General features: G+C 37.6%; 3 protein-coding genes across 5 annotated transcripts in view; 2 read left to right on the forward strand and 1 right to left on the reverse strand.

Annotated features, from left to right (window-relative positions):
• Positions 1–18,400: 18,400 nt before the first annotated feature.
• fbln2 (fibulin 2) lies at positions 18,401–78,202 on the forward strand. 2 transcript variants are annotated; one of them, XM_048172432.1, is made up of 18 exons: positions 18,401–18,544; positions 20,686–22,642; positions 40,627–40,729; positions 41,563–41,689; positions 42,575–42,764; positions 49,602–49,808; positions 51,075–51,185; positions 52,773–52,874; positions 56,671–56,811; positions 61,423–61,557; positions 66,875–67,012; positions 67,187–67,330; positions 68,647–68,775; positions 69,567–69,692; positions 73,065–73,181; positions 73,705–73,833; positions 74,559–74,682; positions 76,791–78,202. In XM_048172432.1, exons 2-18 carry the CDS (start codon positions 20,800–20,802, stop codon positions 77,146–77,148), a joined length of 4,224 nt encoding a protein of 1,407 aa, XP_048028389.1. In that variant the 5' UTR covers positions 18,401–18,544; positions 20,686–20,799; the 3' UTR covers positions 77,149–78,202. The 2 variants fall into 2 exon arrangements, with proteins under 2 accessions (XP_048028389.1, XP_048028390.1); XM_048172433.1 differs by lacking the exon at positions 56,671–56,811.
• Positions 78,203–91,511: 13,309 nt separating this feature from the next.
• barx1 (BARX homeobox 1) overlaps positions 91,512–144,179 on the forward strand; it is an 81,674-nt gene continuing 29,006 nt past the window's right edge. Inside the window, exons 1-2 of the mRNA XM_048172450.1 lie at positions 91,512–91,631; positions 93,478–93,642. The gene's annotated coding sequence lies outside the window, so the exon portion shown is untranslated. The remainder of the gene's footprint in view (positions 91,632–93,477; positions 93,643–144,179) is intronic.
• wnt7aa (wingless-type MMTV integration site family, member 7Aa) overlaps positions 132,349–144,179 on the reverse strand; it is a 15,777-nt gene continuing 3,946 nt past the window's right edge. For both annotated transcript variants that reach the window (XM_048172448.1, XM_048172447.1), the window contains 4 exons: positions 141,753–144,179; positions 140,594–140,820; positions 136,782–137,053; positions 132,349–134,689 (listed from right to left, as the gene is read on the reverse strand). The exon at positions 141,753–144,179 is cut by the window's right edge. In XM_048172448.1, coding sequence (XP_048028405.1) covers positions 134,210–134,689; positions 136,782–137,053; positions 140,594–140,820; positions 141,753–141,823 — 1,050 coding nt within the window. In that variant the 5' untranslated portion in view covers positions 141,824–144,179 and the 3' untranslated portion in view covers positions 132,349–134,209. The remainder of the gene's footprint in view (positions 134,690–136,781; positions 137,054–140,593; positions 140,821–141,752) is intronic.

Below are 144,179 nucleotides of genomic sequence, written 5' to 3' on the forward strand. Positions count from 1 at the left end.
TGGAACAACATGGTGGTGCATAAATGATGAACTATATTCTTTTTACTGACAGTTATTCAAAATAGTTTTTATATTTTATAATTATAATATTTATAATTGTAAAATGGATTGCTGTGGACTGTGATAAGCTTATGTTCATTGATATGAAATAATCACTGACTACTAAAGCTACATTTTGCAATATCTATTCAATGCTTTATCATCTGCCACTATAATGTAATGTCTTTGAATCATCCTCATTTTCATAAATGCAATTAACGCATCATCTAATTAGATTAAATATGCACACAAACAACTCTTGTGTAAAATTTGCAAATATAAAAAAGAATATGTTTTTCTTTGTCTCTCTGATTGATGACCTCCAACCTCTTAAAGTATAGGCTACGGAAATTATTGCAAGAAAAATATCAGGCTTCAAATTTACATTTCTTTTTCATAAAGCCGATATACTGCATTGTTGTAGTGTAATCAAAATGAAAAATATGTTTACCTGGAACCTTTAAATTATAACTTGTTTTGTGTGCACACAGTTGTGAGAGCATGTAAAGCTGTTTTTATTAGCTGAAAATACAGAGGAAGATAATCCCTCCAGACATACACAGCTCCCACTCGCACTATATCTGGCAGAAGCAGGCGCAGTGAACAGATAGTCCTCCCATCTAATGAAGGCAAGAGAGAAAAACAGACACCTTCAGTGTCCAGATGGGAGTCTAACATCTTTTTCATCAAGACATTCATTCAGTTAATTGTTAACCATTGAAAATGTCTCCACAACAGTCTGATTACCTCACACAGATGCTGGATATTTCTGGGGGGTTTAATGAGATCAAATCAAATTGCCCTTCTGTGACTTTGAATAAAAGACTATTTCAGGTCATGGGTTGTTTAAAATGTTTTTAATGCGAGCATTTAGTGAAGTGCTTGAGCTAAATGCATCTTGTGGATGCTGTTGAAATGAGATCAAGCACTTCTGCTCTGAACTCCTGGGAAGTCCTGGGAAGTCATTTTAGGGGGTAAATTTGCCCTCTCTCTGTACTAAATATCATATAAAACTGTCTATGCAGTTGCCAGAATTTCACAGTTTATATATGTATCATAAAACAACTTTCTTGAACTATTAATATCTATGTTTTAATGTTTTTCAAAATGTCATCTTTTGTGTTTTGCAGAAGAAAGAATACAGGTTTGGAACGACATGAGGGTGAGTAAATGATGAGAGAATTTTTATTTTTGGGTGAATCACTTTAATGAACGCCTCATATATTAAAAATGACGGCACGTCCTACACATGATTCGTTCTATATTTAAACACCATTTGTCTTCTTGCATCAAATGGCACATTTTTATGTGGAGATTTTGAGCTCTTTGGCCCAAAGACAAAACATCAGTGCCACATTAATGGAGTTGACCATTAGCCTCCTAGTGGCAGGCCTGATAACATGGGAAATGATTGCAACAATATTAAGGTCAAAAATTAACCAGGGCTTGGGGCAAAAATGACACTGAGATTGATAAAATCCCCCAAAACAGATATGGGAGCAAAAATTCTCCCATGGTTTGATATATTTCTTGCAATGGGTTAAGCAACCAAGTTTAAATGTATTGATTCAATTGAAGTGTTTGACATACACTACCATTCAAAAGTCAGTAAGAGTTTTATTAAAGGAATTAATATGGTATACTTCTATTCAGCTGGATACATTAAAGTGTTAGTTCACCCAAAAATGAAAATTCTGTCTTTAATTACTCACCCTCATGTTGTTCCACACCCGTAAGACCTTCGTTCATCTTCAGAACACAAATTAAGATATTTTTGATAAAATCCATTGGCTCGTGAGGCCTCCACTGAGAGCAAGTTAACTTAGACTTTCAAACGCCCAGAAAGGTACTTAAAACATATTTAAAACAGTTCATGTGACTACAATGGTTCAACCTTAATGTTATGAAGCTTTTTTTTGTGTGCCGAAAAACAAAATAGCAACTTTATTTAACAATATCTAGTGAAGGGCGATTTCAAAACACTGCTTCATGACGCTTTACGAATCTTTTGTTTCGAATCAGTGGTTCGAAAAACACTGCCAAAGTCACGTGAACCATTGAAATTTCGAAACACTTATGACATAACGAAGGCTCGTTTACTGAAATCACGTGACTTTGGCAGTTTTTGAGATCGTTTGATACATGCTCCGAACCACTGATTCGAAAAAAAAGATTCGTAAAGCTTCGAAGCTTCATGAAGCAGTGTTTTGAAATCGCCCTTCACTATTATATTGTTGAATAAAGTCGTTATTTTGATTTTTTTGGCACACAAAAACTATTCTCGTCACTTCATAACATTAAGGTTGAACCACTGTAGTCACATGAACTGTTTTAAATACATCTTTAGTACCTTTCTGGGCGTTTGAAAGTCTTGCTCTCAATGGAGGCCTCACAAGCCATCGGATTTTATCAAAAATATCTTAATTTGTGTTCCGAAGATGAACGAAGGTCTTACGGGTGTGGAACGACATGAGGGTGAGTAATTAATGACAGAATTTTCATTTTTTTTGGGTGAACTAACCCTTTAAATTGATCAAAAGTGACAGTAAAGAAATGTATAATGTTACAAAAGATTTCTACTTTAAATAAATGCTGCTCTTTTCAACTTTCTATTCATCAAAGAATCCTGAAAAAAATTCTTTCAAAAACATTAATAAATCTTACTGACCACAACCTTAAACCTAATCAGCAAGTCTATTTCTGACATTGGTTAATATGCAGGATGACATCATTACAGAGTATCACCACAAATAAACCACAATAATGTTCTGGATTCATTGTCATACAAGCACAACGGATTTGGGAAACCTTTGATTACTTGCACTGTTTTGGCACACAATGAAATGATTCATGTCTATAACTCCGATTGGAGCTTTCTGAAGCTCATCCAAATCCTTGATTTCATTTCCATTCTTTTCTCAGAAGCTCAATATATTGAAATAAACAAGAACCCATTTTTTTTTGCCATCCAAAATTATGCAAAAATCGCCCAAGCACAAAACTCCAGTGGAGCATCAACATTAAGAGGGGGAGAATGAGACCAACAGAGCAACAGCCTCAAGCTATGTTCACTCCCTCTGCTGCCCATATGGCCATAGATCTGCTTGTTCATTTCTTAGCAAACATATCTTCCCTTCTGTGTTTTAGATGAATACTGATCCTGAGCTTTTCCTGAGGCCATGTATGGCTTCGTATGTGATTTTGGACTTATACCTATTTTTAACCAGTCTTTATGTATTAGTTTCAGTGTGTTGCCTCATTTAAAGGTAACTTGAAGAAAATGGGGTGGCTTCTGAAAGTAGAGATTGTAATATTAAATGTCACACCATAGTGTGTTGACTGCATTGTTATGAGAGACTTTTTGTTTATGTCTGTTATGATGCCAATAATACAGTAGATATGTTATGAGGAAGGAGACACTGACCTCTGGATTTGACTTTTTACTGACATTTTGAAACCATTTGGAATTCTCCTGTTATGTTTTTTGTTATTTAGCAGGCATTTCCTTCTATCGGAATGATTATTTAGTTAGTGCAATATGGTCAAAATAGCTTTAGAAGAGAAACCTTTGAACTCTTCGTAGCAATAAATAAATATGATATTTAACGGTCTGAACCATACCTTCTAAGCTACTGAAAAGCCTATCTTTCTTTTCACTCACAGTTTAGACTGAAAGAATCCATGCATGAGATATGGAGCAGCTGGAAAGAGAATTACCCCAGTGCAGAGTGGCCTATAGATGAAGAGTCACAGCAGATAATGCATTACTTTAAGAATCGCAAGCAGTTGTTGCCAAATATAGAGACACATGAGAAAAAATAAGATGATCATATACAGTAGGTGTTTTATCACTGCATGTTCATCAGGTTTCATAATTAAACTATGAAAACCATAGCCAGAAGCCTCCTTGGAGTGTTTTTATTTTTTCATACTGTACTTGAATGTTGTGATGCTTAAATTTGATTTTTTAATTTTTTTTTTATTTTGTTGTTTTTATTATATTTAGATTATATTTAATATAACTGTATTATATTTACATTGTTTCAAATATGTTTTTATATTTTTATTTTTTAAAATAGTATAGAATTACATTTTTTTAGACACTTATGGCTGTCAAACTTTGTGACATCACGCTGGATTAATCCTTCAACTTTGATAAAGTCAAGAAAACACATTTTTCTTCTGTATTGTGAATGAATCTGAAGTTCAAACTTGAGCAGCTGGGATTTGCCTGTTGTTGGGTAGTGATGGCAGGTTTTCCTGACACTGAATCTGTGTTTTTCAATCTTTTATAACAGTAGGGATAAGTGATTTTGTGGAAAGCCACAATGACAGTGTTTTCCCAAGAAATCACAGTGTACAGAGACGGCAAGATCAGAGTTTTGAATTAGAAAGTCAATGGGAGTGGTAGCTGTCGCCATCTAACTGACAACAAAATCGCATGGTACTCTTTGACCACTCACGCTCAGCAGAAGTTTCCTTTTGGGAGAACTGAATGTTTCTGGCTTTTATTAATTACTTTTAGGAAACTTGTATACAACCTGAATTCTGGAAAAGTTGGGACGTTTTTTAAATTTGAAAAAAAATGAAAACTAAATGACTTTCAAATCACATGAGCCAATATTTTATTCACAATAGAACATAGAAAACATAACAAATATTTAAACTGAGAAATACAATTTTATGCACAAAATGAGCTCATTTCAAATTTGATTCCTGCTATAGGTCTCAAAATAGTTGGGATGGGGGCATGTTTACCATGGTGTAGCATCTCCTCTTCTTTTCAAAATAGTTTGAAGACGTCCGGGCATCAAGGTTATGAGTTTCTGGAGTTTTGGTGTTGGAATTTGGTCCCGTTCTTGCCAGATATAGGTTTCCAGCTGCTGAAGAGTTTGTGGTTGTCTTTGACACATTTTGCATTTAATGTTGCTCTAAAACTTTTATATACCTTTCAGCATTCATATTGCCTTCCAAAACATGCAAGCTGCCCATACTGTATGCACTTATGCACCCCCATGCCATCAGAGATGCTGTCTTTTGAACTGAACACTGATAACACGCTGGAAGATCGCCCTCCTCTTTAGCCCAGAGGACACGGCGTCTGTGATTTCCAACATGAATGTCAAATTTGGACTCGTCTGGCCATAGAACACTTTTCCGTTTTGAAACAGTCCATTTTAAATGAGCCTTGGCCCACAGGACACGACAGCGCTTCTGGTTCACATATGACTTCCTTTTTGCATGATAGAGCTTTAGTTGGCATCTGCAGATGGCACGGCGGATTGTGTTTACTGACAGTGGTTTCTGGAAGTATTCCTGGGCCCATTTAGTAATGTCATTGACACAATCATGCCGACGAGTGATGCAATGTCGTCTGAGGACCTGAAGACCACGGGCATCCAATAAAGGTCTTCGGCCTTGTACCTTACGCACAGAGATTTCTCCAGTTTCTTTGAATCTTTTGATGATGTTATGCACTGTAGATGATGAGATTTGCAAAGCCTTTGCAATTTGATGTTGAGGAACATTGTTTTTAAAGTATTCCACAATCTTTTTACGCACTCTTTCACAGCTCTGCCCATCTTCACTTCTGAGAGACTCTGCCTCTCTAAGACATCCCTTTTATAGCTAATCTTGTTACAGACCTGATATCAATTAACTTAATTACTTGCTAGATGTTCTCCCAGCTAAATCTTTTCAAAATGGCTTGCTTTTTCAGCCATTTGTTGCCCCTGTGCCAACTTTTTTGAGACCTGTAGCAGGCATCAAATTTGAAATTACTCATTTTGTGCATAAAATTGTAAAATTTCTCAGTGTAAACATTTGTTATGCTATCTATGTTCTATTGTGAATAAAATAAAATATTGGCTCATGTGATTAGAAAGTCTTTTAGTTTTCATTTTATTCAAATTTAAAAAAACCTCCCAACTTTTCCAGAATTCAGGTTGTACATAGTTCAGTCATGAAACACTTCAGAGCAGTTGAGTACTTTGGCCAATCGATATGTTTGTTCTATGTAACCTTTTTATTTACCGTCTTGAACCGATGTCATGAGAAATCGAGTTCCCCCCACAAATTGGGTCTCTTTTAGGACCCAGGCGGTAATGCCTGATCAAAAGTTATTGCAATGTCTTGACTAAGTATAACCTATTTAACTACTGTATGATGTTTACTACATTAAGTGCACAAACAACATGCTTGAAATATAAAATGAATGCCTATGTATTGCAAAATAAACTTAAAACACAACCATGCCTTGTTGCAACATACTACTGTTACAAACTGTGGCTGCAGCAGGGATGAGGCAGAAACAGACTTCCACAGACACAGGGTTTATTTAACCAAAGGATCAGAACAGCGCACAATCACTAAACATAATAATAATAATAATTATAACAATAACAACAGCAGACCAGGGAGTGCAGGGAAGTGAGTCCTTAAATAGGGAGTGCTGATGATCAAGTCCAGGTGTAGGTAATCAGTGATGATGGGGAGATGACGAGGAAGTGAGTGCAGGTGTGGAAACAAGGAGGATCATGGGATATGGAGTCCAGGACAGAAGGGAACTGTGACAGTACCTCCCCCTCCCAGTAGGCGCAACCTCGCGCCGTCAATGGAACAACCAGGGAGGGGGGGTGGGCGCACTGGCAGATCTAGGACCTCGGGCAGTCATGGCGGGTCAGGAGCCTTGGAAGGCCACAGCGGGTCAGGAGCCCTGGAAGGCCACGGTGGGACTGGAGCCTTGGACGGCCTTGGTGGTTCAGGAACCCCACCCATAAGTCCCTCACCCACGGGTATATACCCCCAACCCCCCCAACCCCAACAAATAATTAGATCAAACTTGCCCTCAGCTCCAAAGCATGCCGGGTAACCAGCAGTGCCTCAATGCAATTAGGTGTTGGATCAGAAAAAAAGCACTACTGACAACACTTTGATTCATGGACAACAGACATTCCAACATGTCATCCGACATCATTGCCTCCCTGTTCTGGAGCAAAAGAGAAGCTGAATTCAGGTCTTATATGATTTATACATGCCACCTGGATCTCACACAACACTTCAACATGCACATATCCTAAACAACACAATTCACATGCTGAAAGCCCACAGGTAGAACATGAATATTTCATGAAATCAGGAGTTGATTAAGTAGGGGCCACAACATTCCTACTCAATGAACCATTCCTCACACGCACAAGTGGAATCTCTCCACACGCATTTGTCAAAACACGAACGAAAGACGTGACATTTGCCTCAGGCCTTCAGCCTGATGATCCTTCTGTGGCTTGCTAGTGTTAAAAAGTACACTTATTGTAATTATGAGTCTTAAACCACCTCCAACTGTCATTGCAACATCGCGAAAGAACGTGTTTCATAGCTGCTTACATGTAACGGAAGCTACGGGACTGCGGTGATAAGGTAACTTTATCAGGAGGAAATTAATGAGCTGCCATCTAGCCTAAAAGCAATGAACGAACATCAAGATTTGCTAAATCATTTAAGAATCTGCTCATATGGATACCGTAGCTCAATGTAGCTGCTTTTTGTCACTTAATTATTCAACCTCATTTGTCTTCGGTGAGTGAGCTGAGAGAAAAACACATATGCGCTAATGTTAAAAAACAAAGGTGAAGTAGTTTCTTTGTCAGATAAAATAAGAAACTCTTGCTTGTTGAAAATTTTCGCCTCAAACTAGCTGAAGGCAACATTGTTTGCATTTTATATTTCAAGCACATTCCTGTCATTCGAGGTCAATGTTAGCGGGAACGTACTTATGAAGACGTCAAGACCCTGAAACACATTTTGTGCACTCATGTGTAGTCACTGCTGTTATGGAGGAAACATCAGAAGCTTTTTGAAACATCTCTCTTGAGATTTTGACCCTCAGCTTGTAATGCCATTAACAAAGTAGAGCAGGACGTGTAGTTTAATGAAGTTCCAGTGGTGAGTTGGACATGCTAGATAACCAATTTTACCCCAGATAATTATGCACAGATGAGGTTCCAGACATGAAATGAAAATTCAGTTTCTTAATTCACATTCCTGGTCTTGTATTTGTCGTTTTTCATCAAAATATACTGACTTTGTCTGCCTCCAACAATTTGTGGCTGATATCAAGGGCACAGGGTTTGGCTACTTGGTAGATGCTGTAATGGCATCTTCTGTGATCACTGACTACCAAATTTAGCAGTGTATTCTGATCTGAATAAGTACATTTCAAATATTTCATTAATATTTAATGGAAGTTTTCACATTTCTTTTTCTACTTTCAAGGACTTCTTCCAGCTGAGCCAGTGAGATGGGAATTCTTACAGATGTCTTTCTTCAGGAATTTTAGACCTACTCAAAAGCCATAAAGCCTTTATTTTTCAACACCTTCACTCTAGCCAAAAGTGGAATGTCTATAGACTGTTCAAGATCTAATCATTGGCCAGTGGCTAAAATTAAGTCCCACCCTACTGTTTACTGTAGCTGGTTGTAAGCATACGCACAACGAAGGAGATCAAGGAAAACAGTCTTTTAATAAATCCACAGGCAAGGAAATCCACAAACAGGAAACACAACCACACATAGTATGAACGATACCAGACAACACTGAACTGAATACACAGGGCTTAAATACACAGACAAACTAGGCGGTGATGGAACACAGCTGGTGGTGATGATTAAGGTGATCAGTAACTATGGAAACAAACTAGTGGTGGGAAATGGTACAACACAAGTCCAAAACAGAGTGCACATGTAACACCTACATTTTTTTTTTCTGTTGAATATGCTAATTCATGTAGTACATATAGCGGATATATATATATATATATATATATATATATATATATATATATATATATATATATATATACACAGTGTATATATATATATATATATATATATATATATATATATATATATATATACACACACACACACAACACACACATATATATATATATATATATATATATATACACATATACATATATATATATATATATATATATATATATATATATATATATATATATATACACATATATATATATATACACAGTAGGAAAAAAACACTTTACAACAAGGTTCATTAGTTAAACGTTAGTTAACGTATTACGTGAACTAACCATGAGCAAAACATTTGTTACTGTATTTACTAATCTTCATTAATGTTAATGAAAATACAGTTGTTCATTGTTTGTTCATATTAGTTCACAGTGCGTTAACTGTTAACAAGGTTTTAATAATGTATTAGTAAATGTTGAAATTAACATTAACAAAGATTAATAAATGCTGTATAAGTGCAGTTTATTATTAGTTCATGTTAACTAATGTAGTTAACTAATGTTAACTAATGAACCTTATTGTAAAGTGTTACCGTCATGTCTTTACCGTCATTTTCAATGTAATCCTTATTAGATAGATAGATAGATAGATAGATAGATAGATAGATAGATAGATAGATAGATCAAATATGGACAAACCCAACTGATGGGTTTAAAAATGATATTAAAAATTTAAACCAGCGGTTGGGTTTGTCCATATTTGACCCAAATATGAATGGATGTATGGACTGACAGACAGACAGACAGACCCTAAAATGCTTGGTTGTTTCAACCCATGCTTGGGTCAAATATGGACAAACCCATTTTATAAAAAGTTTAAACCAACTGTTGGGTTTGTCCATATTTGACCCAAATATGGGATGGAGGGATGGATGGACAGGCCAAGGCCACCTTATTGCTTAGCTGTGTAAATCAAATAGTCAGACTGATTTTTCCTGTGCTTTCTGTGTTTCTGAAAGACATCCAAGGCTTATTAGTTCATTTAATCAAATCATCATAATTGGAAAATAGGAGCCAGAAGATCAGAGGTCTGGCTGGAATCCGCTTGACCCCCAAGAACATACTGTACGTTCAACTCTGCAGCCCAGTGTAGGCACAACAGATGAGTTTTCTAAATTTTTACTTCTTTCTTTAGGTCTCTTTCTCCCTCTTTCATCATGTTTTGTCAAGCTGTGCTGCCCACCCAGGTCTCCCCCACCAGTGTGTTGACAGATGCCTAGCTGGAACAAGAAAATGGCTTCAAACAATCTCAGAAGTAGGTTAATAATGTACTTCTTATTAGGCATGTATGAAGCTATTCAGTTATGCTGTATTGTTCAAATCACTCAACACACCAAATCAGAATACATTTCTATGTTTATATTATTGTGACATGTTTTGGTTTTGGCTTATTTGTTCAGAAAATGTTTAGTCTAAAACTTTTTGCCTCAAAAACATTTTTAGCAATTATTAGACGTTATCAATCTTACATTTATTGAGAATTACATGCACACAAATCATGGAAGCTTCGTGCAAGGAATTCTCTATTTTCCCCAAGTTAAATGTAAATGAGATACACATTCACCTGGGTTGCAATATATTGAATTTGGGTTTAAACAATTCATGAAATGGGACAACTTTCCAAACTTTCCACGCTCACTAATGTGTGCGGTTTCACAGGATGTCAGAGCCTACGGAATATCTTCCACAGTTATAATCGGTGAAGCATGTGCATTAACAGAGTGGAAAAAATGTTATGCTTGTTTGAGCAGTTCCTGTCAATGTGTGTGCTTCAAACACAGGATATGTTTTTATGTTATTTTTACCCATCCCCCCATTGCTGTACATTGGGTTGCTTTTGTCAGGGCTGTGGTTACCTGTCACATTGCTAAGAGAAGCACTCCAAAACACAGTGCTCAGTACAGATGGAATATGGCGCTGATGAAGATTCCAGAACCTCCTGCTACACCCACTTCCTTTCTCTCTCCCTTTCTATTTCTCTCTGGGCTTTCTCAAATTTTCCCACAATTTACAAGCCCTTTAACACCACTGCATCATAAAGATAACCCACTTATTGGTAGGCCACACCAACATGTTCATCACTGCACTGGGTGGTCCCCTATATTATGGGACCTTTGGGTGACACTGTGTTTTTCCTGCAGGTTATCATTAGAATGAGATAAAGTGGTGAATGAGAGATCATAATTTTAAGGGAGGCAATATAAAACTGAACATTTATCATAAGTGCACAATATTTCATCTCTCTGCATTGAGAACAGGGATTATAATCAAAGAATTAATCAAGGTCACCTTTATCCATTGGTTGTCTCCCTTATAATGTAGCCTACATATTATATTAGATATAAAGTAGGATCCAAAAGTCTATATTAAAAATCTGGGATTCAACGTACAGTGGGTACGGAAAGTTTTCAGACCCACTCAAATTTTTCACACTTTGTTATATTGCAGCCATTTGCTAAAATCATTTAAGTAAATTTTGTTTCCTCATTAATGTACACACAGCACCCCATATTGACAGAAAAACACAGAATTGTTGACATTTTTGCAGATTTATTAAAAAAGAAAAACTGAAATATCACATGGTCCTAAGTATTCAGACCCTTTGCTCAGTATTTAGTAGAAGCACCCTTTTGATCAAATACAGCCATGAGTCTTTTTGGGAAAGATGCAACAAGTTTTTCACACCTGGATTTGGGGATCCTCTGCCATTCCTCCTTGCAGATCCTCTCCAGTTCTGTCAGGTTGGATGGTAAACATTGGTGGACAGCCATTTTTAGGTCTCTCCAGAGATGCTCAATTGGGTTTAAGTCAGGGCTCTGGCTGGGCCATTCAAGAACAGTCACTGAGTTGTTGTGAAGCCTCTCCTTCGTTATTTTAGCTGTGTGCTTAGGGTCATTGTCTTGTTGGAAGGTAAACCTTCGGCCCAGTATGAGGTCCTGAGCACTCTGGAGAAGGTTTTCGTCCAGGATATCCCTGTACTTGGCCGCATTCATCTTTCCCTCGATTGCAACCAGTCGTCCTGTCCCTGCAGCTGAAAAACACCCCCACAGCATGATGCTGCCACCACCATGCTTCACTGTTGGGACTGTATTGGACAGGTGATGAGCAGTGCCTGGTTTTCTCCACACATACCGCTTAGAATTAAGGCCAAAAAGTTCTATCTTGGTCTCATCAGACCAGAGAATCTTATTTCTCACCATCTTGGCAAACTCCATGCGGCCTTTCATGTGTCTTGCACTGAGGAGAGGCTTCCGTCGGGCCACTCTGCCATAAAGCCCCGACTGGTGGAGGGCTGCAGTGATGGTTGACTTTCTACAACTTTCTCCCATCTCCCGACTGCATCTCTGGAGCTCAGCCACAGTGATCTTTAGGCTCTTCTTTACCTCTCTCACCAAGGCTCTTCTCCCCCGATAGCTCAGTTTGGCCGGACGGCCAGCTCTAGGAAGGGTTCTGGTCATCCCAAACGTCTTCTATTTAAGGATTATGGAGGCCACTGTGCTCTTAGGAACCTTAAGTGCAGCAGAATTTTTTTTGTAACCTTGGCCAGATCTGTGCCTTGCCACAATTCTGTCTCTGAGCTCTTCAGGCAGTTCCTTTGACCTCATGATTCTCATTTGCTCTGACATGCACTGTGAGCTGTAAGGTCTTATATAGACAGGTGTGTGGCTTTCCTAATCAAGTCCAATCAGTATAATCAAACACAGCTGGACTCAAATGAAGGTGTAGAACCATCTCAATGATGATCAGAAGAAATGGACAGCACCTGAGTTAAATATATGAGTATCACAGCAAAGGGTTTGAATATTTAGGACCATGTGATATTTCAGTTTTTCTTTTTTTAATAATTTTTTTAATAAATATGCAAAAATTTCAACAATTCTGTGTTTTTCTGTCAATATGGGGTGCTGTGTGTACATTAATGAGGAAAAAAATTAACTTAAATGATTTTAGCAAATGGCTGCAATATAACAAAGAGTGAAATTTAAGGGGGCCTGAATACTTTCCGTACCCACTGTAGATATAAATGAAAGTCTTCTTCTTATTATTATTAGATGAGTTTATCATCATTTTGACCCACATAATGAACAAATGACTCGAGTCATTTGTTCAGGAGTCATTTGTACGAGTCATTTGTTCAGGAGTCAGACTGGTCACGCTGTGATTTTGATTCAATAAAAATAATCGACTCAAAAGAGTAATTTGTTTTGTGAATCCCACTACACTAGTCACATACGTTTTTGATTCACTATAAGGATCCGCCAAATAGCCATTTGTTCATGAATCGAACCACAGGTGGCACTGTATGTTTTTAATTGAGTTTTTAAAAGAACCGGCTCATAAAAGTAATTTGTTCTTATCGTACTCCAGTGGCGTATGTTTGTTTTCGCGTTCAGCCCGAAAAATGATTATTTGCATTATTTTTCAGTAGCCTACACAGACTTTTATTTCTCCACATTTAAAATAGACAGACAAACTCTCCAAATTTGATTTGAGTTCTTTTATTTTGGCACTAATGATTAAGCAGCGTGAAAAATGTACAGGAAATACGGGATAGGCCATGACTTTTTAGACTGTGTATCTGTGAAAGTTATACCAAAACATGAATTTTTTTGAAACACCGTACGGTATATCACAACTGTCATAGCAGAGACTGTGACCTTATTTGTAACCTTTATTGTAAGCATACAAAAAATGGATTTCTATCACAGTGGCTGCAGAATTGATTTGAGAATACTATTTTATTCATTCTCTTCTCTTCCAGAGTTTTATGATCTGAAGAATAATTGCATAAATGGATTAATCCAGGCTCAGCGGTAGAGGTTTACAGCAGCCCTAATAGCAGTCCCAGATGCTGTCCTCCATGCTGAACAATTGGCTTTTATGCACACATAATACACAGGGGAACGGCCCACCAATTTCTGAGCAGCTGTAAACGGTGCTGAAAGGTATTTTATTTTTAAAATCAACCTAAAAGTCAAGGAAACAGCATGATTCGCATTCATCTCATATGGACCAACTTCTAGTGCCATGTGACTCAGATTTACAGAAGCTTTTCATTTTCCAGGGGAACAAGTATGGTATGTATTGTATTTATATAAATTGGACCCCCACGCAAATCTTTGTCTGATAAATCTCTTCTTGAAATCAAACCAACACATCTCACTAGTACTCTTGTAAGAAAGTCAGTTCCACTGTATATCTTTTTTTCTTTCTTTTAACCATTATCAAGAGTTCTGAGTTCAGAATTATGTGACAACAAAAACTTTTTGATAAATGTCATTGCACTGAATGCCCCAATTAACTGGCTCACATTGGCTTTGTAGATGTTCATTAGTGCTTTGGATTCTGGCACATTTGCTTCAAGAATTAATCCTGCGTTAATGCGCATTTAACGGTGGACCTTTTTTGCTCCAGTTGAGCAAATCAAAACAGAGCATCTAAATGCATTTGAAAGCGTGTTAATTTCACTGTCTCATCCGCCTGCTAGAGGAGTGTAGTCTTGGAAAGAGAAGTATCAATTACAAGGATCAGAGTAAAACTCATTTATCTTTGCAGCAGACAGCCTGCACTGCTCTCCTAAAGCCTGGTCATTAGAGGGGCCTCATTTGAGCCCTGGGTCAGAATTCTGATCAGGTCAATGCCTGAGCAACATCATTTAGACCCATTAAAAGACAAAAACTCCACCACTGAAATTCCTACCAAGTGACAAATTTATGATACCCTGCAGATAAGAGACGTGGCTGTTTGAGTAAAACATTGAAGAAAATGCTTTGCTTGGCTTCGAACGGTGGAAATAATTGTTTTAAAAAGTGTTTTCCAGACTTCCTATGTCTTCCTATGTCCCCCAACCCCATCACTAAGGGGGTTGGGGGACATAGGAAGACATAGGAAGTCTGGGAAACACTTTTTAAAACAACTTCCTATGTCCCCCTTCAGACCTCATTTTTTTGTGCAAAATGTAAAGCAAGTCTTATGTTAAATTACAACAGTTTATGCAAGATTAGTTTTAGGAATTACATTTCATGAATGAAACCAATTAGTTTGATATTTATCATGATGAGTTTAATTTATTGACCTAATATTGTTATGTTATAATTTCTATTTTATAGGTTTAACAAAACTATAAATCAAATTGGACTATTTGAAGTGTATTGCATGTTTTTTTTATTTAAAATAATTTAAATGATTTCCTTTATCATTATATTATAATTATTATACATTTGTATCCTTTATTTGTATTTAAATCTGTTAATGCTAAACATGTTAAAATATGAAATGCATGCAGGCATCAATGTTTTTTGTTACCAGGCTTTTCCATGTAGAAAAATAATATTTGCTTTGTTAAATTGATTGAAATTGTTTTTGAACTAGTCAGGACATTAAGCTTGTAGGATGTCAGATGTATTTACTGTACCGCATTGTGTGTTGGCCCGTAAACACTTTGGAAATTTGGAGTGGTATGTGCTGATTCCTTAAAACTCCATTCTTCCTGCCTGAATTTCATGATTTCTTTGTCGAGACTCTAGAGAAACACATCTAGATCACAAAGTTCTCCTGAGGAATTTTTAATCAATGTGAATCGTTTTGATGATATCATGCAATCTGATTGTTTTGGACAGATCTCATATGAGTGCACACGATAATACTTCTAAAGCCAGCTGAGTGACCTGATGAGGAGACAACTAATGGGAGTGTTGAATAAATCATTGGAGGTTGCCAAGTTTGTGCTGTGGTTTCTTCTCGACTATTTCATCCAACTATATCACGTGCAAATCACTGTCTTCAGTTTCATTGGTTGTTTTCACATAGCATTACTGCTCAGTTGCAAAAAGATCATCTCAGCTTTGTTGCATTGCTGTCTCTCATGTCATTGGAAGTCTCCTTATTGATAATGAATTACTTCATATGTCTTTGTTGCTGCAAATTGCTGTCAGTGTGAATGCACCACTGATCAAACACAGAGTAGAGGATGTGCATGGTGAGGGAATAATGCATGGCAACATGTGTTAAGCAGTGTTAGGGGTAACGTTACAAGTAATGTTATGTAATCAGATTACTTTTTTAAAGTTGTAAAGTAATGCATTACTTTTAAATTTACAACAAAATATTTACAGAGTTACTTTTTAAAAATAACGCAAGTTACTTTGTTTTCCCAATTATTGAGTGACACCTCTCCTGTCCTCCATTTTGAGAGAATAAAACCTCAGAATATTACGCAAACCATACGAATAAGCAAAAGTTACTTTAGTTTATTGCTGAAGAAAAAGTGTTGAACTTTCTTCTCCTGCATCTTATTCTTCTGCAATCCAGAATGGCAGCAGAGCTGAAAGGTTTGTTTGAGCTGCGCCCTCTACTGTACAGATGTGAATTTGCTTCTGCCTATGGATTATTCATTTCAGTTTTGGTGTGAAAGGGCCAGTGTTGCCAATTGCTTTCAGCTGAAAGTAGCTAAAATTGGTCGCTAAATGACATCATACTGGCGAATCCACTGATCTATTTAAGCAATAAGGTATGAGAGGCTGTGCTGTATGGTGAATAAGTCACGGCTGAAGGGCATTGTTAGGCATGACGCGAAGCGGAGTGCCTGCAACCCCTTCAGCTGTGACTTATTCACGATACAGCACTAGCCTCGAGTACCTTATTGCTTTTATAAACGGTTACCACACAATACAAATATTAAAGCCAAAAATCAATGCAAATTTCATGAAGTAAAGTTTCACTAAAAGCCTTCCTTCCGCCAGAAAAAATAGTCCCTGACCGTAAACAGCAACAGAAGTTACATTATTACACCATCAGATGGCAGCAAAGACTGTCTTTATGAGTGTGTCAGTCAGTAGCGAAGACTTTTACATTGAAAAGAATGAATTGATGAACAAGACGCAACTGTCAAATGCTTTGACTAGCGCTGTCAGTCATGGGAAAACCCCTTAACTGTTAAAAAGACAAGATAATACATCGGACATTTAAACAGATTTTTTATTATGAGCATAGGGCTGACCTGAAGGAAAATGCTAAATCTGAATGAGGGTAATAAACTCGTTCAATCAATCTCTTTCTCACAATACTCTTCCACATAATACAGTAAGCTTTAATTAACAATATCAACTAAGAACAAAAAGTTTACTTGCTAAGAGTGGTTGCTAAGGGTGTTGTGTAGTGATACACAGAACCGTTGGGTGAAGCGGTCATAGTCGTGTTTTATCGTGAATAAAACCATAGACTATAGAATAACACAAGACGTGTCACTCGTATTGTTCTGAATGGGATTAAGTGAAATGCGCAATATGGTGGAATAAGTCCTGATTTCTAAATAAGAGCCAATCGCTGACTGGTCAAGTCATCGCGTCACTGCAGAACTGCAGCACTGAAGCACTTGCCTTAAAGGACTTTGATAAAACACAGCTATTGACCAATCAGAATCAATGACAGGAACTAACCGTTTTATAAATTAAGATAAATATAGATCAGTGGTCGAGTCACTGAGTCTAGATAAGGTCCAAGAAGTTGCTCAATTTGTCGCTAGGCTCAAAAGGAAAAAAGCCTCAAAAGGGGCTGGAAAGTCGTTAAATCTAGTGACAAAATCGCTAAATTGGCAGCACTGGAAAGAGCCTTTACATTTGGCAAAAATGCAACTTTCTTAAAAAAAAAACAATCAAGCAACCCCAACCTAGGTGAGAACAAGTAAGGCAAAAGTAACGTAACACATAATGCAATTAGTTACTTTGTCATAAAAGTAACTTTCCCCAACACTGGTTTTAAATGCCTTTTTAATGTAAATGAATCAAATTATCAGGCGGAATACACAAACTTGAGTGACGAGGTAGGCACAAGGTCTTTGTTTGAACAAGGATGCCCCCTGCTCCTGAGAGGTACATGTAAGGTCCTTTAAAACAGCGTCGTAGACATAAGAAAAGCTCGTCATGGTGTCGATTTCAAAAAGCCCAAAGCAGGCATGGCTTTGAAGGGGGAAAACCTAAGTGCAAAAGCAACAATTTAACAAGTTAAACAAAACCAACTATGTAGTGAAGAACTCTCCTGAGTTTGGTTTGTTTGTGGTGTAAGGAATTTCACACAAGTGTTTGGGAAACCCAGCTGAGAGTTACAGACATGCCTAGAGCTGAATGTGTCTTTTATCTAAGATTAACTTTAGAGCTGCAGCCTGTATTTACTGTATTTAAGAATAATACTAAGATTTCCGGTCCCTACTCTTTACTTGGACATAAAATAAAATGAAATTTTATAACTATTTTTTAAAAATGACATAAGGTATAATGTTAAACTTTTCCAAAATTTTAATTATTTATTAATGTAAGTATGTAGGAATTTATTTGTGTTTACATTATTTATTTACTTGCTTATCTTTTTGCATTTTGGGAGTCCATCATGTAAGGTACAGTTATATTCTGTGGTGTTTTCAAAATACTATGATCTGATTAACCATTAATTTTCTGATGTTTAAGACGCAAACAGCAGGAATGTTTTTATGTTAAGGTTGTACTGTATGAATGGGCTGCTTCAGAAAGTAGGCACCGTATGGAGGTCTCCAACTTTGTCCCTCCCATTTACAATTCTCAACGCACTCTAAGCTGCACTGTGTAGGCTTGAAAAGGCAAGTTAGTTGGCTGTAACTTCTAACCTATGGACGCACGCAAGAGCATGACTCCAGCAAGGTAAAACTTTTTTTAAAACGCTTTTTATTTAGTAACGTCAGCAAAAGTCCTCACGTGTATGGTAAAAAAATCGATGCTCTGAAAAATTACCAAAACCAAGTTTTATGTTCCAATAGCCGATTTGTGAAGACTATCGACAGCACTGGCTGCAGATTGTTTTTACTGATTTTTGTTTATATTGTTTGTACCTTTTTTTGCACATGAAAAGTTGAACTGAAATAGTTATTTTGCTTGAGCGCGCGCCTTAAGTGTCTGCATTTGTTACTGACAGCTCTTACCATATTTTACCATGGTAATCACAGATTACCAGAATATCAGATAGGTATTGTTACTAAATAAAATAGGATAATAATAGTTTAATATGGAATCTTCTTCATGTATATTTTAAAACATTCAGAATATTCCTGTCATTTCATTTATTTTCTTTTGATGAAAGTGTTGCGTCTAATTATCGCATTTTTATTTGGGTTTTGGCCGAAACTGTGGTTACCATTGTAATTTTATAAGGAGGCACATGCAGTCGTCTTTGTAGTTATTTTTTCAATTTAATTCGATTTACCTCATTACATTTTTATATGCTTAAATTGATGGTTTAATGCTTAAAGTGCACGTATATCTAATAATTTAAATGAATAATTTTCGTTTTATTTCTTTTGACTGCTAAAGGGATAGTTCACCCAAAAATAACATTTCTGTCATCATTCACCGTCATGTTGTTCCAAACCTGAATGTTTCTGAATGTTTCTCCTGTAGAGCACAGAAGTTTTGAAGATTACAAGATACACTATAAAGATACCCACACGACTAATTCCCAATTTGTGTTAAAAACAGACCCTATTTTTTTATTTATTTTTTTTTACAAATAAACCATAGCATTAACCATAACCCTAGCATTGCACTGACTCAGTGAGTTGACCTTGAGAACTGGATCAATCTGATTCTTGAACAAATCATTCAAATCGGTTTTGAGAATTGGATTGATTAAAAAAAGATCAGATACTTACATAAAGCTACCATATTCCTTTCACAACACTTATTGGAATATAGCCTGCTGTAGCGTACAGACCAATTTTATTGTTCCTTTATGGTGAATTTGCATCTTTTAAAAGTCTCATTCATTGACATTATAAAGAGTTTACCTTTTGTGTTCCGCATAAGAAAGAAAGTCAAACATTTTAAAACAACATGAGGCAGAGTAAATAAGGAAAACATTAATTTTTGGATGAACTCTCTCTTTAACTCATACAGGTTGTATAATTAGACAGACCAGTTGTTTTAAATCAGATGGTAGACTAGACTTTGCAAATGGCATGTTGGCATGTAGCAGAGACAAATGTTTTGCCCAGACTTTAAGATATTAAGGTTAATCGTGTTTTTTTGGAAACAATTAAAGCAGTTCCTTTCATCTGCCATGAAATCTAAACGTTCAGGGCCTCGGGACTCCAATGGTTTTCCAAAGTAAACAGAATGTGTTTCTCAGCTGCTGAAGAGAAAGCAATTCAAATGGCTTTCAATGCTAGAAACAAGTCTTGTACTGCTGTAGTCTGCTGTAGTCATCGCTACTACAGAAAAACACAGCTTTGCTGAATTATTTTAAATCCCCTCTATGTTTAACCCACAAAACACCTCATCAACTACAAAAATGGCTTTGTGTCTGCACTGAATGCCTCAAATTGAGTCCTTTCAGTTGGTATTGCCATTTGCAAATGAGAGTTCAGTATGACTACCTTCATTTTAGACCTGCATTAACTGAAGCAAATCACAGTTGTCCCATAAATGTCAAACAAATCAGAAAAAGCAATCAAAAATAATAGAGAAATTGTATGGTGTGGTGCAGCTTTTAAGATCCCATCAAATGGAAAATTATAAAATCTAATGTCGCTGAATACACCGTTCGTGTGGCGGCCCTATAATGGTAATGAGCTTGAATGCTGGTGCTTCATGATTAAGGGGAAACTTGCTCATGAGATCAGGCTTGGACAACCCTGTGATTTTAAAATGTGGGATGGTCTTAGAAGGGTGAGCTCAACTGTGAAGCCAGATGTTGGCTTTTACACACTGACTTTAGGCTGTCTGGAAGAACTCCACAGGAAATTTTCAGAGTGCTTTCTAACTTGCATCTCTTTCTCTCTTTGTTCAAGGTTTCTCTGACTGCTTGCAGTTCACAAGAGGAGAGCTGAGTGTTTGGGCTCTGGAGAGGTTGGAGTGTACTGGAGACATTTATCAGCTGTTGACACATCAGGTACCAAGTCAAAATGGTCCGTGGCCTCTTGAACTTGGTGTTTTTGCTGAGTATAAGCGGCTGCCTTTGTCAAAGGGATTGCACTGGTGTGGATTGCCCTGAATTGCACAACTGCATCGAAGAAGTCTTGGACACCGGAGCCTGTTGCGCTACCTGCGTGCGAACGGGCTGCATGTGCGAGGGGTACCAGTATTACGACTGCATCAGCGCTGGCTTCAGAAATGGCAAGGTTCCAGAAGGCGAGTCGTACTTTGTGGACTTTGGGAGTACTGAATGCTCCTGTCCGCAAGGAGGTGGACGGATCAGCTGCCATTTTATTCCATGCCCTGAGATTCCGGCTAACTGCATAGAATTGTCGGAACCAGCGGACGGGTGCATTCAGTGCGAGCGAGTTGGATGCGTTCACTCGGAGCAGAAGTACGAGGCTGGACACACATTCCAGATTGACCCTTGCCAAGTATGCCACTGCCCAAATGGAGGCGGGAACCTAATGTGCTATCCAATTCCAAACTGTGACCCAAGGCGTGCTTCAAAACCCATGCTAACCACACCAACTGAGGAAAGTACACCAGAGAGACGCTACCGAGACCCTATAGAAAAGATTTTTAACCATCAAGGCTCTAGAAGTCCCTTGAACAAACAATTTCCCTTGCACAGTGATAGCAATCGTCCTTTTAAGCTGCGTATGAGAAATGTAGATGAGAAGGAAGAGGATGAAGAAGACTATGATTATCCACCCACTGATTCCTTAGCTCCATCTCTGCGTGATTTTGCAGCTCCTACGGAGTCATCCATCATCTCGGTATCTCGTTCAGATCATTTTACCCCCCGCCAGGGTGTGCACAGGGGAGCCAAACAAGAGCTGAGAGAGATGTTTGGTATTCATAAGTTGACAACAGACAGGCCGCAGTTTCCTTTCTATAAGGACAGAACGGACAAAACGAGAGTCAGCGTTCATAACGACAAACCAAAAAATGAGCTATTCAGCCCTCTGAAATATAAAACAGACCGGGAGCATTTCATCCTTCCTGTGGAAACTACAAACAGAGTGGGATTCTCCACACACAAAGATACCACAGAGATCCAGAGCTTTAGTCTTTATAAAGACAACACCAATCAAGAGGGCCTAACGGATGATGAACAGCTCGAATTTCCTGCAGAAACTACTGATGGGGATACATACACCTCACAGGAAGACACCACATACAGCAAGACTGTTACTGACTCTCCAGTGACTATTGAGCAAACTATATCTCCGCTTTGGGAAACCACAACTTCATTGCAAGCTGCTTGGGACGGTGTATCAGATACACTTCAAATTCATTCACTTCTCCCCAATACTGTGGAAACAGACAGCTCCAAACAAGATGAAGCCATCACAAGAGAGTCTAGTAAGGAAAAAGCAGCTGTATTGAATGAAACTACTAGCCTTGATGGCATTCAAGCAGCCTTTGGTAATCAGAATGAACATATCCTGAGCAGTCCAGATCCTGTTAAGCAAAGTGTGACCATCCCTACTGAAACAATACCAGAACATGGAAAATCAGAAGCAGAACGTGAAGAAGAACACAAAAGGCTTTCAGTGGACCACAGAGAACCTTCTGTAAACCACAATCAACATCGTGTTGAGCACATAAAACCCCTTGAGCACCAAGACCCTAGAGCAGAACATGTGCAAACCTTGGGAGAGCACAACACAGAGCTTGAGAGGAAACATCAGTGGCAGTTGTTCTCTCCAGTTAAGTTCAGTCCAACCACCCCACCTTCAAACAAACAGTTCCACAGCGTGTATAACTCCAGAGAAGAGGAGAAAGAGAAAGACAACACCCTGAGAACTCATTCTAGGGTGGAGGAGGGTGAGTTAACAAGCAATTGCTTGTCATTTATTCGGTGCTTCAAGTGCTGAACTGTTTTGCTGAAGAGTTTTAGTGCATAATTAATGCTAATGTGATTTATAATTGACATTCACCTGGTACCATAAACTCTCGTTTTGAGTGCTTGGCAACTTGCCATAGACAATCACAGCTGTGTAAAGATGATGGTAATACATTGCCGGGGAATACACCGGGCTTTGTACCCCGTGGTACGACAAGACAAAACAAACGGGCCTCTCTTGAGATGTCTACGGTGACTTGTTTTCACAGATTACATGGCAGGTTACCAATTAAAGTATTTTTGGTATCACACAGCGCTTAGAAAAACTGTTTGCTGTCATGTTTGATTTCGACATGTAAATGGTAAGGACTCTCACTAGTCCTAGGAATAGTGAGCTGGAGCATAAATATTCAACTCAGGGGGGCCGTCTGGATCGCGAAGCCAAACACTGCACCCGCTGGGAACATCCTCCTCGCTCAGTCATCATATTCACTCACACACCACCTAACACCCTTGTGTCGTTTAGCACGCTCCAAGCTTCAATTAGCGAAAAACATTACTAGCTATAAACACACCATTGACTGGAAAATGGCTTGTGACTTTGAACCAAAAGGTGTTTATGGGTTTTGTCTGCATAATTCATCTTGACTTGTACAGGAATTGAAATATTTAATTGGGCCTTTGAATGAGGGACCAACGTAACTCAATACGTTCCCAGTGCCTACTAAATATCGCGTGACGAAATCACTGAATCAAGTTCAGATGGCAAGGCTAGACTATAATAGGTAACATTTTTTGACTCTTATTAAAATACTATATTGTACTATGGACTGTAAATCCCATAGAGTGTATGGGTGAATATGGATGACAAAACCTGACAAGAATGTCCAGGTCATATTTCACTGCAAAATTAAAAGGAAGAAATAGAATAGTATATATATATATATTAGTATTTAATTGTAAAGTATACATATTTTAATATTTAGTGACTTTAAATGCTCATTTGGTGGAACATGAACAGAATCGCCATTTAAATAAACTTAACATCTGGAAGCATTACCGTAATTTAGCTGAAAATGGGCTGAATTGTCATGAAAACAATGTCAGAATGCAAACAATCTTAATAATGGGCTTTATTTTCTTTAAGTAAAATAATTTATTTGAATTGATTTTGCTGTGAAATGTGACCTAAAAATGTTTTTATGAGATTCGCCCATATAGAGGTTTCAGTTTTGTTCCAGAGGTTATGGATAATGGATCGTTCTGTTGCCAAATGTAAAACTGTTGTTTGCATAACACTGATGCATGTAACCTTTTAAATAGCATAGAATAACTCAACCCGTTATCATTTCTCATTGTTTAGTTACTGTTTGGCTGCCAAGATTAGACTGTTTTGTCTTGTATAGCTTTCATTGTTTAGGCACGGTCAGTATACAGCTTGTCTCTGTAAGATTAGTGAACGTCTATTTTTGTTGTGACCAAGGCAAGACAAGATGCCCTAAAACAGTGCTGGTAAAGCTTACCCTCTCAGTCAAGTGGATTCCCTGATAATAGTAAAGAGTTAAATCTTAGGCTGGAAGGGTCAGCCCAGATCACTGTGACAGAATACTTCAACCAAAAGGCAACATTGCACAATTAGTTAGATAAGGAGACGAATTAGTTATCTTGCAGGATTCCAGTTGGCCATTGCTCAAAATAAGCAGCTCTCACCGGATAGAAACACTTGGAGCTCTCAACAGTTTGCCTCTCTGCATTGCATGAGTATGATAATCAGGGAAAGTGGAGGCATACTGCACTGATAATATGTTTGGCAGAAAAGCGGTTTATCGTTTTGCACATACCGGCATTACCAACATGTGCATTGAATTTAAAGTCAAAGGTAGCAGCCTAGACTGTTTGTGTTGCATGATGCATCTCACCCACCGATCATGAATGTCTGCAATGGAGATAAGCGTCCGGCTATGGGAAACTTGTTATTTGGAACCAAATGAGACATGTTTTTTGTGACCAAAAAAAGATGGAAAAAATGATTTAGTCCCATTAAGCCTAGGCAAAATCCAGGGTACAGCTATATAGGGGTTTTGAAAGGACGAGTGAGTTAAACACGCATTTGAGGGCTCATGGACTGTCTACCGTGAAGTTTTATTGATCGGTTTCTTCTTGAACCAAGGCAGTTATTAAAGGAGAGTGTTTGATGTAATTCCTAGAATATGTGAACAGTTTTTATTTTGAAAGTCGGAGCGTCTGTGTTTTCTTGGTCTAAGATTGAGCTCTGTTACAAGCATAATATGTTCATTGCATGAAATAGACTATTAGCAATCACAATCATCAAAAGATGGATTTGTGGAGGAAATCAGGAATATGTGTCGAAATCAACCTACACTGCTCTCCTATTTGCTTGGGATGAAAAGGTGCTAGTGCTAATACGTCTGTATGTGCATGTGGTGTCTTGCTTTAGTGGGAATTTTAGCACTTTGTTGATATTCTCTTTTACGTCTGAATGTTTACTGCCAGCAGTAATGCAGTGATTTGTGATCCTGTCTTCCTCTCATTCAAATGCATCTAGGCTCTGTTCGCATTTAAGAATTAAAGAGACTCAGAGCCATACAGAGATAATAATAAAGACGAGGCTCTGGAGATTTATTTTTTACCCTTAAGGCTGACACTTACTGCAGGAAGTCGGGTCTACATTTAAGTTTGTACTGAGATTTGTTAGTTCCTGTAACACACTCTCATAAGGAAATGTCACTTTAGTGGCTTTTATCCTGCTTCACCAAAATATCACTCTTGATTTGCATTTGAAACATCACTATGGTACCATATTCAGCTTGTTTATGCTTTTTAGCTTGTTACCCAAGGCTAAACATAATTTTCAATAGGACTTCAATGAGAATGGCATCTTGAATTCAAATTAAACACAAGGAACATATTTTCAGATGTTCACATATTTTCTCAAAATCCTATCTTTGAGTCTCAAGCCCTAAGTATAGTTCACTTTTTACGCGTACGCGAGCGTCAGCATACAGTGCGCGTGACGTGAATTTCGTCCTCGGAAGACTACGCGCGTACTGTAACCACACATACTTTGTATGCGCAGGTCGCACATGCGCATTTAAGTTTTTTTGCAGTAATTAGTTTATCCACAAGGTGGCAACCGTACCCTGATGGCGTCGATTCACAAGGTAGTCAAAGAAAAACTGCATAAACAGAACAGACCGGAACGCATGAAAGCTACATTGAAGATACAGTAGTATACCTAGGGCTTCACCTCTAACTTACCATCAGTTTATGCCCGAAGAAATCTGGTTTATGATTTGCTGAGTTCCATACTGATTTGGTCTTTTAAAGTGTCTAATAAAGTCAAGATGAATTTCTTTGCCAGAGATTTATAAATATAATTAACATGCACAATCTGCTAAAGTGGTGTGATGCCTCATATGCTCACATGTAACTCATCACCACTAATAATGTATTACTTTAGAATTCAAATTCCTGTTATTGGCTTTTAACAAATCAGGCCAGTTAATCTAAAAAGATGGATACTTCATTTTAATCATGTTGGCTGCTTTTTCCAAGAGCTGAGGCCAGAAAGGTTTTGTGGAGAGTATATGAGACGTCAATAGATTTGTTGAATGGCCTCTGTGTCCAAAATATATGGAATGGAAAAACAGATCATTGTGGCTAATGTATGCTCTCAGCATACTTGAAAATATGAGTTTGTGCTAGGATAAATGGCAGTGATCCTCATAACCAGTGGATATGGTGTTAAAATGAACATCCATTTAAATCTTGCCTATCACCCTCAAAGTTTGTATTCTGCCCAGTGAAAACTGCTGATGATTAGCTTTTACACTTATCCATGAATAAGATATCTATCTCTTTTTTTCTGTTCATATATTCTGCAGATTCAGAATATATGAATTCACATTCATATGATTTTGTGTTTTGCGGCCAAAGTTTTTGAGTACAAGAATGCTCTCAAAGCAAAATAAGCAAATTACAATTTATTCATGATTTCTGAAGGATCGTGTGACACTGAAGGCTGGAGTAATGATGCTGATAAAAGCTTTGCCATAGCAGGAATAAATTACATTTTAAAATACATTAAAATAGAACATTTTAAATAGTAATAATATTGCACAGTATTGTTACTGTTTTTACTGTATTTTTGACCATGGCTGCAATAAACGCAACCTTGGTGAGCATAAAAGACTTCTTTTGAAAACCTCAAAAAAATCGACCCCAAACTTTTGCTTTCCACTGGGAAAGCATATCTTCCTTATATTTTACCATCTGCAATAGGTAACAATGCTCCTACCATGTTGCTGAATACTGAGTAGGCCTTAATATTTAATTTATATGTTGATATGGGTGGTCATATGCTAATGTGACATCATGACAGTGATACATCATATAGCCTATGGTTGCATCTTAGTTTCCATGGAAAAACCATAGAAATTCATGATTTTATCATGCTTACAGCGCAACTATTGATGCATGTCAGTGCTATACATCAAAGAAGCACACAAGGCCATATACAGGCAGTGTTGTCTGTCCAAAGGGCTCTGATGGAGGAGAGCTTGGAGATTAAATGTCCAACAGAGACTCCAACAGCATCATTTGAAACATCAGCACAGCCAAAAATCACACAAAAGAAATCACAGAGAGAGTCAGTGGATGTCAATCACAGGTTTAGTGCGATAACATTTCTCATTTGTGATAAATATTACAGGAGTGTCAGAGTCTGTTGTGGAGTAGGTTCCTCTCTACGGGTTTTTTGGTCTGTATACGAAAGATTGAACTGAATGCGAGCTTGCTTCTTGCTGGGGTGTTTTTGTTCATGTTGGGCAGGACTGGGAACAGATTGTCATGCCTGTTTCAGCTGAAAAATACAATTTGATCAAGGATGTGTTACGTCCCCTGACAGAGTCTGTGTTCTTGACTGTATCAGTACATGAGAAAGAGTTGCGTTGGGACATATGGATTTGAATGTGCACTTCCTCTGTTGTATGGATCTGTTTTATATATTCACATGTAGTCTTCTGGGAGAATATACTGTTAAAAACATAGAAAAAAAAAAAAAACTGAGAAATTTAAAGACATCATGACAGGTGAAGTTGGCTTTCCTTTGTTGAAAAGGGTTCATCAAAGCCAATAGTTGTTCTATTACGACACATGGTCAATGTCAGGTGGTATTAGTGGGGAGGGACATTCTCATTTTAGAGAGCATTTGTTTGGAAAAAAAACCCATTTGTGCCCAAATAATATTTTTGGTTATTTTGCCAGAAGATAAAGACTGTAAATTTCAATTGCGTATACCATTCAAAGGTTTGGGGTCGGTAAGATTTCTCACTGTTTTTAAAAGAAGACTTCAATGCTCACCAAGGCTGCATTTATTTGATCAAATATACAGTAAAAACAGTAATGTTGTGAAATAGTATTACAATTAATTTATTCCTGTGATGACAGTATTACTCCAGTCTTTCAGAAATCATTCTAATATGCTGATTTGGTACTGATGAAACATTTCTTATGATCAATGTTGAAAACAGTTGTTTTTGTGGAAACCGTGATGCACTTTTTTCAGGAATCTTTGATGAATAGAGTTCTAAAGGGCGTATCTATTTGAAAAAGAAATCTTTTGTAACTTTATAAATGTCTTGACTGTTGCTTTTGATCAATTTCATGCATCCTTATTGAATAAAAGTATTAATTTAGTTTTAATAAAACTTGCTTTTGAATGGTTGTGTATATCTGCTAAAAGTTAATTTTGTCAAGTACACAAATGCATATAGCCTCAGTGCTACCAGACATTAACTAAACGCCACAAAACTGAATTTTAAACCATTGGAAAACTGTCTGGCATGCAGGAATCAGCCAATGACATAGATTTTATCACTCCAGAAAATTACAAGCTGCGTATTCTTTGTAATTGGCATGGATTTTCTATATCAGAATGGTATGAAATGAAGAAAACCGAACATTCAGGCCCTTTTGAGTTAGGAGAAATATGAGATGCCCTATTAAACTCTGTCCTTATGCCTAGCGTGACAGGATGATTTGAAGTCACCGTGAGAATACATCATTTCACAGAACGGTTGAAAAGGTCCAGTTATTGCCTCTCGGAGCCAGGCGACTGGGTGCTGCTCTCAGCAGAAGTGATTTCTCAATTCCCATAGGCCCATAGTGCTTCAGAAAACACTGCAATTACCAAGGACCTTCTCGTTTCAAGTCCACGTTCATGCACCAGCATAAGAAAACTGACCAATCGTTTTCTTATGCTTATGTAGCCCTTTCTATAGGAAATATAAGTAGGCCCGTGTGTTTGGGCTTTTGCCAGTGTGTCTTACTGTTTTACTGTCCTTGAGAAATTGCCCTTTATTCTCACTGCACCTCTGGTTCTTTTTGTTCCCCCTGAAATATGTGAGTTGGAGCAGTAATTCTCTATTCTGAGCTGACAGACAGTGTAGAAAAGCTGCCATGACTCTTTCTGAAAGAAAAATATTCAACAAAGTCTCTGAAGCAGGGCATTTAAAATATGAACCCCATATGAGATTTTAGGGGGGAGGGGGGGAGTGAATAATGCCATATTTTTCTGATGCCAATTTCACGCACATTCACACCAAAGTTTGACTTGTTGGTCAGTGCCGCCCTCACTTTACTGAAGTTTTTTAGCTTATCTGGGAATGCAGTTGGACAACCAGGAATGCTTGGGGCTTTCCTCCTTTTGTTTGTTTCTAGTTTTTAAATTAGACCAGCATCAATTATTCCATTTCACCTTATGCCTTGTATTGTTTGTAAAAACAGGGCATCATGCGTATACAATGTAAAAAATAATTTTTCAAAGTTGCAGCTAAAGATTAGATTATTGGAACACATTTTACAAGAAAATACTATTTCAATTTTTCTTTGGTTCTTTGTAATGTTTTGTGTAATTTAGGGCTCATTTACACAACACCATTTTCAACTTAAAACAGAAAACATACACGACAACAGCGTTTTGGGGGCATTAAAAAAATGCAAACTTTTGAAAACGATACCTTTATCGTTTTCGTGTACAAACTACAAAAATGCGAATGTGAAAATGGCATCATGCACATGCGTATTATGGGCCTTATTTTAACAATCTAAGCACTTAGGGAGTGTCCGAATCCACTTTTGCTAGTTTGTCAATGGGAAAAAATGGTCAGCGCACATGGTGCATGGTCTAAAAGGGTTGTCCCTATTCTTAATGAGTAATGGGTGTGTTTTGGGCATAACGTGCAATAAACCAATCAGAGTCTCATCTCCCATTCCCTTTTAAAAGCCAGTTGCGCTCGCACCACGGTGGATTCGCTATTTACATGGCGGAATTTGCAAGTGGAAAAACTTACCGCTTCTCTAGTGAGGAAGCAGACCATCTAGGTGACAAACCAGATTCCACTAAAGCATTTTTATCTTTATGCACACAATAATAATCTTTTACATTGTAATCCTTTTATTTTTAATATTTGGCATGTTTGTGTGCTGTTGTGCGTCCCTGTGTGCGTTTGTGTACGAGCGTTGTACTCTCGCCTATAGGTACATGTTACTAACACGCTCTTTAAATAACAAAAAAAAAAAAAAAAAAAATGTGCGCAATTGACTTTAGACCGGGTTTCAGTTGGCAGTCTATTTCAGTTGCCTCAAAATAGCAACACGCCAATAACGTGCCTGAACACACCTCTTTTTCAGAACAGCACGCCAACTAGTGGCCTGGCATGCATAATACAACATTTTTAGCTTTTAACAACATTTTTTGGTCATTTTAACGACATTGTTGTCTGTATGCAAAAAACATCTTTTTTTTTATGGAAAAACTTTTCTATTTTTAGTACATTGTTTTTAGTACATTGTGTAAACATAACCTTAGTAGCAATTTCTGAGTGAAAAGTTTCAACACCAATTTTTTTTTGTGTATTAGTGAGTGAAAGGTCTGTTTTGGAAAATCACTCATCAACTGCTTTAAATGCCATAAGAAATCAACGTAGGGAGTTGATTGTAATTTGAAGAGCAATTAAGATAAGGATCTCTCTCAACAATGTGGAACAATGCCGCTCTTAGCAAGGACTTATCTTCCACAATCAATAATCTAACAAAGGGTTTGTTTATTATATAAGAGTTTAGACAAAAGAGGTTGAGTATAAGCATGTTAGAAGTTGCTCACACAAGTCTGCCAGTCTGGCTGACCTTGGTCTTTAGATCTCCTCTTACTTAGCTAGAAGTGCAGCTGTTGACTCAATAAGAAACAACATCTTGTTATTTATAATGTGTGTCACTAGTTCTTTAGCTAGTCTGCCCTAAAAAACAGAACACTCAAAAAGGGGGTTTCCAAAATGGGGTTTCCACAGTGATGCCATAGAATAGTGGATCCCAAACTATGTGTTCAGTATGCAATTTAAGGAGGCAAATATAGTCCCTTACTGGAAAAGGTGTTGAATGCAGTGGGCAAGTGGAAGAGTGGTTCATAGTTCTGATATTATTTAGGCTGGTGATTTGTCCAGATCCAATCATTTTATTGGATGTTGCATTTGTGGCAGGTGCAGCACTGTGGCAGACAGTAATCATTCTCAGGAAATGAAGAGATTATTGGTTAAAGATTCTGATTATGACAGTAATGTAAATCCATCTGCTGAGTCATACCGATGGTGTTGATGACTTTGTCTGCTGTTATTATATGTGTATGTGCTTACTTTTTTATTTATACTTTAAATAATATAAATTATATAATATTTTATTTATTTTATTAAATAAATACATACTTTAATATATTGTTTTATACATTATACATTGAAGAGGGACTTTGACCAATAAGACTTGGACAAGCAAAGCTCACAACACTAACAGCAGTTCTGTATTAGGGTTTTTTATCTTGAATTTTGTTCATTCTTTAAATCATTCAGTTTATTACTGGGCAGTGTGCAAAAACCGTTTGTGTGATGTTAGCAATGATATCGGTTAGCAGAAAAGGAAATTACTTGACCTGGAATGCATGTGCTGGAATGCAGGACTCCAGACTAATTCCTCTTTGTGCTACTTCATATTAGCAAAAACGCACAATTCACTGACACATGCCGGCTACGCCTCAGCCTCTTTCCTGGATGTTACTTTGTACGCAAAAGTGTGTTGACGTGTTCCTGAGAGTGATAGATTACCAGACGTGAACAACTTGACTGAGTACGGAAAGCCGGATGGGGATGCAGGTCACTGCAAGAGATTAGACTCGTTAAACAAAGAGACTTTATGTTGAAAACAAAGCCTGGGAGTTCATTGTCCTGGAAAATGCATTATGCATCTAAAGGCTTTTTGTACAGTTATCAAAGGATGTCTTGAGTATTGTGTCATTTACAAAAGAATGACAGTCGGAGGAGATGCTGAATGCAATAATGCTGATTGCTGTTTAACATAAGTTTACACATAGGAGTTAACATGAACAAAGGGCTGTCTAATGATGCTCATGTAATAAGTTAATGAAAATAATGAGGCCTACTCAAATGCTTTTGAATGCATAAAAAGTACTTGATTTAATTGATGAATTAGGTCGAATTATTTTAGTGGTAACACTTACAGTAAGGGCTCATTTGTTTAGTTTACATGAACTAACTTTGAACAATATCTTTTTACATCTATTAACAATTGTTCATTGTTTGTCCATGTTAGTTCACAGTGCATATACACCGATAAGGCATAACATTATGACCACTGACAGGTGAAGTGAATAACACTGATTATCTCTTCATTACGGCACCGGTTAGTGGGTGGGATATATTAGGCAGCAAGTGAACATTTTGTCTTCAAAGTTGATGTGTTAGAAGCAGGAAAAATGGGCAAGCGTAAGGATTTGAGCGAGACTGACAAGGGCCAAATTGTGATGGCTAGACGACTGGGTCAGAGCATCTCCAAAACTGCAGCTCTTGTGGGGTGTTCCCGGTCTGCAGTAGTCAGTATCTATCAAAAGTGGTCCAAGGAAGGAAAAGTGGTCAAGACAATGGATTATTTTGTTTAATTTTTGAACTCAAGTTTATAAGTTCTTAAAAATTAAACTTCAAGTAATCCATTGTCTTGACTATTTGTGAGTTGAAACAAAGGCTATCCTCAAGCTGAGTTAACTTATGTTTAGTTGAGTTGACTCACAATTTGTAAGGCAACAGGTGAACTTTCATTTCTAAGTTTAACCAGCTGAAATATTACATATAATATTTAATAATTTAATATTATATAAAATGTTTTGAACAGATTTTTAAAAATGTTTTCGGTTTAATTTTGCTTAGAGAGGAATTTAGATTGGGGATATTGCTTTTCATAGGCTAGAGTAATGAGAATAACAAGGAATTCATGCTATTAAGAGTTAGAGAATGGCTCAGAGGTTTAAGATAAAGAATGGAGCGTCATTTGTCATTTCGAGTGTGCCAATTATTATAATGATGGAAGAGAAAGGGATGTTCAGAAGATATCATGGTATTGGTTTTACATTATGTCCATGTCTAATTTCCATGGCAAGCCATATTTTTTTCTTAAACCTATTTGTGCAGTGCCTTTTCCATTAGTTGATTTTGAAAAACAAAAAATGGAGACCACTCAACAGGGGTAATGTGAGAATAAGTCTACTAATTTAGAAGAAATCAATTTTCATTCATGAGCAGAGAGTGGCTCGGCATGCACGCTTAAAATTGAAAAGCTTCAGGCACTTGTTCAAAGCGCTGACTTCATAGATATTGTTTATTAAAAAACAACTTCGAGTATGCTGCACATTTAGAAGTACATGGGAAAATGTACATTTGGGGCCCTCTGCTGAAATGCAGCCAGCAATGTTTAATGCCCTTCAAAGAGATGTACTTTGCGAGTTAGTGGCCCTATCAGTGTTTGGAAGTGTATTTGTCACTGTTAAAACTGACTGAGATGTTGCAACAATGCTCAGATTTTAAATTGTGTCAGCTGTGAAGTGACATTTTGTCCTGGTCTAAGAGTATGGAGTGAGGTTTTTAAATAATTTTAATATCCGTCTGTGGCGACCATGGCGGGCGAGAGGAATGGTACGGCCCGAGGCCGGTGGCGCGAGAGTTAATGAGCTCCACCTGGGAGGCGCACCGGCCTTGAGTCTCTCCGGAAGCATAAAAGGAGGAGCGACGACAGTGAAGGACGAGAGAGGACATGGCCTTGACTTTACGTTATGTTTTATTATGTTTGTGTGGCCGGCAGACGTCCGTGAGGGTCTGCCGGCATTACTTTCCTTTGGTTTTTGGTTTATTTATATATTAAAGTTTGTTAAATGTTCGCCGGTTCCCGCCTCCTTCTTCCCACATCTACGAACCGTGTTACGTTGGTGCCGAAACCCGGGAGGAAGGAGGGACATGCTGTCAGAGAGCCCTCTCTACTGAGGGGGATCGCGGTGCTGCGGAGTTCGAGCAGCGCGGGAGTGAAGACTGCGAGAGGCTGCCCGAGGCAGTGGTACTGGAGCCTTGTGAAAGGTGGGACCCGGATGCCGTGCTCCTGGGACGAGGTGGGGTGGCTGCCATCCTGGAGGGAGCGGAGGAGTGCCGTCGTCCGCCGTGGGCCGGAGCCTGCTACCGTCCGCCATGAAGGGGAGGAGCAGGGGATGCCGGACTCGCTGCCGGCTGCCCTCAAACGGAGGAGCCATCGCCGGCCACCAGGAGGCGGTCGAGGATCGGGCCGTCCACCGAGCATCCAGTGCCATTGCATGGCACCGCGAGGAAGAGCCTCTCGGCTGGCTGAGGACCGAGCGGCAGTGTGTCTGGGAGCCGGACCCAGAATTTTTTTTTTCTCTTTTTCCTCTCTCGTCCTGTCGCTCCCCTTGCTTCCGTCTCCTTTCTCTCGTCTTGTCTGTCCTGACCCCCAGGTGCTGCGGCTGCCGAGACTCCGGGGGGGAATAAGTGCAGTCGCGGGAGTACACCCCGGCCTGCGAGGAGCGATGGGGGTATGTGGCGACCAGGGCGGGCGAGAGCCGTGAGGGAACGGCGCAAGGCCGGTGGCACGAGAGTTATTTTATGCTCCGGGAGCATAAAAGGAGGAGCGACGACAGTGAAGGACTGGACCAGGCCTGGACTTTATTTTATGTTTTATTATGTTTGTGTGGCCGGCAGACGTCCGCGAGGGTCTGCCGGCATTACTTTCGTTTTTTATTTGTTTATTTTGAATTAAAGTTTTGTCGAATATTCGCCGGTTCCCGCCTCCTTCTTCCCGTACATACGAACTGTGTTACACCGTCACTCTTAGGAAGCCTAAGGAAGTCCTGCAGAATTTATATGCATCTCCTATCCCCCTATTGGTTTGTTTATTAAATATATAATGGCAAATATATTTAACTTATTTTATCCCATTTAAAACTTCCACCGATTTCCCTCAAAAGCGTCTGCAGATTGCGTCTGGGTCTAGTTAGAAGTGTTTAGTTCCACAGTGTCTTGTTTAAAGTCCAAATAACAGGAAAAATGTCAATATTCTCAAAACACCATTATGCTGATGATGTACAGTTTTTGTTTGTATATGGAATATATCATAATGATGCATGCACAATGTTGATGTTTCTTCCGTATTTTGTCCTTTCTAAATACATTCATATAGAACATCCTGATTCAAACTGGGAAGGAAAGATTCGATTTGTGCCGTTCGATAGAACAGTTTAAAACAAAACAGAATAAATATTTTGGTTGTTTAACATCTGTTTTTCTGTGGGAATGAACAATGGATCTCTCATTGTCTGCTTTGGGAGTAAATAACCAACGTCAAGAGCACTTCATCTTGGTTGCCCAGAAAGATCAGACAATTGCCGCTTTGAGGTCAAAATGTGACTTTATAACTAGTTAAAGGGGCATATGGTTAACTGAAGTTCATCTTATGACCTCAAGTTCGTCATCACAGATATGTCATTGAACGCCAGTGGGCCATGAACGCTTTTGAGAAGATTAGATCATTAGAGTGACTAAATCAGCAGTTTGTGGCTGATTATAGCATTTGTGTAACCCAACAGAGCTGTTCAGTCTTGACGTCAAATTGTAGGTCGACCTAGGCTAATTTACCATGAGTTCTCTTGGGAATCTTTAATGGATTATTTTAGAACAGCAGTTTTGAATTTATGAGTAACATAAGGTCTGTGGTTGACATTACTCAAGAGCCGCTGTTCAACAAATGTGAACAAAATGTAGAGCAAAACAAAGTCTTTTCAAATAATGTTAACCACAGTTAACTTTGTTTTACTTTATATTATATTACATTAAATGTTGCAAAAAGCTGCTATTCTGAAAAGCTAAATGGCTAAAAGGCTAAAAATGGCAACAACAAAAAAATATTTTCATCTGGATTTACAAACTGAGCCGCTCTAATTCATAAATGATGATTGAATAATCAGTACCTTTCATTAATTTTTGAGAATACAGACATTATTCTTTTTGTATTTTCTGGTTAGTTGTTACCAACCTACTGTTCACTGATTCGATCCAAGGCTTTCACAAATCTCCCTTGTCAGATGTTCTGTGACCATCTGTGAAAGAAAAGCCGAAATCTGTCGAGCTCAAAGAGGACCTGTTTTGAAGAGCGCTTTGTATTGCAACCATCTGCTTTACAGATGACCTAATGATGATCTAACAGAGCAATGGCAACAGCCTTCATTTTAGCGCCCACCCCTTCATGTGAACATTTATCACCATGCGTTATCCATGGGATGTGTTACAGACCTCAACAACAGTGTGATCAATACTAAGAATTAACAGGCTCATACTTGAAGAAATACTTGAAGGAAATTCTTGAGAAGGATGTTTCAATAAAGTCAAAGCCTAAGCATTAGCTTTGTTTAACTTAATGCACAAGGCCTTCATGCGAAATAAGTCTGGGCTTAATGAAAGACTCGTGCTACATTTTCTGAGCTCAAAAAGTGCATTTATTTCATCAGTAGTTAGGAGCTGCATATTCCTAATAGTTGCTGCACTTGAGCAAAATGCAGAAACTCGAAGCCAATATGAATTATCGCTTGAGCTTTCCTGCTTTCATGGTATCATAAAAATGACATACACTGAATAACGGAGGAACACAACATGAATGCCCTTGTACAAATAAACAAACTCCAATACAATTCAAGGCTCAAAAAGGGGCATCACTCACATTTTATGGCTGTGAAAGTTAAACAGGAAAGCAGAGATTTTTTTTTTTTTTTTAGCTGATTGTTAAGCAACTGTTGTTTTGTCTCTGGGTCAGTTTTTGTGTTCTTTAATAGAGTACCAGTCACACTTCGTCTCTGGAGACACTTTGCTAATGAGTTTTTCCTCTGCTGTATTTAGAAGAATATATTTATAGATAAACCTTAAACTCTTCTTAACCATTACAGAATGTCCTAATAAATATTGTTGTATATAAACCAGGTGCGGCATGACAAGATTCCAGCTTCACACCGTTTTTTTGTTCACATTGAAAGTGAAAATGCTATATGCCACATTGTACTCTCAATGCAAAGAAAACTAAGAACACATGGTGCTTCTTCATCCTTTTTCTGGTTTTGCTTGTGGTACTTGAGGGATTTGTCATAGGATACTATCTCTCAACTTCCATAATCAATCTCTTCTCAGTCATGTTTGATATTTAAGAGCAGCGGGATTTTGATCCAATGCAACAAAACTGGAAATAACCAAACAACCAACAGCATGGAAGAGATACCTTTTGTCCCCTTGTTGTTGGGCTTTGGAAATCATATTCGTTTTTTTTTTTTTTGTTGATGATGCCTTGTCTGACTTAATCAGAAAGAACAATGAGTATTTGAGATTTTTAATTAATTCCAGAACTTCTGCTGTTCACATATACTGTAAGTAAAAGCCCAGGCAAAATGTGCAGACTTTTTTTTGAGGAATATAAAATTAAAATGGCAAAGCAGAGTTGAGACTATTATGCAGTTATTGGCAGCTGCTAGCATAATCAAATTAGCCAAAATATTTAATAAACGAACACACGAGGGATGTGACGAACTGTGAATGACAAATGCTCCAGTTCTGCAAGCTTTTTTTTCTGTGAGTTCAGCAGGCACAGATTTCACATTTGACTGAATTAGTATGTTTTAGTTGTTGCATGAAAGCCAATCAGACGTTCCACTCTGTTTACTTCTATGTCTGTCCACTGATTAGCTATAAATAGTTTAGGGGCCCTATTGTTTCTGAGATATTTAGTACAGATGGAAGTTTATCACAAAGTTCAAAAAGTCACCTGGAACAGCTTGTGACCCCTGTCAAGCATTCCAGGAATCTTCCAGCGCTTCGGGCCTCATGGCACTGCTCAAGCGATTTTACAATCATATCTTCTCCAAGTAAATTCACAGATCATGGATGTGTCTGGTTATAGAGGAGATGGGGGCTAGTTGTCAGTTTCAAAGTCAGTTTTTGTATAAACGCGTACCTTAAAGCAGTGGGTTTCAACTGGTGGGTCGAGGCCTCAAAAAGGGTCACAGGTGTGTTCTGATTGGATAGTAGATAGTCTCGTGTAGCCAGCAGACCTTCAGACTGACGGCAGAAGGTCTGGACTCTAACGCAGCTTTCATTGGCCAAGGACCGCCCAAGAGGACGTTTGACTGACATGTAATGCAACCAATCACATTTTGTTTTGTTCCATGTTATGTTTAGGGGTGTGAAAACATTGATGACTGACGTGCATCTAATAAATTATTAATTCAAGAACGTTGTGCAAGTTTACCGCAACAATGGAGCCGCGAACTTCACATACTATTGAAAATCCAGCGTTCATTGTCACAGTTGTAAACACGACAGCGTTCTTCTTCCACGAGGGGGTTTTGCGTCATGGCATTTGTTTGTGAACCATTAAAGAACGTGACACACATGTCTCCTGGACATCCTGTAGAATTCAACCAACCAGATGACGACTTTGAAGTGTTACCAGTTAAGTGAGCCATGGGCGTGACGTCTGAGGCTGAGACTAGATTGTAGACAGCAGGGAAAGCTGACAACTTTAGTACTGGATTGGTCATCATTTGTCCAATGTAAAATCTGTATCCTGAAGCAGAACCAGCTGAGAACCTCGGCCTTAAAGGATTAGTCCACTTTTAAATACACTTTTCCTGATAAATTGACTCACCCCCATGAGATCCAAGATGTTCATGTCTTTCTTTCGTCAGTCGAAAAGAAATGAAGGTTTTTGAGGAAAACATTCCAGGATTATTCTCCTTACAGTGGATTTCAATGGCTGCCAACAGATTGAAGATCAAAATTACAGTTTCAGTGCAGCTTCAAGGGCTTTAAACGATACCAGATGAGTAATAAGGGTCTTATCTAGCGAATCGATCGGTCATTTTCGAAAAAAATACAACCGTTTATGCTTTATAAACAAAATATCGCATTGAACGTACTTTCTGCTTCCGCATTCTTCATAACGAATGTCCTACGCGGCGCCTTCCCTATTCTACTTACGGAACGAACGCAGCGCCAGTTTCGTTTTTTTCCGTAACTTGAATAGGGAAGGCGTAGGACATTCAGCGTAAGCGTTATGAAGAATGTGGAAGCGGAAAGTACGTTCAAGGCGATATTTTGTTTATAAAGCATAAACGGTTGTATTTTTTTTCGAAAATGACCGATCGATTCGCTAGATAAGACCCTTATTACTCATCTGGTATCGTTCAAAGCCCTTGAAGCTGCACTGAAACTGTAATTTTGACCTTCAATCTGTTGGTAGCCATTGAAATCCACTGTAAGGAGAATACTCCTGGAATGTTTTCCTCAAAAACCTTCATTTCTTTTCGACTGACGAAAGAAAGACATGAACATCTTGGATGACATGGGGGTGAGTAAATTTATCAGGAAAAGTGTATTTAAAAGTGGACTAATCCTTTAAAGTATTGGCTACAAAAAAAAAATATTCAGAATTTTCACAGTTATTTGACACACAACATGACATGTCCCTCTATATACATGTAACAATGGAACTTTACTTTACTGTAAAAAAAAAAATAATAATAATAATCTTACAGACTTTTAAGCAAAATATAAACAATTATGACACACAAAGCAATTTATAAATTGGCAAAAATAACCAATTCCTAGTGTGACCACTAGCCCCGTTTTATTCTCCTTTTGCAGGTGAATGTTCGCTCCCGGATTGAACAACTCCATGATAATCCATTTTTTCTATTCAAAGTATTGTTCGCACCAAACATTAGCGCTGAATATTAGCGTTTGGCCTTAAGACTCACACCTAAGCAGCCTTTATTATTACCCTATTAGACTCTGATATAAAATTACCCTTGTCAGACTTAATGTTATCAAGTCCTCTCTACATTTCTATACTCTCTACACTCGTAGAAGAAATGGAATTCAATCATATAAAATTCATTTAGCTGTTTCACAGCATGTCTGAATAGAAAGGTCATATTTTCTGACTATATTTATATGGTTTTCATCCATCATTCCCACGAGCTGATTTTGTACAATTTGGATTTAATTCGGGCCTTCATTCACACTGAGGGATGAGTAATTCAAAATGTCAAGTGTTTGAAATGAGTCATTACTAAATTCTTGTTTCTTTGTATGACGATTTGTTGAAAAGATCAGGCGGATATGCTTCTCAAATTTGCTTTCAATAGCTGGCTTATCAAAATTGGTGCTTTTTAAAGTCAAATATTGGAAGGCTGAGTTAGTTTGTGCTAATGACGCCTATGATGATGCACAAACCATGACTGTGTCCCATCAACTCTTTGAGTCAGTCTCTCTGTTTCCCTCTATACAAAGGCTGCAGATTACATCTTTTATGCTTCTTCTATGGATCCGAGTTGGGCTTCGTGTCTGTCTCGCCTCTGGGGCTCTATCAATGCTCAGTTTCTTGTCTGCCTCTCTGCCCTTTTCTTGTCAGAAAAGCTTTCGCTGTAAACTCTCTATTCTTTTGTCTGGTTTATGTAAGATAAAACTGATGTGTGAGATGGTTGTCCTCTCGGCGCTTTTACCTCCAGGATTGGTGGAGAGCTGTTGTGTGGCTGGGCAGAAATGGGCTGAGGAGAACCAGCACTGCGACCGTATGCCTGTCAAAACAGAAGACCTCAGCTCTGTGTGTGGGTAAGCTGGCTGGCCATTTCAGATTTTTGGCTATGCTTCTCAGTACAACTTCGTTGAGCAATCAGTCAAGCAGTAAGCAGAGTGAGTGACTAAAAATCATACTAATTTTCTGTCTATGCAAATGAAATGTAAAAGGCTGCGGCTGATTGGTCAGCTGCAACTAGTAGTTTCCAAAGTATGGTATGTCCCTCTAAACCAGAGAATTTTGACCTTTTTGGTGCCATGGACCTCTAAATATGATGAGAATATAAATGAGGGACAGCCTTCCTTAAATATAAAATAAAACTATATATTTTCATGTATATAAAAAATGAAAATATTTTCTGTAAATATATTACGTTTCTATAAAGTTGGCAATGCATTTTTTTCTACCCGCAATTAAATGTATAAACCTGAAGAGAAACATAAAATTGGCTGTCAACAGAATAAAAAAGAGATTAGTTGTGAATAATATAATATAATATAATATAATATAATATAATATAATATAATATAATTAATATAATACAGTTCAAAAGTTTGTGGGTTTTGAAAGATGTCTTTTATGCTCACCAAGGCTTTAATTTTGTAAAATATTAAAACAAATTGTGAATTTTCATTAGCCATTACTCCAGTCTTCAGTGTCTCATGATCCATCAAAAATCATTCTAATATGATGATTTGGTGCTAAAGAAACAATCTTTTATGTAAAGGTATTTATTAAGTAATTACAGACCACAAATTTTGAACAGTAGTGCATTTCTTTTTTCTTTTGCACAAACCTCTGCTGTGTTGACAGCCTTGATTTTTAGAAATGGGTATTAAATTGTTAAATGTTTTCTGCTTTGTTGAAGTGTTGTCCAGAAGCAGTGCTGTTCAGGTGCTCTGAGAGAGAGCAGGTGTCAGGCTGGCATGAATGCAGCAAAGGCCGGACAGGCCTGTGAAGGAAACAGCCCACTCTGTGGAGAAGATTCCCAAATGGTAAGATCTTAACTAGTGGCAAACAGACTAAAACATAATGACTGTTTTCCAACAGTCCACAAAAAGTCCATAAAGTAGAAAAATACAAATGATGCATGCATAATCTCTGTGGTATTCTGTATGTTTGGAAACAGTCATTATTTTGGCAATTCAAAATTATTTACAGAATAATCTCTAGTCATGTGAAAGGCTGGAGATAACATGTGCTAATCAGGCCCAACATGACAAAAACAAAAATTTTTTGTCTTAACAAGCTGGGAACACAATAAGCAGCAGGACAATTTTTTAATTGTTTGGTTTCTATTTTAAGATGGGTAGCCCCACCCACAGTGAAATTCCCTCGGTCGTCATAATTATACTTCTGTTCAAAAGATTGGGGTCAGTAATAAAATAGGTCTCGTACGCTCACCAAGGCTGCATTTATTTGATCAAAAATACAATAAAAACAGTGATATTGTGAAATATTAATACAATTTAAAATATATATGTTTTAATATATTTTTGTCATTTATTCCCATGATGGCAAAGCTGAATTTTCAGCAGTCTCACATGATCTTATGCGATTTGGTGATCAAGAAACATTTCTAACATATTATCACTGTTGATAACAGCTGATCTGCTTAATATTTTTGTGGAAACTGATAATTTTTTTTTCAGTAATCTTTTATGAATAGAAAGTTCAAACGAACATGCAGCATTTATTTGTAATAAATATCTTATGTAACAAAAGTATTTTCTTTCATTTTTTATCAGTTTAATGGGTCTGTGCTGAATAAAAGTATTCATTGCTAGACAAATTACTTGTTGCTCAACAGTCAAATCATGACTGGTTAGTCAAGTAAAAAAAAAAAACGTTTTCAATCTCTTTCTTTCTATTTCATTTAGGACTGCTGTAACTGCTGCGCGCTTGGACTGCGTTTGCGAAACGAAGGTAAAGGTTGTCAAGCGCATCAGCACCTGAGCTACCCATGTGGACACGTCTTCCTCACGTGCTGCGAGGAGGGCGAGGAAGGTCTTGCTCCGCCCACGATCAAGAAAAAACAGAAACCTCAACCGACTGCTCTTCCTAAGAGAGGTGAAATTCTTTTACACAACCTGGAGTTTTGTTCTTACAGCAGAATTTACTCATGGTTGGCAATGTGTAACCTGTAGTGTATGGCTGATTTCCAGTGGCTGGGATCTGGGGTGAGTCAGAGTTCATATTTTATTTTGACGAACGGATCTAGACGGGCTGTCATGCCAAGAAAGCGTTGTGATGTAGACACACCATATGATGTGAAACCACATGAGGACCTGGAATGTCTCAGTTTTGAGCTGCATTTTTTTAACACGATGTCCCAGTTATCTCTTCATCCCAGTGACTTTTGAGTTTATGTCTTCACATTAACATCAGAGCCTCAGTCGTGATTTTGCTTGTTTGTTTTTGAAGCCTGGATCATATTTGGAAGCGTCTGAAGTCTGGCTGTGTCTTGGCATTCAGTTTCACGTTCAAGTTCGTCACACTGCTGGCCGAGAGGTTGACATTGATGGATCAGAGGAAAGAAAGATGCCCAAAGCTGATTGGTCAGGTGTCACATTACCGTTCAGAATAACGCACAAAGATGCTGGCAAGCTGGGCTGAATCAGAAGCAGATGGAAGAGCAGGCTGTTGCCTCTCTGCCCGTGCCAGCAAACTTTCCTCCTGTCTCAAATGTTTCAGCTGACTAATTTCACTGATTTTGGCAGGATTTGCTTGGAAACATTGTTCTCTTTTTTGAAACATGCTATATGTTTACACTGGGATAAGACCTGATATTAGTTTAGAAATAGACTGTGTACACTCCAAAATGAATTTTTGCTGCTTTTTAAATTGAATTTATTAAATGAGGTAATGCAACACACTTCTTTTGTCTCAACCTGATTTCACTGAGTGAAATCAATTTAAATTTGGAAAATGGATGTTTACTTAATCCTTTTGTATTTGGAATACATGAATAACATTCACTGGCGAAAATACAGAAATCCAGATCCACATTGTCTGCCTTTGTAGTTAAAGGATTAGATCATTTCTGAATGAAAATTTCCTGCTAATTTACACAATCCCATGTAATCCAAGATGTTTATGTCTTTCTTTCTTCAGTTGAAAAGAAATTAAGATATTTAAGGAAAACATTCCAGGATTTTTCTCCATATAGTGGACTTTAGTGGGGTTCACCGGGTTGAAGGTCCAAATTACAGTTTCAGTGCAGCTTCAAAGCGCTCTACTTGATCCCAAAGGAGGAATAAGGGTCTTATCTAGCGAAACGATAGGTCATTTTCTAAAAAAAATGAAAATTCATATATTTTTAAACCACAAATGCTCATCTTGCACTGCTCTGCGATCCGCCACGCATGATGTAATCACGTTACAAAGGTCATGCGTGACGTAGGTTAAAGTACAGATCTAGTGTCAACAAAGCGAACGTTCGATTAAAGATTAACCCTTTACAAATAAAAAAAGTTAACACAACGATATCGGATGATTTTGAAGTTGGAGGAGAAAAAGTTTTTCGTCCTACCGTGGTACTTCCGCCTACGCCACGCGTGACCTTTCTAATGTGATTACGTCACATGTGGCGGATCGCAGAGCATTTGTGGTTTAAAAATATATGAATTTAAATTTTTTTTAGAAATTGTTCGATCGTTTCGCTAGATAAGACCCTCGTCTGGGATCGTGTAGAGCACTTTGAAGCTGCATTGAAACTGCAATTTGGACCTTCAACCCGTTGAACCCAGTTGAAGTCCACTATATGGAGAAAAATCCTGGAATGTTTTCCTCAAAAACCATAATTTCTTTTCGACTGAAGAAAGAAAGACATGAACATCTAGGATGACATGGGGGTGAGTAAATTATCAGGAAATTTTAATTAAGAAGTGAACTATTCCTTTAAATTAGTACTCTACTAAATGAAAGTATTTTATATTTATTTTAAAAACATTTCATTTTTATTTCTTGTTAAATTACATGTAATATAAAAATATAAAATATATATAAAATATAAAAATATAACCTAAAACTGGTAAAATGCATTAAAATGTGTAATATAATTAAGTTGTAATTTTTTAGAACTGTTTTGAAATAGACTTTATCAGAGAAAAATAAGCAATGAACGTTGTAAAGAATACATTGTGTGTTGGAAAATTAAATGCATTAAACCTGTTTGTGGCTTATAGCTGAATAAAAGTTTTTCAACATCTCACAACCTGGCTTTTGTTCTATCACCCTGAGAGCCGTAGTGCCATATCAGTGCGTTCATTGCTCAACTAGCACTCTCGCAGTTATCAGCAAAACCCTAGTCAATAGACCCAGGTCACTATTCTTTTGAATGAGACATAAAACCCAGACTTTACCTCTTGCTATGTCTCAAATGGCACATTCCTTTGGCCCAATGCCTTGCTTCCCCTGAAGAGTATACCTGATATCCTGAGGCAAGGTGAGATTAGCTGTAGCCGTGTCAGTACATTAGGGCTGGTTTATTTCCTTTTCCTGGTGCACACACAGATGATGGAACGCTAAAATAGGTCCAATTAAATTGCCTCCATAGAGGTACCCACAGAGATGCCTTTTCTTTGTCTTTTTAAGGAGACTATTGCTAACTATGTAAGCCCTCTCGGTTGCATCAAAGGTTTAAGCAATACAAAAATGGTTGAGAGGTAATTATTTCCATGAGGGATGCTTTCTCAGGCCCCCTGCCACCTCACACCCGTAACGTGATTAATTATAGCGGAAATGTTTAATCTCTTTCTCCCTCCATTGCATTTACATTCAGTTAATGACTGTGAGAAATATTTACTTTACACCAGTGCGCTGTGTAAGGTGAAGCCGAGTCTGTTTATTATGTTTAGTCAGACGTTAATTGCCAAGTCAGTCGAATGCCTTGCCAAATTGGTGTGTGATGTTGGAAAGCCTGTTCATTAACTCCATCAGTTGTGGTGCAGAATTCAGTGACTGTTGATTTGGGATTGACAGGAGGTGATTGGCAGATGGAGGACACAGAGGGCGTGGCAGGAACAGCTGGCAGTGGTGGATTGACAGATGTTGACCGGAGTGTTGCTTTAATATGTATTATGTTTACGTACGAGTAGTCGTCATTGCCGTGTCGTTCTGGTTGACATCTGGTTTATCCTTGAGAAGCACTGTAATAAAAGCATTCATTAGAGACACTAGTGAAATGTAGTATTTAAAAAGATTCAGTTGAGAAACAAAATCGACCAATCAGCATATTAGTAAGACAAAAAATACATTGAAATTCGTATGGTGTGATGTCCATATAATATTTGTAAAACCATTCTTACTGTAAATAACTTTTTATGTTTACACAGAAATGTGTTCTTTGTAATGTTTGTTTTATGAATAAGACCCAATGTCTTGAATATACACCTGTATAGGATGTATTTCAGAATATACATTTTTATAGATTTTTTGAGACATTAAAGGGTTAGTTCACCCAAAAATTACAATTCTGTCATTTATTACTTACCCTCGTGCTGTTTTACACCCGTAAGACCTTCGTTAATCTTCGGAACACAAATTAGGATATTTTAGTTGAAATCCGATGGCTCAGTGAGGCCTGCATAGGGAGCAATGACATTTCCTCTCTCAAGATCCATTAATGTACTAAAAACATATTTAAATCAGTTCATGTGAGTACAGTGGTTCAATATTAATATTATAAAGCAACAAGAATATTTTTGGTGTGCCAAAAAAAACTAAATAACGACTTATTTAGTGATGGCCGATTTCAAATCAGACCTTCAGGAAGCTTCAGAGCATAATGAATCAGTGTCAAATCGCGTGTCAAACCGCCAAACTGCTGAAATCACGTGACTTTGGCTCTCCGAACAGCAGATTCGATACGCTGATTCATAACGGTCTGAATCTTCCTGAAGCATTGTTTTGAAATCGGCCATGACTAAATAAGGCGTTATTTTGGGTTTTTTGGCGCACCAAAAATATTCTCGTTGCTTTATAATATTAATATTGAACCACTGTACTCACATGAACTGATTTAAATATGTTTTTAGTACATTGATGGATCTTAAGAGAGGAAATGTCATTGCTGGCTATATAGGCCTCACTGAGCCATCGGATTTCAACAAAAATATCTTAATTTGCGTTCCGAAGATTAACAAAGGTCTTACGGGTGTGGAACGACATGAGGGAGAGTAATTAATGACAGAATTTTCATTTTTGGGTGAACTAACCCTTTAAGTGAAAAATCTCAAGGTGATCCTTGGATTGTACTTAAAAAGACTAAAATTCTTGATTATTGTTCATGTTTCTTTTTTATTTCTTAAAAAAAAAAAGAGTGAAGCAGTTTCGTTAAAATATTACTGTTTTTCAAAACAGCTTCTGCCTAATCACTTTCTCAAAAGTCAGTGTTGAAGCCATCATATGACAAACAACCCCCTATAAAACAGGAAATAATATCATAGAGAAGGCCCTTGTAGACCCTTATGAGTGTCAGGACATTTCAGATGGCATAAATGATAACTACTCAGGGCACTTTGAAGGGAAAACAATCATAGCATCTGTTGTTGTAGTGTCTTTCCAGACAGAAGTGCTCAAAAATAACTTCTTCAAAAGGCCCTTCAGATCAAATGGTTTCTGTGAGTCATAGCCAGTAAGTCTCTCAAAATAAGTCAATTTATGACATGGGAAGTTTAGTTTAGGTTCACATCAAGTGGTAGCATCCCAATAAAAAGTGTACTTTTTATTTTGAAATGTTAAAAGTAATGATTGAGATGTGTGCATGTGTATTATCATTAAATCATTTTGTTGAGAATTGCCAACACTTTCGCAAATATTAGAGATTATAATTGACTTACAAAAAGAAATAATGCTTCCATTTTGTCAGACCAATTTTAAAGGTTGATTGAACTATGAAATGTAGAAAATGTTGACATTACTTTTTTTTAAAAATGCAGTCAATTATTAGTATGAGCACTCTGTAATCGCTCTAGTGGTTAATAAACAAAACTGCATGCATCTTGCGGAAGGGCTTTTCACACTGCGCTTAACCCCGGGTTAAGGAACATTTCACACTTGTAATTTAGATGCGGGGTTAGCACTGCTTTTTTCCCCGGGGTTATGAAACGCGGTTTTAACTCCGTATTGCGCAGCCAAACTTGTACAGTGTGAAATGATGCGGTGTTAGAATGTTACAGCTAGAATGACCTACGATAATACTGTATATACAACTAGCTTCCTTAAAGGTGCCGTAGAACTTTTTAAAAGATGTAATATAAGTCTAAGTTGTCCCCTGAATATGTCTGTGAAGTTTCAGCTCAAAATACCCCATAGATTTTTTTTTATAAATTTTTTTAACTGCCTATTTTGGGGCATAATTAAATATGAGCCGATTTAGGCTGCGGCCCCTTTAAATGCTTACACTCCCTGCCTACGGAGCTTGCGCTTGCCTTAAACAGCATAAACAAAGTTCACACAGCTAATATAACCCTCAAAATGGATCTTTACAAAGTGTTCGTCATGCAACATGTCTAATCGCGTAAGTATGGTATTTATTTGGATGTTTACATTTGATTCTGAATGAGTTTGATAGTGCTTCGTGGCTAAAGCTAACATTACACACTGTTGGAGAGATTTATAAAGAATGATTCAGCTGTGCACATCCAGACGTCCTGCCCTTGTGTAATGCCTTGAACATGAGCTGGTATATGCAAATATTGGGGGCGTAAATATTAATGATCCCGACTGTTAAGTAACAGTCAGTGTTATGTTGAGATTCGCCTGTTCTTTGGAGGTCTTTTAAACAAATAAGATTTATATAAGAAGGAGGAAACAATGGAGTTTGAGACTCACTGTATGTCATTTCCATGTACTGAACTCTTGTTATTTAACTATGCCAAGATAAATTCAATTTTTAATTCTAGGGCACCTTTAATACCCCTATACTCAAATCCTATCAAAAACCCCTGTTTCTCTTAAAAAAATCATAAGAGTTCTGGTCTGATCCCTACATTTTGTGCTCAATAATAACCCTTTTAATGTGATGTCTGGTACCCCTGTCTCCCTCAGCTTGTTCCTCATCACCTCTCTTTGTGTTTCATACCTACTACATCTCAAGACTACATGCTCTACTGACTCCTCTTCTTGACACCCTTCACACTTACCGGTTTTGGGCAGTCACGAAACACCGCGCGATGTGTAAACAATCGTTTCTGCGTATGATAACGGCAATGGAAAACGCGACAATTGGAGTGAAGAGACCGTCATTCTTACCTTTATAGTTCGAAAAGTTCACTCAGAAAAAAACTTGATATTACCGTCAGCAGCGTGTAATATAAGGACGCGCAATGCTAGAGCCTTAAACAGGTCACGTGCTGCGTTTGTCAAGTCAGTGACACGTTGGTGGTGAGGGCCCAACGGCTCATGTTATGATGCATTCTCAGTTATCACTTATGATGCACTTGTTTTTGTCAAAGCATGTGGAGTGGACTTTTTAAGTTGACTGATGTATTAGCTCTATGTTGTATTTTTAATCATATTTTGATGTAAAAGTCATCATTAGAGTGATTAATGTTCTCTTCACTGAAGTTTCTTCCATTTCAGTGAGTATATAGAACTTTGGGTTGTGTTTAGTTGTATATTAGTAACTCTATATAACTTTTTCAGTTTGCTTAAACTGAAATGCAATTTAGACAAACTAAGAAAGCTTTACATCACTATTTTCTAATGTTAAGGCTCATTTAAACTTAAAATGGAAGCTATTTAACTTGGTTCTATGCACAAAAAAAAAAAAAAAAAATTAGTTTTGAGTTTATTGAACCTATCAACTTGCACTGATGTCAGTAATGTAAATAGAGTCACATACAAAAGATAGATCTAACTCTGTCTGACGACTTTAATCTTACTATCTCTCCCCTTCCTCAGTATCAGACAGTCAGTTTTCGAAGCAAGCGCTGTCGGTTGGGGATGTGGATCCTGCAGCTAATTCACTGGAGGATTTGGAGCATGATAACAGGTGCCAGAGATTTGCACCGCTCTGCGATCATACCTGCATCGACACTCACGACTCCTACCTGTGCGCCTGCCACCCTGGATACACACTCCTGCAGGATGCCCGCACCTGTGTGCCAGGTAGGATCAGCCCCTCTTTGGGTTCTGATGACTCAGTATAAAAAGAACAACCCGTTAGATTTAGTTTTAGTTTTGTATGTGTTAATCTTTTCAGATTAAGCAGGTATAGTTCAATAAAATATCCTATTTGGATATGCATAAAGGCTGTTGAGAACCAGCAGGGTTTATGTTATTCCTAGGCTTTCAGAGCAGAGATCTACTTATGTATACAACCTAGCATATGCAAGTCTCATCTTTATGCACTCAAAACACACACTATCAGCCCTGCATTAAATAGAGGAATTAATTTTAATTCCTGTTCAATATCCTGTCTGCACTGTGTGTGCATTACTTAGAACTGATTTGAATTCAAAATGACCTCAAATAACACAATGTGCACTGTGGCTTTGCATTTAGGTGCGTGCCTGTACATACAGCAATCTTGTGAGGGTTTTTATGATGAGTCAGTGAATTAAACATCCTGATATATTATTTTTCAAACCTTTGAACTCTAAAGAACCATATGAATAATATTCATTCTTTATATAACATAACAAGTTGGAGCATAGGAAAACAACACTGCATGTTATTTCAAAACTTGATTTTTTTTAAACATGAATTTTTGAACAACATCCTGCAGTTTTTTTCTATAAAATTAAGGTCTGTCTATCTACAAAATGACAAAAAAGCACCACAAAAGTATCGTAAAAGTGATCTACGTGAGTCATGTACTTATATACCAAGTCCATGAGATGAGTAAATGATGAGAGAGTTCATTTTGCGTGAACTATAGAGATAACTAGATAGCACAGTGATGGGACTATCTTTGCTTTGCCTGATTCACTGCAGTTTGTAATTATTTGTCCCGTTTCCTTGGTCATTCAGCCAAACCCTAACAACGCCACTGCATGATGGGATTGTCATCATGTGTCAATATTGTTTTTGTGTCTCTGGTGACATGGAAGTGTTGATAGAGAGAGTGCTGTGCTGCTCCAGTTTGAAACTTGCCTCATGATTTCATGTTAGGAATGAACTAATGATAACACAAATAACTTCTATCCAGCAATCTTCAGCTGACTTTTGCAATGATAGGAATTCTGATGACAAGATATATGTTGTCACAAATCAAATAGCGCTTTCCATCTTTCTCATCTGGTCATGATTAATTGTAGGAGAGACTTTCTTTTCGGTAGTTCCTTTACCAAAAACACCATCTGACAGAATGCAAAATGAAAAAGAATGACTCATCCCTGTGAGATTTCACTCTTTTCTCTCTCTTTCTGACAGAGAACCAGGAGGAAGACAACCGAGTAAGTGAGGAAGACAGGCTACTTACTGTAGCTCCAGCAAGACAAGAAACCACCACTCAAACCCTGGTCTTCCATAACCCATGTGCAGGTACTTATAGTATATACAGTACACATAACATATATAGATAATATACTGTATTTATGTCAGACTTTAGAGGCCTCAGAATGTTTATACATTTTTAATACAGATTAAGATTTTTTTCTGAGCTTAGTTTCATTCATGGTGAAAAGAATTCAGAATCCTCAATTTGAAATGAAGTGATTTTTGATCAGTAGCCAGTCTATCAGTCACGTCTTAACATTCTTGGTTGTTTTGGTGTGTGCATAACATTGTTCTTTCAGTTGTCATGAGATTGTCAATGAAATATTCTGGCACCGTGACAGAGAACTAAATTCCAGACCATGTAGCCTCACAGGTACTGTAAGGTCATTCTAATGCTCTGCACAACATATGTTATCCTAATTGAAACATGCTGAACAGAGGAGATAAAAAAAATCCAGCAGGAAAGATAAGTCCATATGCCACAAGGTTTAATGTATATCTGGTTTGGGAATGTTGGTAGATGAATAAGGACTTAAACATTTACTGGAATTCTGTGTCTTGTCTGGGGCACTGTCGTGTTTCTGGAGTATCAATCAGTACGGAAATGATCTGGATGTATCTGGGCGACTCATTAAGTCATGCTGATTATAGTTTAATATTTAACGGGCCATACAACAGACCCATATTCAGCCTCATCCATGAGCACAACAGCTCCATTATAGCATTAATGAGAGTGGAATCATGGGAGGTGTCGTTTTATTAAATTAAAGTTAATTAAAGTTTTATTAACGTTACTGTGGTTGAAGCAGGGCGTGGGAGCTGGTCGATTCCCATGGAGGAGCTCCGGAGTCCTTTCGTTTGTTGTTTTTGTTTATTTTATGATTAAAGTTACATTTAACCTTTGCCTGTTCCCACCTCCTTGTTCCCTAAACTTTGTTACAGTTACGTTTGATCACTTAAAATCACATTATATTATTTCATTCTAATGAAATAACCACAAGTGCTGAATTCATACTCATACAGGTCACTTTATTTAAAATGCATAATGAATTGGTGGCTCCATATGGAAGTAAAAACGGAAATAGTTGGTAACAGGGATATGACGTCATTGACAGGCAATGCATTGACATGGTCTTTACACTGGTTAAAATTCTGGATTTCTCTAGATTTAAGCATGGTTGAAAACATTGGGATAATGTAAGTTCACAAATCAACAAAATATATAATGTTGTTCTAGTGGTTTTTGGATCTTTTAATCCAAAAATCTTACATATTGTGCCTTTAAATATAAACAAAAATTATTCTGTCAAGAGTAGTGAGTGATTTTCTTTTGTTGTTTGATTAACATTAGACACAGAAGACAACAGCAAATATATTAGGCTCCTGTCACTTTAAGACCAAATGTGTTAATATGATATACTCCCACACTTCCAGTTTTCACTGTTTACGTAAGACATAACCGACTGTGTTTACATGAATACTCCACACGATGTGCATTTTGACATAAATGTGTGTGTATTTAATCATTCAAGCACGACAGTAATAACAGTGATCCTTGCCATTGTAATTATAATGTAATGTATAAAAAGAAGTGTGATAGATGTATTAACTGAGTTTTACTACTGTCTGCAGGTAATGGGCCCTGCTCTCAGCAGTGCTCTGTGGTTAGAGAACTGGCCCAATGTTCCTGTTTCCCAGGATTCTCTCTGATGGCAGATGGACACACCTGTGAAGGTACACTAAATTGGTCTAAAACTACAAATACGCACTCTCTTCTCAACACAGCTGTCACAAAACACTGATAAAACTGTCATACCACACTAACCAATCCCTTATTGGACTGAATCACTCTTGTACAGTATAGCAGTTATACCCAAAGGATTATGACAACATCACATTCTTACCTGAGGATCTGCTTCCTTCAGCTTTACTGATCCACAACCAATTACTCTCCTTCAGCCCTGACTACAATAATAAACAGTGACCTCAGCCCTGGGTTCGACGGCTCTGCTGTCTCACAATACATCTTCCTGTCTGATCTGACACTTTTACCACATGTTTATTTACTGTAACTGATAGTGTTGCAGATGATATATTTCAAGGTCTTTCTATTCCATATCCTAAACTTGTCAGGGAGTTCACTAATAAAATTGCCATGCACAGCTGTTACTATAAACTTATCCAAAAACACAGTATTTTGCTGGTGCAGATTTCTTTATGTACAGTATAAGTGAGTTGATACAGTGAGTTGATAAAAGTCTAAACAAAATTATGGTTATATACATTTGCCTATATGTTATAATTTGATAAATGTCTAAAAAAAAATGGCTTAAAACAAGAAAATATAAATTTGTCATTTGTAATTTACAGAATAACACCTGACTGTGAGTTGATACAAAGACTTTATATATAGAAAATTGGTGCACTTATTATGAATGAACGCGCAATATGGCAGAATAAGTCCCACCTTCTAAATAAGAGCCAATCGCTGATTGGTAAAGTCATCGTGTCACTGCAGCGGGCGTTAGAAGCTCCGGTTCCTATAGGAACAGTCAGGCGCACGCTTATAGAGAAGCGCACTTAGGACTGCGCGTGCGCATTAGTTTGATCCAGCCTGAAAAAAATGCATTTTTTTTGTCATGATTTGAGCATTTAGAAACAAAATTCATAAGACAGTTGTTGTCAGATTTTATTGGTGATTACAAATATGAATTTTAATCGAAAGCTTGGCAAACAGCTTTGGAGAATTTGATGTTTCCCCATTCAAAGAGATAGGAGCTGCACTTACATGCCCAAGAGGTGTTTCAAAGATGGCTGCCGAGTAAAATGACTTATCTTAAAGGGACTTTGGTTGATAAAAGTCTAAACAAAATCATGGTTAAAACAAGAAAATATATATTTGCCAATACGTTAAAAGTTCATAAAAGTCTAAAAACAATTATGGTTAAAGCAAGAAAATATATATTTGCCAATGTGGTACATTAAGAGTGTCACAATATCCTTTCTCTAGTCCAGTCACCTCTGTGCACTACATTTCCCATGATCCTCCCTGGTCACCACTTGCTCACGATTCACAATCATCACACCTGTTTACCATCAGCCTCATCAGTACTGCTATATAGAGGGTATGCATCGACGTCACTTTCCCGCCGAAACACGCTCCCTTGGCTGGTTTGAGTGGTAAAAGAACCTGCTGCGTGACTGGATTTAATAGGGGAAACTGCGAAAACGCGAGTAAAACAAACGATTACACTAACGATTGGGATAGAAAGTGTTTCCTAATCCATGGATATTGACATGCAGCCAGGAATCGTGTTTTACTGACATTTATATGTGCCTGATTTCGACGCCGGGAAAATACATAAAGAAAATCTGCCTGTGAATATTTTAAATAACTACAATATAGGTAGGTTTAAATCCGAGTAATCACTTTTATCAATGTTATATATATTGTCATATTGTCCAGCCCTAAAACTTGTATAGTTTTTGTCAGTGTTTATTTAAAAACACCCAATTATGCAGAATATAAGATGGTAAATATTTAATTGATGATTTGTCAACACAATATATAACAATACAATATATACGGTATGATTTTTACCTCAAAATCCAGCATTTTGACACAAAATGATAACTGCAAATCCACGTTTCTCTGCCTGGAGTCCAGTTGTTTCTGTGAATTGCAGCAATCCATTTGCTTCTTTTTTTTTCTGTAGCTCTCGGCAGTCTTCAAATATATACCTCAGATTTTGTGTCAAAGCTATTTGTACAGTCAATCGCAAAGCTCATTCCCAATTTGGATGTGTTTTGTGTGTTTTTCGCGGCATTCACGCTGAAAACCAATGCTGCCGCTCAGTCTTTGTGCCACTCAGTGGGCGTGACCGCAGTCATAACGGTCGACGGTGATGTCACGTGCATACCCTCTATAAGCCTAAACCAAATGAAAAAAAAGAGAAGCGGGAAACTAATAAAAACATACTAAAAGTCTTAAGAACACAAACAAACTGAACACAATGGTGAGAATGAGAAATAATGTTAGTATAAAATGGAATTCATTAATTTAACATAATTAAATACAATTTAGAAAAATGGACTAAAATTCAAATAAAAGTTTCTTCTTTTTTCCATTTTCTCTTTTTTAATGAAGCTTATTAAATGAATTCTTCTTGCTTTAATGATGTTTAGATACTATACTGAAAATAGTAATAATAAATAATAAAAATAAATAATTTTAAATAATTTTAATAAATAATTTTTCCACAATTTAGCCATTTAAGACAAATATCTGGGATCGAACAAGATTTATTTTATCTTGCATCACCGTTTTGCATAATTCATGCTCACTAATGGCAAATTAATTACATTTTTGATAATCTTAGGCTTAAAGACTCATAATCAAAACACTCAAAGGACTTGGGATCATGTTGTACCATTTCAAATGCCAAAGTACATATTAAAACGTGATGTGGATGTTAAATGGCCAATTCTGTCAAACCTTTAGCTGTACCATACAGTTTGTCATAAATACTGTTGATGTTGCACAGTCTGCCTTGGCCTTTACCCAAGATCTCACTGGGATCATATTCTACAATCTGACAAGCAACGGTCGTAAAGAACAGAAAAAAATTGCCCAGTGTAAACCGGCTTTTTTAACTTCTACAGCAAATGTAGAAGTAACAATCAGTCTTTCACATTCTCTGTTTTAGTTCTGCTTATGTATAATTTATTACCATGACATTCAACAACGATTAATACTGTTTGTTTGACAGAAATGCAAATTGCCTAAGGCACAACATGAATGTCAAATTTTACTTCATGTTCACCTTGATTCAGGAGACAGGAACCATAAATCAATGCAATTTTTGCATGTGAGGACAGTTTAAGGGAAGATATAATCGCAGTGGCTTCAGCTGAGAGGGCAGTTTTCACTGTTGAATTATCTCTGTACTTAAAGAGTTTATTTCGCTCACTCTTTCTGTGTCTCTCGTCAAAGCGTTCCCATATGCTGAATGCGGGTGGGCAGAGACCTTGATTTCGTTTTGGCAGAAACAAAATCAAGCTTGACTGGCTTTGCTGTGGAGCCAAGGACTTAAGTCACACTCTTCAGGAAACTGGATGGATTTTTTTTTAATGAAATGTTTTAGTATTAACTTTCATTCAATTTATGATTGACATTTACACTTCCAAACGCGAGCTCAAAATACCAATACTGTGCATGTATATCCTCCCTGGAGTTTCTCTAGCATCTGTTTCTCTTCATAAGCTGTATTCACGTGGTAAACATTAAGTGTTATAGATTCATAAAGCCAGACATGCATGCGATTTCGCTACAAAGAAAACCCACTTCGAACAACAATAAAACGGTTGATTAGTTGAGAGCAAACCTCACTATTAGAAACAAAACCTGATCTGATCTCACACCTCGTAAAATGCTAGCACGACTTCATGATGGTGGAGGTGATGTGTATGTGTGTGTTTGCATCTCTGCATGTGCCTTTTTTCTTCAACTAAAGTGTTATGTGTACCATAGATGTGAATGAGTGCGCGAACGGCAGACACAATTGCTCCCTGGACGAGGTGTGTGTGAACCGGGAGGGCTCCTACCAGTGTGTGCGGCTGAGTGAGATGTGCGATGAGGGCTTTATTCACAACCAGAATAGAGATTGTGTGGGTAAGAGGTTTCAACTGGTACCGTGGGACCGTTTCAGCTCATTGCACAGTGTTTGGGCATGTTGGCCCATCGCTTGCCCAGATAAACACTAACTAACACACAAGAAGGAAATGCTAAAGCTCGTCGGCATGCTCTTATAACCAGCTCACATACATGTGGTTGCATAATGGGTATCGAGTTTGCTCAGACTTCTCACCAGAAGCTGTGGGCCCGTATTGGAATTGTTTTGCCTTCCTCCAGACATAACCAAAACATAGAAGGCATTAGTGGTTAGCATACACAAATGTCTCAGTCTATTACAAAACAGTTCGATTCTTGAGGTGGTTAATGGGCGTTTTGGATCGGCCTCTAAGCCAGAGCCAGGAGTGATGTTGTGGAGTTGTTAGATGGAAAAGTTTAAGTGTAGCTTTGAAGATTATTGTTCATTTTTCACGTTTTTTACAGTTTTTTTTTTTTATGGCTTTTTAGTTTTTCATCTAATATTTATATTTTATTTTATTTCAATTATTCAATATTAAATAGTTTTACAAACAAAAACAAAAGAAAACAAAGACAGGAAATGAGACAAAAATGTGAACCCAAGCTTGCAACCATCTTGGATGGTCATCATCACCCTTCTCATCTTAACCCTTATCGATCAAAGCAGCACCACTGATGTAGACATAATGTTGACAGACCATAATCCTGATGCACCGCAGTCATATCCCTTTGCAACAGCACTAACCCACTCCCCTTTGCCTCCATTCTGCAGAAATACATTATTCATCCCATGCATATTCTCTATTGCATTTCAGAGCACCACATTTTGAAGGCAATTCACCATATTGTTATGATAAAGCAAATTTTTTTTGAACAAGTGGCACTGCTCATGTATGTTGATGAGGCAGCATGTTGACACTTCAGTGCTGGATCTGCAGCAGAGTGCAAGAGGGTGTCAGAGCTGCTTTCTATGTGCCTTTTGGGGCCAAATAATGTGCACTTGAATGCAGGAACATTTTTTTTTTTTTTTTAAAGAGAGGGACTGATCTCACTTCCTGGGAACTAAAGTGTGAACCTTAAAGGGCTAGTCCACTCAAAAATAAAAATTCTGTCACCATTTACTCACACTTGTTTCATTTAAATTAAAACCTGTATGATTTTACATAAAACAAGCTATTGATTTCCCTTGTATGGACTAACACAAAAAATGCAAACACACACACACACACTTGTACAGAATATGTGGTTGACTCTCCATAGGCATAATGGCTTTTATACTGTATATTATTTATTCTTTATACTGTATATTCTATCCCCCTACACTAACCCTACCCCTAAACCTACCCATCACAGAAAGCTTTTGGTATTTTTTTTTTTGAATTTCAAAAAACACTGTTTAATATGTTTCTTTAAGCCACAAGAAGTGTCCTCATAAACCATCTAAACATTGTAATGCCCATGTCATTATGCACATTTTTGTCCTCATAAACCATATTTTTGTGTCCATAAACCTCACAAACAAACACACACACACACGCATACAGACACACAGACATTTCTCAAAATATTATGTTTTATCTTTGAAAAATCATACAGGTTTGGAACACTACAACGGTGAGTAAATAATGACAGGATTTTCATTTTAGGGACAGCTGGTGTGATTCATTTATCTCTTGTTATGTACACTGTAGTGTTAAAAAGAATGAATGGAAAAAAGCTACAGTAAAAACCTGTTAAACTGTAAGTTACTTCATTATATATGGTAAGGAAATAAATGGTTTAACATCGTATTTTAGGCAATATTACTGTAAAATATGGTAAAATGTTTTTAAGTAAAAGGTATAAATGACTATATAATTTACTGTTTAAATTATATGAAAGAATATAATTTTATACATTTTAAAAATACATTTTTTACAATGACTCCTTAGAAATGGCCAGAATGCCAAACTTGAGTTTGTTCTTGAGTTGTTTAAGGAGGTATAGCTATTTTTTATGAGCCATATCTCTTTTTTTTTTTTCTTTAACTTTCTCCCTATTTCTCTCAAAACTGCTCAATAGACTTTATTAGCCTATTTAACGCATATTCAAGGCCATGTATTTTCATCTTTTTTTAAGTTGTTTTAGTCTTAACAAAATTTGCAATGTTAAGTATTTTGAAATTACGTCAACCTGAAGCACTTATAATAATTATATATTATTAGTAAATTGGTCTTCTCTTCCTTATATATAAAGTGGGTACAGAAAGTATTCAGACCCCCTTAAATTTTTCACTCTTTGTTATATTGCAGCCATTTGCTAAAATCATTTAAGTTCATTTTGTTTCCTCATTTATGTACACACAGCACCCCATATTGACAGAAAAACACAGAATTGTTGACATTTTTGCAGATTTATTAAAAAAGAAAAACTGAAATATCACATGGTCCTAAGTATTCAGACCCTTTGCTCAGTATTTAGTAGAAGCACCCTTTTGATCTAATACAGCCATGAGTCTTTCTGGGAAAGATGCAACACACCTGGATTTGGAGATCCTCTGCCATTCCTCCTTGCAGATCCTCTCCAGTTCTGTCAGATTGGATGGTAAACGTTGGTGGACAGCCATTTTTAGGTCTCTCCAGAGATGCTCAATTGGGTTTAAGTCAGGGCTCTGGCTGGGCCATTCAAGAACAGTCACTGAGTTGTTGTGAAGCCTCTCCTTCGTTATTTTAGCTGTGTGCTTAGGGTCATTGTCTTGTTGGAAGGTAAACCTTTGGCCCAGTCTGAGGTCCTGAGCACTCTGGAGAAGGTTTTCGTCCAGGATATCCCTGTACTTGGCCGCATTCATCTTTCCCTCGATTGCAACCAGTCGTCCTGTCCCTGCAGCTGAAAAACACCCCCACAGCATGATGCTGCCACCACCATACTTCACTGTTGGGACTGTATTGGACAGGTGATGAGCAGTGCCTGGTTTTCTCCACACATACCGCTTAGAATTAAGGCCAAAAAGTTCTATCTTGGTCTCATCAGACCAGAGAATCTTATTTCTCACCATCTTGGCAAACTGCATGCGGGCTTTCATGTGTCTTGCACTGAGGAGAGGCTTCCGTCGGGCCACTCTACCATAAAGCCCTGACTGGTGGAGGGCTGCAGTGATGGTTGACTTTCTACAACTTTCTCCCATCTCCCGACTGCATCTCTGGAGCTCAGCCACAGTGATCTTTGGGTTCTTCTTTACCTCTCTCACCAAGGCTCTTCTCCCCCGATAGTTCAGTTTGGCCGGACGGCCAGCTCTAGGAAGGGTTCTGGTCGTCCCAAACGTCTTCCATTTAAGGATTATGGAGGCCACTGTGCTCTTAGGAACCTTAAGTGCAGCAGAATTTTTTTTTTTTTGTAATCTTGGCCAGATCTGTGCCTTGCCACAATTCTGTCTCTGAGCTCTTCAGGCAGTTCCTTTGACCTCATGATTCTCATTTGCTCTGACATGCACTGTGAGCTGTAAGGTCTTATATAGACAGGTGTGTGGCTTTCCTAATCAAGTCCAATCAGTATAATCAAACACAGCTGGACTCAAATGAAGGTGCAGAACCATCTCAAGGATGATCAGAAGAAATGGACAGCACCTGAGTTAAATATATGAGTGTCACAGCAAAGGGTCTGAATACTTAGGACCATGTGATATTTCAGTTTTTCTTTTTTAATAAATCTGCAAAAATGTCAAAAATTCTGTTTTTCTGTCAATAATGGGGTGCTGTGTGTACATTAATGAGGAAAAAAATGAACTTAAATGATTTTAGCAAATGGCTACAATATAACAAAGAGTGAAAATTTTAAGGGGGTCTGAATACTTTCCGTACCCACTGCATATATATATATATAACATTTATAGCTGCCTCTGCATACTTATAGTATTATTGCGGACCTCTGCCTGAAAACAAGATTCACAAAGTGAGGTCACTGGTATGACAACAACAAAGTCACTCCTATTTACCAAAAAACACTAGTTGTTGCTTTTGGTATTCCCTTCTGGAAATGCAATTCTGTTATTATCCAATGCTTTGGCATCCAAAAAACTTTTTTTTTCAAACATTTAAATTCATTGTTCTCTCTATGTTATTGCCAGCTGTTGTGTGGAACAGATAAAGCACCATGTGCTCTTTTCTCTTCTGTCCTAATGTGGCCAGAAGCAAGCACAAACATTTCCACCCAGTGCCCTGAAATTATTTACCCTGGCAATAACATGACAGATTGAATCCTTTTCTTGGGCCACAAATCAGCCATTGTCTAAGCTTCAAGTAATTATTTTCTCCTCTCTCTGGGTCGTGCTCACTTTCCAATTTTGTTTTTCAACATGGTCCAGAGTTATTGCCTTTAATAAATCTGGCCAACCGAAGATCTTGACAGTTCACCACAGTGCCAGAACCAAAGAAAGTAAAGCAAAATGCCTGATGTGTGCTTCGGTTTAAAGAAACACACAGCGGGATCTGCTGGTCTGTTTTTTACACTGCTGTCTCACCTGCTTGCTTCTCCACCAGCTTCAGCTTCTCCATTCCAGGTTTTTGTGGATGTAACTCTCCATTAATATCCCTGGCTCTGTGCGAAGATGTTATACTTTGGAGCCCAGCAAAATAATGCTGTGGTTTTGCTTTGCAGATGTGAATGAGTGTGTGACAAATACGCACACCTGCCAGGCAGATGAGCGCTGCGTGAACACCATAGGAGGGTTTGTGTGTGAGAGGCAGATCTCATGTTCGAGCGGTTACCAGCTGAGGAGCGGAGTATGTGAAGGTGGGTTGGGGCTATAGTATCAACAAATGTTTACACACAGCATAATTTTGGTTTCCTAATTTAAAAATTACAGTAAGATGTTTGCAAAAAACATTTTACTAAGCTGTTACCAAATAATGAAATCAACAGAGCATACGATAAAACAGATATTTTACTGTCACTCATGATCTATTTACAGCATCCTATAGCTGAATAAAAAAATCATATTGAACTCAAACTTTTGAATGTTAGTGTAATTATCATGTGATTTGAGTCTCACAGGCCTAAAGTACACAGTAACTGTTCTTGGTTCATTTTGAGTCAGACATAACAAAAGTAACAACTTTTGTTTCTGAAAAAGAACTGGATCACTGTTGCTAACCCTACTTAGCGATGTTTGTTGAAGCAATGGTGTGAATTTGTCTGACCAATGATGACAAATGGAGGAGCGCTCTGGAAAGCTGTTTGAAAACGGTCATTATTTGTATATTTGGGTGATGGTAGTGGCAGTGTTCACACAGAATGCAGTTTCTGCATTCCACTGCACAACTTTCCTTTTTATTTCAATGTAAATATGCGCTAGATGGACATGTTTGACCATTGCATCTTTTGGAGTGTAGCGCGCATGATACGCGTTCTAAAAACGTGGCACTAAGTTAAAAGAAGTTCAATTTTTAAAAAATACTCTTGACCATGCTTTTTTTCTTTTTTAAGTTTTTAAAGGATTAGTTCACCCAAAAATGAAAATTCTGTCATTACTCACCCTCCTGTCGTACCAAACCGGTATTTTCCAAACCCAGACTTTCGTTCATCTTCGGAACACAAATGAAGATTTTTTTGATGAAATCTGAGGGATTTCTGTCCCTCCATAGACAACGACATTACCACTTTGACGGTTCAAAAAGTTCATAAAGAGATTGTAAATCTAATCCATATGAATCGAGTGGTTTAGTCCAAATTTTCTGAAGAGACTCGATTGCTTTATATGATTAACAGATTGAATGTAGGCTTTTTTTCCACATATAAACAATTATCAACTCACACATCAGTTATGGAAGCTCAAACAAGTTTGCTTGACTAGTGCGAGAAGCCGAGAACCAATGAGGTTCGTTCTCGTGTGTTATGCAGCAACCAATGAGGATCGTTCTCATGTGCTACGCAACACGTTTGAGCTTCCAGAGGTTTGTTTTCGCGCGTCAGGCAGTTTCGGTTGAGCTTATTTTGTTTATGTTAGCTGATCAATGTTTATATGTGAAGAAAAGCCTAAATTAAATCTATTCATAATATAAAGTAATCAAGTCTCTTTTGGACTAAACCACTCAATTCATATGAATTCGTTTCACGAGCTCTTTATGAACTTTTTGAAGCATCAGAGTTTCCATTGAGTAGCTGTCTATGGAGGGACAGAAAGTGCTCAGATTTCATCAAAAGATCTTCATTTATGTTCTGAAGATGAATATAGATCTTACAGGTTTGGAACAACATGAGGGTGAGTAATGACAGAATTTTTATATTTGGGTGAACTAACCCTTTAACTGCAAAAATGCGTTTGTGAATGGCCCCTTAGGCTTTAATTTCGCTAAAAGTTCTCAGAGAGCATTGTTTTATTAATTAAAATACATTGAGCGTTATGTCTACATGAACTTTGCTTTTATGTGAGATCAAATCAGCAAAAAAATGGCAGCAGTCCAACTCTTCCCCAGCTATCAGAGCTGCCCAGTGATGCATATGGACAGAATCAATAACAAACGGTCTTCCATCCTTGTCATAGTCCTCCAGCCCACATTACTCCACAGATCTCAGACCAGTGTCTTCATCATCTAAACACCACCATCACCGCTGCAGAGAAAAACCAGAAACCATGCAACAATCTGTGCAGTAAATTGTGAATTTTGGAGGCCTTCGCAGTTCGAAAGAGGCCACAGCTGATTGCCTCAGGCTCTCGCTTGCTAACATCTAAAGCGTCCCGCACTCTGTTTTTACACAAAGCAGATGCTTAGACACATCTAACCATTGCCTTTGAACAGAGAAATCTTAGCAAGAGTCTCTGATTCTTGTCAGGACTTGGCCCAGTGCAATCTAATAAATGTGGAGGGATAATTATCATAAGTAGTAACGGAATAGCAATAGTGGATTTTAACTAATTGCAGGCTTTGGAAAGTTGAAAATCCATACTCTGTTACTACAGTGCAACAGTATGATTTGCAAAGACTACCCTAAACTTGAAATTAAGGGCTTACCAATTTCCGTGGGTTCCCAGGTAACAGGGAACATTCTCAGAACTTCTCTAATTTTCTGGCAAGGTTCTCTTGAAGTTATGAACAAACGTTCTTACATTAACATTCTTACAGTACGTTCTTACAGTAACATTAATAAAACATTTATTCAAAGATATCTGTTCTTTAAAGAGTTAGTTGACCCAAAAAATTAAAATAATGTCATTTATTACTCACCCTCATGTCGTTCTACACCCGTAAGACCTTCACTCATCTTCGGAATTCAAATTAAGATATTTTGGATGAAATCCGATGGCTCCATGAGGCCTGCATAGACAGCAATGGTACATCCTCTGTCAAAATCCATAAAGGCACTAAAAACATATTTAAATCAGTTAATGTGAGTACAGTGGTTCTACCTTAATATTATAAAGTGACGAGAATAAATAATGACTTTTTAAAGGTGCCCTAGATTCAAAATTTGAATTTAACTCGGCATAGTTGAATAACAAGAGTTCAGTACATAGAAAAGACATATATTGAGTTTCAAACTCCATTGCTTTCTCTTTCTTATGTAAATCTTATTTGTTTAAAAGACTTCCGGAAAACACGCGGATCTCAACATAACACCGACTGTTACGTAACAGTCAGGGTGTACGCCCCCAATATTTGCATATGCCAGCCCATGTTCCCAACATTATGAAAGGCATTAGACAAGGGCAGCCAGTAACGTCTGGATCTGCACAGGTGAATCAACAGACTAGGTAAGCAAGAACAACAGCGAAAATGGCAGATGGAGCAATAATAACTGACATGATCCATGATAGCATGATATTTTTAGTGATATTTGTAAATTGTCTATCTAAATGTTTCGTTAGCATGTTGCTAATGTACTGTTAAATGAGGTTAAAGTTACCATCGTTTCTTACTGAATTCACAGAGACAAGAGCCGTAGCTATTTTCATTTTTAAACACTTGCAGTCTGTATAATGCATAAACACAACTTCATTCTTTATAAATCTCTCCAACAGTGTAGCATTAGCCGTTAGCCACGGAGCACAGCCTCAAACTCATAGAGAATCAAATATAAACATCAAAATAAATACTTTACTCACATAATTCAAAGCATGCATACAGCATGCATGACGAACATCTTGTAAAGATCTATTTGAGGGTTATATCAGCTGTGTGAACTTTGTAAATGTGCTGTAATATAATCGAGAGCTTGTGTGGCAGGGAGTACGCGAATTAAAGGGGCGGCGCGCTGAAAAAATCAGTGCATAGTTAATGATGCCCCAAAATAGGCAGTTAAAAAAATTAATTTAAAAAAATCTATGGGGTATTTTGAGCTGAAACTTCACAGACACATTCAGGGGACACCTTAGACTTATATTACATCTTGTGAAAAAGCAATATCTAGTGATGGCCTATTTCAAAACACTGCTTCATGAAGCTTCTTAGCTTTACGAATCGAGTCAGTGGTTCGGAGAGCCAAAGTCATGTGATTTTAGCAGTTTGGTGGTTTGATTCGCGATCCGAATCACTGATTCGACACAAAAGATTCGTAACATTCCGAAGCAGTGTTTTGAAATCGGTCATCACTAGATATTGTTAAAAAGTTCTTATTTAGTTTTTTGGCGCACAAAAATATTCTCGCCGACATGGTGAGTAATAAATTACATTATTTTCATTTTTGGGTCAACTAACCCTTTAATAATATTAATAATGTATTGAATGTATTGCAATAAAAAAATGGTGTACTGTGAAATAATGTCAAGTAATATCTCTCTGTCCTTGGGATGCATGCAAAAGTAACTTGCAACACAACAAATGTAGTCTGATTAACGAACAAATGACTCTTATGAGTTGGTTCTTTTTAGTGATTCAAAAACATACAGTGTGATCATTGCAGTCTGATTCATAAACAAATGACTCATTATGAGCCAGTTCTTCCAGTAAATCAAAAACAAGCAGCATGACCAGTGCAGTCTGATTCATAAACAAATGACCCATTATGAGCCAGTTCTTCTAGTGATTCAAAAACCTACAGCGTGACCAGTGCAGTTCGATTCATAAACAAATGACTCATTATGAGCCAGTTCTTCTAGTGAATCAAAAACAAACAGCATGAGTCATCATGGTCAGTGCAGTTCGATTCATAAACAAATTACTCATTATGAGCTGATTCCTTTTTTTATGAATTAAAACATCAGCACGACCATGGGTGCTTCTCAATACTTAATTGATGCTTCCTCGTTTCCTCGCTCCTTCGTCCTCTAGCCCGTAACCCGGAAACCAATCAAACTCAGCCATCTTAAAGGACATCTTAATTCGCTAATTGCACCATGAGGAATGAAGAGCCAGGAAGCTTCCTGAGCAGACATGAGCGAGGATACGCAGGTGTATCCTAAGGGAATGGAGCCAAGGCGCAGGGAAAGGAAACGAGGATTCACAAATAAGAAATGAGAAGCACCCCATGGTAATCTGATTCCCAAACAAATCACTTTTATGATTGTTTTAATGAATTTGAGTTCAAAAAGACAAGATACTGGTTTGAATCCTTCTCTGAACTGAATCCATCAGAGCGGATCAAAATCTGACACATTTGCTGTACTGCAGTTTATCATTATTTTCAGTGATGCTGGTATTTAGATGAAGTTGTGTGTCAGTATCATTAGCAGTTTGTGAAATACAAAATTGTTTGGTTTCTTCATTAATTGCCTGCAAGTGTGGATGACTATGGAGAAACTGGAGTTTGATTTTGTGAGATCAGCTGCCTTGAAGTGTGAGCATGCTTTCCCAGCCTGTTATTGAACCACAGTGCCACCTACTGTGAAGTTCTGACTTCTAATTGAGGACTGTTGTGATCTGTGCCCATCTCCTCCATCAGATGTCTCAGATGACACCCGTCTATTCATTATGCTTCTATGCTTGCCAAATTTAGTGAGATTTACAGATTTTCTTGACGTTTTTAAGAGAGATAACTTCATTTGTTTGGACCTTCTAACAGTATCAGTCTCAAAAGCTAAACAAATCTGTCAGTGCAGGAACCCGACTGGGTGGCGTCTAGCTGTCCGGTCCACCAGCCTGTTTTGACATCTGCTGCGCTCTTTCTCTTCTAGATATTGATGAGTGTGTTATGCGAACTCATAACTGTGGGATGGGCTTCCAGTGTCAGAATACTGATGGCTCGTTCACGTGTAACCCAAAGCAACGCTGCCTCACAGGCTTCACTCAGGACTCACATGGCAACTGCATTGGTAAGATAGAGCAGAGACACCTTTAGAGTCTCTTAGTGCCCCCTAATGGACAGATGCTTGAAGAATACCAAACTGTCACTGTTTGAAAATCTGAAAAAAAAAAAAGAAAAAAAAGTTGCTTTTTTGTTTCATTTGCCTTTGTTTTATCACTTTCTCTCTCTCACTTTATTTTAGACATTGATGAATGCAGCAGTGTGAGAGAACCATGTACGACTGGCTTTAACTGCATAAATACTGTGGGCTCTTACACCTGTCAGCGCAAGATTATCATGTGCAGTCAGGGTTATCATTCCAGCCCTGATGGAGCACGATGTATTGGTGAGAACGCACACAAATATAGATGCTTATTATACCCTAAACCTAACCCTTTCAGAAACCTTTTAGTGTTTTTAGATTATTATAACATTAGACCTGTTTAGATTAAAACATTGTTTTTTAAGAAATTAATTATTTTATTCAGCAAGGATTGATTAAATTGTTCAAAAGTGACAGTAAAAAGACATTTATAATGTTTCAAAATATGTATATTCATCAAAAAATGAAAAAAAATACAGTATAAGTTTCCACTAAAATATTAAGCAGCGCAACTGTTTTCAAAATTGATCATAAGAAACGTTTCGTGAGCAGCAAATCGGCATATTAGAATGATTTCTGAAGAATCATGTGAGTATTGGCTGCAATATTATTTCACAATATTACTGTTTTTACTGTATTTTTGATCACATAAATGCTGCCTTGGTATAAGAGACTTCTTTCAAAAACATAACTTACTGACCTCAAACTTATATATTTAATTAATATAAATATTAGGGCTGTTCAAAGATTAATCACGATTAATCGCATCCAAAATAAAAGTTTGTTTACACATAGTATATATGTGTGTACTATGCATATTTGTATACACATAAACATGCATGTATATATTTAAAACATATTTACATGTATATGTTTATATATAATTTAAATTATATATATATATATATATATATATATATATATATATATATATATATATATATATATATATATATATATATAAATATTTATTGATTTTTCTATTTTATGTTTTTCTTAAATATATACATGTATATGTATGTGTTTATAAATACATAATAAATATACACAGTACACACATATATTATGTAAACACAAACTTTTATTTTGGATGCGATTAATCCTGATTAATCGTTGAACAGCCCTAATAAATATTTATATGATAAGTATTATGTATAGAATTTTTTTTATTATTATTATTTCAATTATCCTTTTCCTTGTTGGGACTGTTAGGGTTGGTTCCCTTAAACATTTCTTACTTAAAAATTTCTGTTTGAAATGTGGCTTGGCCAAAGCTAATTCCGCTTTTTTAAAGAACATATCTCAAACTTACTGTGGCAGTACCATGGTGTAATGGTATGAGATAGTAATATCATGATATTTAATCATTAATCATGTACCATTCAAGTACAGCGACCTAAAAATAAACCCACCAAAAACAAGGCATCACTGTGACTCAGTGTTGAAAAACCATGTTAGTAGCATACAGTAGTACTTTTTGTTACCATTTCTGTTGGCATTAACTAACTGGACTTGTAAAGTCTACATGAACAAATAAGACTGTTAAATGTGATCTGCAGATGTGGATGAATGTCAGACGGGCACCCACCGCTGTGGAGAGGGCCAAATCTGTCACAACCTGCCCGGCAGCTACCGCTGTGACTGCCAAACCGGCTACCAGTACGACACCATTCGCCAGCTCTGTGTGGGTGCGTATCAACACATACAATGACACACACAACAAATACACAGCCAAAACACATCTTTGTTCAGATTAGCAAGTGCTTGCTGAACAAAACTTCACTATGCAGTAACTCTCCATGAAATCAGTCATATTGTAGTAGAATATTGCAGTATTTATTATAAATGATTTATCCTTTGCACGTCATTATTTTTAAAAAATTCATGTGCCCTCAAAATATTTAATCAAAATAACTTCTCCCTCTTCCAGTGACTTCTCTTCTCTGATAAGGTGTTTACTGGCGTGAGGGCGGGATAACCTGTCGCCCACAGCAATAGCAAACCACAATGACCCAATCAAACACTGATGGACAAAATCAAGTCCCGTCCTACATTTTTTCTTGTTCGTGAAGCCACTCAGATATACGTCACAATAGGGCATCAAACGTCACAATTGTGACCTCAAACACTGTCAAGTTTCCCCCTTTTTTTCAAAGTATCTTAAACCACAGCTGCAAAATAAAGCACTTGAAAGATTTAAAAACAGTTTGGATACTGTGACTGAATTCCCCAAAGGACGTCATTTTCTCTGTGGTTAGCCAGACTAACAGCATGCATATAGATGAAGCTGACAGCAACTCATGCTTCAGAGAGCGTGCAGATTATCCTAATCTTGTATCTCTTCTGCTCCTATAGCGGTGTGAAAGAGGACAGCAAGGCAAGGAGAAAGAAGGATGGAGCAAAAAAAAAAAAGAGATGCTCGTCACACTACAGTATGTTTGTAAACTAATGCGGTTCTCTGCATCTTTTCTGCTGACAGATGTAAATGAGTGTTGGCGGTACCCGGGCCGCCTGTGCGCCCAGACCTGTGATAACACGCCGGGTTCCTACCAGTGCTCCTGTACCGCTGGCTTCTCCCTGGCCTTTGATGGCAAGAACTGCGAAGGTACATATATTTGCACTAGCAGAATTGAACATGGATCAGTCTATCTACAAAAAATGTGTTGTGCTCTGACAGTAGGAATGTTCTCTCTTTCCAATTAAAGGGAGGCACAGAGAGAGCGAAAAACAAAAATAGCCGAGTAAGCTGTCAGCCGGAGTGTTTGCCTCTTTTTTTTTTTTTACTAGTCCCATCATGGACTGATCCATTCATTTATTCAAGGGTTATTTCAAGGACTTAGCCCAGGGAACTATTCATTAGTGACTTTTAGTTTGGTTTTAAAAGGGACAATAGTGTTAAAATAAATAATACACTCCATGTATCACTTTGCACAATTAGGGCCAGATTTACTAACAGCTTGCACCAGCTCAAACCCTCTTTTGGTGTGTAAAAGCTACTGTCAGGATTTACTAAAGACATGCAGTGAGAAATTAGTGATGAAATGGCTTGGAGACCTTATTGCATATGGATTTGTAGGGGGACAGTGTAGCTCCACCCAGCTCCAAAACACTAAGGTAAAGTTGGTTTTATATTCGCACATTCGGACTTCTGATAAATTCAGACTTTCCAATAAATGTGCAATACATTAATGTTTGCGAATTTTAAGCAGCGTCATGATATTGACAACCAACGATTGTCAACTTAAAACATTTTTCACAGTCTATCAAAATAGGCAAGTATTGTTTTAATGGCATATTTACTTGTGAATGTCCAATGTAATGTGATTAACAATGCTATTGAATACGGATGTCCGAATGTGCGAATATAAAACCAACTTTACCCAAGTCTCCAAAACACTTGCCTGGAAGTTTTTCTAGTAATCCTGAAGACCTTGATTAGCTGGTTTATGTGTGTTTAATTAGGATTGAAGCTAAACTGTGCTGGACAGTGGCCCTCCAGGAGCTGAGTTTGATACCCTTGTCTTGGGCCTTGTCCACACTAATAAGTTTTCATTTGAAAACGCGTCTTTTCCTCTCTGTTTTGGCCTTCACTGAGACGTGTTTGTCAAGGAAGATGGAGCTTTTTGAAACTGCTCTCCCAAGTGGATACATTAAACGCTGTGAAAACGGAGGCATTCGAAAATGATGATGCATATTCAGTCACGTGACATATTGAGTTGGGTTAGTTACTTTTTATGGAAAGTAATGAATTACATTACTTTTGCGTTATTTTCTCGGCTGGGCTTGCTTGTTTGTTTTTTAATAACAACAAAAAGGTTCTATTTTTGGCAACTGTAAAGGCCCTTTCACAGCAAAAGTTAAATGAATAAGCCTCAAGGCCTGTTCACACCGGGACGAATATCGCGAATATTCGTGACTAAACAACGGGCGCCAATGTGATTGTGCACACCGACGCAAAAAACGCGAGGCGTAAAAGCCTCATTTTTTTTTAAAAAACGCCTCGGGTTCGTTTTTTTTTTTTTTTTTTTGGTTTGACGCGCCGCGTTAAAAACTGGCCGACCAATGAGATTGGTGCTTTTGTTCACGTGCCTGGAGCTGCTGAAGTTACAGTAAAACACGACTTGGTGGCGCTCAAGCACAAAACAATCTTGCCGAGCACACAAGACGACGAAGAGAAAGTAAGTAGTCGAGGAAGACCCCTACAAACTATCCCTGCGTCTCAATCAGCTCCCTAGCTTCCTAGGTCGTGTATCAGTATACCGTGTAAATGAATGTGGCCGACTCCCTGATCAGTGCCCTGACTAGTGAACTAGGGAGCTGATTGAGACGCACGCTATGGATGCTCTGCCAGTTATTTCTGTATTTTTACTGTTTGATTTTTTTCTTTTACATTCAAGAAATATAGTTGAGAATGTCTATTTCATAAATATGTTTATGGTTCTTTAACTTTATTAATATCATAAGTATATTTGCACTACCGTTTCTGACTACTATCTCTCTTATTTATATATATATATATATATATATATATATATATATATATATATATATATATATATATATATATATATATATATGAGAGATAGTAGTCAGAAACGGTATATATATATATATTTGCACTACCGTTAAGCACAAGCGCCACATACTGGCAAGGAGTGAATTTGCACTTTCACTCAACGCATCGCCTGTGAAAATCGCTTGGGTGTGAAGGTGTGAACACAAAAAACATCTCGAAAAACGCTGGCGATAAACGCGTGCGATATTCGTCCCGGTGTGTACAGGCCTTCAGGCTGAATGAAATGCAAATTCACGCTTGTACAGTAGAGGGCGCAGCTCAAGCAAACATTTCAGCTGTGCTGCCATTCTGGATTGAAAAAGAATAGAATACAGGAGAAGGAAGTTCAACACTTGTATTTATCTAAAGTCATTTTTGCTTATTAGTATGGTTAAGTTGTATCGAATGTCAGCAACAAAGACATTGGTTAATAAAGTGAGATTAAATACTTAAAGTGTATGTTTAGTTTAATATATTTAATTATTGCAGGTTTGTGCAATATTATGAGATTGCATTTTGCTGTTTTTATTAATTTTGAGGAATACTGACAAGTTTTGCACAAGTTGAGTAAATTCCTTCTCACACTTAGTCTAGAACTAGAACTACAATAGCCATCATGTTTACACCACGCACAACGCCTCACCAAGATTTCTCTCAATATGGGGACAGGAGAGCTCTCAGTCAATAAATGGGAAAACAAAGTAACCTTTTATTGTAAATTTAAAAGTAATGCTTTACTTTACTAGTTACTTGAAAAAAGTAGTCTGAAGTTACTTGTAATGTATTACCCCCAACACTACCCATAATATCGATGGATATACTGCCAGTTTATGCTAAAATACTTTCATAGTGTTGCTAAAGATAAATGTTCCTTTGTAAAATATTACATTCCTGCAAAGATGACAGAAAATGTACTCGCAATTGCTGTCCTGTGGCAAATCATGATGACGATTATATTTAGATTGTTAAATTATTAGATTGTGGCAGTACGCTAATTTGCCCTATTTAGTAAATCTGGCCTACATTGATTTAATGCAATAATTTAATACATTTTTGAATGTAATTTACATCATTTAATTTGAAAACTGAAAAAGCTGAAAACTGAATTAAATATTAAACAAGTTTGATCATGTTCTCAAGCATGACTGGAGAATGATAGAACATATGACCATTTGTGTTTACATCAAAAATTAATTTGATTAGTGACCTAGAAATAGTGCAGAATTATATTTTACATCTTCCTAAAATTATTTCCAGGTTTTAATTAGATTTTCAATGTGGTCTCAGATTTTTGGACTCCACTGCATATTTGCATTTATATGACACACTGCCAATGTGCACAAGACTGTAATGATTTATGCAAATTTGTACACACAAACATCATTTTTAATTCAAAAACTTGTTTTCTGTGTTCTCTCATAGATGTTAATGAATGTGACAACAATCCATGCAGTCAGGAGTGTGCAAACATCTATGGCTCTTACCAGTGTTACTGCCGAGTTGGCTACTACCTGAAAGAGGATGGGCACACATGTGAAGGTGAGGTGTCATCAATGCCCTCAAGGCAGGAAATAGATTAAAGTGCCCTATTATGCTGTTTGAAAGGTTCTCCCATAGGCTTACATGCATCCAAGGTCAAAAACACTTTAATTAATATACATTGCAGTATCACCTCTTTCCTCACAGTGTCTGGAGCGGTTTGATCAAGGATCCCGTCTCTCTTAACCCCTCCTTTCTTGTTATTGGTCTACCACTTACCATCCATTTCATGCCCATTAAGGGTTAAACACAAGGACGCAGTCACATTATACAGTATGTTGATTAAAGAGATGATGTGATGTTTTCCTCTGATGGGGATATCAGATCGATAATGTCTTGAATCTTTTAATAAGGATGGATTTTTTTTCCTCAGACCAACATAGCAATTAGTGTGTTCTTGGCACATTTTCTCAAACACAAATCTTCCTGGTTAATGGACAAATCTATCTCACAGTGGTTTGTTGTGATGTTCTTTATAAACGGTTAGTTTTCTCACTAATAAAGATTCTTATTTGTTCTTTAGATATCGACGAGTGCTCACAGAGCATTGGAAACCTCTGTGCATTCCAGTGTGTGAATGTCCCAGGTAGCTACAAATGTGCCTGCCCTCCCCATGGTTACTCCATGTCACCTAATGGACGCATCTGTCAAGGTAACACTAAAGAGATATATTACTTTATCATATTAAATTTACAGCGCATATATATATATATGTCATGTGAGTGTATGTTTAATAAAAGCATTTTTGGGTGAACAATCCCTTTAAACTCTGTTTCATATTCTACCCAACACCTTTCCAAATCCAAATGGTACAAACTCAATTCCGAGCCTTAATTTCTCTAATTGGCACATTGAATTGCGAGCAGCTAACCTCAGGTTCAACAAACCGCTGCTCGGTGTCCTCCATCACTCTCCGAAAGATCATGAAATTGACGAAACTCCCTCAGGCTCTCAAGATAGGAAAGTCGATGAGAGGTGAAGATGAGCCTGTACATGCTCCCGGAGGTTAGCGCTAGCCTGCACCATACGAATTAGTCTGCGGATTGGAGCCGGTGAGCTGTAACGAGGACTTTGCTTTTGTAAAATGAGATGCATAATTAATTACTTCTGGAGGGGCCAAAATTGACTCCTAGCAGAATGAAGCCTGGCGTTTAGTCACTGCAGACATCAGTCGCCCCTGACAACCCTGCTAGCATTGATTGGGACCGGGTACAATTTAATGCGCGCTGGCATTTAGAAATTTATTTATGTAATAAAATCTTACCAAAGTCTAATAGTTTACTTTTGATATAATGGAATGAAAGTTTTAAGCAGTCTCAGAGGCCTCAATTTTCGATCGGACATCTATTTAGCTGTTGTCTTCCCTTTTGTTCTCAGATATTGATGAGTGTGCCATTGGATCGCACAATTGCTCTGCTTCCCAGACCTGTTTCAACATCCAGGGAGGCTTCCGCTGCCTGTCATTTGCATGTCCAGACAACTACAGGAGAGTCTCGGACACGTAAGTATGGCCTGCTGATTTTCTTCCCAATCATATTGATCATGCAGATCACATATGGGCTTGACCTGCTACAGTGGCTGGACCCTGTCCAGCTTACCATAGTAATCAGAAGTTTTACACTGCTTAATGCAAGACGAATATAGCATCTGTCAGCATTTATTAAGAAATAAATTGCATAATGGTGAAACTAGAAATCATACAGATGCACATCATGCACATATACTGGATCAGTACATTTGCACTGCTTAAAGCATAAATGCATTCATTGTAGCATCCTTGTGCCATCTGTATTGATGCTGGCACCTTACAGAGCATGGTCTCTGTGAAGCAAATGGAATGGAGCCAGATTGCTTTGATTAGGTAGTAGTTCAAACATGCACGTCTGGCCAGTGTCAGCAAGGATTCTGATTGGTGGGAACTCCCACTGCTCACCATCAGTCCTCTTGAGATTCACAGCAATATCAGAGACTAACAGCCCAGAGGAGTCAGCAGGGGCCAAAACACCTACGGTGAAACTGTACATATGGGTTGTGGTCATTTTAGGAGACAGTATCACTGTATTACTCTGTTGCTTTTGTATTTCGTGCTGAACAACATATTTAGTTAATCAGTGGAGCAAGACAATCATGTTATAGGGTTTTTTAGGTTGTTTATCGGTTGTTTGATGGTTCTTATTGATCCAAATAAAAAAGCTTGCCACTAAGTGTCTATATGGGTCCTTCAAAGCAGGTTTTATCACTGGCCAGGTGAAAGTCGCAAATATGATCATTTAGAAAAGTAACAGCACAATTTGAGGTATCATTCAGCATTCAAGCTTTATTTATCACTTAGGGGGGTTTCAGAGCATAAAGGGATAATTAACTCAAAAATGAAAATTCTGTCACCATTTACTTACCCTTATATCCAATAATTTTCCTTGTTCTATAGTATGTTTTTTTATGTTGCTCTTTTGTTACATTATGTTGTTGTTTTATATTGTTTTGTTTTTTTTTTCATTTCAATTTGTTTTGTTTTGTTGCAGTCACCTAGATTTGTAAACACTATTGTCATTCCAATGACTTTCTTCTGAACACAAAAAAAATATTTTGAAGAATGTTTTACTGTTTTGTCCATACGATAAAACTCAATGAGGTTTACAAATTTAGGTCACTGTTACTACAAAACAAAACAACATTGGACCCCATTGACTTTCATTGTATGGACAGAGACATTCATATTTTATAGCCTTTTGGGCCAGATTTACTAACAGCTTCCGCCAGCGCAAACCCTCTTTTGGTGTTAAAAACTACTGTCGGGATAAATTACTAAAGACACACAGTGCAAAATTAGTGTTTTTGCAGCTGAGTTTCCCTTTCAGACGCAAAATTTATGGGTGGAGAGTATTTAAATGAATCGCGAATGCAATTTACTAATGTTTGAGCTAGTCAATTTACTGGTATTTGCGCCATTATTTAACACCCAAAAAAAGCGTGTCTTAACCCATTTTGTGACATGACTGCAATTGTTGCTGCTTGGAGGAAACGGGTAGTGTGTGGTAGAAGGGAGAAAATATTTTCCACTCGTATTAATTTCTTTGGAATGCCAGAGGAAGACGTTATCCCAACATATCGTTTGCCAAATATGTATATAATATTTGCCAAATATTTGTCATATTACATGTAACAAGTTGCGCATGTGTCGACCCACACCTGATGAGCTTCAGCTCTGCTTATTTGCGACCCAACGCTAATTTGCACTGCTCTTGGTAGAATGTGTTGGTCATTATATGAATGATTTGATTGCGTCTGTGTTCTTTAATTTGCGCATCAGCAGTTGATCACGCGTAAAAGTTGCCACTCCCATCGGCGCATTTGTGGAATCTCATGCTAATTTGCCCGATTAGTAAATCTGGCCCTTTATGTTCCACAAAAGAAAGTGTAAGTCTAACAGGATTGGAACAACATGAGAATTTTCATTATTGGTTAAACTATCTCTTTAGAAGTGTCTGTTAATTTCATAGGTGCCATTTTAGATGTTTGACTTTAAAACACAACTTCGGCCAGGGTCTTTGCAGAACAAATTCTTGCACATTCGATAGACCAAAACTCTCTCCTCTCCCATGTTTGTAGACGCTGCGAGCGAGTGAGTTGCCCCAACTTCCAGCAGTGCCAGACTATGCCATTACGCATCACGTACTATCAGCTGAGCTTCCAGACCAATATCATCATCCCAGCTCAGATCTTCCGCATCGGACCCTCGCCCGCCTACTCTGGCGACAACATCATCATCAGCATCCCTCGCGGAAACGAGGAAGGCTATTTCAGCACGAGGAAGCTCAACAGCTTCACGGGCGCCGTGTACCTGCACCGGCAGGTGCAGGAGACACGGGACTTCCTCATCGACGTGGAAATGAAGCTGCTGCGTCAAGGAACATTCACAACTTTCCTGGCCCGCATCTACGTGTTCATCACAGCAAACTCCATGTGATGTTAGCACTCGTCTAGTGACGCCTTTGATTTCGCATGGTGCTAAACTCAAGCTTCAAGCTTCTGCCTTGAAATTGTTTGTCATCTGGCAGATCTTTAGGCTTCTGTTTGCCTAACGGCTTTTGCTCAGTGAGACTTTGATGGGACTCTCCCACTGGGATCCAACCGCTTTGAGTTGAGTGAGAACAAACAGGATGGAGTACAGAGACTGACAGAAACATTTGGCTTTTAAAAGTCCTAGTTTTTCCTCTTCAAAGTATTGAAAGTACTCTACACCGGATGCTATTTATACTGTACCAGTTTATCTTGATTGCCTGAAACTGCTTTTTATAGCACTTCATTACTTTTCTAACAAGACAATGTTTCTCCTCGGGGGTTGGCAGAAAAGAGCTGAGGTAGAGTTACACATTTGTAATGGCTGTCACAATTCCTCTGCAGGCCATTCAAGTACTGTGCCGTTTAAACGTCTAATAATTTCACAGCTCATTCCAAACAACTGATAACTGTATTTGAAAACGTATCCGTGATAATTCACTTGAGTACCTCAGTTCAGAGCCCACCATCCTGCGAAAGATAACATTGTGTTATCATGTCTGTAATCATTGTGTTAAACACTTGCAATTAAAAAGCTGTATGATTGTTATTATTATTTCAAATGTTTGTTTCAAACGCGCTCCCTTCATAGCTCTTGGTGCTAATATACCGTTTTGGAAACGCTTGACACTCCAAAGCAGCACTGAGAATGTTTCATTGTTATACATCATTTTGTATGTCTTTACTTTGTAATACTGGACCTATTTTAATGTATTACTGTCTTGAAAATTCATCTCAGGGTAAAAGCATAAAATCATCTCGATATACTCTCATGCACAGCTTTTCTGAAATTATAACCCCAATCTACTCACTACAAAGAAACATATTCGGTATCAACATAATAGTGTTTCATACTCGTTCAGTTCATGGAACAACCAAATGCATCCGTATATTAATGCAGTATGTATTATCTGACTTAGTGGATTCAATTCTTCAATAAAGCAACACCAATCCTTTTGTTAGTATTTTAGTGATTACTTGAGATGTCAATTCTGTTTGTTTATTTCATGAAAAGTTAGAGATTGCCTCCTAGTGGTGAAAAAGGGAAGTAAAGCTTGTGGCCTGAGGCTCCCTTTGCTTCCAGCATGTTACAGTAGCTATAAACCATCATCAGATTTTATGATTGCACAACTAATGAAGCATTTTATTGAACTATAAATTGCATTTAAAGTCAACATGAAATCAAATCTGACCCTATTTATGTTTTTAATTCATGTTAATAAGAAAAAATGTTTGTAATCTTTAATCAAAGAGTAATAACTTGCTCTTCCTCAGAAAGGACCTTTCTTTTTGAGAATGTTAATCAAGAGCCATACTTAGCCATTGATCAATTCCCAATGGATGGAAGTCCCTTCCCACACATTTTCTTATTAAATATCCTGTTTCACTCAGAAATACTTCACATAACAGAGGTAAAATGAATTGCAAACAGCATTTAACATTCAGGAAATGGCCTAAAGACCAAAAACAACTCTGTATTACAGTATGTGTTGCCATTTATATTGAAAAGGTTGGCTGTTTTTGGCTTTTGGAACAGCCTGGCAGTCGAGGTGCTTTGCTCTTTACTCCTCTCATTGTGCTTTCCATCACAATTCTCATCAGACCTCAGCGCTATCATTTTCTGTCGCACCCTGGAGGCCTCTCAACCCTGCCTTTCATTGTGTAGGTATCGGAAAAGGGCGTGCGTTGTTCAAAGCCGGCAGCATGGTCCTGTATGTAGTACATCCCTACAGATAACCTCTGGCTGCAAGTGGGATGAATGATACGATTCGTCAGCTCAACAGCACAGCATAAATCACACTTACTCTAGCCTGGTTTTAAAAAAACAAACAAAAAAAAACACTGATTGTAGAATTTAGTCAGGAAGTATGCAGTAATTGCTGTCGAGAGCATATTTATACTTTTTATTCACCCACATGTCTAATTAACCTGTTAAAGGGATAGTTCACTCAAAAATGAAAATTCTGTCACCATTTACTCACCTTCAAGTTGTTCCAAACCTGTATGAATCTCTTTCTTATTCTGAACACAAAAGTATGGATAACCAAACAGTTGGCCCCACTCACTTCTATAGTATGGGAATACTAAAGGCCAGAACTGATTCTGATGACAGAATTTTCATTTTTGGGTCAACTATCCCTTTAACTGTCACCCCCCTTTTTGAGCATAGATCTGACATTAAAGGGTTAGTTCACCCAAAAATGAAAATTCTGTCAGTAATTACTCACCCTCATGTCGTTCCAAACCCGTAAGACATTCGTTCATCTTCGGAACACAAATGAAGATCTTTTTGATGAAATCTGAGAGCTTTCTGCCCCTCTTTTAATGTTACTGTTCGTTCATAACTTTGAGAGAACCTTGCCAGAAGGTTAGCCAAAGTTCTAAGAACTTTCCCTGTTAGCTGGGCTAATGTATTACAATAAAATTCATATATCAATCTGACACTAATATGGCCATAGGTCACTTATAGAGCAGTTGCAACAAGTTCCATTTGACGATGTTGCACGGGTGGCCCCTGTCCTCCCTGTCGACAGTCGAGGCTCAAACACTTCCGCCCATTGAGATGCCGTCCTACACACACTTAGGAGTGTGCTGCTTCTTACAGATTATCGTCTTCCCTCTTCATGCTTATCAGTGAGGCTAAATATACATTGTGTTTTTGGAAAGCAAGTGTTCAGCCCAAGGTGGGGAAGCCACTGAGAGGCACGTTGGCTATTCTTTATATGATAAAGATGCTCACAGGAAGTTATGAACCTTGTGATAATATTCACACAAAGTCTTGATGATTCACCTATTCAGTGATTTTATTTTGGGCAGTAAAAGGTATTTAGAATTATTTTTTTTATTTTTTTATTTTTTTTAAGTACGAATTTACTAATATAGTTTAATATTTAGAATTAGCTTTTATTTTTCTTATTTTTCAGTTTTCATTTTAATTTTAGTTAAATATTATTAAAAATATTATGTGCATTTGTCATTTTTCTTAGATTTTTGTTCTTAAATATTATTATTTAGGTTTAATTCATTTCTTTATTTCTATTTCTATTTTTAGTTTTTATTTACTTCCACTTAGTAATTTTAGTGCTTCAACATATTTCAGTTAGTTGTCAGTTGTCTGTTTTTTTTTTTTTTACTTTAAGGTTTTCATTCAAATTGTATATTTTATTTAATTTCAGCTTTATTTCAGTAATATTTTTATACAGTTTTAGTTACCATTAATAACTATTGTAAACCAAGTTAAATACAAATGCATTATGTAGAGCTTTTCTTAAAACTAACATCACTTTCCAAACCTAATATTAAAAAAAAAAATGTAAATGCTTAAAACAAATGGCCCCAATGTAATTTTTAGTGACTGTATTATGTGATTTTAGATAGAAATGTCTTGTTTCATTCTCAAATTAATCAGCATTTTTAAACAACTATTGAGTGACTGAATCAATGACTCATTCATAAAGACAGTATATAGGCTAATTAATTTATTTCCCTAAATAAATGAATCAATGAATTCGAAATAGCATACTCCCATTAAATTTATTATTTCTGCATATATTTATATAAGAGTACATGTAAATGACTAAAGAACATTGGAGGACTTTTATTTTGATACGGACTTGACGCGCAAGCGGACTTGTAAGCGCGCCCCATTTTGATCGTTTTATTGTGATGTTGGTTAGTTTGGAGTTATGTTTTTTTTTTTTTTTTTTTTTTTTTTTAGCTCTTATGGTGTCTACATAAGTGTCACTAATAAAACACTAATGGAAACATCAGTTTAAGGAGTATACCATCATTCCAGTGGGGTAGCAACAGCACATTAGTGTGCTATTTCAATTTCAGTCATCTTTTTAAACCAATCAGATGATTCATTGACTCATAAAGTCTCAAAGTCATTCGTCGCCACCTACTGGCATAAAGATGCAAAAAAAGAGTCACAAATCCGTGTAACTAATCCAAAACACATTGTTACTAAATATAAATCCAATTAAAAAAAAAAAAAAAGATTGACAGTCTTTCAAGAATGCATAAACACACACAACTCGAATTATACAGTGAAAAGTCCCAGAGCTGCACATTATAACAGTGAAACCTTGAATGCTTTGCTCCTCTGAAATTGTAGAAGCTCTGTCAGCTCCAAGAATTGGTATGATTATAATTTTGAAAAACGTACAGTGAAAACGAACGTCAAACCTCCCTGCCATTAAAAAAAAACCTGTTACAAAGCACAACTGAGATCTGCAAGTGGTGTCGTGCTTGTGTCAAAAATGCAAGTTAATTACTGAAGTGGATCATTTACTGTGCTAGCTATTTAAATGCCCTCTCAGCAGCATCTGTTTTGATTCTTTGATGCCAATCATCTGAAATTTACATCTTTTATCTGCATGCTTTCAACTTCACAATTTAGTTCTTTTCACCCTTAAAGCATACTGTTCTCCATCTTTGCCTTCAATCAATTGAAACGAGTAAACCATCTGAGCTCAGTCAATAAGAACTTAAAGAGGTTGTAATTAAATGAAATTGAATTGCACTTGCACAGAGGCAGTTTCTGTGTGAGAGTGTGTAGGAAGCTGGTACTCACACCGGGCCACCCTCTAATCCAAAACGGGTAGGCTATCTGAAAATAAAAGACGGGATCATTACCTGTCCGTGGTGAGCTGGGTCAAATCGAAGGCTTTCATCAGTGCCTGGTTACTCCAGATTGATAAGTGTTGTACTTCAAAAGCCTTGGAGTTAGACAGCAGTTCCCCTCAGATGACCTTCCCATGGTCCTCAGGTCAGCATTAAAGCATGGTTCTTAATTGCTCTGGCCATTGGCATTAACATTGACAGGCTGTCTGACTGACTAACATCAGAACAAGGCATCTTCTATCTGTTTATGTCCGCTTTCATCAGTCAGTCTGCATGGCAGTGATGACAGAAACATGCAGAATATGATGGGATCCAACAAACAAAAATTGGACTTGTTATTACATGTTGTGAAATGTTTAGACAGATGTTTCTCATTTCATTCCTAAATGAATCAGCGTTTTTGAATGAATCAGTTGAGCCAATGAATCAATGACTCAATCATACAGACAGTGGCTGTATCCGAAATCACATACTCTCTTGAGTAAGTATTTTAAATAGGTAATTACTTCACGACCACTAAAAAAGAATGTTCTAATGTAATCTGGACAAACCACATTTCCCATGTTGCCTTTATCACGTGACCTACCAGCGTCAGTTGTGTCACTGCCATTCACAAATCCTCTCCAGTGGCCTCATGGGATAGTAAAGTGTCCATCCGGGTACTTTTGCCTACTCTTTTATGAGTACTGTGAATTCAGACTTTGGTGACATACTGTTTTTCACCTACTATATAGTAGGGAAGTATGCGATTTCGGATACAGCCAGTCAGAGTAAGTGAATGAGTGAATAAGTGAATGAATGGTTGAGTGAATGAATGACTCGTTTATAAAGACATACATCACTTATTGCTAAATGTATCAGCGTCTGAATAGGATAGTGCCATTTCTTTATAAGGCAGAAACAGAAAGAATGAGAATTTTTCATTGCCAAAAGAATCAATCAACGTTTTTGAATGAATCGGTTTAGCGAATGATTCAATTACTTGTCCACAGTCTCTTGTTTTGTTCCTGAATGAATCAGTGTTTTGAACGAATAGTTTGAGTGAATGTTTCACTGATTCAAGTGGTCATGCAGCAGGAGATGAAAGGGGGAGTTTCAGCTTTCGGCATTATCGTTAATGCTTCTATATCTCAAAAAAGCTTCCGGGGGAATTAAAAAACATCAAAATATGTCTAAAACATCATAAACACATATATATACTGTTTAAATATACTGTTTGTTTACACTTTGCATAGATATCTGAATCCATCAGTACAGCCATAATTAAAATGATTCAAACACATTTTTTCTTTATTTGAAGGAAAGTTTAAATAAGATGTCTTATACACTTATCTTGGATGTTGATTTTTCTAAATCCTCTGAGACAGAATTATAATAATGCTCAGATCATAAAGAAAGAAGGATTTGCTTTAAAGGGCTGTATGTTCAGTTAATTACTATCCTGTGGCTGGTGAAGGAATGTTCACTTGCACAACACACTTGCGTAACCTGTTTTAGTGTCAGCCCATCAAATACTATATGCTCACATTTTCCATTCCAGCATGAGCAAAAACAGTGGCTGTAATAAAATAACATCAGAGAGCACAGAGTTCAAACCTTTGACCTACTGTAGGGTGTCTATCTTCTAGGATAAAAAAAAAATTGTATAAGATAAAGAGTCAAATTTTGGCAATTTTGTTCTCTATAGAGCTTTGTTATATTGTTTTTATGCTCCCAGTCTATGTTTAGCATAGCAACATCAGTAAACCATATGCGTGAGAATAATCCATTTGTTTGTTATGTTTTTAATTAAACACGGATAATCTGTTTTATCTTCCTCACAATGTTTTCATTTGTTACACAATATTTCTTTTAAGCATACCTTTGTTTTGCAATAATCCATAATAATTCATCTGAAATACAGCTACAGTGAAGTCATGTTGTGTCAGATACAAACAGTAAGTCAGGGCTCCCATTTGATTTTTATCTCTTTGTAATATGTATAATTACACCGATTTCAGTGGAGGTAGTGAAATATTATTCTTGGAGAGGGCAATAGTGTAGAAAAAAATCCCCCTAATTTACACAAGCCTATTTTCTTTTTTTTTTTTCTGTTTAGAAAGACTAGATGGTATTCTGACTAGAAAAGCCTATTACACAATGAAAACAGTTTATCCGTTATCAAAATCATTAGCAGCGTGCACGCCATAATAAATAAAAAAGACACTCGCTCAAGACACTACAAGAAGAATATCCCAAAGATGAAATAAAAGAACTGAGGAGTAGACTGTACATTAATACACGTTTTTGTAAGAGATGGCTAGGCAAAAAAAAAAAAAAAAAAAAAAAAATATATATATATATATATATATATATATATATATATATATTATATAACGGGTTTCAAATAAGCTCCGTCTAAACAACAAAAACACGAATCTGTGAAAACGATGACGTCATATACATGCGCATTACACGTTCAGTCTAAAGTGTTAAATCGCCATCTATTGGCCTGCCAGCAGAATATAGCTTTTTTAGTCATTTTCACGGATTCGTGGAATCTTATCATGTAAATGAAATTTTAAAATTTTCTGTATGATAATTAACAAACTATAACAGCGATTGACCACTATTGAACTCAGTATTGTAACGCCAGAGCCAAAGTCCCTTTCAAGGAAAGTCTGTTTACTCGGCGGCCATATTTGCAACACCTCCAGGCAGCTATTTCAGGCATCCAAGACCAAGTCACATCTATTTGAATGGGGGAATGTTTAGCCTATATTTATTTATTGTAGACTTTATTATTAAACAAAGTAAACATTTTACTGAAATATCCACAACATTTAATATAGCGAACTAGAATGACAAACACAGATATGAGCAATCAGCGTATGAATCTCAACAATGGTGACAACAAAATATTCAGACAATCAGATCAACTCTGGACATCACAAAAAGTGAATAAAAGACAGAACAAAAACCACAGCAAAAAATAAAAGCAAATAGTTAGAATTAAAGAAAATAATAGGACAATTCAGCTGCATAATTTATTCATGCTGTGATGCATGCTGGGTGTTTTGTACTCTTGTTCCCAGCATTCATTGCAGCATGACACTTTTGATTGTCACCTTTGTTGAGATTCATGTGCTGATTCTTGATGTCTTTGTAATTTTTTGTTTCGGTTTTATTCCATATAATTTCAGTGATGGTCAGTTTTGTTTGGTTGTGAAATCTCAGGCTACGTCTACATTAATCCGGAGACATTTGAAAACTGAGTTTTCATTTAAAAACGCTCCTCATCCACACTAGCGTTTTCAAGCGTTTTCCAAAAGTTGCTCATCCACACTGAAACGTCTAAAAACACTTAAATCACCTTACTGCGCATGTGTAAAACACACTAAAAGCTCACGAGATGAGACGCTATTCTCAATCACTGTTGCATCCAGTTCACGTTCAAAATCAGGTTTTAAACTCAACTGTCATATTTTGCCACGCAGGACAGCAAATGTGAGTAAATTCTCTGTCATATTTGCAGGAATGTAATATGAAGATTCTACAAAGAAGATTCAATATCTTGAGAAAACGCCATCTCAGTGTGGACGGAGTGCCAAAACGGAGAGAAAAAGATTTTATTTTTATTTTTTTTTTCATTTTTCAAATGAAAACATATTAGTGTGGACAAGCCTCAGTCTGTATCATTTTACTACGAGATTTCAATGATGGTCACTTTGTTCCTTTACGAGATCTCAAAAGCAGTCAGTTTCATTCCTTTACGAAATCTCAATGACGGTTGGTTTTGTTCCTTTACAAGATTTCAACGATGGTCGGTTTTGTTCCTTTACAAGATTTCAATGATGGTCGGTTTTCAATAACGTTCGGTTTTCTTCTGTTAGAGATCTCAATGACAGACAGTTTTGTTCCTTTATGAGATTTCAATGACGGTTGGTTATGTTCCCTAACAAGATTTCAATGACGGTTGGTTATGTTCCTTTACGAGATTTCAGTGACGGCCTGTTTTGTTCCATAACGACATTTCAATGACGGTTTTGTTTCATTACAAGATTTTAATGATGGTTGGCTTTCAGTGTCAGTTTTATTTGGTTAAAAAATTTCAATGACAGTTCGTTTTTTCCATTACAAGATTTCAATGATGATCAGCTTTGCTCCATTATGAGATTTCAATGACAGTCGGTTTAGTTTTGTCACACGATTTCAGTGACAGTGTTGGCAGTGTTTTGTTACGAGATTTTAATAATGGTCAGTTTTGTTCCTTTAGAAGATCTCAATAGCGAAGATTCGTTCCTTTACGAGATCTGAGTGGTTGATGGTTCTGTTTTTTTATTTTAGCTTATTACAACTGTACTGGGGCATTAGGACCCACTCAGGAAACAGGTTGATCAGACCCACTAGCCTCTTTAACACCTCTTTTTACAGCTACTCAGTCTTCTAGGAAATCTCCCATCCAGATAGAGACCAAACTCAATCCTGCTTAGCTTTAGTGAGTGTGCAGGTGAAAGCTTCAGATTAACTGCTGTAGGGATTCACAATCATCTTTCCAACCATAGACCGTCTTAGGTAGAAATATAAATCTGAACAATGGTGACATGCTTCATGCCGCAATACAGGTGTGCTGGTCATATAATTAGAATATCATTAGAAAGTTGATTTATTTCACTAATTCCATTCAAAAAGTGAAACTTGTATATTATATTCATTCATTACACACAGACTGATATATTTCAAATGTTTATTTCTTTTAATTTTGATGATTATAACTGACAACTAAGGAAAATCCCAAATTCAGTATCTCAGAAAATTAGAATATTGTGAAAAGGTTCAATATTGAAGACACCTGGTGCCACAATCTAATCAGCTAATTAACTCAAAACACCTGCAAAGGCCTTTAAATGGTCTCTCAGTCTAGTTATGTAGGCTACACAATAATGGGGAAGACTGCTGGCTTGACAGTTGTCCAAAAGACGACCATTGACACCTTGCACAAGGAGGGCAAGACACAAAAGGCCATTGCAAAAGAGGCTGGCTGTTCACAGAGCTCTGTGTCCAAGCACATTAATAGAGAGGCGAAGGGAAGGAAAAGATGTGGTAGAAAAAAGTGTACAAGCAATAGGGATAACCGCACGCTGGAGAGGATTGTGAAATAAAACCCATTCAAAAATGTGGGGGAGATTCACAAAGAGTGGACTGCAGCTGGAGTCAGTGCTTCAAGAACCACTACGCACAGACGTATGCAAGACATGAGTTTAGAAGTTTTGTTCTGTAATGAGATTTCAATGACAGTCAGTTTTCAGTGTCTGTTTTGTTCCATTACTAGATGATGATCGCTTTTGTTCTTTGTGCTTTTACAAGATTTCAAAAACATTTGGTTTTGTTTTGTTACAAGGTTTCAATGACGGTCTGTTTTGTTTCGCTATGAGATTACAACAATGATCGGTTTTTACAGGATCTCAGTTGGTTTTGTTTGATTATGAGATCTCAATGACAGTTGTTTTTTCAGTCAGTCTTTCTCTCACAGCTACCCAGTCTCCCATCCAAATAGAGATCATGCTCAATCCTACTTAGCTTTAGTGGGTGTGCAGGTGAACGTTTCAGACTGACTGCTGTAAACTTTCTCAAACATTTTTCCAACCGTGGACCCTCTTAGGTAGAAATATAAATCTCAACAATGGTGACATGCTTCATGCCGCAATGCATTTTATAACAAACTATTATTAAGTTGAAATTAACTGCATTACATCTACATGATACAAAATAAAAGAAAAAGAAAACAGATTAGACCACTAGATGATGACAACCTCTTCATCATCATGCCACAGTGCATGCTGGGAACAATAGTACAAAACTCCCACCATGCATCACAGCATGAATACATTATGTAGCTGAATCGTCCTATTATTTTCATTAATTCTAAGTATTTGTGGTTTTTGTTCTGTCTTTTAGTAGCTTTTTGTGATGTCCAGAGTTGTTCTTGTCTGAATATTTTGTTGTCACCATTGTTGAGATTCTTACGCTGATTTCTCATATCTGTGTTTGTTATTGTAGCTTATTGTTTTCTGCTCATCTTGTAACTGTTTTTTTACAATACAGTGCGACTTCATGTTTCAGTAAAACAGGGTTTGTAATTTAAATGTCTTGAGGGCAAAACACAATTATTACATTTTAAATGACATCAGTAATTCATGCTATTGTGCAATGATTATTATAAGAGAAACATATTATAAAAGTTAAGAGCCCAAGTAATGGAACACCAATCACCATTATGGTGACTACAAATGAAACAAACATGAGCGTTAAACTTCTGTTAATTCTTAATAAGAACTTCAGTAGATGAATGACAGAATAAAGTCAGTCTGGTTAATAATATGTGAAGCTGTAATGCTGTTTGTGGAGTTGTTTAATCCTCCTCTGCTGAGATCTGGAGAGATCTGGGGCCTCATTTATAAAATGTTGCGCAGAAACCATCCTAAATTTGATTTGATCATTTCTCAGATGTGCATACGTGTGATTCATAGAATGAACATACACACAGAAAAAGAGCGCCTCTCTTTCAGGTGTGAGATCTATAAATCGCAAATGATTTATAAATGAACTTGCTCGCAGCTGAATAATGGTTTCAGTTCTCCATGTTGTAAACGATACTTAATTAATGTAATTTACATATAAAAGATCACCAGTCATCGTCCAAATCCTTTAATTTAGAAGGATTGGCAAACTGAAGAATAGCTTAGATTTTCAAAAACCTGCAGTACTCTGACAAGGAAAAGTGCATACGTTTGCTCAGACCCTGACGTGGTAAACAGGAGCGCTCCGCCCAAGTGCCATCATTCCACTCCACGTGTGGCCCAGATCATTATACCACTCATGGTAGATGTGGGCTGGATTTGGGCCGGCACAAAGTTGCTATCTGGGAAGTGTCATTTGGAACTCATTTATAGAGTTATGTTTATTAAAAATATATGTTGATAATGATTAAACACTTCAGAATTTTAATTTTGGGGTGAACTATCCCTTTAAGTCAAGCCAAGCATGCATAAGCTAAAATGTTAAACTGCTCTTTTGACTAGATTCTGTCTGGATGTCTTACTGGAGGTCTGAATCTGAGTTATCTTTCCACAAAAGACTTGGAATTAATCCAATTAGTTGCATCCCTGCCCTATGTTTCAAATCCATCTCGGCATCTTGGTGGTCCGCAGCAGTTTCTCACCTGACCGCGGTCCCACAGGTCAGTGCATCAGTTCACAGAATATGGCTCAGAGATGAGGCTTCTGTGCGGCCTAATATAGCTTAACATTCTGCTGCTACTGAAGGCTTGTCACTTAATCAGGCGTTGGGTGGGCTTTGATTCATCGATCAAACATTTATTATAGCTCTTTTTATCATCTCATCTTTTAATATATCTTTTGATGGATGGGTTACTTTGACTTTCATGCACACATACACTCTTATCCTTTCTATCTTTTTTTATTTATTTTCTTTGAATAAAGTTTTATTATAACATTTTTTTCTCTGCAAACATATCTATTTATTTCAATGATTCCCATAAGTAAACAATGCAGATGACATTTAAATGTATATTTAAATAAATATATGTTTTAATTTTTCAGTAGGCACCATGAGAGAGGGAAAAAATAACAATAACAGGCGAACATTAGTACTTTTATAATATTTAATAAGGACAAGAGCTTTATGGAATGCATCTCAAAATGTTTTCCGATAGCAAATCATCTCAACAATTTTCCTTTCATATCTAATGTTTTTCTATGCACAGAGACTCCTGTGAATAATGATGATCTTTTTCCATGTTTGATAGATCTTCATTATACCCACATTCCATTCCCGTTCTCTCAACTATTCCATCTTTTATTACGTGAGAAAAATAGTTTCTCACTCCCATCTGAAAGCTCAATGCATCCTTGAGTGAGTGCATCACTTATAATTATAGCACATAGAAGTATAATTGTATTTGGTCTGAAGAGTGGGGGTGAAATAATATTAAATTGTAGTTAAAGGTGCAAAAAAATTGCTCCATATTACTCTAATATGTCCTATTTTAAAAATTCATCAACTCAAAATAATTGAGTTCTTTCATTAGTGTCAAAGTACAACCAAATAATAATGATAGAGAGTGCTCATTGGTTTCAAAGATCTCTTTTTAATGCAAGGACTAATATATATATTAGTATTATATAGTATTATTTAACTTCTTTGACATAGAGAATTCATTGGACAAATAAAACAACATCCTTTGTCGGCTTCAGTAATTGCAATTTGTATGCACATTTAATAATACAGAGAATTGTGTTTTTGGCCCAACTCTGAGAAAAACAAAACAAAACAGGTATTTGAAACCGATTTCTTTATCTGAGGTATAGAAAGGCAAACAAAAGCTCTTCGGTTTTTACTTTTTTAATATGTTTGATTTGATTGCTTTCTCTGTGCACTTAATATAGTTTTATTAATGAGCTTGTGCTAAGCATAATGCCCAAGAGGAACTAAGAAGGGCTTTTAAACTGCAGAAGTGATGCAAACAAAGGTTCAGCATGACTTCCTTTGATCCCTATTCAGTGAAATAATTGTAAGTATGAAGCATGAACGGTAAAGGTGCGTGTTCTTGGACGCTGTCCAAGCTAAATAAATTCATGGGCTTATTTATATCATCACAGACTCATCCATTTAAATCTGTCACACAAATATTAATGTAAATAATGTGTCAGCACTCTTCTTTCAGTAATAAATGGTTTGTGCATTCAAATAGAGGCATGAAACAAAATGATACTGCAGTTTACAATTTTTATATCCATAATGTCAAGAAGAGAAGAGAAATGTCTTACCGGCTTTGTTTAGAAGTCTTTATTTGTACTTGAGAGCTCTGAAATTGATTTGCTTTGTCTATGAGCATACCTCACAATCAAATCCATGAGTATCTTTAATCCGAGTGATTTCTGATCCCTATGCAATTATTCAATAAATATTTTATTGTTGCATCTGTCAGCATCCATGCATCATCATATCTGTATGTGATTATCAGGCAGTGATTTATGAACAAACACATCAGTGGCAGAACTCAAACAGTGTCATGCTTGTTTGTTTTCTTCATGCTATAATGAAAATGTTTTCAACCATAACGTGTCAGTTTGATTGATGGGTGTGTGTATATTCATATGTCATGTGCCGTCCCCCATCTGGGCTGCGTTTCCCAAAAGCATCGTAAGCTTAAGTTGATCGTAGCTCTTTTGAAACCAATGGAGCTACGATCAACTTAGGCTTACGATGCTTTTGGGAAATGCTACCCTGTGCGATAAGATGTGTGTTTGTTAGCATGGGTAGAAACATTTGAGAAAGCAGAACCACAGCAGACTGTCGTATGACAGGAATGTTCCTGGTGACTTCATACTGTATGATAATCACTCCTTGCTTGTTTGGTGTAAAATGAAATAAAATAAAATAAAATAAAATAAAATAAAATAAAATGAATCATTAAAAAATAATGTAGTATAAGACATTAAAAAAATAATAGTAACTATAATAACATCAGGATTAATAATAAGTCATCTATAATAAAACAGTAGCCTACATTCCTGGATAATAAAAGGATTCATTGTGTCTCCTGCACTTTTATATGAATACATGCTAATATACTCTTGGCCACTAGAGGGAGCTCCACCAATACCGAGAGCACTAAGAGAAGCTGGCAAAGCAAACTACATCCCTATGTGAACTTCAAATTTGAGAGATTCAAGATCACCGTATCACCTTAAATAAAAGCAGGTAAGGCAACTGGAATTACCAGTCCATTATGATCATCATAATTCTGGTTCACTGCAGTTTCATGTACATTAATAGTAATTCAAGTGGTATTTCATATCAGGCCAACGTTAATGCTTACCATCACTGTCTTTTCTAACGGGTAAGCCTTTTTGCGCATGCGTGGAGCAGAAAGGGCGGCAATATTTCGCGGTGTGTTTCTTTAACTACGGGCAGTTTTGATCCTGTGGTCTTTTAGAAAATAAACTCTTTTAAAACACACTTTTCACACACTCACTAGTTTATTTTTTGTCCACTAACAAATGTCCAACAATGGATATTCATAAATAACCCCCTTGAAATTCAAGTTTCCACCACATCTCAAATTATGTGTTGTGTGTGTTTACTATTATTCTGTGGAGAAAGTTATATTTTAAACATTTTTTAAACGAAGTTGCTGACTAATTTGTCTTGCTAAGGTAAATTTCATAGTTTAATCCAAATTTTAAATATATAGACCTACTTTTATGTATATTTTGCATAATTTGGCAAAAAACAATTGTATTAATTTATACAATGCTATAATAATATCATGTTCACACAATAAATGCTGAAATGATTTACGTTTATTTCAGTATTTATAAAGATGATGATGATATAACAGCAAAACCTAGCAATATACAATTATATATGTTTGTTTTAACAAAATAACAAGCGTCAGAAGAAGAAACACTGACTGTAACATGCTCTGCCTTTTCTTGTAAATGTATGAGCAATGTTGTATGTGACGCTTGGGCTCATCCTTTTAGATCTCTGTGGAAAAGGTCGGAAGCTGGAGGACGTCCCCTGAGAGAAGTGGTTTTGTTATTTTCCGTAAATTGGGTTGTTCCCAGGAACTTGCGCTGATGGTGTTCCAAAGCAGGCCATGGAAAATACACCACCTGTTAGGAGTGGTGCCGCTGAACGTGCCCAGGACGATGTCCAGGCACTGACCTGCCATGGACTATATTTGGATATCAGGAGCACTGCTGATGTCAAGAATGTTTCTCTTGTAAAAAAAAAAAAAAAAAAAAAAATGAGAGAGAGAGAGAGACTATCACAAAAGTAACAATTTCTTTAAATTCTGTGCCACCGGATCTTATGTACACATATAATTTTCCTAGACCTTCATCGGCTTCTTTAGTATACTGCAAATTTCAGATCACCACTGTGATTCACACTTTTAGGAAATCTGTTTATTGTACGTAAGTTTATTACGCACCACCTAAATGACTGGAGATGCATTGTTCCAACTGTCTCACCTCAGAAAACACAGGGAATGTGGCTACATGAGACTGTGCCTTTTGCATTTGGTCCTTGCAACTGCACTTATGTCTTGTGCAATCTCTGGCATTGTGGAGCGTAAGGGCTGTGCACCCTCCCTATCGACCCGATCTGTTCGCCTTGAGGGCTCTGATAAGGGGAAGGGTGAGCACGTCTGATTCTCATCTCGCCCAGTCAATGGCCTACGCTGCCCGAGTACAAACACTTTCATTCATGCTCTCTTATCTCCACTTAAAGGCCTGAGATGTTTTGAGACACAGGGACTGTGTTCTTTGTTGGATGTGTGGGACAGTTTGGTTTTGCGTCTTTGAGTTATCGTTGTATTCAGTACTGATGTAATGTGTTGATGTCATTTGTCATCACACACTATATTATAAGAAAAATGTCAGGAGTGAAAATGTCACTACATATGAAAGGCAAGACGTGGCCTGCATTTGAACAAGCTTTTTAGTTTGTTCGTTGAGAAATTTCCTTGTTGAAATGTGTTGAATTGTATTAATTAGCGATGAGCTCTTGATTAACCCTTGTTGTCTTTGCGGTTCCCCAGAGGCTGGAGAAAAATTGCTCTTCCGTGATGTTTAGAGAAGCGGCAACCTGTGGATTAAGATGCAAGCCGACAGAATTCTGGCTTACGCAGTCTGTCAGTCCGCAAGCTCATTCATCCACGCCGGTCGTGCAAGATCCCATCACACCTTAGAGTTGCTTTTGTCAGGTAAGCAACACCAAGACAAGCAATTCTCTCCTGGGCATTTTTTGAAAAAGATGGCAAAGCTTCACTGATGCATTACAGTAGCGAGGCACTCATTCATGTTTTGGCATGTATATCAGCTGTGGAGATCAGAATAATGAAAATCATTTGCAAACTATTGGGATTTTTTTAATATAATATTAAGATCTGTGTTTCTCACCAATTTCTTTCTTTTTTTAAAGGCTCGAAATGTTTTAAAGATGAAATCTAGGTTTGCTACCAAACTGTGCTCTGTGTTTTGACATGTAATGTCAAAAGAATTCCTAACGTGCATAGTCGCATAAAAGCATAACACACATTACATTCTATAGGGCTTTATCTTATGTACTGTATTGTGTGTGTACGTGTTTAATTTATGTATGTGGCAATTAACTGGAGCTCATCCAGAAAGCGGAGCATAAATTTTGCAAGTCACAGAAGAACATGTTTCATCATGATACTAAGCATCTAAAATTAAAAACTGAAAACAGACCCTCATGGTGATCCAAACATACTTTACAAGATCGTTGGAGTCTAAACAAAATTGGACCCCGTATGGACAAAAACACATTTTTCAAAATATCTTCTTTTTGGTTTGGAATAGCATGAGGGTGACTGCATGATGATATTTTTAACCCTGTGAATAACCCTTGATTTTTTTAAAGGTTGTGTCATCTTGAATTTTCCTTAATGATGATGACTAATGAAAGTGGTTTGGTGCAGTCTTTATTCAGCTTTGTGTGAAAACCCCTAAGACGTTTTTTTAAATACCCTGATTAGTGCCTTCATTTGCAGGTGATACATTAACGAGAGTTCACCAAACCACTACGGGAATTTCCATCAGCAAAACAGATACACTCGTCTGTGTTTTGCATTTTAAACCCATATTGTTTATTGTTCTGTGAAGGCTTTTGCGAAATGCTTGCCCAAGGCATGTTATGTGCTTTCAAGAAAACTTTTGTGCCAACCAGACAGTTGACGGAAGCCTTTGACTTCCATAGTATTTTTTTTTCCTACTATGGAAGTCAGTGGCTACCGTTTGATGGCTACCGTTTGTACTGACATTCTTTAAAATATCTTCTTTTGTGTTCAACTGAAGAGAGAAACTCTTACAGGTTTGGAACAACATGATGGTGAGTAAATGATGACAAAAATTTCATTTTAAAAGACTCTGCACACCTTCCATTAGACAGTGCATAATGTTTACTTAAAGGTGCCGAAGAACATGTTTTCAAAAGATGTAATATAAGTCTTAAGTGTCCCCTGAATGTGTCTGTGAAGTTTCAGCTCAAAATACCCCATGGCTTTTTTTTAATTAATTTTTTTAACTGCCTATCATTATAAATGCGCCGATTCAGGGTACATGGCCCCTTTAAATCTCGTGCTCCACGCCTCAAGAGCTCACGCTTGCCTTAAACATCATAAACAAAGTTCACACAGCTAATATAACCCTCAAAATGGATCTTTACAAAGTGTTCGTCATGCAACATGTCTAATCTAATCGTAAGTATAGTATTTATTTGGATGTTTACATTTGATTCTGAATGAGTTTGATAGTGCTGCGTGGCTAAAGCTAACATTACACACTGTTGGAGAGATTTATAAAGAATGAAGTTGTGTTTATGCATTACACAGACTGCAAGTGTTTAAAAATGAAAATAACGGCTCTCTTGTCTCTGTGAATACAGTAATAAACGATGGTAACTTTAACCACATTTAACAGTACATTAGCAACATGCTAACGAAACATTTAGAAAGACAATTTACAAATATCACTAAAAATATCATGATATCATGGATCATGTCAGTTATTATTGCTCCATCTGCCATTTTTCGCTGTTGTCCTTGCTTGCTTACCTAGTCTGATGATTCAGCTGTGCACATCCAGACGTTAATACTGGCTGCCCTTGTGTAATGCCTCGATCATGGGCTGGCATATGTTGAGATTCGCCTGTTCCTCGGAGGTCGTTTAAACAAATGAGATTTATATAAGAAGGAGGAAATAATGGAGTTTGAGACTCACTGTATGTCTTTTCCATGTACTGAACTCTTGTTATTCAATTATGCCAAGGTAAATTAAATTTTTGAATCTAGGGCACCTTTAACCAATTGTAATAATTGTGAGATCATAACACAGTTGTTTGCGAAGAGGATGCTGAACAACATGTTATATAATTATGAAAATGAGTACGACCCTGAAGGATTTAAGAGATTTCAAGCTGAAATACGTTCATGGCCTTGTCAGTCTCAAAGCATTATAGTCCAATGCTCTGCTTACATAAACTAATTCACCAAGAAAGTTTGCTCCTGCCAAGCAGACAAATGTTCTTTGTAAAGTGAACCTGCCAGACATACATAAAATTGATTGCTGAGATAAATGTCTGGTAGAAGTTGTTATACAATTCTTGTTTTCTCTGAGATTGTTGTTTGGCTAATTTCATTTATCTCTTGTTGTGCATGGCTTACTCCGCTCAGCACTGTATCTGTTTAAAGACGGTGTGGTTATCCAGTCATTCAGTCAAATCCTTACATGATTTTATTCAACATCGCATTGAGATGCATTTTACACCCTGCACACAAACCATTGAGGGTGATCATTCAGCTTCTGTGAGCTCAAGTAACACAGCCAATTGCAAGCAAATTGTTTAATGAAACCTCAAAGATGTGAATGTATCGCAGTGTCACATGCTCATTGTGCACGGATCGGAATGTATTTTGAAAGGCTTTTACTCAGGCTAATGGTTCAGATTGGGTTTCTTTCTCTCTCCAATATAGGCCTGGCCCAGAAACCACTAATGGTTGCAGTTTAAACCTTAGACTACTCAGTTGCTGCCCACCTCGAAATGACTAAGTTGGCTGTGCCTGAAAGACAGCATTGTGTGTGTAAAAACTACCACTGTGACAGACAGCAGGACAGGCCTTCAGTGGACTTGCTTGAGGTAGTTTTGACTTAGAGATTGTGCATTAGTGTTTATTTTAAAGGGTTAGTTCACCCAAAAATGACATTTCTGTCATTAAGTACTCACCTTCATGTCGTTCCAAACCCATAAGACCTTTGTTTAACTTCATAACACAAATTATTTTTGATGAAATCTGAGAGTTTGTTTTAATTTCACATAGAAAGCAACGAAATTACCACATTCAAGACCCAGAAAAGTAGTAAAGACATCATTAAAATAGTCAACGTGACTACAGTGGTTTAACCTTAAAGGGTTAATTCACCCAAAAATGAAAATTATGTCATTAATTACTCACCCTCATGTCGTTCTACACCCGTAAGACCTTCGTTCATCTTCGGAACACAAATTAAGATATTTTTGATAAAATCCAATGGCTCAGTTACCCCCTTTCCACCAGGACGAACCGGGTGCTAGTTCAGAGCTAGTGCTAGTGCCAGTTCGGAGTTGGTTCAACTGACGAGCCTTCTAAGAACCAGTTTGCCTTTCCACAGGCTAGAGAGCCACCACAGAGCCAGGTCTTGCGTCTCTGTATACGTCTCATATTTCACAGCAAAGCTAGCGCCACAGCGCCAAACACAAACACACCAAGCTTGTTCGAGATGCATCGGCTTCTCGCATAGCGATCGGCGCATGACATCAAAGCTCCACGAGAACGATCCAAAAGCACAAGGAGTCGTATGCTCTACAAACGCTCCCGCGGATCCGCGGCACCCGCCGAATCGGTCCGCACTGCTCCGATGCATCTCGAACAAGCCTCCTATCAACAATCGCGGATGTTTCACTACCGTTGATGCTCATAGCTTTGTGAACCTACATCGGCATCCAAACACGACTCGCCGTAATTACAATCGAGCTGCTATTAGCTCGATTAGCTGCAATTTCAAAAATGGCGGTCACAAGTTTCTTGTTGGTCACGGTAACCCCGCCCCTAGCCCCTGACGCAAGCGGTTCTTACTTCTAGCCCAGCAACGTTTTGGTGCTACTTACGAACCACTTTTCCTGGTTCGGAGCTGGTGCTTTGTGTGTCGAAAGACAAAGAACTGATTTGAAACTAGGCTCTGGCTCCGAACCAGCACTCAAACTGCCTTGGTGGAAAAGGGGTAAGTGAGGCCTGCATCGCCTGCAATAACACTTCCTTTTTCAATGCCCAGAAAGCTACTAAAAACTTAATTAAAATAGTTCATGTGACTACGGTGGTTCAACCATAATATTATAAAGCGACGAGAATAACAAAATAGCGACTTTATTACACAATATCTAGTGATGGGTGAATTCAAAACACTGCTTCATGAAGCTTCAAAGCTTTGTGAATTTTTTGTTTCGAATCAGTGGTTCAGAGTGCCAAAAATCACATGATTTCAGTAAATGAGGCTTCGTTACGTCGTAAGTATTTTGAAACTTCAATAGTTCACGTGACGCACAGTTTGATACGCGCTCTGAACCTTTAAAGTCGTTATTTTTGTTCTATGGGAGATAAAAAAACACTCAGATTTTATCAAAAATATCTTAATTTGTGTTCCAAAGATGAATGAAGGTCTTGTGGGTTTGGAACAAAATGAAGGTGAGCAATTAATGACAGAAATTTTCTTTTTGGGTGAATTAACCCTTTAATGCAATGTTTATTATCAATCAAATTATTTTGTACACTTAGTGTCACAGCAAATCATAGCCTTTCCAATTTCATTTCTGCACTACTAAAGCAATAAAAAACAAGTATAATTAATTATTGAGTAATGAGAATGTTAAAATGTTTTCAGGGGCATGTGTTGCATATGTGTATGATAACTTAGCTCCGTTATCTTTTGCTCATGAAACACCTATGCAAGCACCATTAGTTTCTCTTAAAGCTGTTGCAGTAGCCAATACGACGTACTTCCTAATCCATGTAACCATTTATTACCGTTCCCTAGCCGGCGATCGTTCTGCAGCTCGATATGAAACTCTTGTTTTACCCTCCTCCTCCCCAGCTCCACCTGGAGAGATCTGTTAAGAGTCTTCTCTAATTTTCTTGCAACAGCTTGTTTCCTTATATATGTTATTGTAAATAAGCTGAACAGATCCTCATATTTGCTTAGCAGGAGCAGTGTAGCAGAAATTAGAGTCAGTACTATCAGTTTTATAAAATGTAATAGGTTGTTTTGTTATAAAAAAAAAACAGACAAAACAAAAATATTTTATTAGCCTGTTATTTATACACATGGTCTGAGGTATTTTTTCAGTGTTCTTCTAAGAAATGCTGAATGTTTTGATTGGGGTCCATCTTGCCTCCCAGGATGTAACTCCTCAGTGTGTTTACTACGCGTGAAGCACTGTACCATCCACGTACTGCACAGCCGGTGTGTTCGAAATCAACATGAGGATCATTGAGCCAGCAGTTTCCATGGTATTTGTGCTTTTGAACCACAGCCAAAATGTGGGAGATGAATATCAGCCAGGGATCATCAATCTTCTGAATTTTCCTCTCCAAAAACAGTGCTTTGTGCAGAGGAAAGTGGTTGCACACTTCACACTTTGACAAGGAATTCCACCAGTGTTTCATTGTAGTTGCATAGTCATCCAGCATTTCTAGGAATCTGCCTTATTTACTACCGAATATTTTCCATCGAAAATATAAAAAGATACAGCTTTCTGCAATGTGGCAAGCTGTCCGATTATAAGTGTCCCCAAAAAGTATCTTGACACTTAATCCACATTTAAAAATGTATGAATATCATTGCATTAGATAACATATCAAACTAAAGTGCCATTTATTTTAATGAAAGATAGCACAAGCACACTTTAAAAGCAAAACATTCACATTTTAGATGATAATGTAATAAATATACTATTCAAAATTAAAACTTTTTGGTATTTGACACTGTTAATGTGATGAACTGCACTGATGAACTTGACTTCATTTCAACTAAAATGACCTTGGGACCAGTTTGTTAAAAGTTCAAAAATAATGTTCTGAGAAAAGCACATTTATTTGCAGATGCCACTTGATTTGATTAATAACATTCATACAATTTTAAGTGCCAAAATCCTTTTTCAGGACCATTGCATATAGTGATTCTAATGCTTCGAAACCAGACCAAAAAAAAAAAAAAAAAATTAGCAGTCCAAGTCTAAGTCAAGGTTATTGCGTTAGGGGTCATTGCAGAGTGGAATGATGGGGTGCCACCTGACCAGCCAACAAAGCCTGCCAATGCTTCCGTTCCATCAGATGTCTTTCGACACAGCCCTAAGACACTCCGCTTCTGCTCCCCTTGAAGAGAGAAGCTTGAGGATTTTTTCCTCTTTTAACCTGAGTGGCAGGCATCTGCGCTCTTCTGTTTACTAAATAAGCCACGGGAGCTCAAGTATTCATTTCATGTAATAGTCATCATAACATCAGGGAAAGATACTCTGTCTGGTGTGAGATGACTCATCTTTCACAGAGAGAAACTGAGAGCTAGTCAGTGCAGGTATAATTAGGGAGGTTTGAATGATGAAGGGATTTTGGGTAGAGCTAATAAAGCTTCAATTTTTTGATGTGACCTTTGATAATGAAATTACAAGTGCTAAATCAAAACATTCCAGGGAGCTGAACCTTACAGATCATAAAACTCTCAGTGAATAAAAGGTCACGGACCTCCCTCGGCTTGCTGGATGGGTAACAAATCTACCTTCGGCATGATTGAGGTGTAGATATTTGAACATTTAAAGAGTAGTTATTGATGCACTCTTAACTGTACCACTCTAAATATTACCATTGTCTTTCTAGAATGTGGTTGGAAAATATAGTTCTGCATATTCACAACAAATGACAACATTCTTGACTTTAGCATTATAAGTTACAACTAGAATTAAGTTACAAGCAGAATATCAGAGACAAAATGTTGACCAACTGCTTTGCGCACACTTGCACTATTTACTCTCGAGTTCTTGGGCAGGTGGAAAAGTGAGTTCTTATTTACTTTGGCTCTGAGCTTATCAGCAGAGATGGGAACTGTGTTATGAAAGACATATTTGTGGGTGGCCTTTTGCATGTTTTGTGGTTAATGTGCTTGCAGACAACTTAAGCCTTTATGTTCAGCAAACTGTGTCCATGTACAAAGAATAAATGTATTTCAAACGTTTTCAGCGACGTGCGATAACATTTTATGATTGTTATCATTGTGAATATTCTGCACCGGTGATGGGAAGTCTGATTCATTTCAGTGTATCAGTTCATTCAGATGGTTCTTTCAAACTGTTTCAGATTTTTTTCTTAGTTTTACTCGCATGTGCGATTCAGTTCCTTGTGTATACTGTACTACCGTTTAGGATAATGTTTGGGGTCGTTGAGTTTTTTTTTTTTTCTTTATTCAGGAAGGATGCGTTACGTTGATCAAAAGTGATAGACATTTTCATTCTAATAGAAGATTAACATTTTAAATAAATGTTGTTCTTTAGAACTTTTTATTACTAAGCATGGTTTCACAAAAATATTAAGCGACACAACTATTTCACAACCGGATCATGTGAAAATTCAGATTAATGATTGCCTGAATAAATTACATTTTAAAAAATGTTCAAATGTAAAAAAGTTAAGTTTTAAGTTGTAAGTTGTATTTCACAATATTACAGTTTTTAATGGATTTTAAATGTAGTCTTGGTGAGCATAAGAGATTTCTTTCAAAAACATTAATAAATCTAAAAGATCCCAAACATTTAAACAGTATAATTATCATAAAGCAGACCTGATATCAGCCTGATATCACTGATAATTGCAAATATGTGTCTACCACTTTATAGCAAATTCTGCTGGTTGACACATTTTACCATCAAAAAGTATATACCATTATACGGCCTAGTCCTAATCAGTTAAAGAGCATTTTTTTTGCTCAAAAAAAAAAAAAAAAAATTCTCACTATAGCTATGTTTCCATCTACCTATTTTATGTGCATTTTGGGATATCGCATACAAAACTGATGGATGGAAATGCCAAGATGCGCATAAATTCAAAAAATACGCATAAAAACTTTTGCGCTCGTTTGAGTCCGATACATTTTTTATTCAATAAGAAAACATGCGCATAAACTACGATGGAAACACATTTACTAAATAAATTCCTTGATGCGCATAAAAAACAGCGTGATGGGATGCATAACTGAACTTGCACATCTTTTGGTTGTTCTGAAATGCCTGAGCAAAGTCTGTCGTCAAAGTGGTTCGGTACTTTTCTTAGTGATATTTAGCATCAGTTTATCAGGAAGTTACGATTTTGTTCTCTTCGACTCACTGGATGGAAACACTGCTTTAATCGCAAATATTTTATGCTAAATTGGCAACTTTGGATGGAAACATAGCCATTGAAGCTTTCATGAAATCCATCTCCCTGCAGACTGACTTTGCCTAAAATTTGTTCCCATCTCAAGGTCAATGCTCTGTGATTGTTTAAGTAAAACAGACTGCTTTGTAATTGATACAAAAATATCCTTCACTTTACGGAGCCTCTATAAAAGGGAATTAATTTGGGGATTAAGGAAACCGGAGAAGGGAAGAGAACTACCTCTGGTGAATGCTCTTTAACCCAGACTTTCAGCACCTGACTGGCTACAACAAAGGGTAATGGTGGTGATGACGGATGCTGCTGCTGTCTCTCTGTGTGGCGCACAGTCTGCGGCTGTTTTAGTGTCACGGTTCTCAGAGGCTCAGACTGGCTGCTACATTACCCCCAACTCTCAATCAAAGCCCACTGTCAGACCCCGGGCAAACACAGGAGTGCGTTTCATGTGTTTGTTGTGGTCTGAAAAATGAGTCGGTCATTCCAGTGGATACATAGAGTTATGATTACAGGCATCAGACTTGACTTTTCTGTGAGACACTTCAAATTACAAATTATATCTGAGTTTCATTCACGGGTTCATCAGACGGTAAAATTATAATTATTGTAAATCGAGAATGCATTAAATTAGCATTTGAATTGATAGACGCATCATCAATATTTCACATATTATACACTCCCATCACGTAATTATTTACTAAATAAGAATTTAATTATTTTTTATTTTTTTTTCATTTAAATCTATATTTAGTAAAAAACTAAGTAGAAATAAAAAATATTTATATAAAATATAATTTATGTATATCCTTTCGAAATCATTCTAATATGCTGATTTGGTGCTCAAGAAACATTTATTATTATTATTATTATCAATGTTTGTTTTCAATCAATGTACTTTTTTCAGAAAGCCGTGATAAAATTTTTTCAGGATGAATTGATTAATAGAAAAAATAGAATTTTTTATAATATTTACTATAATATTTGTCTTTGAAACATTATAAATGTCTTTGCTGTCACATTTTGATCAATTTTGCTGAATAAAAGTATTCATTTATTTTTTTTAATTCTTACTGACCCCACACTTGTGAATGGTAATGTATATGAAACAATGTAAATTATAAAAAGTAAAAAAATAATATTTAAAACAATTGACAATTAAGAGATAACATTCACAAAAAGAGAGTATAAACATGAAAAGTTCTTTTGCGAGTAGAAGTTTAAACTTCTGTACAGAGCCGATTCCAAGCATTTGCTATTATAAAAGGCATTTTTCTCCTTTAAGATGGAATCTTCCTCGGGTTACAGCCTGTGCTGCAACACGTCTCGTCAGATAGGCACAACTTGCGGCCAATTACAGGAGGAAGCCGTGTCTTCTGCTGGGTGATTTACGCCATGTGCCCCAACCAGGAAAAATGCAGAGTACCGCTCTGTTAAATCAACACCGCAGAGTATTGCGGCTCAGGTGATGAATGTTACGGCAATTTATTGAGCATTAAGACCAGTTTTTATGCCCACAGCATGCCACCGATACATCCGTTGATGGTAATGATGAGGCTGTGGTAGGTGTTTGCAGGTGTAAACAAAGAGTTTTCCGTGCAGAGAGTAACTGTAAGAAATCAGGCCTGTCTGTGTGGCTGCAGGGCGGAAAACAAAGCGCAGTGGTGGTAGCCATCATCGACTGAGCAAAACTCTAAGCAGCTGGTGACAGATCTGTCGGGATGCATGACCACTTTACACCATGCAATGTGTGTGTATGCATGTGTGGGTCACACACACACACACACACAGTTTTTACTGGAGACTTCTGCACAATGCACCTGAGGAATTCCAACAGTGTCCAGTGGTAAAAAGCAGAAACACTCACTCCAAATAACATGCCTCTGGCACCGAAGTCATAAACACAAGTATTCAGTCTTGCTCTTGTCGGCTTTCAGAATTAGACTACCATTCATCACTATTTGATGTGTTAACGTAAGCTATGATGTGTTCTCTCCGCCCATGTTTGCAATTCATACCTCATTAATAAGCACAACATGTTATTTGATCATATGGAGGTGGGTCAGGATTCCTTTGAATCAGTATGTCAAATGATCTTCAGTAGTGAGATATCAAATAATGCCCATATTTAGAGTTAAGGGTTAGGAATGACTCTGAAGTGAAATAATTTGTTTTCACGTTAGCTCATCTCCAGGCTTCATTCCTATCCTCTGACCAATAAAGTGTACTCAGGTGCATTCTTTCATCTTGTGCAGAGGCAGAGAATGTAAAGGTGTTCAGATATCAAAAACGATTAGCCTTTCCATGCTTCACGTCAGGTTGGCTCCCAGGTAATGACGCGTTGTGTGATCATCTTTTGGAGATGTCTGACTGGAGACTAATTTGATGTGGCTGATGTGTGTTCACAATGCTTGCAAATATCCTTTGATGCATCTTGATTCAGCAGAGTGAATAAAAGAAATATGACTTCTGTAGCCTGACGTAAGGGATTTGGAACCAGTTTATGGTACATATTGGCCTGTTTATGCAATCGCATAGACCGTGTTCCTTTATTGGCGACTTTGCTTGAAGTGTTTCACAGGCCCGCTTAAGAAGGAATGACTGCTGTTGTTATTTTGTTAAATTATAAGATCATTTATTTGTAAGTTTTATAAATACTGTAGATATATATTTTTTTTATATACAATTTTTTTAGAAAACATCCAGATAAACTATTGTAATTGTTCTAAATTATTATCAATACTTATTAATATTTATTTATTTATTTGAAAATTTTTTACATGTTTTTTTGCAGCAGTGCTTTTATTAGTGAGCTGTTTGATCTAGCACAATTTGCAGAAAAGTTGTCTTTAAAGGTGCCGTAGAACGTCTTTTCAAGAGATGTAATATAAGTCTAAGGTGTCCCCTGAATGTGTCTGTGAAGTTTCAGCTCAAAATACCCCATAGATTTTTTTAAATTTATTTATTTAACATCATTAACTATGCACCGATTCAGGATGCGCGGCCCCTTTAAATCTCTCGCTCCCTGCCCTGCCGAGCTCGTGACTATAAGTGCAGTTATACAGTGCATAAACAAAGTTCACACAGCTAATATAACCCTCAAATGCATCTTTACAAGATGTTCATCATTCATGCTGCATGCATGCATCGATTCCTGTGAGTATAGTATTTATTTGGATGTTTACATTTGATTCTGAATGAGTTTGAGGCTATATGCTCTGTGGCTAACGGGCTAATGCTACACTGTTGGAGAGATTTACAATGAAGTTGTGTTTATGAATTATACAGACTGCAAGTGTTTAAAAATGAAAATAGCGATGGCTCTCTTGTCTCCGTGAATACAGTAATAAACGATGGGAACTTTAACCACATTTAACAGTACATTAGCAACATGCTAACAAAACATTTAGAAAGACAATTTACAAATATCACTAAAAATATCATGATATCATGGATCATGTCAGTTATTATTGCTCCATCTGCCGTTTTTCGCTATTGTCCTTGCTTGCTTACCTAGTCTGATGATTCAGCTGTGCACATCCAGATGTTAATACTGGCTGCCCTTGTGTAATGCCTCGATCATGGGCTGGCATATGCAAATATTGGGGGCGTACATATTAATGATCCCGACTGTTACGTAACAGTCGGTGTTATGTTGAGATTCGCCTGTTTTCCGGAGGTCTTTAAAACAAATGAGATTTATATAAGAAGGAGGAAACAATGGAGTTTGAAACTCAACGTATGTCTTTTCCATGTACTGAACTCTTGTTATTCATCTATGCCGAGGTAAATAAAATTTTTGATTCTAGGGCACCTCTAAAGGGTTCGTTCACCCAAAAATGAAAATTCTGTCATTAATTACTCACCCTCATGTCGTTCCACACCCGTAAGACCTTCGTTCATCTTCGGAACATAAAGTAAGATATTTTTGATAAGATCCGATGGCTCAGTGAGGCCTGCATTGACAGCAAGACAATTAACACTTTCAATGCCCAGAAAGCTATTAAAGACGTATTTAAAACAGTTCATGTGACTACAGTGATTCAACCCCAATGTTATGAAGCGACGAGAATACTTTCTGTGCGCCAAAATAACGACTTTATTCAACAATATCTAGTGATGGGTGATTTCAAAACACTGATTCATGAAGCTTTGAAGCTTTACGAATCTTTTGTTTCGAATCATTTGTTCGGAGCGTGTATCAAACTGCCAAAGTCACGTGAACCATTGGAATATCTAAATGTTTCGAAACACTTATGACGTAACAAAGCCTCATTTACTGACATCACGTGACTTTAGCAGTTTGATACAAGCTCCAAACCACTGATTCAAAACAAAAGCTTCATAAAGCTTCGAAGCTTCATGAAATAGTGTTTTGAAATCACCCATCACTAGATATTGTTGAATAAAGTCATTATTTTGAAGGTGTTAATTAATTTGCTGTCAATGGAGGCCTCACTGAGCCATCGAATTTTATCAAAAATATCTTAAGCCGAGTTCAGACTGCACGATTTTCAAAGTAGTCGGGTCACTGTTCTTTTCACACTGCGTGACTATCTTGGCCAGCATTCAGTCGCTGCTGTTCACACTGCACGATGGATCGGCGACAGAAGGTTTCACACTGCATGACTTTACAATAGGAAGAATCGCCGACAACTCTGTCTGGCGCGCAAACTATGTTTCACAACCAAACACATGTGGTAGCCCTCAAGAAGCTTGCGATACGAATTGCCTGTGCGCTGATTTGCAGCAAAAACAAGAAAAAGAAAAGAAGAATATCGAGGAGGAAATGGTTGGTGAGACACGAGGAACAAGGATTGTGTGTTCTGCAACGATAGTGGTCTATAACTCCACCCCAAACTCACCGCTGCTCTGTATCTTGATCTCTCATTGGCTGTCGGTCATCGCCGATGTAGTTTTCAGTCAGAACACTTTTCACACAGCAGGATTTTGAATCGCCGACAGGTCCAGATATTTAGCATGCCAGATATCTCACGGGCGTCGGCGACTCATCTGTGATTCTCTCAGATCGCGTCTTTGCTCATTCACACTGCATGATTGTCACTCGCGTGAAAGAGCACCGATTTGCCTGTGATTTGGGGCATTTGTCTGCGATTTCTCAAAACCTGTCGGCGAGCCAAAATCGGGGCTAAAATTGTGCAGTCCGAACTCGGCTTTAATTTGTGTTCCGAAGATGAACGAAGGTCTTACGGGTGTGGATCGACATGAGGGTGAGTAATTAATGACAGAATTTTCATTTTTGGGTGAACTAACCCTTTAAGTTCATAACAATCATATTAAAGTTATTGTATTCTGTTCCATTTATTTACATACCAACTGTTTTTAAAGAAGAACATGTCTTATGTCTTAATAATGTGTCTTGTGCACATTACGAAAAATATGTTGTTATATTATTAAAAATGTATAGTTGCACATCCCTACTTAACAGGCTAGTACCTGAATGTTAACTCATCATGATAACTTAAAGTAGAAATAGAAAAATAGGTCAGGATATTTGAAAGACAGTTGTTCACAGGGGGTTTTTCCATTGATTAATCCACATGAAAGCTGAATGAAAGAGGCAGAAGTCACAGTTCATCACCCCAAGGCAAATCCAAAGCCTGAGTCAGAGCATGTTTGAGAAATGGCAGCCATCAAGTGAAATAGTTTCATACCGATAAACGTGATTGGTGGAAGTTTTCGACATCCAACCAAAACTACATGTACATAAGTCTGGTGTAAAGATTGAGGGGACTTTTTTTAAATTCCCAGTCTACAATCACGAAACTGATTAATCCATTCCGGATCATGATTTCCCAACTGCAGCTTCAGAGATAAGTCTCTTCATATAGCACAAGGGCAGAACAATCTCTCACCTTGATTAAAAGCTTCATGTAAAAACATATTAGGCGGTGGAAGTATGACCGCCTGAGGGTGGAAAGGTAGAATTCACTGTTTGCTTTGTGAAGAAAAAGAGAAGGAGAGGGAGAGGTAATGGAAAGTTCAGTAGCAGGTGAGACTCACCTGAGAAAGCGAGTGACCTGTAGGCCTGTCTGACTCTGACTGCAATCGGGGCTGGGGAAGGGAATCTGTTGACAGACACTCAGATATCCCAGGCACTATGGAAAAGATAAAGGCAACATTGTTGTACGGAAGGGGCTGGTCTTAATCTGGGTGAGCTGAAGATCAGTATCATAGCTAGTGGTGGGAGTATTAGTACTTGGTGTTGGCCGTACAGTGCTAGAGAAAGGAAAATCCCTTTGGTGTGTGAGAGATGGAAACATTTGGCTGTTTTTTTTCCTCAGGAACGTTTTTGTAATCATGTACGATTATGAGGACACTGCTGTTTACGCATATCTATGTTCACACTGCACACAAATCCAATTTGGTTTTCATATTGGAACTTTAAAAGGGTCATTTTGCCAGTGATAAACCTGATCCTTTTGTGTAGTCAGTATCTGGTGTATCATCTTCGGTTGCTCTAGCAATGATGTAAGTGTCAGTATGATGACATGAGAGAATGGAAAACTGGAAATTTTACTTCCGCTCATGTCTATCATGACATCTTGGTGTGGTGATAAACTCACAAGGGGCATAAAAGAATACAAGCAACATGAGATGATGTGCTGTGGCCAAAACACAGACTGTACACTACATAGTAAGTGTAACATAATTTGCAATATAATGAATATTGTGCACAATATTGTGCAATATTTTGAACTTTGTATATTCGTTGCTTCCCAAATATTGATCAAAAACTTGAAAACCGATCCGACCGTTTAAACTGAGATGTGTCCCTGCCTGTCTGAACGAGGTGCAAAAGACTAATGAGCAGCCAGTTAATCAGTTCTCTTTAAGACGTGATGCTGACTAAGCCAACATGCCCATCTACAAATACCTTAAAATTTTATACTGCTTTTCCTCAACATATAATTATATACCTGTAGATACACTTTGACTTTGCACTAAGAATAATTGCTAAATTCAGGATGTAAATGGGTAGATGACCATCTGATAAGAGTGTATGAATGAACGTGGTCTAGCAGTGCATCCCTAAGGCCAGGGCATATAGACATAATCCATCCGTCAGGTGATAGTAATCTGGGTTCAAAGAGACACAGACTGCCCTGTCATTAGGTAAGAGGTTATGATCTATAATTAAAGAAATTAAATCAATTAAAATCTCTCTGAAAAGATGGAAAGTTGATGGTGTAATGGCATGTTGATGTGAGATTAGTCACAAGGACCTGTGTGAAGAAGACATCGTAATTGGGAGATATGCACACATACGCACACAAACACAAAGATGGGCAGAGCCAATGTGGACAGCGTGCTGAAAATGAATGACATAAACCAGGTGTTGAACTTCCTGAATATAGATATTAAGCAGGCCTGTCAAACACTGTCATCCCCCCTCTCATTACACTCAAATACCTGCCGCCCTCACACATTCAAAAACATTCACTATCTTGCAAACTGCTTCTCTCATTACAGACAAATTTAAATGGCAGTCGCATTGTTTAACGTCTGTAATGTGATGTATTTCCGACATTCAGTATGTAGGAACTTGAATTGCTTTGAAATTTGCAGTAAATATATTTTCCCCATTCATGTAGTCTTAGTTTAGACAAAAAGAGTCTATTTTGACAATAATTATTATGTTGCTAAGCCAAGAACACTACTAATGGTCCAAGTTAGGATGATGGATTTGTCCCGCACAATTTGTACTATGAAAATGACTGCTACCTCAAGACACTTTAGTACCCACATAACCACACCCTGAAAAGAACCACAACACCCTACCGTCATTGCGGTAACATCTGCATGGTTGATGTTTTATTCAAAAAATGTAAATATCTAGTTTACCCATCTATTATTTTCTGTACTTTCTTGACTTCTCTTTATCTGTTTTCTATGGAAACATGGGGTTTTCAACCCTACTAACCCCTCATCCTGACTTTCTGCCAACCCAGGTACTCCCGATTTCTGAAATCTAGATTTTTTTAAGGGTGCGTTCACACTTGTAATTCAGTTCTCTTCAGGTTCTTTTGATCTGGACCAAAAAAGAAAATGATACATTTAAAGGATTAGTCCACTTTTAAATATACTTTTCCTGATAAATTTACTCACCCCCATGTCATCCAAGATGTTCATGTCTTTCTTTCGTCAGTCGAAAAGAAATGAAGGTTTTTGAGGAAAACATTCCAGGATTTTTCTCCTTATAGTGGATTTCAGTGGCTACCAACAGATTGAAGGTCCAAACTGCAGTTTCAGTGCAGCTTAAAGGGCTTTGAACGATACCAGATGAGTAATAAGGGTCTTATCTAGCGAATCGATCGGTCATTTTCGAAAAAAATACAACCGTTTATGCTTTATAAACAAAACATCGCCTTGAACGTACTTTCCGCTTCCGCGTTCTTAACGCTTACACTGCATGTCCTATGCCTTCCCTATTCTACTTACGGAACGAACGCGGCGCCAGTTTTTTTTTTTTCCGTAGCTTGAATAGGGAAGGCGTAGGACATTCAGCGTAAGCGTTATGAAGAATGCGGAAGCGGAAAGTACGTTCAAGGCGATTTTTTGTTTATAAAGCATAAACGGTTGTATTTTTTTCGAAAATGACCCATCGTTTCGCTAGATAAGACCCGTATTACTCATCTGGTATCGTTTAAAGCCCTTGAAGCTGCACTGAAACTATAATTTGGACCTTCAATCTGTTGGTAGCCATTGAAATCCACTGTAAGGAGAATAATCCTGGAATGTTTTCCTCAAAAACCTTAATTTCTTTTCGACTGATGAAAGAAAGACATGAACATCTTGGATGACATGGGGGTGAGTAAATTTCTCAGGAAAAGTATATTTAAAAGTGGACTAATCCTTTAAGGCCCTGATATACTTCAAACGAAATCGAAGAACGAATTGATGTGACGTCATTTCAAACAAAATCAGGCCAAAACGAAGTTCATTTTGTGTTCTTTTTGGAAGTTCGAAACGGCTTGCCAAAGCGAACTTTCAGGAAAAGTTTGCTTCAGCTGCAAAACACCTTCATGCCACCATTGGTCCATGAAGGTAACGTAATAGGAGGCTCCGCCTTCATTCGCGTGGAAGACTTCTCTGAATCATTTGGTCTGTAGAGTTCGTTGAGGTAAGATCTCCACGGGTGAAAACATGAACAAACAGGATAGTCGCTTTATAGTACAAAATGAAGTTGTGCTTCTGATGAAATGAGGCACTGACACTGTTTGATACTGTAAAGCTGCTTACTTTTAAGCAATATATTGAATAAACATCTATTTTATATGCTATATAAATAAACGTGACGTGACTAGAGATCTAATTTGCAGAGCTCGTGCTAACATACCCATGTTGTTATGATCAGACGCTTTTCTTATGCTTTCTATAAAAAATGCTTGCAGTTTTCTCATTTTTGTTGTGTTTGTTACTGAATAGAAAGTGATCAGCACGTAGGCTATTTACATATTCATCTAACCGTTGCTCTCAGCAGTGTGGGTGGCGTCAGATGTTCGATTGCAGTATACTCACGCATTTCGAACTTCGTTTTACCCCTAAACGAAGAACGAAAAAGAAGTATATTGGGGCCTTAAGTCCTGGTTTGCTTAGCATTCACACTGTCAACCTAAAGATACAAGAAAAAAGAAAAAAAGGCACACATACAGATGAAGATCTGCTGCAAGGAGATGGCGGCTCTCACGCCTGTACTGAATTGTAATGGCAACATAGTAGCTATGAAGAGAAGGACCAAGTATCCTTGAGCATTCTGTCCTTTTTAGGGTTGTATCTTGTGACATGAGATCCTGCTTTTGGTTTGTTTAGATGTATTTGGTCCATGTTGCATTCATATTTCAGTCTAACCACACCAGAGTTTGTTTGGAAGCAGGCCAAGATCCCCTGAAAAGGTGGGTCTTGGTCCGTTTGTTTAGTGTGCACCAGGGTTTAGATAGCAGCATTCACACATATTCAAATAAACCACACTAACAGAACAAACGCACTTATTTTAATCAAACCAAACCTGCCAAGTATGAACACACCCTTAGTTTTCACTGAAACATTAACATTATATGTATGTAGTGCTTATCAAGTCAAATTAATGTTCATTCACATAATGTTTTATACATCTCCACAGACCCCAGTTGAAACCCTGGAATTAGGTGATCACGTTTTACTCTTGAATCCATTTTGCATAATTTCACCTGCTTCTTTCATGAAGCTCTCATTCAGCATGATCAGAGGCTTCAGAAAGTGACAGTTCTTTCATCACACCCTGCAGGAAATGAATGCCGTCTTGCTTCTAACAGCTGTGTGATGAGCTACTGATCCAACGTAGTGCTTACCCGCCATCGTGATGGGTTTAGACTGCTCAGTAATTTTCCTGTTGTCTGGCCCCATCACGCTCGTGAAGACATAATTAGCCTCACACTGAGGTTACCTGCAGTTTCCACTGAGAAAACCACAAGCTTGAAGTTTCTCCCCTCGGCTCAATATTTGTGGTCGAGGTACTTGTTTGCTGGACTCGCTTGTCTCTTCAAATTCCCTTGAATTCCCCCAAATTCCCATCTCACTCTGATTTTAAGCTACCAAACATGTATGAGAAAACAGAGCATGATGTGGCCTGGGCAGATATGGAAATCAAAGGAACCCTGCTGGGGTTTTCCTTCACCAGAATCCATTTCACCCTTCATGAGTGGAAAGCCAGAGATGCTGTCAAGAATGATCTTTGATCACAACCTTTGATATTGGAGGACCGTGTACAATACAGGTATGCATTTTCTAATATTCATGGGTGGTACTTCACTGTTCACGGCACTCTTACATCTGATAAATGGTCTGAAATGTGTGACTTGTGTCAGTGCAAACGCTTGACTTATCTGCGATGAGGGTGGAAAATAAAATTACGTGACTATTTATACGCAGCCAACAAAATCCTGGTGGAAAATGGAGAGACTAAATATTTTTCTTCAAGGTGTGTTAAGCTAACATCACAACAACACCTAACCTCCCATTTTCCCCCATGCCTTTTTTCAAAGGGCACATGTAGACATAATTGTTCATTCCATGACTTCACACGTCTTTTTTAGCAGTACATAAATATGTTTTGATTAAGACCTTTGATATTTAATGAGATCCCACACCTACCAAGAAATTTAGTCGGGTGATTGATCAGCTCTGCCTTAATAATAACATTAAAAAATTGTTTGATATATGGTGACATATTAAAACTCCATGTGCCAGCAAGTTTGCAATAGCCTTAGGTACCTCATAAAATATACACAGCCAGACCGAAAGTGTGAATCATCCAATCACATAGATAATTCACACTTGATGCGGAAACCACACATTGTCACCGTTATTTTCCCCGCCGAACCCAGACACCCAAATATAAAATGTCTAGCTGCAGTAGTAGGTAGAGTGTAGCTCTCAGGTATCCAGTTTTCAGGCTTTTACCTCTGTTGTTGATGGACAAACCGTACCTGCTGGGAAGTTCAAGCTAGTGCCATTAGTCTTTCAGCATTAAGGAGTATGGCTTCAGAGCAGCCTAGCTGAATGCTACTCCTGTAGTGCTTCTTGTTGACTGCCATGCTTAATTAAGATATCCTTGTCTGTTAGCAAACATTCCATTGTCTGAGGAATCTTTCTCTCACTCTTTACAACACTATCGACATCCATGCAACCCCTCGATGTTATCTCCGACCATAGATCTGGGTGACTAATTAGTGCACAGGATGAAAAGAATAGATTATATTGATGTCTTTTCAGGCCTGCTGGCACCTCTTGGGCTTCAAGCTTTCCGCATCTAATGCAAAATGTCGAAACTACCTGAAGAGCAAGCTCAAGTCACATATATGTCCACAAGGCACAAATATTTCCACTGTCAGCGCAAACATATGTCAACCATCAGACCAATATAACTGTAGTCTGCTCACAAATGTCTGCCATTTACCTTGATAAAGAATTGCCCTGAGGTGAGAACGCTTTTCCTTGTAAACTTCAGTAGCATTTCAAAGTTTTAAAAGCCAAAGAGTTATACTAGAGATTTTCAGATGCCAAAGTATTGGAAATGCTAGGAAATGCAGTAAAACGGAAAGTTTAGAGAAGAAAAAAACATTGAAAAATGCCCCTAAAACTGTTTTATTACAATTTATTTTGATGAACATTAAAATATTTGATGTAAACATATGACAGAATATATTTTAATGCCTCACAGAGGGGTAAAAATGCCCAGAGGGCAAGTAGTGATTAGCAGTTAAGGAACATTTAAAAGAAGAAATTTAAAAACATACAGTTTTTAAAACATGGATATAGTAATGTGTGCTGGTGTTTGACTGTGCCTTTACTTTTTACCATTACCATTACCTGACTTTAACCTACCTTTATCTTTATAAACATAATACTATGTTTATGTAGTGTTGAATAACCTTTCATGCACACTCCAAAGGGATGTAATTGCCCCTCTGAGGAGTATAGTTGTGTTGCAGCGCTCGGCAGTGTGTGTGCAGAGCAAGCAGGTGACAGCGGAGTGATGACAGGTGTATACACAGCTGAGACAGGTGAGAGCTGGACACTGTACCAGGCGGAAAGCCTTGATTTGGATTCAGTAAACAGCGACCACAGACCACCAAGTCGAAAACAAAGACTTCAAAGTCCTGTTATTGTGTCGTAAACTCAAACTTGTCTTGTGGTGATGTGACAGAACGCTTTACTAGATATACTAGAACTTTTTATTTATTAAAAACTCCTAAAAAAATGGATCATGGTTTCCACTAAAATATTAAGCAACACAACCAATTTCAAGATATGATAATAAGAAGAAATTCAGCTTTGCCATCAAGGAATAAATTACTTTTTGTATTTTTGATCAAATAAATGCAGCCTTGTTCAGCATAAGTGACTTTTTTTTTTTTCAAAATAATAAAAAAAAAAAACTTACCTATGCAGCAAAATTCCCAGAGTTAAATCAACTTTGCTCAGAGTACATATGGTCCCTCTCTAAGTAGTGTTAAAATAACACTGAAGCAGAGTTAAAGTAATGAGATAATTAAGCAGTTAATAAGGCTGTGACTTAAGTCACTAGTTCTTGTGTTTTTTTCTTATTTCTTCAGTGATTCTGCTTGTTAACAGCAGGTGTTCATCACTAATGCACAATCATTACTTAATTAAATGCTTAATTATCTCATTAAATTTAACTCTGCTTCAGTGTTATTTTAACACTATTTAGAGAGGGACCATATGTACTCTGAGCAGAGTTAATTTAACTCTGGGGATTTTGCTGTGTACCCCATGTTTTGACCTGTAAAATGGCAAATTATTGAAAATATTAGATTCCCAGGTTTGTATAAATGCAAAAATAATTTGTACAAATTTTCATGAACTTCTAGTTGATTAAAAAAAACCACATTAATATCAGCTGATAAATTTGAAAGAGTTTAAATGAAACAAAAAAGACATCATGGGGGAAACCATAAAGACCGAGAATGACATGACACTGAAAATACTGTATCTTTCAGGTGGTTTCATGGTCTATTTTACTTTTGCTCTTCCTAAGAAGATTAGTTCAGCATGACCAATAGCAAATTCAAACAAGCCATCAAATTGGTTCTGTCAATCTGTAGGAAGTGACTGGGAAGCTGTACAATAGTAACTAGAGAAAGCATAATAAATTTGGAAGCATGTCTGAGTGTCTGCCAAAACCCGTAATTGTATCAGCAGAGGCATGAGATCATTAGTTAATGCGCACTTTTGAGTTACAGATGTGAATGTTCAGTAGTTGAATCGGTCAGTCATGTTCCACGTGTGCTCCCTGTGGAAAGGAAACACTTTCTCTACTATGAAAGGGATGCACATGTACTTTCTGGTGTTTTATTTTAATAGATTGTTTGGTGATTTATGCCTTTTTAAATACTAGTGCTTAAAAAGTAACATTATTTGTATGCTAAATGAGTCTAGCAAAAAAAAGTTGTTTTACTAGATTATATATTTTAAACATTCATTCTCTCTTTATTAGTAAAGCTCATAGTAGTGAGAATATAAATATCCATCAGTGATATTTAATTACAGATTATCATCACTTTATGTTTGGCTCTGAGAAATTTTCTGACACGCTGACAAGTTTAAGAGCACCTTAATTCAGAAATAGTGCACGGACCAACTTTACATGACCCTTTATTTTGTTTTGTCAGGTGCGTGCCAAATAACAATTAAGGGCGCATACCCTCTGAAGGACACTATATCTGTCAGCACTGCCGACGGAGGCATGGCATGTACATTAATTATCATGTTTACGCCTCCAAAGATCTTCCTATATGGCGCGTATTAAACTTTAGCTGATATCTTTTGATGTCCCAACATGTCTTTCAGTTCCTGTCTTGATTGCCTGCCTGACAGCATGCTTCCACCTGTTTAAAACAGCAGCAGCAACAAAACCTCTGTTTTCATCAACACATCAAAAGCGAATTCATAATTTGTTTATAGCTGTTCAGATTGTTTGAAATTCACACATCATAAGTGAATTCATAAGTTATTTATAGCTGTTTATATTGTATGAAGTTAAGCTCTCACGGTTACGCATTCATTTCCTTAGGAAAAGCATTATGAAGTGACAAAGATGAAGTCGCCTGCAGATGGCACTCTTGTCCCTGGACCTTTCGAGTTTCATAAGGATCTTGGGGACATGGGAAAGCAGATCATTAGGACATTAAGACATTTAGAAGTGACAGCCTCATTTTCTAACTGGCGCAGAAAAATGGGTGCATTGATGTTGATCTGTTACACTTGAAATGTTCCTTTGCTCTCCACATCCAAGATAATGCTTGACTGACTTCCTCACAATCAAATCATTGGCAGAACTAGGAAATCATTCTCAAAGTAAGTACAGTGGTTTAAGTTTAAACTAATATTGATTCTAATAATTAGTTTCTCCTATATTTCTACATGTATCTGCCTTAACATTCACTCTGGCTTACTTTCTTTCTTTTATCTAGGTCAGATTAGACCACAGGAAGATCTGGGGAGAGGCAACACAAAGTGTTCACCAAGTACGATTCAATACAACAGCTTAACTTTGAGAGCATAGCAGTTTAAGAAAACACACCCTCTTTTGCCCTGTAAAAAAAAAAAAAAAAACACCATGAATGATAGAACATGCTGTCTGCCAATTACAATTAGTTTATTCACAAAGTTCTAATGATATTTAGAACATTTAGGTCAGAATGTGAACTGTGATGAAGAGCTCGGGTAAGTGAGAAGGGTTGGATAAATAGAATCAACTTCATTATAGATTCTGCACTGACAACGAGTCTTTAGACAACAGGTCACCATCGCTGGCCGCCTGCCATTGGGAATGATGGGAGTCTGACAGACACAGCAAGCTTTTGCTGTTTGGCTGCAAACACGATTCTTCTCTCTTTCTTTCTCTCTCTCACATACGGACACACTCTCACACGCCTCCTCTCACCCGTCTCAGTGTCAGGATTCAGGGGGAACTCTGCTGCTTTGACCTAATCCGCTTTTCCGCCCAGCTGTGAGGGAAAGTCACCTTTTGATTTGATCACATTTGAATGCAGAGAGGGCCGGAAAGAGGTGACTGTGTGGCACTCCTGGAGATGCTTGACGCAGGCCTGAATGGGAGCTCTTGTAGTTAGGGACAAAAATGTGACAGGCAGCTTTATCACGGTTACCAAGACTGACCGTCTGAAAATTATTGCCTCCTTTAAGCTGGGATGCATGCATTTAAAGGGGCCTAACCCAACAGAAACGCACACGGATAGACACTGCTCTGCTGTTCAGCATCTTGATGGTGTGGGGACTTGGGGCCTCGTTTATAAAATGCTGCGTAGAAACGGTCCTACATTTGATCTTGCAATAATTTCTCAACTATGCGTACGTGTGATTCATAGAATGAATGAATCTATAAATCGCAAATGATCTCGAACTTGCGCGCAGCTGAATGGTTTCAGTTCTCCACGTTGTAAACGACGCCTCACTAATGTCATTTACATTTAAAAGATCACCAGTCATCATCCAAATCCTTTAATTTAGAATGGCGAGCTGCAAGAATAGCTTAGATTTCCAAAAACCTGCAGTAATCTGACAAGGAAAAGTGCATACATCTGCTCAGACCCTGTCGTGGCGCTAAGCACTTTTCCACGTCAAAGACCGTTTTTATAAATATGAGCGTTCACGTTGGATTTATGCGTACGCACACTCTAAGATCTGTGCGTATGCACGCTTTATAAATGAGGCCCCATGGTGTCTCATATTATTGTGTGCTTTAATGTTGCTTTTGGGAAGATAATGAACTCAAAATGACCAGTGACAAATTTTAGCAAGGCTTCAAGTTGATTATGTCAGTGTTTTGGAGTGGATCACTCATCCCATAGGACAATAGACCAATTATTTTGTAATTATGAAATAGTTCAGGAAATGTGTTCATAAACATGAAATTCTGCTTAAAATCATGTGTGAGATTAAATTGCAAATGTAATATCCATAAACATAATCACAAATTGTTTCATAGACGTACATACAAACAATAAAGGGTAGCTGCACAATAGTTACCAAGCAAAGCATTGCTTAATTTGGAAATATGTTGATTCGTCTGCCAAAAGGCGTAATTGTATCAGCAGAGTGATGAGATCATGAGTTCATTTACACTTTGTTGAGTTGCAGATGTGAACGTTCAGTAGTTGAATTGGTCAGACAAATAACACCATGTCCCTTTTGGAACACACATTGTGGTCTTGGAGACAGACTTTTTCTGTTATTAAAAGGGTGCAGTGTACCATATTACATGTACTTTCTCTGTTTTTGTCTGAGTTCTGGTGCTTGTCATTTGCTAGTACTGAAGCTGTCAAGTTACTTTTTGTTGTTATACACCAGAATATTGCAATATCGGTTCTTCCAGATTAAATTTACAAAAATGATAAAACCAACCAACAAAAACGTCACATATTAGTTATTTTAAAATTAATAATTTGCTCTTAAATATTATTTCAAAATAACTTCCGCTCAATTGGAATATTCAGAAATGTTCAAAATCTCTTTGTACAGTGCAGGTTTGTAAAGTTTCCAATAGGGTAACTAGTTAAGTTCTTTAAAAATGAGGTTTTTCATTTTACATTGACTCGTCAAAACGTTTGTGATATGATTCCATAACCGGTTGTCACAGCACTTTATATGGTAAAAATAATTCATCAGACAGTATTCAAAACAAAAGTCAGTGCTGGTGACTTGCAGAATTAAAAGTAGTTGTTTAAAACCACATCATATTTTAGGGCAGTCCTACTGCCATCAACACCCTTACCATCTTTTGGTAGTTGGGATGATAAATGGCTTTAATAAGTCTGTAGCTTCAGGATACACTACAGGAAAATGAAAGTAAAACAGCTTATGTGTGTCCATGTTTTGGAGATTAACAAATAGTGTTTTTAATCATGCATAGACTAGCCCAAAGTCTTAGTGACAGACATACAGAGGAAAGCTTTATTTCTCATAATTATTTGGTTGTGCCACTGAAGTCATGTTCTTATAACAACAGCAACAGGTGTTTCATAAACCCACTCAGGGTTTGACATTAACACCCGCCAACCCACTAAATGCGGGTTGATTTCAGCAGTGGTGTGTAATGCAGTCCCTTTTACTTGCCACTTTGGCGGGTTGAATTTTATATATAATATATAATATAATATACATTTTTCAATTGTAGCCTTTTAAAAAGTATGTGTAGTGTTGTCAGAAATGTTGTTTATTTTTCATACATATTGATACTGAAATATCTGAAACACTTCCAATACTCATTTTCCACAGAATAGATAGACGATACCAGCTGCACCAGTTATTACCAGTTATTCACTTTCTCATCTTTCCGACGGCAAGTTGACACACAAACCCGCCTCCCTTCACTCACTCTTTTCATTTGCTCTGGATGAATATTGTTGGTGTTACAGGGCTTGTATTTCGTCGTGCAATTGCACATAATTGTACTCATTCTCTCAGTACTAAATTGAGTTCTTTTTCACTGCTTATTGCACTTAAAAAGTCAAATACACACAAAATAATGTCAAAATGCCGGTCTTGGCGAGTACTCATGTAAACACAGTTATGTTTTAAGTGAACGTAAATAGTTGAGAAAGAAAATGCATGTGTATAAGGTATAATGGATCAGTGTGTCAGATCTTAAAGTGACAGCAGCCTAATATACCTGCTGCCAAATTATGAGATAAATATGTCAGTTTTCCCCATGGTATTGATGTCAACATTTTGGCCAGTGAAAATGCTGAGAGGCTAACTTTGGAAAACTACTAGCCATAGTGGCTGGTGAGCAAACAAGTTATTGTCGAGCCCTGAACCCACTTTATGTTTGACCATTTTCCACTTTCTGACACTTACTGTACTTTTAAAGGTGCCCTAGAACATCTTTTTAAAAGATGTAATATAAGTCTAAGGTGTCCCCTGAATGTGTCTGTGAAGTTTCAGCTCAAAATACCCCATATATTTTTTTATTCATTTTTTTAACTGCCTATTTTGTGGCATCATTAACTATGCACCGATATATAGGTTGCGGCCCCTTTAATTCTCGTGCTCCTCCTCCCCCGGAGCTCGCTCTTGCCTTGAACAGCATAAACACAGTACACACAGCTAATATAACCCTCAAAATGGATCTTTACAAAGTTTGATAGTGCTCCGTGGCTAAAGCTAACATTACACACTGTTGGAGAGATTTATAAAGAATGAAGTTGTGTTTATGAATTATACAGACTGAAAGTGTTTAAAAATGAAAATAGCGACAGCTCTCTTGTCTCCATGAATACAGTAAGAAACGATGGTAACTTAAACCACATTTAACAGTACATTAGCAACATGCTATCGAAACATTTAGAAAGACAATTTACAAATATCACTAAAAATATCATGATATTTTGGATCATGTCAGTTATTATTGCTCCATCTGCCATTTTCGCTGTTGTTCTTGCTTGCTTACCTAGTCTGATGATTCAGCTGTGCACATCCGGACGTTCTGCCCTTATCTAATGGCTTGAACATGAGCTGGCACATGCAAATATTGGGGGCGTACACCCCGACTGTTAAGTAACAGTCGGTGTTATGTTGAGATTCGCCTGTTCTTCGGAGGTCTTTTAAACAAATGAGATTTATATAATTTATATAAGTTTGAAACTCACTGTATGTCTTTTCCATGTACTGAACTATTGTTATTCAACTATGCCAAGCTAAATTCAATATTTAATTCTAGGGCACCTTTAAGACTTCTGTATGTTCATCACTTCTGCTGTGATTAGCCTTTTAGCAAGGGAATTGTAATTTTGTAATTTGTTCATGCTAAAAAAAAATAGTATAAATATATAACTATTCTTATTATAATTTTGTAATAATAATAATAATAATATTTAAAATAATTATAAGAATAATTTACTCACTGCTAGTATCAACCTCTAGATCCCCAAAAAAGTTCTTCTCTCACCTTACAAACAGGGTCACTCTGAATAGCTAACAGTTTTGTAGCCGTTCCTCCAGTAACTGGAGATCAATGTTCCTGAGGAGCTGCGAATTATTGTGGGTTTTGATCGCACAAGTATCGGCTGACAGTGCCATGCCACATTTTATTTCAAAGAGCTCGCTGTGACAATGGCTTCTGGTAATAATAGTATATGTTTCCCCTCCTGGAGAGGCTGTGAATGCTATCTCCCCACACCATCTCATTCCATCTAAGCCTCACACAAACCGCTGACATATCACACAAATACCTCCTTTATTAGCTGGCAGTGATTGTTTGCTGAATGGGAGAGTGGCCCCCAGGACCCTAGCAGACATTCCAGCACAGTGTTACACTTACATGACATAAGATGAAGGTATATCTCTGTGGAACAGGTCTGTACTGGCTGCTGCTGAGTTCTCTTGCTAGGATGTGGTCTGAGCAGAGATGCTCACTACAACCAGGAGGGAAAAAAACGTACATTTTTTATCAGATTCCACTCTATATGTTAAGATTTGAACTAAGAACTAATGTATTTTAACCTTTGATACAGCCATATTTGGTTCCACTTGATGCTCTTTGTCAGAAATTATGTGTAGAATGTCATCTTCCCCCACCATTTAATTCCACATTGGTCAGACAGTGCAGGAAGAGTTATTTAATTAACATCTCTCCTTGTGTCTTCTTCTGACATCAGCACAGGCTGCCCAGCTGTGTTTTTCTGAAGAGAGAAGGACATGTACACAGTCTCCTCTGACCCAGCGCTGAACTGTGGAGACAGCCAGTGGAGCTTCATGAAGCTTCTTTACTCAACTAACCTGAGCATGCAGAACTGACAAGGAAAATTGTAACATTATATGGGGCGTTCACACGGAACCCATTCCTGAATTCATCAACAGCAGAATGGAGGAGAATACAGGCACATCTCGGGATCATTTTTTCGAATTTGACAGCATCTTAAAAATGCAGCATTTATGGTATGAGATGCTGAAAAAAAAAAAGGAAGACGTAGACATAGAAAAATAATTACAAATAGCAAAGCACAATGCATGAACTTTCCTGTAACCAGCAAAAGTTAAATGCAACAACAAAAAACTGTTTATATATTATTTTTATCTTGTATGTAGTTATATTAAATAAATTAAAATCCAGGCCTCCTCCAAGTGGAGATTTGACTGTTCCAGCAAGTGGTCAATTCAAAGGTTTCAGTCCAAATATCAACTTTCCATTCTTGAAGAAGCTTCAAGCTGTCCAAACAATGATAGTGGGGGACAGCAACAAGCAACATGAGGCAACCCTGGGAAAGGGGAATGCGCCACTTGGAATAGGGGTAGAGGGAAACAGTCTTATTTTCCTTTGCCTCAGAAATATGAACTTGCTTCCCACATCTGTTTGCTTAAACTTGCGCCATTGCCAGGTGCACAGATCTACCAGGCCAGGGCCATCATGATGACTTCATGCGGTACACATATCTTTTTAAGAAATCCATTAAGACTGGTCAAGATTATGAGGTGGAATTACTTTTGGGGGGTTTAACTCTTTCTCCACCAGCGTTTTTAAAAAAAATTCCCAGCCATTTTTATCATTTTCACAAAACTTTCATGGCCTCTAGAATATTTTGTTGTATGAACATCTGTACATGCAATATATCAAAAAATAAAGCAACATTTTAAACAAAAAGCTGAGAAAATTGCTTTTTTTTTTTCAAAGACTACATCATGTACAGAGCTAGGCATATTGTACAGTGCATGAAAACATAATTGTGTTTACTTTCAGTTAAGCAAACAAATCTGAGAAAATATAGGGTTTCACATATTTCACAGCTAAAAAGGTTAAAATCAGCTACTTGATTTGGGCTAAAATCTACCCGTTCATCGTGTCAGAGTGTTTCAAGCTATCTCTAGTCTACACAGTTGTGCTTGTGCAACCTGAGCAACTGTAATTGTATTATAGCACTTCAAAACCGGGTCTGATCCCTTACACTCTCTTTCTTGTTGTGCCAAAGCTGTCAGAATATCAGACACACAGACAAGTTTAAAGGTCATTGCCAAGTGTGTCACCTATGGCAGAAATTCAGCTTGCCAGTATTGTTATTTCTTAAAAGAGCCGCTCATTTACCTGATATCCACCAAACAATGTTGCGCTATACGTTACATGCACGTATGCTGTCTGTATTCTCGTGTATGGCTGCGATAGTTTGAACGCAAAACGTTGCCACTCCTTGAAGACTCTCTTGGCATGCAGTTGAGCCAAACTCTTTTCCCTGAAGAATCTGCATCTTGTTGCTTGTTCAAACTTGTTTTCTGGAAGGAGCTTCAGTGAAACAGTACTCAGCTGGTGTTGCCAGTTGAAATTACTAAGCCACGTAGTCAGAGTCATTATGCTATTCACCTCGCTTTGCAGTGTCATAAAGGTGACCTCGTATTGAACTGGTAGATGGAAGGCAGTGGATTTTTTCACTGATCCAGAATCCTATTTGACAATCAATAAATGATCCAAGTGTCCTACATAAAATGGCAGCTTACTTGGAAAAAATGAAGAAGAAAAAAATTCTTCCACTAATGGAAAGAACATCCAAACAGTTTGAAGAGTCACAGAAGTATTATGCAACATTGGAATTTGTCATGTGTACTTGTTCTTGTTTCTCAGTAGACATGCATGATGAGACACATTTCAAGCCAGTCTGAGTTGATGATGCGTTAAGTTCTCAATAAGCCTCGCTCCAAGGTTTTCTTTGTCTTAGTGAGCAAACACTGCAATCATAAGCATCTTAAGGGATTAAAGGTAGAGACGTTCTTTTGGAAAACATCATTAGAGAATTGTCATTCATAAATTGTATAACTTAAGTTAGAAAGTAATACAATGCAAAATATTGAGACCATGTAGTCACCAAAGTCTAGTATAACCAGGGTCATTACTGTACTATGAAATATGACTAGTCGGAGTTCAGACATATTGAACAGGTAAGCCCCAGAGCCAGGTAGGTCACATAACTCAAAGAGGAAAACATTGCTCATGTTTCCTGAGCGCTCTTAAATCTCTGGGGTGTGGTGGTGCTGGGGAGTGGGGGGTGAACCAAAGAGAGGGCAGCAAAAGTCCCTTGAAGCCCTCTGGGCCCAGAAAGTCTTGGCTTGCTGTACTTATCATACAGGACTCAGTCTGGTGCCTTTGGCGTTGAAATCAAACACTTGGCCTTGAACTGCGGTGAACTGAGGGTGATTCTTAAATTGCAATTATTGCATGAATTTGTTGAGGAATAATTAGGCTTTTTGCTTTGGGGCTTCTCGTCTCAAAGTATCATGCTATAAAATGATGGTCTTTAGGTATATATTTTCTGTCATGACTACTGGTTGGAAAACTTGAATGAATCATGTACTGTTTGGAATAAGCAAAGGAATGCTTGTCTGTAATGGGTACTTTTTGAAAGCAGTGTACCTTACAAGCAAACATCCACAAAAACCTGAAGTGCAGTAGTGTAGGTATGAATGTGAACAATGAAGTGCTTTTGTCACTGTATACCTTTTGCGGCTGACTCAATTGTTTTAATTTAAGTGATGCAGAGTTTATCTGTCATCAAACGGTTCAAAATACAGGCTTGCCATGGTTTGCTCTGTCACTGCAGTGCTAATGTTTTTATTTCTTCTTTCAAGGAGACCATCAGAGATGATCGACTACATTCCTTTCGCTAACTGTGCTCTTGTAGAGGTGATGAAAAATAACGAATTAATAATTCTAATGCCGTGATGGCATATTTGACCAGTAACGCAAAGCTGTCATCCTAAACTATTTCATGCTTCGTTTTTCAATATGAATTCCACATTCTTTTTCTCACACGTGCATTCACAGACACTAGCAATAATATTGTAATACTTATTTAGACTTATTAAAGGGTTAGTTAAAATGAAAATTCTGTCATTACTCACCCTCATGTCGTTCCACACCCGTAAGACCTTCGTTCATCTTCGGAACACAAATTAAGATATTTTTGATAAAATCCAATGGCTCAGTGAGACCTGCATTGACAGGAAGTTAATTTACACTTTCAAATGCCCAAAAAAGTACTTATATTTAAAACAGTTCATGTGATTAAAGTGGTTCAACCTCAATGTTATGAAGCGATGAGAATACTTTTTGTGTGCAACAAAAAACAAAATAACCACTTTATTCAACAATATCTAGTGATGGGCGATTTCAAAACACTGTTTCATGAAGCTTCAAAGCTTTACAAATCCTTTGTTCTTCAGTGGTTCGGAGCGCCAAAGTCAACGAGGCTTTGTTTTGGCAGTTTGAAAAACTGATTCGAAACAAAAGATTTGTAAATCTTTGAAGCTTCATGAAGCAGTGTTTTGAAATCGCCCTTCACTAGATATTGTTGATATTTTTTTTGGTGCATAAAAAGTATTTTTGTCACTTCATAACATTAAGGTTGAACCACTGTAGCCACATGAACTGTTTTAAATATAACTTTAGTACCTTTCTGGGCATTAGAAAGTGTAAATAAACTTGCTGTCAACGCAGGCCTCACTGAGCCATCGGATTTTATCCAAAAATATAAAAATTTGTGTTCCGAAGATGAACGAAGGTCTTACGGGTGTGGAACGACATGAGGGTGAGTAATTAATGACAGAATTTTCATTATAGGGGTGAACTAACCCTATGTTTACGCCACAACTAGTATGACTTTGATAATAATCTACTTGATTCTTATCTCAAATCTCATTTCCAAATATTAAAAAAGGAAAACATCACAACCTCCCATTTATCTAATAATTTCATATACCACAAGTAGCAATAAAATACTTTCAGATCATACAAGCGTGTAGATTAAAGCGATTCACAGAAACCCTGATAAAAGTAACCAACATCCTCCTCTGTTTAGAACTTGAGGCACGGAAAGAGCAAATGTACACTTATCCCTGTGCTTTAGGCCACGGACATGGCTGCTTTACCGCCATAATCCTGCTATTATTTCTGTTCCTTTCTCTGAAAATTACAGTTTTCACCGCATTAAGTTGGAACTGCTCCCGTGCTGATGTATTCACAGCCTTCCCATTTGTTTGGCCTCCAGTGCTCAGGTCGTCTTTGACTGGAGTCATTAACACATTCTTTACACATCTAAAGGGATGAAGCGATGAAGCACACTTCAGTCTTTTAACGTACAAACACCTACCTCCACCTGGGCTGTGTGCTTTAAATATCCCTCCAATATTGTTCCTCTATATTCCACAAATTGGGTTGAGTTACAAGCTGGCACAGGTCTGGGAAGACATTATACATGGAGTGTAATTTTAGACACATGCCACACATGATGAGGAGAGGCCAGCAGGGAGGGAGATCTGTAATTAAGAACAGTTTGATGGCATTTCCTATGGCAACATGAGAGATCAGCTTCATTGTAAAGCCTCGCGGGACCTCCTGTGTCGTACGCTACAACTGTCAGCAACAAAACTCCTAACCATTGGAATGTGTCTTAAGTGAAAGTCCAAATCCCCTCTACCACCCAGCCCAACCCAACCTCCAAATAAACACAAACCAACACGCAATAAAGAGATTATGTTGTTTTTAAGAACTTGTAATTTTGATGCTAGAATATGGTTGGGCACATTCACAGGTTTGGCAATTCCTCAACACCTTTTCTCTTCAGATTTAGTACCCTTCTTAAAAGAAATAGTTTGCACAAAAAAATAAAAAATGAAAGTCATACTGTGGTGCATTTCCTGAAAGCATCGTTAGTTCAAAGAATTGGTGTTTTCCTAAACCATAGTTCCAAGGAACATTCGTGAACAGCATTAGAAAGTTGTGTAGTTGGAGCTACAGCTCTCGACCTGTGGTTAGAAGCATAGTTTCTTGTTAGTATGATGTGGACTTAAATAGATCATGCTTTTGAGCAAAATAAGCAAGCTAACATGCTGTGCAATCTATATATATACATATACAAATTTCATTCTATGTCTTTTAGTTTGTTAAGACAATTAAAGCGCCATTTTGGAAGAGTGTGCATGTCGTTCCTCCCTTTAGTACCCAAGGGAAACCACGGAGTGAAGCTGCTCTTGAATCAAACATCTGGAAAAGAAACAAAATAATGGGGAACAAAAATAGCAAAGTAGTTCTTAGATGCCATGTCTAATTTTTATATATATATATATATATATATATATATATATATATATATATATATATGTATGTATACAAGTCAGTCCTGTGGCATAATACAATTTTTCTTTTTTCCATGATCACAAGCTCAACTATAAGCTTCTGTTATTATACCAAACATCTCAACATGTTGTTGTTCTGCATGCTCATGTTGTCCATGGAGGTGAGATATACAGATTGTAGCCATTTTTGACTCGTGACATGTAAATAGAATGCACACAAAGGACCATGATACTCCAGCACACATATGTAAATATAGTCATATTATGTGTGAGGAGCTTGATCTTGATCTTGAACTACATGTTTGCAGTTCTCTTTTCTAAGGAAGTCAGCAGTAAGACTGTTAATCCTTTTTCAAAATACTGAGTTCCCTTTGTCCCTCAGGCTCCGATACAAGACATAATTTGAGTAGACTTTTCTATATGTTCTTTTGTCAAGCTCTTCTTGAGATGAAAGGCTATATGACACCTTAATGCTGTTTTTTTTTTTTTTTTTTCTAATTACTATAGAAATTTATGGTTGTGCACCTGTTGAGCAACCATAGATGTTTCCTATTCTCAGTTTTGTGGTGTGCACAAAGAGAAGAATCCTAATGCATAGTGTCAGATCTGTGATAACCACATCAACAGGATTAGCGTCACTGTAGGATTAGTTGTTTGGTCAAGCATTGTATACCAGAAGGCCATACGTTAAGGCCAAGACATTAATGCTGATAGAAATGAAGATGATTTTTATGGTTTTGATTAAACGTAATTCTAAAACGCATGATTTTGACGTAATCGCATTGCATGATTTGCTTCTCAGGCGCAGCTTACCATTCACTGAAGACGAGTGTGAATTCCAGCGCGATAAGATATAAGTAGCTAAATATTTAATATTTGACAACTGTTTTGTGATGGATATGTTTAACAGCCCACAGTAACGTACAGGTGCTGGTCATATAATTAGAATATCGTGAAAAAGTTCATTTTTTTATTGTAAATTATTTTTAAAAATGAAACTTTCATATATTCTAGATTTACTTTCCTGTAAAGTAAAACATTTCAAAAGTTTTTTTTTTAAATTTTGATGATTAGAGCGTACAGCTCATGAAAGTCCAAAATCCAGTATCTCAAAATATTAGAATATTTCCTAAGATCAATCAAAAAATGGATTTTCGAAACAGAAAAGTTCAAGTTCTTTAAAGTATGTTCATTTGTACACTCAATACTTGGTCGGCAGCACATATTACAGCAAATGACTCGCTCCTAGCACAAATTACAGCATCAGTGAAGTGTGGCATGGAAGTGATCAGCCTGTGGCACTGCTGAGGCACTATTGAGCCTTCAGATCATCTGTATATTGTTGGATCGACTGTTTCTCATCTTTCTCTTGAAAATATCCTATAGATTCAGGGGTCAGGCATGTTGGCTGGCCAATAAAGCACAGTAATATCATGGTCAGCAAACCACTTAGAAGTGTATTTTGCACTGTGGGCAGGTGCTAAAGTCCTGCTGGAAAAGGAAATCAGCATCTCCATAAAGCTTGTCAGCAGATGGAAGCATAAAGTGCTCCAAAATCTCCTGGAAGATGGCTGCATTGACTGTGCACTTGATAAAACACAATGGACCAACACCAGCAGACGTCACGGCCCCCCCCAAGTCATTACTGACTTCAGAAACTTCCCACTAGACTTCAAGCAGCTTGGATTCTGTGCCTCTCCAGTCTTCCTTCAGACTCTTGGACCATGATTTCAACATGAAATGCAAAATTTACTTTTATCTGAAAAGAGGACTTTCGACCACTGTTTACTGTCCAGTTATTTTTCTCCTTAGCCCAGGTAAGATGCTTCTGACGTTGTTTCTGTTTCAGAAGTGGCTTGGTAGTCCTTTTCATGAAGATGTCTGAGTGTGGTGACTCTTGATGCGCTGACTCCGGCTTCATTTGACTCATTGTGAAGCTCTCCCAAGTGTTTGAATCGGCTTTACTTGACAGTATTCTCAAGCTTGTGGTCATCCCTGTTGCTTGTGCACCTTTGCCTACCCAATTTCTTCCTTCTAGTCAACTTTGCATTTAATATACTTTGATACATCACTCTGTAAACAGCCGCCCCATTCAGTAATGACCTTCTGTGACTTACTCTCTTTGTGGAGGGTGTCAATGATTGTCTCCTGGACCATTGCCAAGTCAGCAGTCTTCCCCATTAGTGTGGTTTCAAAGAACAAGAGATACCCGGAATTTATACTGTAGGGATGGTCATTTAATGAAACTCAAATGTAAATATTCTAATATTTTGAGATACTGGATTTTGGACTTTCATTAGCTGTACGCTCTAATCAACAAATAAAAAATAAAAAAAACTTTTGAAATGTTTTACTTTACATGTAGGGAATCTAGAATAAATGAAAGTTTCATTTTTTAAAATAATTTACTATAAAAAAATTAACTTTTTCATGATATTTTAATTATATGACCAGCACCTGTACAGTGATGCAAACTACTCAACCTTTTTATGGAATTTCTCCATTTTGAATTGAAAATATGCTATCGTTTAGGCTAAATGATTGAATTATTTCATCAATAATTTCATGCAGTTTATTCCACTTAAACAGGTGTTTGTGATGCGCTACAGGGTTGAACTCTTGGCACTCAAACAGTCATAAATGAAGGGATGCCACTGGCAAATTACAAGTGTGCCAGTGGAACATTTAGTGTGTCTCTGTGTGCCCTCTGAGAACAATTAACAAAGTTTGTTGTCTGATTTATGTTTGATATCTGAGGTTCTTTGAAAGTTCATCCTCAACAATACCTGTGTGCTTGTGCTGTAACATTTTTTAAAGAAAAGTTATAGCTCTATGCACGACTTAAGTATTTTATTAGTTTAGGGGGAGTTTTCAGACTTGTTCCATCTTGTGAAAAGTGGGCAGTCATTTATTTAGGACCAGTAAAGGAATGACACTCACCTACTTAGTAATCTACACTGAATTAACAGCTCATCTCACCCAAAAGTACAATCAGTGACCTCAATGAAGTTAACAATGTTTCTCACTTATCTAAAATGGTTTAAAGATTGGATAGCACAACGGTCATCATGACATTTAAAGTTGATTTAGTTACCAGGCCAGGAAATTTCTTGAGGACACTGCCAGTCTTCTGTGGCCTGGTCCCGGCAAAGCTCCAGCAGTAGCTTCACATAGATGAGCTGGCAGCTATAAATCAAAGGCTTCTGTTGAATTCCAGGTGTGCACAGGTGCGCCCACAGTGGCCCGTAAAGCGCACGTTAGCTGGGGAAGGCTCGGTTCTCAACCATCACACTGCTAGACAGGCGTTGACGTTAAACGATGAATGGTTTGGCAGTGAAAGCGCAGTTTATAGGAAAACATTGCGGGAATCTTAATTAGCCTTTCAATGATAGCCTTTTGGCATTAACAGTTGCTGGCAGACAGCATGATATTAAACCCAAGAACAGCAGTCAAAGCGAGGGTGAGATGCATAGGCAATGTTCTGCCATCATGCCGAACACCTGGCTGGCGGTTTAAGTTAACTTACACTTTCTTGCAAATGCACCCTTACAGGTGGCTAACACGCTCGACTGCAGCATGAACAGTCATTTCTACGCATTACATAGAAGTGATGCTGGAAGGTAATATTTTGATCCCTGCACATCTGAAATTAAGCAGCTATGATAATATAATGGGGGGAGACACATTGGCATGATGACAAGAAAAAGCAACTCCGAGACGAACATTTTCACAGAGAGTTTCTGTTAACTAAATGGCTTCATTGTGAAGGGAAAGTGAAGGCGTAATGAACGGAGGCTACTAGATGTGGAATTTGTCTCCCCTTAATTGTTCTTCTAACACTTCTTGTCTCCTCCGTCTACAAGTGTTAAGCTCTCCAACGTCATGCTATTCAGAATGTGGAAAAGAATCAGGAGCCCGAGCCAAAGAGAGTAACATCCAAAAGGTTTTTCAAAACCACACAATATTGTGATTCAGCTCATGGTGACTGGGTGTCGATGTTACTTTAACCAAGGCTGTTTGGCCAGCTGCCTTTTCACGCTGCTGCCTATTGATGAGTTTTCATCCGATTCTCAAAGGAGCATTTTGTGGCGATTATTCAAGGGGTGATACTAAGATCTTTTCTAACTTTTGGATTGAAATTCCTCTTGACATCATCCTTCACAATGGTAAAGCCTCTCTTTTTGCCATCCCCTTTGCCTTTAGAGGGAACAAAATAAATAGCATCCAAAAGTTAGCTGGATTTTGCATAGTTAACATTTCGCTAATGGGCAGGCCTGCTTCTCAGGGAGACTGGACAGCATTTTTGGGGGCCACAATGGTGTTGTTGTGGTGACGGCGCTGGGAAGTGAATGAAGCAGATGTCAGAGTAATCCATCACCCCTCTTCCTCGACCCCCCCCCCCTTCCCCTCTCTATCTGCCCATTGCTGAGACACCCTCTTCACTGCCACTCATCAATTAAAGCCCTACACCAGCCCTACCATTAACATGCAAGTACTTTCGTTAGCTTCCTCCCTGCCCTGCGGTCATCCATGTAGTAAAAACTGTCAAAACCAGTAGTCAACCATAACTTAACAGCAATGGATGTTTTGCTACTTGTTACCACTTTACTAATTTGAGAGACTGTCAAGCTAGTGATGACTCTGTTTTCATAAAGATGTAAAGCTGAACAATGCGGGCAATGTGATGATTCAAAATAGCAGTTAGTTTGTCAGGTTTATAAAATCTATTTAAATTTATCCCATAAAATAAATAAAAATGTGCCTTTTGAAGAAAACAAAAACTGGTGCAAGCCAAGGAAACATTTATTAACACTGTTCAAAACATAATGCACAACATTTTTTATCATTTATGATGACACAATCATGAAGTACAATCAATTTGGCAAAACATCTGTTCAAATCACTGATTTTGTAAAATAACTGCATCAAGGCCGTCTTGTTTTTAGACTCTTGCGCCATGCTCAAATTCAGATGTTCTTTGGTTAAAACCCTCAGTCGTGAATTTTTCTCAGTACCAGAGAGTTTTGTCCCAGGATTATTTCACTAGTTTCCCTTACTGATCCCACATCCAGGACCTTTGTCATGAAAATGCTACTCGAATATTTGAACACCAGTATGATCGTCTTGTGATATGCAAAAACACCACCATGAGTGATACTTCATTGAGATGTACTTTACATAAATTGATCAAGCTCAAGCTGGTACCATGACACAATCACACCGTTTCTAGCTTATCTCTCTAATTTCTGTCCATCTAAAAGGACATCGGTAGTGGGTTTTTCCTTTACACAAAAATAAATAAAATACTCATATAAAAATAATCTCTTACAAAATATATGTCAACACAGGGACAATCTGTCTGAACGACCACATTTGCTCACAACACACAAAATACTACTAGTATTAACTACCGTTGCAGAACAGAACAAAACTAGCAGCAAAAAGTGTTATATTACCTATAATATATAACATTAATAGAATTGGTTATCTGATCTCAACATTCCACATCAGTAGCAGGCGGGGCATCTGCATTGAGGCTGTTCCATTCCTAAGTGAATTAAGTACTGATTCTCTTTCTCTGCCAACAGAGCAAATATTAGCCAAAAGCGAGGGGAGCTTGTGGCCTCATTAGCATAAAGCTTTGTGTCAATTGAGGTCATAAAGTTTAAGTCTAAGTGGGTAGAATTTAGTTCCCATGTAAATACGCTTATTTTGAATGGGCTATTCCAATTTGGATCACAAATGTTCTTGTGGACCAATGTTAAAAAAGTATGACGCTACTTGTTTATTCACTTTGGAAGGAATGAGCCTTTAAACATGATGCACAAATCCAGTGTGTATTTGTACATAGGAATATATGTGCAAGGGTTAACACTGAAGGAGAGGGGAAAATGGAAGCACAAAGACTCACAATGATACATTAAAGACAGTAGAGTCTCCGCTTTCAGAGACTAGTAATTACACCTAGAGTGCAGCGCACTTGTTTTTGTATCGTGCATCGTCGTTTCATCCCTAAGCTAAAGCACATGATATACAGTGTAAAAGTTGGTCAGTTTTTTTTTCTATGCAAAACACTCAACATCAAAACAGGAGAAGAGCTAAATCTAAGCTAGTAAACACAATGAGAAAAATCAGTAGTTTCCTTATTAAATAAATTAACATTAGCCATTTTCTCTAAATTAAAAGTTAAATATCATCGTTGCGTCCATGTACAGTTTTTAATGTTGTAATGTAAAATTACAAAATTGTAAAATTTAATTTGTAATGTCAATCCCTCAGACCAAAACGTTCCTCAGAAATGCCTTCCGTACTATCTACGGAGCAGAACACCCTCAATCACACCCCACATCTTTCTCACGGTCCACAGATCAAGCCTTTGCCGGCTACTTCGCTCTGTTGCTCAGTGCTGGAACAGAAAGGTGTCTACTGGTACCAACATGAAGCCTTCGGCAGAGCTCTGGAGCAAAGCTGCATGCATTGCATGCAATTACTCCGTCTAGACTCCACCAAACCCACGTTTTCCAGTGCAAATGGCTCTTTCCTCTCAATTCCTGGAATCCATAGCAGTGGTCGTCCAGTTGCGACACTTGCAGACCCTCTACCACACAAGCCACAGGTGTGCATCAATACCCCAGCAATAAATATTTCACTTGCACGTGTACACTTCTGTCCGTTCGCTACAGGTGTTGCACTTGACGTAGCAACACCAAAGAAACTTGCAGTTGCACTGCCACACACGCGAGTACTGGTGTGTGTTATATCCTCGGCCGCAGCACATGAGGTCGCAGCCATTGGCTTGCTGCGCAGTCTTGTTGCAGATCCTGCCCTGGGTTCCCATGCTACCCGTCACAGGATCTGCCTCACAATAGTTGGGCGACTTCTCAATGTACACCAAATCCGTCTCCATGGGCTTCCGGTACGAGTAAGGCTTTTTAACCTTCAGAAAGGTAGGTCTCTTGTTCCGACTGGCTCGGACAGGTTCCACATGCACGGCATGGTTATACTTCTCCTTGAGGATGTAACCCAGCTGCCGAAACTTTGGGAGAGTGGTCCAGCAAGTCTTGGTGGTGCAGGATCCAGATACACCATGACATTTACACTCTAAACGCATGTTCTTTTCCAAGATCTAAGGTGGGAGGAAAAATAAACAAGTCAATACCTTTGGGATTATTTCGGCACCTAGGTTCCTTTTAGGAATCTTAGCCTGAGGTAATTATGAAACTAGACTGTTTGATGACTCATTGTTGATTTAGTTGGTCTGACTGGTGACAAATTCGAAGTGTTCAATCATCCGTTACAAAAGATAGAATTACTGATGCTAAGCGGAGAATGTATGAGGAAGGAAAAGATCTTATTTATGAAAAGGTATGTGGTAGTTTTGGTCATAAACCATTGTTTAAACATTTTGCATATATCCACATCATCTAATATAAGGCATATTCCAGCAAACCACAATCTGTATAGACAATATACAATACAGTAGGGATTAGTAAAATCACCCTCCATAGCATACAGTCGGGTATTTAAAGCACATTTCTGGGAACAGGTTGAGACAAAGGTTTTTTTTTTTTTTTTTTTACATTCCGATTTGAAGAATGCAAGGATTGTTAAACTTGCAGTGCTAGACTACCTCATTCCTCTCGGTTCTGTAGAAAAGGCCTGCAAAACACAGCTTGTGTTCACAGGCTCTCTGACTACTTGTAGGAAGCTGTTTCATTTGTGTACACAACACACGCCACAAATTGTTGCAAGGGGCAAACTATCAGAGGTTGTCTGTAGGAGTCTCTTGTCTTGTATAAGCAATAGAGCGGAATCTGCACAGGATATGATATAAACACTGACTGAACGATGATCGCAGAGTTCCTACAACAATCAGCCTGTGTGTAGTGTACACAGATAAAGCTCAGGAATCAGGTTTCAGGTGCCTGTGTGCTTCCCCTTGTTATACGTACACACGTCAAGCCCCACAGGTAAAAACACAACATTTTGAGCAGCAGTGTGACCGAGATAGGCTGAGATCTTTTCCTGACCTGTAGTTATTTTTCATGTAAACAAATGCTACATATTAATGCATTGCACTCCAGCAAACAAAAAATTGCACAGAAAAAACAGAATGATGAATGAATGAGCAAACGTAAGCAGAACTCAGTGAAGCAGAGTGCCTGTTTAGATATGAAAGATATCCGAGAGGTCTGATTGGCATCAGTGGATTGCCTGTTCGAGGCGGCGTAATCTTTGGTGTGGTCGGTTAATGTGTCTTTTCTCTCCCTTTCTTTCTCTTCCTTTCACTCTTTTTCACTTTTGCTGTGGGTGGGAGAGGCTTTACCTTGCTTTTTAATTATTTTTTTCTCTCTCTCAGACTTTCTGGAGTCTTTTTGGCAATTGTCTGCAATCTAGGATGCATATCAGGCTTAGTGTGCTCATGCTGCTGATTCCTGATAAACAGCAAGTCTCCGGAAAAGTTTACAAAGGAAAGATCCATGTGTTTTAGGAGAGGCCACACCCCTTGCGTTCTCACTGAGGCGGTGCATTGCAATCCATTAACCAATCCAAATAATGGGTGTGGCATGTCGATGCCACAACCCTACTTTCATTGAGAACTGCTCAATGAAAAGTAGAAAATTGCATCTGAGCTGTGAGCTCACAATGAATTTGTGAATTGACAAGCACTGGACTGAATGTACTTGCTATGAGGAGAGCCTTGGTGCATGTGAGGCAACAGATACCAGAACATATTTTTATGATAAAACATTACACAAGGTTACTGGTCAGGCTTAGGGGTTTAAAGCCCCAAAAGAAGCTCTGTCCAGAGTGCTGAAACATCACACTCTCCAGATTGGCACTGAATGATGAAAAGCTTATGAAGGTCAGTCAAACTGCCTGGGCATTCTGGGTATGCGTTTTGACGTTATATTTTCAATTGCACACCGAATCTTTTTGACTTACGTGAGTGTAAAATCCCACAGTTTCTTGAATGTCTTACCACCTTAACCTCTCTAGTGAATCACATCTCCTTTACGATTTCTGAATCACTTAAAAGGCACAATTACAGTTTTGCCATAATCACAAATAGCTGGTCATGTGCGTGCCAAAACTAAAGTTGCATTGCTATTCCTAGCTATTGCTAATCGACAACCCACTCCTAATCAGAGCAAATTCAAGTAAAAGAGCCTAGTAGGACTTACAAGAATGTAAACCAAACAATGTCTTACACATACCTTGCGTCCCACTTCGTTGTTATGGAGGTTCATGAGTGTCCTGGCGTTCTGCTTGATCTCCCGTGCGTCGACGAACACCTTCGAAAAGCTCAGACCGTAGCGAATATCAGCCGAGCATCCTCCCCACTTCCAGCCTTCCTCTTGGTTGTAGAAGCCCTGCTTCTCCTTGTCACAGCCACAGCCGCTCAGCGTACCTTGCGTGCAGGCCGCCGTGATGGCATGGGCGACCCCGGCAGCGATGATGGCGTAAGTGAAGGCTGCCTCTTTACTGCCTGGAACCAAAAGAACATTCTATGTCAAAATTGCTGACAAGAAGATCCAGTTATAGGCAGTTTTAAACCCCCCTACATACCTGACATATCTTGACACTCAAAGCAATAATGAAATGTGTTAGTTGAGTCAAGTGAAGTTCATTTATCATACACACTTCACATTGATTAACAGAATGGCCTCGGGAAGATGGTGTGGGAAAAGTGTGGTAGGCTTATAAAAAATGATCTAGAGTCCAACATAGGCAAAACAAACACGGATCATATACCTGTGATTACTCAACACGCAAATAATTGTCCTTCAGTTGTCATAGAGAGGAAACAGAAAGACAAATAACTGTTTGCACACAGATGAGCAAAGGAAGGAACAGTCCATCTCTTTAATAAGCACAAATGACAAGGGTTTATTTCAGAGACAATAGAATGGTAGAGATAGAGGGTATGTGTTTAGACTCTAGCCTGGCCACTGTCCCAGCTTCCGTCAGAACGAGGGATCCACCCTGTGGAGATGAACTCCTCAGGCATGCAGTGCCTCCCTGGCCAGAGCACTGCTATAATTGATTGCCACTGTTAAACAGGGCACTTCCAGGTTAACAGTGTATTTCATTTATAAGGACAAAGATAGGTCTGAAAATTCTGCGAAGAGTTATTTCAAGGACTTTTTTGGTAAGGTGACAGCAAGCTAAGAACTTTTAAGCGAACTCTTAACCAAATTCCAATTTTTCAAATGGACACTCATTATTATTATTATTTTAATATTTTCTTTGGCAGTGTTTTAATGCTGCCAACAAAGCGCTGGAATACATTTGAAAGCTATGCAAGTCGCTTCAGATAAAAGTGTTCGCAAATATAAAAGTACAAAATAAGAGTCCTAGCTACATGGAAAACCCCTTAGAAAAAAAATTAAGATGCATTCACTGTTGCTCACTTATGTTAACATTCCCGGAAATGTACATATCCTTTTCTGGATTAATGAGTCATCATGTATTGACTGTCCTAAGAATCATTTACACACCTGGAACCAAAGAAACACTTAAAAAGTTAACCTCTTTAGGCCTCATAAAGAGTGATGTCATGAGTTATTGCAATTAATATCTTTGCTATCTTTTGATCATTTCATGGGGAGAAGTGAAAAAAAAAACACACACACACACAAATATGTCAGACTGTTAACAGACCGGCTCAGCAATTCAGGAATTTTCACCTTCAAGCGATCAAGAAACTTCAGTGGTTTCCTGAAACTCACTAACATTGGTATGTGTTGACCTGCTGATGATAAACATCTTGGAACTCTGCCCATGCAATTTAACAAAGGCCAGTTTGGGGCATCAATTATGTGGAGATTTTTATGAGTTGTTTGGGCTTGTCGCCAGGGGAGAGGAAAGGAAAAAGAAGACCGTATTGACGCGAAATCTTAAAATTCTCATCAATACTAGAGTAGAATGCTCCTTGTCTTTGTATATCGCTCGAGCTTTGTTTACTCAAATCAAGATATTCTGAACACAAACACAGCTGATAAGACACCCATAAAACATGAGTGTTATGACATGAGTGTCATTTATTTTCGAGAGAAATCTGAATCGGTGGCATCGCATGATTCTGTGCGAGACGTCTCTTGCCAAAACTGTAAATGCAAGAGGTTAATTTATAAACCTCATACAATGTACTTGTCTGGACTTGAGGCATTAATGCTGTTGGAGGAAAACTATTTTTGAGCATACCAGAGGGTGGTTAAGTCAGAGAAGATTTAGGAGGGTTGCGCTCAAGCAACATAAAGTAACACGAGCACAAAGATGGTACGCCTTTCGCATATCTGTCCAACTGCTGATTTCCAGCAAGCTATATATCAATCGCAGCTTCATTCATATATACGATAAAAAGGTGAACGGGTCCACCGGTACTGGAGAAGGCAAAATGTGCACCTAAAAGAGGAATCTATGGCCGTGTGTGCCAAATGTGGACCTTGGTACCAGGCCCTGAAAGTTATTGCACATTACTCAATTTTTTTTTTTTTTTTTTTTTTTTTTTTGAGTACGCAAGCCCCTCCCCAAACGATTAACTACTCTTTTCATCTCCTAGCTTCTGCTACTATGAGCATGACTGGTCATACACCCACTGAAACCAATCATATTTGAACGGTTGTCCATTATATTTAATCCTAAACAAAAAGAGTCTGGGTAAATAAAGCGGTTGGGCCGTTTCAGAAATGGAGACCACGGTTTGTCACTCTAGGTCAGCGTCAGCTCTGAAGCGCTTAGATGAGAGGGCACACAACACAAGACCTAAAGCAGCTGTCCAAGCAGACAGCATTAAATAATATAATCAGCACCCACAACAAATCCAGGCTGCCATTCAAGTGTAAACGGCTGAGTGTGTGCAGCTCCAGAATGAGATGGAAAGAGACGAAAACCTTTTTTTTTTTTTCTGGAGGCGCTTGTCTTTGATGCAAAGGGATAAAATACAGCTTCACCTTCAGCGATAGATACAAGTCTCTACAGATCTAAGCTTTTCCCCTGGGCCTCAACCACACCATCGCAACACTGACTGGATCCTAAGAGCGTGCAGCAAAAGGAAAGAGGAGAAATTATATTAAATATTATCTAGAAATATTTCCGATATTTGAGCACTGAAATTCCCTTCAGCCATCTTCCACAGGAAAAACCATGCAATAATGCAAACGAGGTTTTGAAACTAAAGCAAAGTCCTTCACGCCACCATTCATCAAAGTGTCGTAGGCTCAATAGCACTGAAGGACCCCTTAACAGGCCGAAGTTTGCCTTAGGAAAATGGATAACATTACCCCCAAGTGAAAAACTCGCTTAATTACTTTTGCTTTGTCTCTCTAAAGGTGACATATTGTTACATTTCTTCACAATACTGTACTTTCTTTTGGTCCTACCATTCAACCACTGTAACTTATACCCGTGGTAAAGTGAAAACCCTGACTGCCAAATCATTCAAATCTACAGATAAGACAGGACGACTAGAAAAAGAATTCTTTTGAGAGGGTGGACTGTTGAGAGGGCTATAAATCCAGCCGCGTTGGCACTTGCTCCATGAATGCAGCTGAAACCTACCTGACATTGTGAGACACTAAATGTTAGCCTGACATCCAATGACAAATCATTTCAAATGAGATGTCAAAGTGACAGAAACAGGACATGACATAGTGTCATTCCAAGTCTATCCAAAATGTGTCTCTTTTTATGAAGAAAACATATATTTGTAATAATATTAAGCAAAGTAAGAGTGTTTTAGCAGATATATAAGAGTGACCTCTGATTTCACCATTAAATATCACAAAGACTGTCAATGTTTCAGCAAAACTAAAATCTAAAGGTTTCCTCACCCACACGTTTAACCTAAAAACAGCTTTATTTGGGCTTTGATGCTCTTAAAAGGGCTTAAAATAAAGTGAATTGGTCAAATAACATTCTTTGTGCTTTTCGTTTTTGCCTGCAATAGGAGGCCGCTAGTTTAAAAATATCAACACTTCACTTTTGAATACTGTAAAAATATAAATGTAATAATTTGGTAACATACCCACTTTCAACTCTTTTCCAAAGACAGTTCTTTCCCCGAGGGCCGAGCAGTTCCACCTTCCATTTTTGAATTGAAACTGACACTCATTGATTCCCATTTGTGCTCCTTCTCCAATGACAATGATAGCGTCAGGCCGGCTTTGACAGATAGTCCTTTGACGAGGGGCCAAACCAGGAATTTTGTTACAGATAATACTTGCTCCCAACGCAACCACGGAGGAAAAGCCCCTGTAAAGTTTAGAAATAAGGCTTTATATTTATACAGAAAAATATTAGGAATCATCGGCCATGACTAAAATATAATTCACAGAATACAGTACATGGATGGTAACAAAACTGAGCACTAAAGCACTTTGGGAGACAGTTAAACTATCATATGGATGTTATTATTTGAGTATTATAACTCATAGCATCATTACATATTGTTCTGTAGGAAAAAGAAGAGATAATTTCATGGGACAAAGGCCTATGTGAGACAATGGCATATGTTTGAGATGATAAAAAAGTAGAAATCGTTTTAAAATCTAGTCCCAAGTTCTTAAAAGTGTCATCTTTTTACTCAAAAATCAAGCAGTATATCCATCAAGTAAAATTACGTTCTTAACACCTTGAAAACATGTGATTTAAAACTTTTATTTAAAAAAAAGAAAGAAAGAAAAAAGGCCTATTTGTCAAAAAATGAAGTTTTCATAGAGATACACTACTAGACATGAACAAAAACATTCATAAAAATATAATTTAATGATCTTAACAAAACAAGGGTGTTCTAAAGGGGTCCTCTGTGTTCATTTTTATTTTATTTTTTCTCATGGCAACAACAGAGTCTTAACGTTTGGTTAGGCCACACTGACTTGACAAACATTTTTTAAAAAAAATAAGTGAATTAAAAAAATGTTCATCATGCAACTATTTTTGTAAGAATTTAATAAATACGGACAATAAAAGTCACTGAGATATTTCAGATACATATAACAAAAAAAGTTCCACTGCTCATGTTTCTTTGACTATATATTCAAACAACTTTATCATATGCAAGTGTCATGGCAGTAAACAGACAATGTGCTCGCAATAATTAAATTCTCATCAATATTATATGGATTATATTTGCATAAATGTGGCAGGTTAAAACAGGTAAACAAATTCCATTTCACCCTACTTACCCAATCTTCAAATATATAATCCCCAAACAGAGGAAAATGTGAAAAATCCAGCGGCGTGTTTTCCTGCTCATGTTCAGCCTGTATACTTTGTTAATAGACTGTGAAGTGATAGTAGTCTCCTAACCGGTGGACAAGAGGTTTTATCACAAGCAAAGCAAGTCCTTGGAGGGATGCAAAACTCCGAGAGAACTTGACGTGAACACCTGAGCTGATATCCTTCGGGACGCGTTGAGATGAATGTTATTCTGCATATGTACGACTTCTGAATCACTTTTACGCGTCTCGATTCACTAGAACAGACTACCCGCTCTTACATTCACAGCACCCTTTCCAGCAGATCCTTTATCTGTTAAATCTATCAGGATGTGTACTGAAGGAAATTAAACTTTCCGATATTCCTTTTATACGTCTGTGCGCTCCTGAAGCCGAGTAGCAGGTTGATAACGCGACTAATGACTTCAAAACACACCGCAAACACGCGCGTTCAACCAAACTACACAAGTATGCATTGAAGTAGGCTACAGTACGTATTGAGGTAAAAATCTGATTTGAGATACGACAACCCAGTAATCAACGACAGATGTGTCACCTGGATTTATATATCGCGCTATAATACCATAATAACCAATCTGAGTAAGAAATGAATATTCTCTATGCGCTTCTTGGCGAAGATCATATCGCAGTAACTCCAGCTTCTTAAACAGAGCTTTTATCTATTTTCCTGCACCCGTTTGCTCCTCCCATGAGAAAAGAAAACTTGTTCGACTTTAGATTTCCCCCTCACCCACCTCAAGCCCTTAATTGCGAGGTGAGAGATGTTCATCTATCTACCTTCCAAAAAAAAAAAATTTAAAAAAAAAAAAAAAAAATTCAAAGAACCGTGAGTCCTCCGCGTGACCAAGAACAGTACAACAAATATTAGATAATGAAACAAACTTTTAAACTAGTTTAATCTTGTGATCTTTAATGAAAGGTTAATTCATTCCAAATCAATTAATAACAACAGATACAAAGTTAGATAGAACGGAAATGTATATTAAGTGTTCCAAGAAAAGGGTCCCTAATTCTGAAAATGTGTGTAAGGCTTGCCTTTCCACATCAACAAATCCAGTTATTACGAACAAATCAATAAATTAGAAGTGTCTCTTTATCAAATTGTCTTATTGTGTTTGGTTTCCCTGTTGTAAAAACCAGCATATGCTGGTAAGGTAGGTTTTGAAGATGGTCCTATGCTGGTCCATGTTGGTCCTAAACTGGTCCAGGACCAACATGGACCAGCATAAACCAGCATACCGGCTTCAAAACATACTTTAACCAGCATAGGCTATGCAGGTTTTTTTTCAGTAGGGTTGCCAGACACGATCTGAAAGTCAACCCTGTTAACATGATTTTTGATAGGAAACAAAAACAACTGATTTGATATTGAAAACTGGATATTTGTAGATGTTCATCATTAAATTCTCTTTCAATAGCATGAGGTTAGTAGGCTAGTGAGTAAATGAACTGTCGACCCTGTTACGCAAGGCAGTATCCCAACATATAAACAAGTTTCGCTTGAGAAAGTCGTGTAATTTATAAATACATCAAGAGTTTGTCTGACAAATGAAAAAAAGGCACGCATTTTGTGGAATGAACCAGAAAATACAAAGTGCTTGATTATTTGTGCAAATGATTTCTATTTAAATTTTAACATCGACACAATTCACATTCCTTGTTTATTAAATCCATGGAGCGTTGATGTTTGAGCAACAAACTTTTAAAAGTCCAAATATGACGCACACACATATCAGACCCATTATTAGGCAGTTCATTATTTTACCTAAATTATCTGCTACTGGTACGTTTTCCAAAGTTTCCTCGTGAAGAGATGAAAGTCTCGAGCTCAAACGACGATTAAAATATTGCTAGTTGCTAAGCAACCATCCATCCCAAAATGATCCACAATGCGATTACAGATCCTTAATGCAGAGTTTGGTAAATTTATACCATATGAATATAAATTATAGTGGCATAATAACAGGCAACAGAAGCAATAGAAATCCAGCATATGCTGGATTACAAATTAAAGACACCCTCTAACTCTGAACCAGGGGCAGATCATTCGGGACATACAGCATCTATCATCCTGTTAGATTCAGCCATGTTTTCAAAGATATATATATAGATAATACAAGAGCGCCATCTCCAGGATGAATGCATAACGCTGCGGCGACAATAATAACCTCTTATAATATATCAAACATTAATCCAGGATTGTCTTCCACTCTTAACTTGGAAATATTTTACTTTGTCTGTTAAAAATAGGCATTACATAAATATCAGTTTTAATCAATGACAAACAGTGATCAATTTGCAAATACTTTTATTGCATTGGTAAAACGTTACATTAGAAACAAGAAAAATGCTTTTATTAAAAGAAACAAAACA

Source organism: Megalobrama amblycephala, linkage group LG21, assembly GCF_018812025.1.
Source record: "Megalobrama amblycephala isolate DHTTF-2021 linkage group LG21, ASM1881202v1, whole genome shotgun sequence".
Lineage (NCBI taxonomy): Eukaryota > Metazoa > Chordata > Actinopteri > Cypriniformes > Xenocyprididae > Megalobrama > Megalobrama amblycephala.

Coding starts and splice junctions, on each gene's coding strand:
- fbln2 (XM_048172432.1), top strand. CDS start 20,800: ATGGTCCGTGGCCTCTTGAACTTGGTGTTTTTGCTGAGTATAAGCGGC. Junction 56,812..61,422: donor CCAGAATAGAGATTGTGTGG/GTAAGAGGTTTC, acceptor TTTGCTTTGCAG/ATGTGAATGAGTGTGTGACA. Junction 61,558..66,874: donor GAGGAGCGGAGTATGTGAAG/GTGGGTTGGGGC, acceptor TTTCTCTTCTAG/ATATTGATGAGTGTGTTATG.